The 109,525-nt window shown below is 43.5% G+C and overlaps 2 protein-coding genes across 4 annotated transcripts; one reads left to right on the forward strand and one right to left on the reverse strand.

Moving 5' to 3' along the window:
• The first annotated feature begins 14,290 nt into the window (after positions 1 to 14,290).
• Positions 14,291 to 83,497, forward strand: mmel1 (membrane metallo-endopeptidase-like 1). 3 transcript variants are annotated; one of them, XM_067970271.1, is made up of 23 exons: positions 14,291 to 14,537; positions 26,731 to 26,894; positions 40,113 to 40,172; positions 42,557 to 42,718; positions 44,147 to 44,227; positions 47,365 to 47,460; positions 49,865 to 49,983; positions 52,024 to 52,089; positions 53,338 to 53,472; positions 55,220 to 55,309; positions 55,855 to 55,991; positions 57,941 to 58,034; positions 67,694 to 67,822; positions 68,662 to 68,760; positions 69,521 to 69,604; positions 70,690 to 70,793; positions 73,583 to 73,641; positions 75,281 to 75,400; positions 76,396 to 76,529; positions 78,030 to 78,095; positions 79,127 to 79,222; positions 80,246 to 80,322; positions 82,467 to 83,497. In XM_067970271.1, the coding sequence occupies exons 2-23, from the start codon at positions 26,741 to 26,743 to the stop codon at positions 82,564 to 82,566; spliced, it is 2,262 nt and encodes a 753-aa protein (XP_067826372.1). In that variant the 5' UTR covers positions 14,291 to 14,537; positions 26,731 to 26,740; the 3' UTR covers positions 82,567 to 83,497. The 3 variants fall into 3 exon arrangements, with proteins under 3 accessions (XP_067826372.1, XP_067826371.1, XP_067826373.1); XM_067970270.1 differs by lacking the exon at positions 14,291 to 14,537 and adding an exon at positions 26,034 to 26,627 and having other exon boundaries at positions 82,467 to 83,496; XM_067970272.1 differs by lacking the exon at positions 14,291 to 14,537 and adding an exon at positions 26,034 to 26,627 and having other exon boundaries at positions 67,694 to 67,786; positions 82,467 to 83,496.
• Positions 83,498 to 87,962: 4,465 nt separating this feature from the next.
• prxl2b (peroxiredoxin like 2B) lies at positions 87,963 to 101,365 on the reverse strand. The gene is made up of 7 exons (XM_067970273.1): positions 100,615 to 101,365; positions 99,599 to 99,803; positions 97,515 to 97,566; positions 95,716 to 95,779; positions 90,840 to 90,915; positions 89,220 to 89,344; positions 87,963 to 88,475 (listed from the first exon to the last, which is right to left on the reverse strand). Exons 1-7 carry the CDS (start codon positions 100,675 to 100,677, stop codon positions 88,452 to 88,454), a joined length of 609 nt encoding a protein of 202 aa, XP_067826374.1. The 5' UTR covers positions 100,678 to 101,365; the 3' UTR covers positions 87,963 to 88,451.
• Positions 101,366 to 109,525: the final 8,160 nt, after the last annotated feature.

The raw sequence follows: 109,525 nt of genomic DNA on the forward strand, positions 1-109,525 counted from the left end.
CTTCTTAAACACTCTCCTCATTGGCCTCTCGAACTTCTCCTTATACAAATTCAAACTTGTTCAAAACTCCATCACTTCCCCCACATTGCCCTGCACTAATTGTCATTTTCCCATCAACTCGTCCTGATCAATCTCCTCTGGTTTCCTGTCTCCCAACGCCTCAAATTCAACATCCTTGTCCTCATTTACAAATCCCTTCATGGCCTCACCTCACCGAACCTCTGCAATCTCCTCCAGCTCTATGTCTCGGCCTCTGCTCTATGCATCTCCAACTATGAACTCCTGTGCTTCCTCACCCCCCTACATGTTCCTCACATGATGCCGGATGTTTCATCTATCTTGGTTTCATCTTTGAACTCCTTTCCTAAATATTTTTGCCTTGCTAATTTCTTCAGAAGATTTTAAAAACCTCCTTAAAAGCAACCTTTTTGACTTCACCTCTGGTCAACTTGCCTGAACCCTCTACTGCTCGGTCTGCCACTCTGAAATGAATCCTCTACTGCTCGGTCTGCCGCATTCTCCTGAAACCTCTACTGCTCGGTCTGCCGCGCTCTCCTGGATCCTCTATTGCTCGGTTTGCCGCTCTCACCTAGATCATCTGCTCTGTCTGCAACTCTCCCCTGAATACACTACTGCTTGTTCAGTCACTTTTTCTCCTGAACCCTCCATTGTTCGATCTGCCACTCACCTGGATCCGCTACTGCTCGATCTGCCATTCTCTCCTGAGCCCTCTACTGATTGGTCTGCCGCTCTTTCCAGGATCTTCTACTGCTCTGTCTGCCGCTCTCCTATATGAGGTGCCTTCGGATGTTTTATTACGTTGAAGTTGCTATACAAGTGCAGATTATTGTTTTGGCTAGAAAATGAACTGAAAAGAGCTGTGTTTGTATAATGTCTCAAGTGTTTGAACGGTAATCTTATCAAAACATTGCTGCAGTACAGCATACACTTATTAGAATGAAACCATCAGTCAAGGATAACATCAAATTCACCCAAGTTCTTCATTAGAGCCTATTTGATTTAGAGAAATAACATCTAACTCCAGCTAAAGTGACCTTGAAATGCAATCAAAAAGCAAGTTTGACAATTTGATCTCATTTAAAATAAAAAAGGTCTGGCTTTCACAATAGCACATGGCTGCATTCTGTAAACCAATTTTTGGTATTTATTTTTGTGAAATGTTACTATTTTTTAAATTTTAAAAATAGTGATAAAAGGGTAACAGGATTTTGATTATATGAGGCAGATCATAGAATACTGTGCAGAAGAAGGCCATTCAGCCAATGGTGCCTGCACTGGCTCTTTGAAAGAGCTATCCCATTAGTCCCACTCCCCTGCTCTTTCTCCATAGCCCTGCAGATTTTTCCTTTTTAAGTAGAGATCCAATTCCCCTTTGAAAGTTACTATTGAAACTGCTTCCACCACCCTTTCAGACAGTGCATTTTAGATCATAATTTGCTGTGTTAAAAAAAAAAAAATTCTCCTGCTCTCCCCTCGTTCTTTTGCCAATTATCTTAAATTTGTGTCCTCTGGTTACTGACTCTCTGTGCTAGTGGAAACAGTTTCTCCTTATTTACTCTATATTAAAACCCAATATAATTGTGAACACCTCTATTAAATCTCCTCTTATCCTTCTCTGCTGTAAGGAGAACAATCCCAGCTTCTCTAGTCTCTCCACATAACTGATATCCCTCATCCTTGGTATCGTTCTGGTAAATCTCCTCTGCACCCTCTCCAGAATGAGGCACATTGCCCTAAGGCCTCAGTTTATATCCAGCCAGACTGAGTGGGATAAATGCTGGCTGTAAGGCTCCTATGTGAAATGAATTTGGCAGTCTGCACTCATGTTACCAGGACACAAGTCTACAGCACAAAATTACCTCTAGTTTGGCAATCTTGGGCTGCAGGATGGCTAGTGTGGGGGGATAGAAAATGCACACTAGTGCACATCTGAAGTGGGCAGAGAAGAGGGAGCATTAATGTGCAGCCAAGTATCCTATATCTGGCCTAGGAGCAGATTGTGCAGGATCCACTGTAATCAAACTGATCCAGAAATCAAGAATGCAACTATAATGGAGAAGAGACAGCTAATATTGGACACTAAAATCAAAGAATACAGGCAATAAGTTATAAATGGGCTAATGTTTTCATCAATATAGCTGACAAGGTAATGTTATATGAATACTTTTAAAGGTTTATACAGCAATATTGCACCACATCAGTTCTAGGGCATTGAAAGAATTCACAGCATTAAAAAAAGTTCTACAGAGAGGAATTTTTCCTCCCTACATCCTCGCTCTTCAGAACAAGCTCATCTCTTATTCCAAGTCATTCATTCAAAGGAACTCAAAACTTTGAAACTCCTTGCTCTCCTCAACCTTCCCTTCCTCCACCAATTTACAGTTCAACTGAAATGAAAAATCGGGAGGTTTTTGTAACTAGCTGATCCGCAATGCCAGATTTGTGCCCAGGTGCCAAGTTGAAAATCTACCCCATTGTGACCAAACTTTGATTGTAATCAATATCTATCTATCTATTAACCAGCTAGCAACCAATCAGAAACCCCTTTGACTTGGTAAGTTTAGAGGCCTGAGATTTTGGTTTTACATGTGTTACAGCAGTACCCTGGAGATGGGAATTAAGACTAGTACAAGAAAAACCTTATGGTTTTGCACATCATGAAAGAGAGATGAGTGCAACATTGTTGGAGATACTGGCGTTCATATGAGCTATTAAAACAAGGTTCAAGTAGATGTAAAAGATGCCATGGCACTATTTTCATAAGAACAGGGGAGCAGTGTCCTGGCTAACACTTATCCCTCAGTCAACACCCCTAAACCACAATACCTGGTCATCTATCTCATTGCTATTTGTGGCACCTTGCTGTGTGCAAATTTTATGCCATGTTTGCCTACAAACCAACAATAAATACATTTTGAAAATGCTTCATTGTTTGTGAGACACATTGGGATATCCTGAGGATGTGAAAGACATGATATAACTACAAATTCTTTTTTACTTATGCAATTTAGTTTGAAGTAATTTCCTGGATTTAGCTTTTCCATACTGTTTATATTTATAAGATCACATCTGATTTGTCCCTTTCAAGGCTGAAAGCCCATGTTTTTCCAGTCTTTCCTCATTGTTCAGTCCTCTGATTCTAGGGGTCAGCCTTATGGCTCTTTGAGCTGCCTTCAATGTTTTATTGTCCCCTTTATATCTTCGTGACAAAAACTGGACACAGTATTCAGTGTGGTCTGACCAGAGCAACATACAGTTGGAGCAAGACGACCTCTGACTTGTGCTATACTGTTTTGGTTATGTATTTCAACATTCTACTTGCTTTGTTGATTGCTGCTTGAGCAAAAATCTAGGCTGACACTCCAGTACATTATTGAGGGAGTGCTGCACTGTCGGAGGTGCCGTCTTTCAGATGAGACATTAAACCAAGGCCCCATCTCCCCTCTCAGGTGAATGTAAAATATCCTATGGCACTATTTGAAAAAGAGCAGAGTAGTTCGCCCCGGTGTCCTGGCTGATATTTATTCCTCGACTAACCTCACTAAAACAGATTATCTGGTCATTATCACATTGTCTGTGGGACCTTGCTGTGTGCAAATTGGCTGCCGCCTTTACCTACATTACAACAGTGACTACATTTAAAACGTACTTCATTGGTTGTAAAATGTTTTGGGATGTCCTGAGGTTGTGAAAGGCGCTATATAAATGCAATTTCTTTTTGATTTGGATATGTTGACTGTTGGGTTGACTAGAACCCCAGATACCTTTCAACTTCATCCTTAGCCATTTTGATACCATTCATGTTGCCCATTTTTTTCTTCCTAGGTGTAGTACTTTACACCTGTCCATGTTAAATTTAATTTACCATCATTCCTCCTGCTTACATATTGTCTAATTCATTCTGTATTTCCTGAGCTGCCTCCTCAGAATCAACTGCCCCTGCTAACTTGGCATCAACTTCAAATTTAATGAATTTGTATTGAGTCTCAGAATCCAATGATAGATGTAACTTAAATAATAGTGGTCCTAATACTGATCCCTGGGACACCCTACTCAGCACAATTTCTCTCCTTTCCCACCCTAATATAATTCCTCGAATGAGTCAGTACCCACTGTTTTCTACCCTTGTGATGATTTCTTATCCATTCCCAAGGTTACCAAAGTTTTGAACTAATAGAGTTTTGTGAGCAACTTTGTCAAATGCTTTTTGGCAATTTCCACTTTAGAGCTTCCTAGAGTCCATTTGTGATGTTATTTCCTCCTCTGAATCTAACTTGACTACTTTTTACAAGACTTTTATTGCACAAATAATTAAGTGTACTCCTGATTTTTTTATTCCATTATTTTGCATGGAATTGAAGTAAGCCTAATTGATCTGCTACCTGCATCTATTTTGCAACCTTTTTGAAAATAGACGCCACATTAGCCAGTATCCAATCCACTGGTTCCTCCCCAGTATTCAACACCTCCTCCATAATGACCATCAGTGCCTCAAATCTTCTCTGTTTTTCTTGGTACTCTGGGGCAGAAATGATCCATCTCTGGGATTTGTTCATTTTGAACACTCTTTTGCCTGTCTAGGACTTCCATCTGATTTACAGCAAAGTTGTTAATTCTACTTTGGAGAGGGGAAGTTGCTCGTGTTTTCTATTGTGAATACTTGGAGGAAGTAATCATTCAGAATATTAACTCTTATCCTCATCCTCTGTTTCAGCCCAGTTTGCATCTTTTATGGTTCTCAACTCTTCTCTGACTGCTCTTCTATAAGTACTGGAAGAATTTATTATTGTTATGTCTGCAGCTATCCTTTTCCAGGTCTCATTCTGCCCCTCTTGCCACCCTTTTTAACGTGTTGCCATATTCATCCCAGTGAACTGCTTCACTTTTTCCCTGCAGGTGTTGTAGAGGTTGTTTTTCCTCTTTATTGTTTAGTATTTGCATGCTGCTTCTAGGAATATATTCTGCATTTTCAGCATTATGTCTTTAAAGGTTTTCCACTTGTCCTCTACTACAGTGTTGTTGAACAAATCCCCAACCAATTTGCTTAACCTATTCCCTCATTTATTTGAAGTTAGATGTTTTAAAATTATATACCTGGTTCTCAGTGTTTGAGGTCCAGGTCACGGTGGACTTGATCGTTCTGTGGTTTCCTAGCTGCGATTTCACACAGTCACAAATAATGGCTTACTCCAAACCTCTGTCGCATACCATCCGTCTGTGTGCAGCCTGGACAACACACTCAGTGCACACCTTTAAGATGTACAAACATACAAAAAATGACAGACAGGAAAAGACCTACTGGTCCATCCAGCCTGTTCCGTACAGTTTTGATGTCTTGTGCCTCACATAACATACGCTGCCTGCCCCAACCAGAAGCCGTGTAATCTGCTGGGAGAGGCGAAAAAACAGACTAAAAATCCAGGCCAATTAGGGGAGAAAAAAACCTGGAAAATTTCTCACCGACCCTCTTAGGTGATTGAAAACTAGTCCAGGCGATCACTCTGGCCTTTATATCATTGTATCATCAAGAGCAACAATTTGCATTTATATAGCACTTGTAATGTCGTAAGTATCCCAGGGAGCTTCAGAGGTAGAAATGCATGGCGAGCGGCAGTAGGAGAATTGGGGAGGTAGCCAAAGAAATAAGTTTTGAGGAGCCTTTTGAAGGCAGGAAGCGTTAGCAGGCCAGAGGGGTTCAGTGAAGGAGTTTGGGTGCAGTGAGGCACAGGGAAGCAGTGAGATTGACCAGGACAGAAGAGATAAGGGAGCAGGATTTAGCACAGGACAGGATGGGGATCAGTGGGTACAATACAAGCTGACTGTGCCGGATAGATCGATTTTATTTACATATTATTTATATATGTTCCTGTTTTAATAACTGAAAATATTAGGACTCTTTCCACTCAAGTCTGTGTTAGAGTTTGAAACCTGATATGATCCATTTATTTCTCTGCTTTCGAGGCTGCAGTTTGAGTCCTGCTGCTTCTATTTCACCTTAATTGACAACTGCCAGTCTATTAGGCAGCAGTTCCCTCAATCTCCCATGCTTGACTCATACCTCAGGTGAAGACAGATGCTGGTGTTTGACCTGGTGCTCCAGTAATTATTCAGTGACATGCCAGACAAAATGAATCATCACTTTGACTGCACAGTACCATCAACGTTGACACTAATAAACAAAGTCAGCCAGAACTGATAGAAATGTGATTTACAGCCTGCATGCAGTGACATCTGTGTGAAACATCTGCCATCTTTCATCTCCCTGATGGAAAATTCTAATAACAATAACTTCTCCTTTAAATCAGGTGAAAATTGGAGCTAATGCTGTCCTATCACAGCACTATCCTGACAGGGTAGCCTTAATAGAATCATAGCATCTTACAGCATAGAATTGGCCATTCAGCCCATTGTGACTGTGGCAGCTCTTTGAAAGAGCTATCCAATTAGTCCCAAGCCCCTGCTCTTTCCCCATAGCCCTACAATTTTTTTGTTTTCAAGTATTAATGACCTATACTATGTTACCTTTGCTCAGTTGGTCGCACTATTGCTTCTGCTTCAGAAGTTTACATCATCCTTAATGATAGCAGAGCCCAGAAGTGAGTGCAAAAGACAAGGCTGAAGCATTTACAACCATCTGCAGCCAGAAGGGCCAAGTGGATGATCCACCTCTGCCTCCTCCTGAGATCCCCACCGTCACAGAAGCTAGTCTTTAGCTAATTCGATTCACTCCATGTGATGTCAAGAAACAGCTGAGTGCACTGGATACAGCAAAGGCTATAGGCCCTGACAACATCCCGGCTTTAATGCTGAAGGCTTGTGCTCCAGATCTAGCCGCGCCTCTAGCCAAGCTGCTCGAGTAGAGCTACAACATTGGCATCTACCCGACAATGTGGAAAATTGCATAGGTATGCCCTGTCCACAAAATGCAGGACAAATCCAATCTGGCCAATTACCTCTCCATCATCAACAAGGTGATGGAAGGTGTAGTCAACAGTGCTATCAAGCGGCACTTACCAATAACCTGCTCACCGATGCTCAGTTTGGGTTGTGCCAGGACCATGTGGCTCCAGACCTCATTACAGCTTGGTCCAAACATGGACGAAAGAGCTGAATTCCAGAGGTGAGGTGAGAGTGACTGCCCTTGACATCAAGGCAGTATTTGACCAAGTGTGGCATCAAGGAGCCCTAGTAAAATTGAAGTTGATGGGAAGCAGGGGGAAAACTCTCCAGTGGCTGGAGTCATAATCTAGCACAAAGGAAGATGGTAGTGGTTGTTGGAGGCCAATCACCTCAGCCCTAGGACATCGCTGCAGGAGTTCTTCAGGGCAGTGTCCTAGGCCCAACCATCTTCAGCTGCTTCATCACAGACCTTCCCTCCATCATAAGGTCACAAGTGGGGATGTTTGCTGATGATTGCACAGTGTTTAGTTCCATTTGCAACCCCTCAGATAATGAAGCAGTCCATGCCCGCATACAGCAAGACCTGGACAACATCCAGGCTTGGGCTGATAAGTGGCAAGTAACATTCATGCCAGGCAATGACCATCTCCAACAAGAGAGTGTCTAACCACCTCCCCTTGACATTCAACGGCATTACCATCGCCAAATCTCCCACCATCAACACCCTGGGGGTCACCATTGACCAGATACTAAACTGGACCAGCCACATAAATACTGTGGCTACAAAAGCAGGTCAGAGGCTGGATGTTCTGTGGTGAGTGACTCACTGCCTGACTCCCCAAAGCTTTTCCACCATCCACAAGGCACAAGTCAGGAGTGTGATGGAATACTCTCCACTTACCTGGATGAGTGCAGCTCCAACAACACTCAAGAAGCTCGACACCATCCAGGACAAAGCAGCCCACTTGATTGGCACCCCATCCACTACCTTAAACATTCACTCCCTCCACCACCGGCACACTATGGTTGCAGTGTGTGCCATCTACAAGATGCACTGCAGCAATTCGCCAAGGCTTTTTCGACAGCACCTCCCATACCCGCGACCTCTACCACTTATAAAGACAAGGGCAGCAGGCACATGGGAACAACACCACTTGCACTTTCCCCTCCAAGTCACACAGTATCCTGACTTGGAAATATATCACCGTTCCTTCATTGTTGCTGGGTCAAAATCCTGGAACTCCCTACCTAATAGTACTGTGGGAGTACCTTCACCACACAAACTGCAGCGGTTCAAGCAGGCAGCTCTCCACCACCTTCTCAAGGGCAATTAGGGATGGGCAATAAATGCTGGCCTTGCCAACGGTGCCCACATCCCATGAATGAATAAAAAAAGTTTGTGGGTTCGAGCTCCACTCCAGAACTTGAGTATGTTATCTTCAATGCAAGACTGAGGAAGTGCTGTATTGTCAGAGATGGGGGTCTGTCTGATGAGACAGTAAAGTGCAGCCCCATCTGCTTGTTCAGGTGGAATGCAAAAGATCCCATGACACTACTTGAACAGCCCAACATTCCTCCCTCAACCAACACCATATAAAAATAGTTACTGGTCATCCATCTCATTTGTTGTTTCTGGGAACTTGTGCACAAATTGGCTGCTATGTTTGCCAACAAAATTGCAGTAGTAATTCATTGGATGTGAAGTGTTTTAGGACATGAGGATGTAATCAGGTGCTATATAAATGCAAGATCCATCTTTCTTCCTTAACCACAGATCAAGGCTCAGGCGATTTAAAAATCCCTTATATTTCCATAGCTCCCCTAATGCCTTGGCAGGTAAGGAAGTATGTAATGAAACAGAAAGGTTCAAGGCTCAAGGTTCAATTCCCTGTCTGCTGCATTAGTTGATTTCAGCCAGAATGGCAGTAAGGATCCTATAACTGGCCTTAAAGGATATGGGCTAGAGGGAGGAAACATAGCGAGGTTTCCACATACTTGTCACTATACAGTGACCCCTATAGTCTATATGTAGATTTCAGGATCGGACTCTGCTATAATTAATGTGGTGGAATCGTTTACCAACTCTCAGTTTGGGCTTTTCTTTTAATTCATTCTTCGGATATGGGCGTCACTGGCAAGGCCAGCATTTATTGCCCATCCTAGTTGCCCTTGACAAGATGATGGTGAGCCATCTTCTCAAACTACTGCAGGCTGTGTGGTGAAGGTGCTCCCACAGTGCTGTTAGGAAGGGAGTTCTAGGATATTGCCCCAGTGACAATGAAGGAACTGCGATATATGTCCAAGTCAGATGGTGTGTGACTTGGAGGGGAACATGCAGGTGGTGGTGTTCCCACGTGCCTGCTGCCCTTGTCCTTCTAGGTAGTAGAGGTCACGGGTTTAGGAGGTGCTGGTGACGAAGCCGTAGCGAGTTGCTTCAGTGCATCCTATAGATAATACACACTGCAGCTGCGGTGCGCCAGTGGTGGAGGGAGTGGATGTTTAAGGTGGTGGAAGGGCTGCCGATCAAGCGGACTGCTTTGTCCTGGATAGTGTCGAGCTTGTTGAGTGTTATTGCAGCTGCCCACTTCTGCATGAAGAACAGTCCTTTACGTGAAGTGGCTGTGAAACAGTATCCCGGAGGCCCTTTTACTGGCTGATATATAGTAATGTTAGAAGTTTTAATGTGGAAAATTAAGTCAACTAGTGTAGGCTATAGGATCAGAAAATCAGCATTGTTAACCAAATATAGGATAAAGTCAGAATCATTTACAGAAGTCACTTCCAACAATAAGAAGAGCTATTTAATAAAATTGCACATTCTGAGTGAGTTACAGATCACCAGAATCCACCAATTGTTCTATTAATGATCGGAGGTTTCTAAGAGCCTGAAATTCATCTTTGGGTAAGTTTGAAAATTAATGCTCCCGACGCAGAAATTCACGTAGCTGGAGCATATATTGGGAAGTTGGACAAGGAGGTCAACGCGCCCAGCATAATTTGCCATCCATTAAAATTAATGGACGGAAGATCAGGCGGGTGAGCTGACCTTTGCACCTGAATTCCTGATGTCTGTACCTGTCACGCAGAGCTCTGCTTCTAATTCGTAAAATTTACCACCGTGTAACAAAAAAAATGACAGAGCACTGGCTAACAAAATCACAAAGCGCAAGTATTTGAAACATGCTCTTTCTGAAAATTAAATTTTGTTCGTGAGTTGTTAATCACAGAGAAAAACTGGTATTTACCAATTTTTGGTTGAAAGAGCAATTCTGGACCTAGGACTCACCCGATATTGGAATGTGGTCACTTCTGAGGGCCAGAAACTTGTTACAATCTGTTCACTCTGAATAGTGGTAATATTACAGCCTTACCAGTGAAATGTCTAATATGTATATGTGTATGTCTAATATATGTTTATGTATTTGCATGTTCGTGTGTGTTTGTATATGTATGTAGGTGTGTTTGTATATGTATGTGTATGTAGGTGTGTTTGTATATATACATATGTGTGTGTATATAATATGTGTATGTATGTGTGTATATGTGTTTGTGTGTAAGTATATATATGTGTGTGTGTGTATATATTACTTAAGGCAGTGTTGGTCACATTTACTGAATCCCGATCTTTAATTGACCTTCTCAGTGGCTCGCAGGCACATGTGGAGCCTCTGTATTGCAATCTAATTACAGTGTGTAGTAAACGAGGCTAATGAGTTTCATAGTCTCACCACAGGCAGAGAAAAGGGCAAATCACTCACATCACAGACAGCAAGCATGCTGATATTCTGCTACTTCTCTATATCCAAGACGGACAGAGAGAAACTGAGATTTGTCCAAAATGAATATGCCAAGAGTGCAATAATGCTGCCAGTCTTGCGAAGATGCAAAGCAGTTTCAGGCGCGCCTCAGGTCCCGATCTGATTACTCTGGGATGCACCAAAGTTAAGCATTGTGAAACTGCCCTCAGGTATACCATCTTGCACCACTTGGGCATGGTGCTAGGTAGAGATAAACTGCAACGAGATGTCGAGTCAGATTTTTAAAAATGCGCATGTGCCTTTTTTTTCAAGCACGAGTTGGATCTCATGGACACTTTAATAACTTAATGCAGTGTCATTTTCAAGGAAGGAGAAAGCATATCTTCCCACCTGCTTGCTCTCTCCTAACAAAAGAAAAGTCACTGGGGACATGGAGTTTTGAGTATGTAAGTATACATTCCTGTGCAAAGCTCCCTCCTGGTGACTGCAGGACAATTTGTAGCCCGCTATATACAGTCCCACCACTTACACCATCCACACTTATCACGGGCAGCCGCCTATATTAGGCAAATAGCGCTAAGCCAGTACCATAGGAGTTCATTACAAAGGTACCGCTTATAACGTAATCAGCAGTTTGTGGGACCTTGCTGAGCGCAAATTGGCTGCTGTGTTTCCTACAATACAACAGTGACTATGCTTCAAAAGTACTTAATTGACTGTAAAGCACTTTGAGAGGACCTGAGGTTGTGAAAGGCACTATATAAATATAAGTGTGTTCTTTCCATGGCCCCTAGTTTTGGACTCCCCACAAGTGGAAACATCTTCTCTACATCTATCCTATCAAACCCATTCATAGTTTTAAAGACCTCTATTAGGTCACCCATCAGCCTTCGCTTTTCTAGAGAAAAGAGCCCCAGCCTGTTCAGTCTTTTCTGATAGTTATAACTCTCAGTTCTGGTATCATCCTTGTAAATCTTTTTTGCACCTTCTCGAGTGCCTCTGTCCTTTTTGTAATAAGGAGATCCGAACTGTACATGGTACTCCAAGTGTGGTCTAACCATGGTTCTATACAAGTTTAATATAACTTCCCTACTTTTCAATTCTATTCCTCTAGAAGTGAACCCCCAGTGCTTTGCATTTTTTATGGCCTTCTTAACTTGCATTGCTACTTTTAATGATTTGTGAATGTTTACCCCTAGACCTCTTTGCTCCTGTACCCCATTTAGACTCTTAGGCCTCGATAGTAACACCCCTATAACGGGGGGGATTAAAATGTGAAATCAGCATAACCTGACCCCAACACGCTGCCATTTTCACAGCAGCAGATATCGGGGCATCTGACTGTCCCGCTGTGGAGAGGTGGGACACTTATTAATATTTAAAGCGGGCTCGTACAGTGCAATTGGGAGCCCGATTTGAAATTAGCTGGTGCTGCACAGGTTTCCCGGGGGTTGGGAAACTCAGCAGTGAAACGGAGGCGGGAGTGTCCGGCTCCCCAAGGTAAATGACTGTTTTACCACTCCTTGTGGAGCAGGAGTGCTCCCCCTTGGCCTCTCAAGGAAGCCTTTGGCCTCCCCGATCTCCTGCCTCTTTTCCCCCATTCCCCCCTCCCCCCAAAGCCTTCCCGATCGCAAGCCTCCCTCTTTTCCCCCCACCCCCCAAGCCCTCCCCCACCGGCCAGGCTGTCCATTTGGCCAGCTGCCGGGTGGGAGGTGGGCCTAATAGATGCAAATATGGCCCTACCGTTAAGATCAGCAGGTCCTCCGTATCCCCGGCATTGCCGGGTTCTTCGGGCCAATTTTGGCCTCCCCCGCATCCTCCCCACCTCCTCGTAAATATCGGAGCCTTATTTTCCAAGGAGAAAATGGCCTCCTACCAAAAGGCACCACCTCACACTTATATTCTTCGCACCTCCATGGGAGACACCAAATTATGATGATCGCCTAATGCGTTAATCCCCTGTACTTACCGATTTAAAAGCTCCACTGATTTCAGGCAAAGTCTGGTCTTCAAGGGGCTTCAATCAGCTGTTAACAATTGCAGGTTTTGGGGGCAGATAGCATAGTGTCTATTGATTGTAGATGTAAAAGGTTTGCACCTAGCATGTGACCATCATATTTCAAGGTGTCAAAAGCAGTAGAGAGAAAGTCAGTCAATTGTGCTGGTTTCTTCTGACTTGGAGACCCCTGCCAATCTGCAAATTTCCCTCGCCAAAAGCAATTAACCTCAAATTAATGTTGGTGCCTATTTATAGCAATTAGACTTTGTGGTCTTAAGGGGAGACCTACATGTTAGATACAAACAAATAATTGGGTTTCCTTTGGGGTTTTTTCTCCTCTTTTCCTGAGGCTTGCTGGGGCTGTAGCTCCGTCAGCAGCAGCAACAGTTTGATACATCTCCTGTTCTTCAAGTGTAAGCCTAGTGAGTCTCAATAGGTTATTTGACCACTGCAGTGCACCTCTGCTGAGCCTAACTGTTCTCTCACCTGACATCCACACATGAGCTAGTCTCACACTGCTTTGGCTTTGAGCTTTGTACATTATGACTCCCACCTGTGTAAAGAGAAGTATAAAAAAGCTCTCGAAGAGTCCAACTTTTTAAATTCCACCTTTAATCTTTTTAATGATAGCAGGCAGTCAATTGTCCCATTGGCTCTTTGCTAACAATAAAATTTAAGCAGTACTTATATTCTGGTAAGTGAAGCTCTATGCGTGCACACTTGGTCTGTTATTGAGAGAGTGAGCACAGCTGGCAGTATAACTTGAGTAAACTAGTGCCCCTTTGCTCTAAACAGGTATTGATCTCAATGAGCCTCTTAAACAATGTAGAATAATATAAACATGTGTCAGTAATCCTCTTATCCATCAAAACTCTTCTGTATTCAGTTAAAGGAGAAAAAGTCCTTTCAATAAATACCCAACAGAATTAAAAGGATACTCTCCCCTTAATCTTGAACAGATTTCTTTTCTGCTATGTGAACATGTAACGCAATGACATAACTTGCGTCAAAACTGGTAAGTGCACCAGCTGGTTTGATGCTGTGACATACAGACCAAGAGGATCTCGCGTTCAACCCCCAAAGTGTGTGCTTAGTTACGCGATTTAGCTGTGGCTATTATAGGAGCCTCAGTGCCCCTGGGTTAAGGAGGTGGGCAAGCAATTAACCAGGGTTCCCACTGTTGATCGCTATCCAGTAACTCCTGTTGGGAAGTCCATGTGTGTGGATGTTGGGTAAGGGTGGAAGTGGGCTTGACTGTAATCTTCCCTCATGGTCAAATAGCCAGCTAACACTCACTGTCTGGGTTCACGCATGAAGAATGGTCACTTTGGAAGGAGTTGCTACTTCCTATTAAACTAAATCCCAGCTTGAATCAGCCCCTTCACGGGGTAAAATTGGGCAGAGGACGAAAAAGGCTAAATAAAGACTCCAAATAATACACAAATTAATTTCATTTTCTTGTATATTTTAATATAAACTAGACAAATGCATTTGAAAGTTTAATAATAAGGCTCTAAGTATGAGCAGGCAAGTGTGACAGACACAGACACACAGTGCTCATTACCATATGCATGTATCATTTCAACCCATCAGCTGAGCTCACAGTCATTACATCCCAAGTTCACTTGGCATTCTGATCCACCTGTGTGGAGCTAGCGAATTCCCTCTCCCCTCACAGTGCTACTTGCTCAGGCAAGATTGTTAGAGGATTTACATTTCAAGACTCGTGCCTAATTCATCACCATTTGAGAACAGCATCAAAGAGAACTGGACTGTTGTATTGAACAGAGCATTGTGCTGGAACACAAGCCTCCCTCCCCACTTGCGGACTCCTTCTACAGGCAACACAAAGGCAACCCGTGAGTATTAAAAAAAAGTAGTTTTTTCTCCTCTTATGTTCTCTCTCTCTCTGCCCCACTGTCCTCTTTTCTGATCCTTTGCTGTAAATCTATTGAACTGTCCGTGCCTTGTTTTGCAGATTGCATTAAAACAGCAAGCCTGTTCGATCTTATAAATTTTTTCTCAGACGAAGAATGTACAAAATAGCCCTCTGCGTGGGCTGAACTTGAAAGATGAATTATTAAGTCCCAGAAGCTGATGTGTAAAGAAAATGTAGCCATTATATAGGTGACCCAGAGAGAGATTTAAATGTAGAGAATTCCATCAATAATAAAAATAGCACAAAACATTTCTGAAAGAGATAGTAACAGAAATACAGCTTAAGGTGGCACCCATCATTTTGCAGCAGTTACCCTGACGGGCAGTAATAAGGCTACAATGCTTTATAGTAAGCAGAAGTATATTTAGCGTGAATGTTATAACTTAAGATGGTCCATTAAATTGTGATAGTTCCTTTCTGGTTGCAATAGTTCTCAGCTGCAAAAAGGCTGTAATTTTAACTCTGCACAGATGATGAAAGTGCTCCCTAGATACAGGGTTCACAGAAAACAGAGGCGAGGGGGACATTTTCTCAGGCGCTGATTTATTGTTGATTTATTGCACTCGGTCCACACAGCTGCAGTTTCAGCAGGAGCCACTGATAGCAAATCAGAAGAGGAAACCTTGGCTGATTTCACCCTTCCCCAGCCCACAGACATTGAAGCCATTTGCAGCACCTTTTAAAGGGTGATTCCATAATATGGGGGTCAGTCGGTAGCACTTACACCTATGAGTTAGAAGTTTGTGGGTTCAAGCACCACTCCGGAGACGAGCACAAAATCTCAGCTGACACTTCAGTGCAGTCCTGAGAGAGCGCTGCACTGTCAGAGTTGCCGTCTTTCGGATGAGACATTAAACCTGCCCTCTCCTTGTAGATGTGAAAGATCTCATGACAAAATTCGAAGAAGAACGGGGGAGTTCTCCCCGGTGTTCTGGACAATATTTATCCCTCAACCAACACCTAAAAACAGATTATCTGGTCATTATAACATTGCTGTTTGTGGGACCTTGCTGTGTGCAAATTGGCTGCCGCGTTTCCTACATTACACAACAGTGACCACCCTTCAAAAAGTATTTCATTGGCTGTAAAGCGCTTTGGGATGTCCTGAGGTTGTGAAAGGTGCTGTATAAATGCAAGTCTTTCTTTCTGCTTTGTTCCTTTATTTCCACAATCCAGCACTTCTGGCAAAGATCATAAGGCGCATAGCTTGGGCAAACTGTGAGTATCCAGCCTGTCAATATCCGGGATGTCTGCCCGCCTATATGCTCCCTGCTAGCACTGCTCCCTGCTGGAATGACAGAATCACCTCTTTACTGCCACCCTGGCTTGAGATCAGCTGACTCAGCACAGACCGAGGAGCTGGTCAGCAGGACTCAGATCCATACTGGACAGTGGCTTTACCTGAGCTGTCAGAGAGCTCACTTCATGATCTTAAAATTGCCCTGTTATTTCACCGAGTAAAGGGTGAGGAAATTCTTCAATCACACTATTCAAGGCAGTGCAGATACTGACTTATGGTTAAATGGGATTTTACTTACCTGAGATGTTACAAATCCTACACTTGAAAACACTGTTATTTTAAACAACCTTTTAGCCCATTTACCTCAGTGGAAAAATGTTTTTAAAACTGAAAATGAGCAAATTAAAGACAAAATTATTACAACTCGCATTTATATTGTGCCTTTAACGTAGTAAAACGTCCCGATGCACTTCAAATAAATAAGGTCTGGCTTTCACAATAATAGTGAATTCACATGGCTGCATTCTGTAAACCAATTTTTGGTATTTATTTTAGTGAAATGTTAATTTTTATTAATTTTAAAAATAAAGTGACAAAAGAGTAATGGGATTTTGATTACATGGGGCAGTTCATAGATCATACAGCACAGAAGGAGGCCATTCACTAATCGTGCCTGTGCCGGCTCTTTGAAAGAGCTATCCAATTAGTCCCACTCTCCTGCTCTTTCCCCATAACACCGCAAATTTTTCCTTTTTAAACAGAGATCCAATTTTCTTTTGAATGTTACTACTGAATGTGTGGTGGTTATTGGGTAGAGACAGGATTAGGGTTTGGTGTGATGGCCTCCATCTCAACCATGGGGACTACCATGGCCAAACATGGTCCTGTCCTCACTTGCCATCCACACATGTTCTTTCCAACAAGGGTCACTGGGTATCACTAAAGAATGGGATCCCAAATCCAGGTGTTGCTAAGACCAACTGTACCACACCCCTATCACCTCCCAGTTTGCTTACTTTAATTTAATATAAAATTAATACAGAAATGAAAGAGCTAGCAAATGTTAAGTTCAAGAATATATACTGAGTTTGATTAACAAAGGGTCTCCTTTTATTCTCAAAGTAAATGTCTAATATTTGTGGCATTTATATAGCACTTTATCACATCTCTCTAAAACATCCGAAAGCACTTCACATACAGCATATTACTTTGATGTATAGTGACTGTTGTTATGAAGGCAAATTTGGTGGCTAATTTGCACCAAGCAAAATCCCACCAGCAGCAATGAGATGAATGACCAGTTGATATGTTTTTGGTGTATTGATTGATGGGAAGAGTATTGACCAGGACAGAGTACTGGCCTGTTATTTCAGGGTGGGTACACTGATTAACAGGGTGAGGAAACTCTTCAATCACACTATTCAAGGCAGTGCAGATACTGACTTATATCCACCCATGGCTAAATGGGATTTTACTTACCTGAGATGTTACAGATCCTACACTTGAAAACATTGTTATTTAAAACACCACAGCGATCAGTGCCTTGAACATCCACCTGAGCAGACAGGAACTCGGTTTTATATCTTAAGTCTGAAATCGATAGAATTTTTGTTAGGTATGGGTATCAAGGGATATGGAGCAAAGGTGGGTAAATGGGGTTGAGGTACAGATCAGCCGTGATCTAATTGAATGGCGGAACAGGTTCGAAGGGCTGAATGGCCTATTCCTGTTCCTATGTTCCTATCCAAAGCACAGCACCTCCAGCAATACCCTCAGTACTGTAATGAATTGCCAGCCTGGATTATAGGCCCAAATCCTGAAGGCGGGAGTCAAACTCACACCCTTCTGACCTACAGGCAACTGTCATCCGCTGAGGTAAGCAGACAGTAAATAATCTGGAGGAACTTGCAGAGTTCTACACTTGCCAATTGTTTGTGCTACAAAGAGTTTGGAAAGCTTTGTTTTAATAAATCTGAATTATTGTACAATAATGATAAGTCGGGCATGTGATGTAATAGCCATCAACCAAGATATCTATCTAGACTGCAAAAGAACAGTGAAATTGAATTACAGCAGCATTAAAATAGCCCTAGCCTTAAGCTGTATAGTCAATTAAAGAGCTCCTAATGAATTCCATTTGTAGTAACGATGGGGAATTAGGCATGAATATAGGATTAAATTGGATCCCTCTCGAAGCAACATTCCTTCTTGGCTCCATTAGAAATACTAAACAAAAAAATTCATAATATTCTCCATTACCAGTCTCTGGAAAGGACCCTGAATTAATACTGTGTGATATTCTCCTGCTTAACAGATTCTTAAAAGGGTTCTGAGCAAATATCATGTAATAGTCCCTAATTATTGGGCTTGTGGGCAGTCCAATAAATGACACATGATATCCCATACTTACTGGGCTCTGGGAAGGATACTATGACAGTCCCTATTTATCAAACTCTGGGAAGCAGCCTGAATAAATTCTGTGTGATATTCCTTTTTATCAAGCTCTGTGAGAGGCTCCAGCTAGAAATAATATTCTATACTTATCAGACTCTGGGAAGGACCCTGTGATAATCCCTATTTATTAAACTCTGGGAGGAGCTCTAAGTAGATTTAATACTCTCTATTTACCGAGCTGTAGGAAGGGCCCAGAATGTTCAACTGCACTTATTTATTTATTTTCAATTTAAAAAGCAGAGAGTATGCACCCCTAATCATGAATAATTAATGAGACCCCCCTTTCATGAGACTTCCCACAGAGCACAAGCGCAGGCGGGGATGTGACAACTGAAATATAACTAACACTCCAGAATTGGAACATGTGGGCCAAAAGGTTAAGTGATGATTGCAGTCCAGACAACACCCTGTACTTTAATTTTCAGTCAATCTTTGACACTAAGTCACATTGCTGTTTAATGTCACAGCATCTGCCTGGGCTCTTTTTTAAATATAGTACCTTTTTTGGTCAAGAACTCAGAAGTAGTCACTGGAGGCAATGCGGGGACCACAGGAGCTGGCTGACTGCTACATTTTAAGCCTTTGAGATGCAGCACTCAGCTAACTAAGACTGAGGGGAGCTCTGTCATTTATATCATGGCTGCTTTATATTCTGGGCTGGATCCTACAGTAGCTGCTTGAAAGCCATTTGACATATGCAAACTCTCACGCACAATGGTTTTAAAACTGCGGTTCATGATGATGTAACTGGCTTTACCCAGTGGCTGGTCAAGGTTCATACAAAGCAGGAACATAGGAACAGGAGGAGGCCATTCAGCCCCTCGAGTCTGTTCCACCATTTAGTTAGATCATGGCTGATCTATATCTTAACTCCATCAACCCACCTTGATTCTGTAACCCTTAAAAAAAACTTGCCTAACAAAAATCTATCAATCTCAATTTTGAAATTTTCAACTGACCCCCAGCCTCAACAACTTTTTTGGGGAAAGAGTTCCAGATTTCCACTATCCTGTAGCGAGTACAAAACCGCTTAACAGGCCAGTACAGGCTGGCTGATCTGCTCAGCCCACTGGCCAAAATAAAAAAAATTGGACACCTCCACCAACAACTGCAAATCCACATTCTGTCTGTATTCCCAGTAGGGGCAGCACTGTCACCTCTCTTGGTCTTGTACAACAAATGGGGTGAGGAGGCAAATCCTGAGCAGCTGAAAAGATATGTTTAATGAAGGAAGTCCATCATACTCATTTTCTCCCCTCCCTCTACAACACATCTTGTGACCAATCCTGTATATGCAAACTCCAGAAGAGTGTGATATAAGTTCAAAGTGCTTTGAGAATTGATGAAGTGTAGTATTGATCATTTACAATGATATATAGGTGCTTTTACTTGTCTCTTGGGGTGTCATTTCAGGAGGGAGACGTGCTAGGTTCATCTATGATATACAGAGAGCCAGAGTACAATGATGTGCAACCGACTTACCCCCCCCCCCATGTTTGCATAACTGAAACTCGTGCCCTTAACCACACAGCACATTTGTGGATCTATCAACTCAGTTACATTAAGGAGTACAACCAACTAGGGCAAGGCAGCACAGCTGCACCTGGCTGTAATGCTATATTGTGAAAGCACCTTGAGAGAGACATCGTGTCAGGTGTAGGAGGGTGAAGGATGCATAGACTGACCTATGACCTATGAATCATTCTATCAGTGTTGCTATAGAAGAGCAACTACAGTCCATTGGCTTATTGACTAAATGCATTACTTAGTATGGCAGAAAGCTCCATGGACCAGAAGGGCACTGGTTCAACTCCCGGTCTATATGAGTTAACTGATCGCAGTTAGGGCAGTACAATTGACCTCAATGTTCTTAGGCTAGAGGTGAGCATAAGCATATACCGATCAGTATGCAGTGACCCTTTGTCAGAAAGCTGAGTGAAGATGGGATACCCTCCACAGTCAAATAGCCTGTCAACACACATTGTCTGGGTTTACACATTATGAGGTACCAGAATGATGCCAGAAAAATTACAAGAAAGGTAACACCTTCAAAAGAGAAATTTGGGGAACAAAGATCTACTACAGTCACCTTTCAGATTTACTATTTGTTCTCCCTTTTTAGACAGATTATTTTTCCATCTTGGTTTGCAAGTGAAAAACACAAACCATCGAATCAATTGCAAAGTAGATTGTCAGTTCAGAATATTTATACATCGTCGAGCACTTTCCTCGTTTTATTTGGACTGCTTCTTCAGAGACTGATTCGTGATTAACGTGTTGCTCGCTTGTCTCATTCACTTCCAACACTATCACTGGAAGAAGCATTGCCACAAGAATCACACAGAGGCAAATCAAGCTGCCTGTCAACGGAGTTGGATGCATGCATTTTGACTTTGCCGCACCACCGCCCTTTACTTATCAAACAATTGTACTAAGAGATGCATTACCTCTCATTCTGCTAAATGGCTTTTTACTGAGGCTCCCAACTGGTTAAAATGGATCGAAAGCTTTCAAGTTTATTTGTAAAATGTAGCCAGTTTCCACCTCACCACAGTCAATTTCCATTAATGGCATTTTAAAATTACAGCATTGTGTCTTTCACGGAGAAAGATCGTGGTACCTTGAAAACCAATTTAGGTTCTGTACGTCCTCTTTAATGAGCAAGATGAGCAAGCCTTGTAAGAACCCTGGAGCAGTTCTGTGTACCAGGTGATCGTTAAAACCAGAAAAATGTGAGTTATTTATCGCACTAAAATACCCTTTAAGAGCAAATGAGTTCAATTTGTAGATTTTTTAATAGCGTCCTTTTAGCTAACTTTCATCTGTCCTCTGATAAAGGTGCCGACTTTTGCTGCAGTACACTTCCACAGCTGCTGACAGCGCTCCAGTTGTTTGCCTAAGTGGCTATTCTTCATATGTGAGTGTCGGTAGCATATTTGACCACGAAGGGCATCACAGTTTTGGTCCTCACCCAATATCCACACACGTGCACTTTCCAGCAGGAGTCACTGAATAGCAATCAGGAGTGGGATCCTTGGCTGAATTGTTTTTGACCCCCTTTCATAGGCCAGGGCCACTGAGGGTGTTCAGCCCTGGATGAAATGCAATCTATAAGTCCTGGTCATCCAGCCTGGGCAACTCAGTTCCCTTTGCGCTTACATTGCACATTCTCTGATTTGGCTTGTGTTTAAATTTTGTGGATCTGGAAGTTTGCTGTTGCCTCGTTGATGGATAATTCCTAAATCAGAACACCAAGATCCATGAGTATCCACACATTAATGGAAACATGGATTTAAACTTCATATGTGCCCCAAGGCTCTGGTAATCATCTAATTGTACTACCAAGACAAAAGGCTTGGACACTCCTGCACTAATCCAATTTGTATTAATTCCGGCTGCACCTGAAATCAAATCTTAATATAACTTTACACTAAAACAATATACTGTACGAGCCATTGGAAAATTCTTACACAATAGAAATATTTGTCTTTCAACAGAACCAAGGTTTTTACCCTTTGACAGCCAATGGCAGACTTCATTTCCTGCTCATATTACAAACCAAAGTCTGTACTTTCCCCAAAACAGGACGAAAGTTTCCCTGTTTTTATTTAATTTAACCCAAATATATTATAAGCCAACTATACATGAACACACTGGATGAATGAGTTGATAAATGTACTGCCCAGTGTGGGATTGCTAAGTTAGTTGATCTCAGTCAACGTGGTGACAAGGACGCCACAATGTGCTTGTAGTGTACTTGGACTGGGCAGGGAGAACATCAGACAGGGTTTCCAATCTGATTGCTATCCAATAACCCTTGCTAGAAGGTGCAGGTGTGAGGATTTCTATCGAGGGCTGTGTTGACCTCAACTTTCATTTCCTCCCGTGGTCAAATAGCTTGCCAACTCACTATCTAGGTTCACACATGAAGGATGGCCACTTAGGTGAGACCGGAAGGCACCTGCTGCCCATAAATCTGAACTTGAGGAAGGGTAAAAAAAACCTATGGGCCCTAAAATGACATTGTACTAGCATATAAACGTTGACTACACATATCTGAGATTCCTTCCTCTGCTACATTAGCATTGATCAGTTTGATATTAAGCTGGAAACTATAGGACATTAGCATATAAAACAACTCTCACATGCACCAATGTTTGTATAACAGGATCACTTTCTAAAACGTGTCTAAAATGCAAATGAATAAACACTCTAGAAAAGTAGTAAGGAAGAACTTTAAGACAGTATTCATAGGCTAGTGTCTCATAGAATAATTTGAGGACATAGACTTTAATCTTGACAGATATGACAAGAGAATGGATTGCATAAGAACACTTAACATGTTCATTTGACATTCTTCTGTTAACCATTTTATCATGAGCATCAATCCATTTATTTTAAATGAATTACATCCCCATTAAAATAGCAAACAGAGTTATGTCATAAGAACCTTACTTTAAATATTGGCCCTCGAGTTGCATAAGTAACCTTAAATGTAGAATATGGAGAAACCTAGGCAAAATCTTCACCTCTGGAATCCTTCTAATGTTAATACATTTATATAAACAGCCTTCAAATGCATTCAACATTTAACATGACCTTTTACTTTCAAAAATATGTCTAAAAAAGTTGTGAAACTGCAGTGGGATTTTTCCCACCCCAAATGCAGATTTTTAAAAAATGTTTATTGAAGTCATAAATCACCATGGTCACAAGCCAAGTAAAAATATCTACAAAAATTTTCATTAAACTTCTCAAAGTTAACTGTTAGTTTCTGGAATGGTTTATCAGTCCTCGTTTTATGGCGCTGTCTCTCTATATAACTCCAGGGAGGTGATCGAGATCACTTGTGCAAATTCATTTAATGTTTGTGTCTGTCTGTCTCCCACATATTTTCTTCCTAGCCTGCAGTCTTCTCTATGGAAATTATAACCAAGGGTGAAGAATTGCTCCACTCACTATGTGTGGCAGTATCCTAAATGTGTTCAAAAAGAACATATTTACGATGTCACTGCACACAGTGACCAGAGCACTTCTTCCCTCAGTGTTCAATGAGTTATTCAACAGTCCAAAAAATTTTAGTCAAATAAAATTACCAGGAAGGTCCCAAACTCAATCCCCAATCTCTGTTGGGTTATTTGATCTCAGCCAAAATGATAGTGATGCTACAATTTGCTTCAAGATTAAGGAATGGAAAAGTGAGCTAGGGTGTTACACCTCATCACTGTCCAGTGACTCCTATTTGAAATATATGCATGTAGACTTCAGGCTTAGCTGCAATACACATACCCGCAATCAAATAACCCGCTGACACTCACTGTCTAGGCTCCTATGTGCGGAACGGCCAGTTGGACGAGGTACTGAAAAGCAGATATCACCCATGGAACTCCAATGTGAGTTAGTTCCTTCAGGAGAGGAGGAGAGGAAAAAAATAATGTACATTCATCTTGGTTCAGTTGTGAAAATTGTTGGTTAAAGCCCCACTTCAAGACTTGAGCACGTAATCGAGTTAACACTTCAGGGCAATATTGAGGGAATGCTGCATTGTTGGAGGTGCTGTCTTTCAGATGAGATGTTAAACCAAGGTTCTATCTGCCTGCCCAAGTGTATGTTAAAGATCTCATGGCACTATTTGAAGAGGAGCAGGGAGTTCTCCTGGTATCCTGGTCAACACTCAACCAACATCACCAAAAACATCATTAATTTGCTGTTTGTGAAACCTTGCTGCTGCACATATTGGCTGCCACGTTTGCCTATGTAACATATGTGATTGTTCCTCAAAAGTAATTCACTCGTTGTACAGCCTTATGAGACAACCTGAGGACATGATAAAGTGCTATAGAAATGTGAGTTATTTCTTTCAAACTGTAAATTCATGTTCAAGGAAATCCTTAATCCCAGATTAGCCAGGTTTATAGCACAAATGTTATAAAGCAGTGTTATTACGTGAGTTTAGTTATTTTGAGAAATCACACCCAGCCAAAAATGAGCAGCAGTATAAAATGTCTAGATCTCCATGCCTTTCCATTACATTTTAAATTGTGAGATGTCTCAGTGTGAAGTTTGGACCAATTTATTCCTTTCAGTTTCAGCTATGGCTCACTGGTAGCATTCTTGCCTCTGAGCCAGAAGGTTATAGGTTCAAGTCCCACTCTAGAGACTTGAGCATATAATTTAGGCAACACCGAGGGAGTGCTGCACTGTCGGAGATACCATTTTTTGGATAAGATGTTAAACTGAGGCCCCACAGGTGAACGTAAAAGATCCCACGGCACTATTCAAAGAAGAGCAGGGGAGCACTCCCGGTGTCCTAGCCAACATTTATCCCTCAACCAACACCTAAAATAGATGATCTGGTCATTTATTTCATTGCTGTTTGTGAGACCTTGCTGTGTGCAAATTGACTGCCGCGTTTCCTATATTACAACAGTGACCACACTTCAATGCTTGTAAAGTGCTTTGTGTTGTCCTGAGGTTGTGAAAGACGCTATATAAATGGAAGTTTTCTTTCAGTGAATTATCAGCAACACACACAAGCGGGAGGGCTTCAGGGAGACCTCTACGGCCGCATAGTCCAGATATCCTCCACCTGGCTGATTTTTCTCCTCCCTAACCTAGGGACATTGAGGCTAATCTTGGCACTTCTACCACAAGCCTGACTGAGGTAAACTAACTCAACACAAATCAGGAATTGAATCTGGGTCCTTCCTGGTCTTTGTGGCTTAGTGACACATTGAACAGTGAAGTTATCAGCTGGACTATTGGGGAAGCCTTAAGGGGACTGAGTAGATTGTGTAAATAGAAAATAGGTTTGGATTTACAATTCCAAGTAAGTCAAATATGTCTTGAAATAAGAAAGAAAGAACTTGCATTTATAAACATCACAACATCGGGACATCCCAAAATGCTTGATAGTTAATGAAGTACTTTTGAAGTGTCATCACTGTTGTAATGTAGGATGTGTGGCAGCCAAATTTGTGCACAGCAAGCTCCCACAGACAATGTGATAAATGACCAGATAATCTGTTTTAGTGGTGTTGGTTGAGGGATAAATATCGGCCAGGACACCGGGGAGAACTCCCCTGCTCTTCTTCGAATAGTCCCATGGGATATTTTAGGCCCACCTGAGAGGGCACACAGGGCTTAGTTTAATGTCTCATCTAAAAGAGGGCACCTTCGACAGTTCAGCACTGCACTGAAGTGTCAGCCTGGATTATGGGTTCAAGTCTCTAGAGTGGGACTTGAACCCGCGACCGTCTGATTCAGAGGCAACTGCTAACACGTTGCTAACCAAGGCTGACATGTTAAATTACACTGTGATATTCTTGCAGCAACATTTAGCACATTGTGCCCCATAATACTACTGTCAATTCTAGATTTAATGGGTCTCTCTACCCACTATTTGAACGGACGGTTTAACCCATTTATTTTCACTTATTTTGAGTCTCACGACTGAAATTGACTCCACGTAGATGCGCTACTCACAATCAAGCTTCAAAACTAACAAAAGCTGGACATTTGATCACCGTTCAAAGCTGTATAATCATTTTTTAAAAAGTGAACCTCGGTCCTTCTATAAATTGCCGCAGTTCGATAGCCTGCTCATTCTCTCTATTAAAACTTAGTGAAACTGCATTGCAGTGATCTCTCCGAGCACACGGCACCGACTCCAGTGCAGCTGGGGGGGGGGGGGGGGGGTCAGGAGACGGAACTGAAACTGACTAGTGTGGATGCTTGGGATCAGGAGCTGGGTCAGGGCTGGGGAGTTTACAGTTCCTTCTATCTGCTGACCTGTCGCCCTATGGATTCCGTTTGCTGGTGGCCGAGATTTGGAGAACGGAGGACCTTCAGGAAGACAAGGATCCAGGGAGGAATTCCTGCCTGTGTCTCCATTACATGCTCCCTCCCCCTTTTTTTGCAGGAACAATCTAACGAATGACTCCCCCGGGGGAGTTTCCCGTCACTCGGCTGATAAATACTTGCTGGCTGAAGTGTTCTCCTTGACTCCTGTACCCCCAACTCCACCTTCGCTTCCTCTTACCTTTGAACCACAACAGCCCGACTCTCCAAGACTCCGCTGCAAAGTTGGCCGATGTGTCCTTTACTCGCCCACATTCGGTGTTATTGCTCCCAGTTTGAGAGAATCCAACATTCAATGACATCTGCAGTCCCGCTTTCCAGCACCCAGGTTGCGCGGATCAATATATTGCTATAAGGAGACAACACCCATCGATAACAAATTGGGGGATTTATCCACAGTGGGCACGGACACCCATAAAGGAAAGGGGAGATGGAAGATCAGGCGAAAGTGCAGATGTAAAGTAGTTTATTTTTGTTCGATCCGATTCCAGTCTGTTCTGGTAGAGTCGGTGCTTGCTGTCTGTTTCAGTAACTGCACTCGCTATCTTTTTTCGTATAGAGTCACCATAATGGGCAAATCGGAGAGTCAGATGGATATCGTCGAGAAGTCGACAAAATCAATCAAGAGAAGTTGGACTTTCATTGAAATTGCATTAACTGTGCTGCTCCTTCTCATGACATGCGCAGTGGTGGCGTTGGTTGTGTTGTATACAACCCAAAGAGGTAAGGAAACGACCCATTAGAATCTTTTAATTTTTGTACAGCAGATCCTGCCCCAACTGGCTACCCTTGATGGTTCAGATAATAACGGCAGCCTTGTGGCTAAACCATACTTGTACTATTATTATTAATTCTAAGGCTGTGGGCATCGCTGACAAGGCCAGCATGTATTGCCCATCTCTAGTTGCCCTAAGAAGGTGGTGGTGAGCCTTCTTCTTGAACTGCTGCAGTTTTCTTTGTAGTGGTTTGATACAATGGAGTGGTTTGCTAAGCCACTTCGGAGGGCACTTAAGAGTCAAGCAGGTTGGTGTGGGACAAAAGGTCCCCAGTTTGTTTCTTGGACTATGTTTGGTGAGCCAATCCCGATTAGGTTAGCAATTGACATGCTACAGTTAGCTTCAGTGCCCCTGGGCTAGTGAGAGGAAGGTCAGTCAGTGACCTCTGCTGTAAAATGTGCAGGAAGGGGGTTTGGACGGCAATAGTCTGAACTGCGGTGCCTCCACATATGAAGAATGGCCACTTGAGTAAGGTAGTAAAGGCACCTGTGGGACCATAACCCAGCTTGGTTAGACACTGTCAAGAGATGGAAGAAGGAGAAGAAAATTGGCAAAAACACAAGTCCTGACTAGGGGCAGTTAATGTTACCCTAGAGTGGTCACATTGACCAAGGTGACTTGGGTGCTAGTTATATCGTTGCTTCTGGATCAACATAGAGTACTTTTGTCTGTGCCTCAATGCAAAAACTCTGACTCTGTAGTCAGAACAGAGGACTAATTATGGGCTGCACTAAAGCCAGGAGATAGTCACACCACCTTGAGTTTCACACCTGCTGCATTATAGCTGCAGTCTGGTGCAAAGTTACAGGATTCCCATGTTTTCTCCTAGCATTGAAATCTAAATGCCATTTTGAAACCATTGTTCCATTGTCGCTGGGTGAGAGCTACTGGAGAGCCAGCAGTATAACTCAGCTCTGCCGGTGTCACATCACACCCTCTAAAGATAGTGCTCTAAGACTGCTAGTTGCAGTGTAACTGGTTTCCTATTTTCAAATGACTAGGTTTCCCAGTGCAAGATTAAATGTCCTATTCACACCTTTTCACAGTGCTTACTAAAAAAAATGTTGGACTTAACATGATATTTTTTACATTAAACAGATGTAATTAATTTTGACACTTTTATCGAAACTGTTAGTCACCTTTGTTTGAAACTGAGTATAAGTGTCAGTGTACTGTTAGTTGTCGTGTTAGTGCAGTGTTAGGGACATTGGCCATGTTCGTGAAAAATGACAACTTAAGTCACAATGATAGTGATAGTAAGGATGTAAGTGTAAGTTATAGTGCCAGTAATCACATTTGTGGCAGTGCCTATTTTAGTCATGATGTTAATTATCATATCAGTGATATTTTTAGAGGAAAAAAAGAAAAAAAAGAATGTCCCAAAGCACTTCACAGCCAATAAAGTACTTCTGAAGTATAGTCACTATTGTAATGTAGGAAACCTGGCAGCCAATTTGCATACAGCAAGGTCCCACAAACAGCATCGTGATAATGACCAGATAGTTTGTTTTATAGATGTTGATTGAGGGATGAATATTGGCCAGGACACCGAGGAGAACTCCCCAGCTCTTCTTCAGCTTCAGTTTTTTCAGCTTATATAGTCCACTCTTAATTCAAAGTTCATTAATTCAAGTTATCTTATAAATTAATTTTTAGCACTAAATTTCCACATTGCTGTGTTAATGATGTTGCTTAATTCAAATTACTGAATAATTCAATTTTTTTAGTGCAAAACCATTAAGGAATATTCTGTATTTTGTAACAAGACATATTGATCAATCTTCTATATTTGAGGTCATTTGGGCTCTAATTTTCCCCCAATTTCCCCCCCTCTGAGTTTCCCAAACTACCTTTCACTGGTGCCACTCTGAGGCATTGATTAGAAGAGGCATGCGATTGTTCAAGGTGACCAGATTTCCCTGTGAGTTGGGTTACAGCTAGCCTGTATTCTGTGTCTCCACACAATGTCAAGGCAGCAGTCATGAACTCAGGGAAACTATGGTCCAAACCTACACCCCATCACTCCAAAGAGGCATGCACTGGTATTCCAATATACTGAGCCAGCACTATATCTGTCAGAAATGTATTTACTTTATCCCAATTAGAACACTATAATATAGTTATTATAGAGTTTTCATCCCTGTAAGATTAGGCAGTGTTAACAATTGCAGATTGTTTTAGGAACCAATTTGGACCTTCTCCAGTAAGAATACTTTGGCCAAAAGTTGAACTGTTGATAAATTCAAGTTACACAAGCTGCTGACATTTATGTCTAGAAGGGGTTGCACCAATCTGATGTAAATCACACAAAACTTTTTCAATAATTTTCACCCCCAACAAAAACACAATAAATTGGTCTGGTGAAATGTGCATTAGAGCTCAAGTGACATTGTAAAATAGCACATACAGTTCAACTCACACAATTTGATCGCAGGAATCTCATGTATCATTTATTCCTATTGGTGTACTATGCTTCATGTAATGCACTCCTACTGGTGTGTTATCCTGTGTATCATTTATTGCTACTGGTGTGTTATCCTGCTTGTAATGCACTCCTGCTGGTGTGTTATCCTGTGTATCATTTATTGCTACTGGTGTGTTATCCTGCTTGTAATGCACACCTGCTGGTGTGTTATCCTGTGTATTATTTATTCCTGCTGGCGTGTTATCCTGCATGTAATGGATTCCTACTGGCGTGTTATCCTGCATGTAATGCACTCCTGTTGGTGTGTGATCCTGCATGTAATGCACTCCTGTTGGTGTGTTATCCTGCATGTAATGGATTCCTGCTGGCATGTTATCATGCATGTAATGCACTCCTGTTGGTGTGTTATCCTGCATGTAATGCACTCCTGTTGGCGTGTTATCCTGCATGTAATGCACTCCTGTTGCCCTGTTATCCTGCATATAATGCACACCTGTTGCTGTGTTATCCTGCATATAATGCACTCCTGTTGGCATGTTATCCTGCATGCAACTAACTGCAACTCTGAGGTGAAACTCAGAATGGAGCTGGGCTTCTCAGATTTTTGCACAACCAGGGTTTTTTACACTCTATTTTACAGTGTAGTATAACTGCTTGTTCCATGAGAATTAAGCTTTATAGCATGTATGACTTTATATGGCAATGCCATTTATATTGGGCAGACAAGGCATTATATTGGGCTGGGGTCATCTACTGATTGTGCTGTTTCTTCCATTTATGTTTCATGTACAAAATATCCTGAACCAAATCATCAATATGAAGCACTTTTAGGATGTGAGTGGAGCACAAGCACTGCTGCCATCAATCATGTGTAATTTTACTGCAGAACTGCAAATCGAATAGAAAGGAGTGCAAAAGACACAGAGAGAACCCAGTTTTCAATGGGCCATTCCAGAAATACAACACACCGCCAATAGGGCACTCACACCCACAACGTCTCGGGAAAATTTTATCTTTCCAGAAGAGTGACCAACAGCCCTTTTCTTTCTGCTGGGGTTCAAACACATTGTCGTGATATTTAAAGGATTAAAATGTCTTGGAGTAAACCCCCCTTTGTCACTGTTTCATTCTTTTTTTTACACTTAAGCAAAGCATTCTTCATGCAGGCCACGGGGAAAATGAATCACAGTGTTTATTTATCCCTGTGATTTGTAGTATAATAACCAGTAATTCCTGGTCTCTGCATTCTCCAGGGCCAACTGTTGCCACAATAAATTCAGAAAGTAGGCAGATGTTTCATAAGTGTGAACTTCCTTCCAACAGCGCAACAGCACTCGGGGGAGGGCCCCCCAAACATCTGGTTGGCATTTCCAGTCAGCAAAATGGACCTCCACAATTTATGGCTTGCAAACGCTTTACATGTCTTCCTTTCAGAACTAGCAAGGAGGAAATTATTACCCCTTTAAATGCATTGTGTGTTCCCGAGCTCTGGAGGATGGTATCATTCATTCCTTTGCAAGCGTATTTCATAAAGGGACATGACCTTCTCCCAGAAGTGTTTGGTGATTTTTTTTATCTGCCAAATATTGAATGTAATGATGTGGTTTATCTTCTCCATGAGGTTTACTAGGTAAATGGTTTGATGCTGAGTTGTACAGAGCTGGATGATGCTAAGTTTAATCGTTGATCAGTGTCAATTTGGCAGACATCAGCCAGGTTAAAAGTGGAGTTTCTGCAATTGGGATAGGGTATGTCCCTAGCTGAGAGGTTGATTGATTTTTGTTAGGTAAGGGTATAAAGGGATATGAATCAACAGCGAGTAAATGGGGTTGAGGTACAGATCAGCCATGGTCTAATTGAATGGCAGAACAGGCTCGCGGGGCTGAATGGCCCACACTTGTTCCTATGTCCTTATGTCAACTGGGATTCCTGCTGGGAAGTGCATGTATGTCCACATTGGGTGAGAATAGAGTTGCCCCTCCATGATCAAATGCGCTGCCAACATTGGCTGTCCAAACTCACAGAGGAAGCATGGCTACTTGGACAAGGTACTGGGGGGGGCTCCCAATGGCCAAGGTACTGTACCCCAATATAAGTTGGAAGAGATGGGAAAAACCGTTAAAAAAACACTTCAATTCGTCTCAAACACATCACCATGTCACTTGTAATTGACAAAGCAACAGGCAGCTTTTATGAACGATCCAGATGTTATAAATGTTCCTGATTACTGGTGACAGCCACAGCATCTTTTTTGAACAAAGGGAGAGTATTTTATTTTTTCTTTCTCCTGAGTAAACATTTGTGAAGTTTGGGTGTTAGCGGATTTCTCCCGTTACTGTCGCAACTATGGGTTGTCAATCTGTCAACAATAATCTCCGCTTGATTCTAGCCTGAGTGGTTATAAAATAGCAAATTTAATAGACTGACATATAACAGAGTTGCACTACTGCTGTGTTCAACATTATAATACAACTGTCTACAGATTACATTAATGACAAGCAATCAGTACAACCTGATCTGTCCGCCTATCCAGGTTGATCAGACCTGACCTGCGTGGACCGCCTGTGGCCATGGACTTCCAACCGTCTCCTCTTGAGAGCTCTAACTTTTGAGAGGGTGCATGCCCTATCTTTATACTATTCGGCTGCGTTGTTCTGTATGTAAGCACTGTTGGTCTTATCGCATGGTCGTAAACAATGCCACTGTGCTGACTCTCAGAAACCACCTAGGATTGTTTAATGTCTAGTTAATTGTTTAGTGTTTACGTAGCCTTTCCCCATTATCAGGTCTTAGTATGTTTATACTAGGTTAGGACACCCTGTCTCTTGAATCGTACTGTTTTTCACTATTCTAATGCCTCAGCACTCTTTTAATGACCTCTTGGGTTTCTGTAAGTTATTTTCCTCACAGAGATGCGGACCTTTGCCCTCCTATTTTCTATCCTTGTTTTAAACCATATTCTTACATTGGGTCAGTTTTGTTTCCTGTTAAATACAATGAGAAGCCACATCTTACGCAGTTTCGGACTCGGTGGCCACATGTCCTTTTGTTTAAAATCAGCACAACCACATACCCCCTCAACCCTTCCTGACGCTTCCAGTTCCAGGGGATCAACATTCTGCTGTAGGCAAGAATTTCTGACATCACAAATCTATTGCTAGTGTGACCTGGGATGTAGGGGGAAGGATGAGTGCTAGTGTGAACTGGGGGAGGAGGAAGAGGGCCAGTGTGAATGGGGGGGAAATTGAAGAGGGCCATTGTGAATGGGGGGGATTGAAGAGGGCCAGTGTGAACGGAGGAGGGGATTCAAGAGGGCCAATGTGAAGGGGGGGATTGAAGAGGGCCAGTGTGAATGGGGGGGAATTGAAGAGGTCCAGTGTGAATGGGGGGGAATTGAAGAGGGCCAGTGTGAATGGGGGGGATTGAACAGGGCCAGTGTGAATGGGGGGGGGGGGGAGATTGAAGAGGGCCAGTGTGAATGGGGGGGATTGAACAGGGCCGGTGTGAACGGGGTGGGGGGATGGATAGTGGGGGTAAGTCAATTAGAAGGTATTTTGGGTTGGTGAGGAAAAGTCTATGTAGATTGGAAATGACTGGCTTTCCTTCTCTTTCTTAAAAAAAATATGAAACAGAAATTTGCACGCATGACAGTGTGACACCTGAAGTGTGACAGCGGCATCACTAAACTTTCTTAATATTCTAGTGATCGCCTGTATAATGTAGTTTTGCTACATTAAAGGCGCTTTATAAATGTAAGTTGTTTGTTGATGTTGAGCTGCTTCAAACAACAGTCCAGAATAGGCAGACATGCAAGGCCATCTTCAGCTTTTTGTGTGTCCTCGAATCAAATATTAAGTAAATACGAATGATTATCCAGAAGTCAAGCAAAGTGCTTGCCTAATTAAGTAAAAATTGCCATTTTAATGAGATCACTCTCGAAGATCCCCGTCTCCCAATCATTTTCACGTGTGTGCTTGTGAGAGACCAAGAAGGGTTTGTTAGTTGAAGGATGAGTGTGTGAAGGAGCAAGCCAGTGGGTGAGTTAGGTTGAATTGTGAGAATGCGACTTAGTGTGTGAGCGAGAGAATACATGTGCTAGCAAGCAAGTTGAATGACTACATGCTTGAGCATGTGAGAATGGGAAAATGTGTGTGAGAGTGAGCACATCAGTGGAAGAGCAAGTTGTTGGCTGGTTGACTAAGAGGCTGAGTAAGTGTGCAAATAGCAGGCGGGTGAGTGCGAAGGTGAGTAGTCAAGTGTGCAAGCACAGGGTAAGTGAGTTGAAAGGTGAGTAGTCAAATGTGTAAGCATGAGAGTAAGTGAGTGAGAAGGTGAGTGGCCGAGTGTGCAAGCACGGGGGTAAGTGAGTGCAAAGGTGAGTAGTTGAGTGTGCAAGCATGGGGGTAAGTGAGTGAGAAGGTGAGTGGTCGAGTGTGCAAGCACAGGGGTAAGTGAGTGAGAAGGTGAGTGGTCGAGTGTGCAAGCAGAGGGGTGCGTGAGTGCTATTATACAGCAGAGAGCAAGATAAAGTTAATACATCAGTTTTAGTGGAAAAGCTATGCTTATGAACCCTGTCCACACTTTGCTACTGCACCAAGGCAATCTCCCCTTGTTCTAACAGATAAAACAGTAAAGCTCATGAATGTACAGAGTTTAACTGCCAAAAGCTGACTATAGATGAGAGATCAGCACTTCTATACACTTTGCACCGTGCGGGAGTTTTCAGTGACATTGAGCACAGAAGGCATTCTTGCAGCAATAAGTTAAACTAAATGAACTGGCAAGGTAGAGGCCACTTTTTTTGCTGACAGAAACTCAGTTCGACAGTTGTAAATTGGATGTCACTATTAATGTGGTGTGTGATCTCGCTGACTAATGAACTTGCTCCCCATAGGATCCTGTGACCAGTCTTTCATGGCCAGACATATTTGACATGTCAATTGGAAAATTTTCAAACCTATTTTGTTCAGTTGCGGCCCGTTATTTGGATTCTCGTTGGCTTTTTATAGGTCGGACTTAAAAGATGATCGTTGGATCTTCAAAGGTTGGTCTTTATATAAAAGTGTTTGGTAAATCCTTTGTGTTTGTCAAACACTAAGACACAACAGGGCAGATTTTCAACTTGAACCTGGGAAATCAATGGAAATGAAAATCTTGTTGTTTCTTTAATCGGCGGCTGATCTACAACATCGGTTGTACACCTGGCAACGAGATGAAAATCTACCCCAATGATGTATTTGGAATTCAGTTGCATCACTGGGGGAAGACTGTGTCCTACGGCCAATGAAGTCTTTCTGCTTTACAATTTTGATACACATGGCTAAAGTCTTTCCACACTGTGAGCCACTCTGATGGCTTCCTACTTGGCTATCCAATCTGTGCTCTGAGGGACACATGCAACCCCTGAACTCTGACAATCCAGCCACCAAAGCCCATGGAACTCAATCCTACTTGCTTTTATATTTTTTATATGCTGATTTGTCTTATTTGAACTTCATGGGCCTGGAAGTTTAGAAAAAGCTTTTCACAGTTGTGTTGCCTCATTGATGGAGAAATCCTCAATTGGAACACCCGCATCAGCAATTAGAGATATATACACATTAATGAGCGCGTGGATTTCAACTTTCCATGGGGACCACAAGACTCCATGGTACATACACGGACACCCCTGGCTTACAGGCGAATAGCACTCATGGGAATTTCAACCTCCGATTGGCTAAAAATTGATTCAACGGCGTTTTTTCAGCCAGTCAGACCTTTGGGGCAAAAATCTCACGTCCGACATGAACAGGTCAATCTTAGGCATGTTTTCACATACAAACAGTAAAAGGCTGCTGACCGGTAAGCTCCCAGGAAAAGAATATGCCCAGATAATTCATCTCATTCGCTGTAACCCGATTTAGGCTTCTGAAGGATACACTGTAGCTGGTTTTGGTGGACTCTTCATTATAAGTAACTTTAAAAAAAAATAGAGCTGTGTCACATCAGACTGTGGGTTTGTTCACCCATTCCAGCTTGAGATGAATTCAACTCTACACACATGTCACAGTACATTGAGCTACTAAATAACGCATACGATGCCATCTGTGAGGGAGCCACGCACTGCTCTCTCTTGAGCTTCTTATTACAAACAAATATAATGGCAAAGTAATTAATATTGATATGTACTACATGAAATAATGGAACTAAACAGATGCTCAGGGCTCCTGATTGTTTATTGAAAGTGATTTCATTTGGATATCTATTTTACTTGCTTTGTGGAGATATTCAAATGAAGCAGTAGTGATGTATTCAGACCTTGGAATAACTGGATACACCCAAGGGCAAGATTTTCATTCATATTTGCCAACTTTTCTTCCTTGTGAAAATACTTTAAATACACGAAGCTCCGATAACAGTTTCCAAACTGTTGTGTAATTCAGAGGGGAGTTGGGCAGTTTGTTATGTGCCAATAAAGAAAGGCATTTGCAAGAGTTACTAGGCAGGAAATCAATGGGCAGGAGGTTAAATCCTGAAGGCAACCTGCCTATTTGTTATTGGAGAGACCAGCACCCAATGCTGCCTCATCTACCAACCCACTTGAACAGATGGAATCTCCAACTTGTTTAACCCTCCATAAACTCCAGCTTGTTCAAAACTCAGTTGCCCATATCTTGTCCTGCATTAAGTCCCACCTGCCCTTCACCCCCATCCTCACTGATATGCACAGCCTCCCTGTCCCCCAATGCATTGAAATTAAAATCCTTGCTGCCATAAAATCTCCATAAAATCCTGCCTTACCTCTGCAACCTCCTCTAACTTTCATGTCCTCTGCCATACCTTCCTCTTCGACTCCCTTGTCCTTCTGTGCATTCCCCCCCCCACCCAACCCTTTGCACCATCATTGGCGGCAGAGCTTTCAGCTGCCTCTGCCCTACTCTCTGAAATTCCCTCCTAAAGCCACCTGCTTCGTCATTTTTCACTCTATCTTTCAAAACCTTCTCAAAACCCATCTGTTTGGCTGGTCCAGTTCAGCTTCTGGTCAAGTTGCTCTGTCCCCTAAGATGTTGATGGTGGGGCATTTTGCAATAATGGTGCCATTGATGGTCAAGGGTAGATGACTGGCCTTTCTCTTGATCGAGATGGTCATTACCGAACACTTATGTGGAGTAAACGGTAAGTGCCACGTGTCAGCTCGAGCCTGGATGTTATCCCGGGTTCTGTTGTAGGCTGGCGTGCACCGCTTCATTATTAGAGGAATTGTGAATGTAGCTGAACCCTCTGGAATTGTTAGTGAATTGCCCCACTCCAGCTTTCATTACAGGGGGAAGGTCATTGAGGAGCAGCTGAAGATGGCTGGGCTAAAGGCACTTCCTGAAGGAACTCCTGCAGTGATATTCTGGGGCTGTAATGACTGGCCCCTGACCAACCACAACCATCTTTCTTTGTGTCTGATATGACTCCAGCCACTAAAGGGTTTCCCCTTTGACCCCCATTGACTTCAGTTTTGCTCGGGTTCCTTGGTACCATACTCGGTTGAATGCTGCCTTGATTTTGAAGGCATCTACTCCTACCTTTCTTCTGGCATTTAGCTCTTCCATCTACATCTGGATCAAGGCTGTGAAGTCTGGAGCTGAGTAGATCTGGCAGAACCCAAATTAAGTATTGGCGAGTTGATTATTGTTGACTAGATGTTGCTTGATGGCACCGTTGGTGATGGCTTCCATCACTTTATTGATGATTGGGAGGGCTTCCAATAAGATTTATCCATTGTTTGTGCTTACAGCGCAGCTGAGCAATTTTCCAGATTGTTGAGTAGATGCCAGTGTCATAACTGTACTAGGACAATTTGCCTAGGGGAGACGCTAGCTCTGGTGTACAGGTCTTCAGCACTACAGCCAGAATTTTGTTGGGGCCCACAGTCTTCGCTGTGTCCAGTGCACTGAGCCATGTGAAGTGAACCAAATTGGCTGAATACTATTATTTATGATAATGGTGACCTCAGGAGAAGGCTGAGTAGGATCATCCACTTGGCACTTTTGGCTGCGGACACTTGCAAACACTTCAGCCTCGTCTCTTGCACTAATGTCCCAGGCTCCACCGTGGTTGAGGTTAGGGGTTTAACATTTCACTCAACGAGCAGCTCCTCCAATCACGCAACATTCCCTCACTACTGCACTGAGATGTCAGCCTAAAATACGTCTGCGGGTCCTAGAGGAGGGCCTGAACCCACAACCTTCTAACTCACGTGTGACCAACTGAGCCAAGCTGACACTCAAGACGTAAGCACCTAAACAAAGTCAGCTTGGTTCTAAGGAAACATAACTGACACATTGGAGATCCCAAGAACATGAAGCGTGAAAAGAAACAGCAAAAGAACCAAAGGTGACATGAGGGAAAACTTTTTTACACAGCGAATGGTTAGGATCTGGAATGCACTGCCTGAGGGGGTGGTGGAGGCAGATTCGATGATGGCCTTCAAAAGGGAAACGAATAAGTACTTGAAAGTAAAACAAATTGCAGGGCTGTGGGGATAGGGCGGGGCAGTGGGACTAGCTGGATTGCTCTTGCGTAGAGCCGGCGCGGACTCAATGGGCCGAATGGCCTCCTTCCGTGCTGTAATCTTTCTATGATTCTATGAAACTGTTTCACACTTCATTAAATTTTGTTGCTGTAGACTATATGCGTAATGACATATTTGGAAAATTTTCTCTCTCGTGTACCTGTTTGCTTAGCATGACATCATGGCATTAGTAGGAGCAATTTCATTAATCATATCTAATTTTCACTTGTGACAGTTATATTACCTTTGCATCAAGTTATGTAATGGAATAGTTTGGCCTCATTTCTCTTGAGGACTTACAATATGCTTTTAACATGTCTTCAGATAATGCTTTAGATCATTATTGCTTTCTACAAACAATGTATTCTCCAACAATCAAACAATGGAAGATGGACTCTAGATTTTAATTGCAAGACAATTCCAGATGGACTTAACATCTGGATCCAAACGTATACTTATAGAGTGGTGACAGTAAATCTCTGGGCTAAAAGCAGACTTCTGACAGCTGAAGTCGTGCTTGTTAAAGCCATGTTGAAAAGTTCAGTATCTTGACTCAACGCATTCAACATTCCCTCTGCGCGGAATCTAAACTACACTTCAGTACTGAGAAAGTGCTGCATTGTCAGAGGTGCCATCCTTTGGATGATACATGAAATCAAGATCCCATCTGTCTGTTCCAGTGGTTCAGGTGAATGTAAAAGATCCCACAGCACTATTCGAAGAAGAGTAGGGGGTTCTCCAGGTATTCTGGCCAACATTCCTTCCTCAACAAACTCATGAAAAACAGACTAATTAGTCATTCATCTCTCTTGCTGGCCGTGGGATCTTGCTATGTGCAAATTGGCTGCTACATTTATTTGCATAACAAGCAGGACTACACTTCTAAAAGTAAATCGGATGTGAAAGTATTTGGAATGTTTCTCAGAGATTTGATAAGGTGCTATATAAATTTCTTTTTCCTCCTCTCAAATTCTAGAAAGGTTTTGTCCTAAATATTGATTGAATGCAATTCTGCAGACTGTTTATAAACACAACAAAAGTAACACCTTTGCCAAACACCTGCCTTTTAAATTACCAGTGAGGTTAAGTGAGTCATTTCAGGAGGCCATTTTGTGAACATTTAACATTTACTTCAGTCTATCTTAGCACACAACTAAAGACAGTTTAGAAAACAAAGCAGCTTCCCCCTTTCCCATGGGGCTATAACATATTTGTTAAGCACCGGGTAAACAATTTTTCATGAAATGGATGGTCTGACGGTATTGAAAAATCTAGTTGAAGGGTCAAGGCTTATAAGTGTAGGACAACATCTAAGATGAAAAGAATAAGAAAGATTGTGAGATAAATCAATAAGTGGTGGGTAAGTGATACCGACGGGATAATATTAACCTAACCCGCCCGGTGGGAAACTGACACGATCAGATTGGCCGCCCGATTTCACTCTCCATTGACACGAACAGAAAGTTAAATCGGGCGGGGTATAAAACAGGAGACGGATCTTGTCATTTTCCCATAGCGCGAGATAGGTTAAAATTACACCCCCTCCCCCACCACCCCCCCCCCCCCCCCCAACCAAGTGTCGTGGAGGCCTGGGGGATTACAGGAAGTAGGAAAAGCTGCAGAAGGTAAGAAGTTCCACAGCTCTGAATTCCTGGAAAAGAAGGAGCTGGAGCAGGAGATGATGTGACGACTCTTGATTTAAACACAGTGAGGACGGGAGGAGGAGGAACAGCAGGTAGGATGATGTATTTGGGGCTCAGGAGGAACAACAGAGGAAAGTTCAGGGAAGCTATGACCAGATAGTATCGACAAAATAGAGGAAGAAAGAATTTGAATTTATATAGCACCTACCACATCCTCAGGATGTCCCAAAGTGCTTCACAGCCGATTAAGTAGTTTTGAAGTGTAGTCGCTGTTGCAATATAAGAAACATGGCAGCCAATTTGCGTACAGCAAGGTCCCACATACAGCAATGAAATAAATGACTAGTTAATCTGTTTTGAGGTGGTGTTGGTTGGGAGATAAATGATGGCCAGGACAGAAGGGTCAGTTTTCTCACAGAGAGGACAGATAAAGGTACTGGGGGGAGAATCATTCATTGTGGCTTGCTTGATGCCTTTTGCTTCTCATTGGTGAAGTAAAGTTAATTGGATGCCGCAGTTTTCTGACTGAAGTGTTATTCTCTTCTTCGTCCTCAGACAAACAGTTCTCCAGCAGCTCGGACAAAGTATGCACGACCACAGGCTGTGTAGCTGCAGGTGAGTGAGGGTCAGAACCTTCCATTAAATGAAAGCATATGAGTAATAAGTAACATCATCCATACTTAAACAGTAAATCATGTGAAAAATTCTATGTACTGGCAATACCTTATGGGATAAATTGTTGATTTCGTGACTATAATTAGGAACTATATTTTCCTACATCCACTAATTTTAGTGGAAAACTAGATGTAAATGTAAAGCATGAATCACCCCTCTATTCCCACATCTTTTTCATGAAGATGGAAGAAAATATGCCCTTAAATGATCAGTAGTAATGCTTAAGTATAAACATCATCTCATAGAATCATAGAATCATACAGCACAGAAAGAGACCATTCGCCCCATCGTGCCTGTGCCGGCTCTTTGAAACAGCTATCCATTAGTCCCACTCCCCTGCTCTTTCCCCGTAGCCCTGCAAATTTTTCCTTTGCAAGTTTTTATTCAGTCCTCTTTTGAAAGTTACTATTGAATCTGTTTCCACCACCCTTTCAGGCAGTGAATTCCAAATTATAACAACTCGCTGCGTAAATAAATTGCTCCTCATCTCCCCCTCTGGTTCTTTTGCCAATTACCTTAAATCTCTGTCCTCTGATTACCGATCCTCCTGCCAGTGGAAACAATTTCTCCTTATTTATTCTATCAAAATCTGTCATATTTTTGAACACCTCTATCAAACTCCTCTTAACCGTCTCTGCTGTAAGGAGATCAATCCCAGCTTCTCTAGTCTCTCCGTCTCTAGAATACTTCCAGAATACTAACCCCCGTAGCTGAACAGCCGACTGACGCTGTCTGCCTAGGCTCATACGGGAAGAATGGGCACATGGGTCAGATAGCAGAAAGTTACGAGCTTCCATGAAGCCGTAGTCCTGCATAAATCAGCACTTTCGGGAGAGAAGGGGAGAAAGGAATGAAAAATTGGTGATGGAGAGGGGGAGGGAAAATTAAAAAGAAACACACCTCATAAGCAAAGCAATGTGTCCTGTTCATTTGGAAGAAACTAATCCCTTTGTTTTAGGCTAGTTTTGAATGGTGCTAACTTATACTATAAGCAGACAGGAGTCCTAAAACCTGGACTCAACAGTTAGTAGATGGATAACCTAACTACTGTGTTAGCAATACAGTGTGATATGGCGACTACATACATTACTCTACATGTAGAAACTGCTGAAAAGCAGTTGAGCCATTTGCTGAGTTATCAATGCAATTATTGGATCTGGCCCAAATCCATCAGCCAAGAGTGTGATGTGTTTAGTGTGATAAATTTTAGCCTTCCCTTAGCTGGACTACTGGGAAGAGTTTCCCACTTCCGACAAATCACCCCATCTCAGTTTGGACAAAATATCCTTCAGAAAAATATTGGACAAGGTGCTGGTGCTCCCTGAGAAACTGTCCTCAGAGAGAGGCTTAGCTGAGCGCACTTCCTCAATGGCCACCTCTCCTCGATGGGAGACTGGGCGAGGTACTGCCCCTCAAAGAGAGACTGGTTAGTGCGTGCCCATCTGCAGAGGGAGATTACGCAGAGTGCCCATACTCTGAGAGAACAAAGTGCCTGAATTCAGAGATAGGCTGAGAGCTTGGGCAAGACCCTGAGGGAGAGGGGGGGAGAGAAGGGGACAGGGGGTGGGTGATTGATTGATTGATGTGCATCTTCTTAGAAGGAGATTGGTTAGGGTGTCTAATCTCAGAGAAAGACTGACAAAAGAATGCTTCCAGAGGATAGCACCCTGCCTACATGACAATAGTGATGACACTTCAAAGGTAATTCACTGCTTGTGACCCACTCTGAGACATCCTGAAAAAGTGAAAGGCGCTATATAAATAAAAGTCCCTTTGAGCCCATCTTGCTGATGCAACTCTAATCCTTCCAGTCAAGGCACACACTGAATGGTGGCCAGGACCTTGTAGCCTGGTTCTATGTCCTGGCAGCTGAAGGGAAGGGGTGGGGGACTCTGTATGGGCACCAGAAAAACAACAAGGCAAGAGAAAATGGAATAAACTGCACCAAAACAACTAAAGTAGGCGCTCCATGCTGAAAATCATAGAATCTTACAGCAGAGGAGGCTGTTCGACCCTCCATGCCTGTGCTGCCTCTCTGAAAGAGCTACCCATTAAGTCCCATTCCCCTGTTCTCTTTCATTTTGTTTTCAAAAGCTTTAGTGGCATCTTCTTCCAGTACTCTTTCTGGTCGGGCATTCTATGTCCTAACAATCCTCTGCATAAAAAAGCTTCTCCTCACCTTTCCCTTTATTCTATTGATGGTAATTTTAAATTTATGTCCTCTAGTTACCGACTCACTGACCAGTGGAAATGATTTATCTCCATTTATCTTGTCAAAACCCTTCATCATTTTGAAACACACGTATATAATTCTTTTCTTTAAGCTGCACGGATAATCCAGAATATGGACCCATCTGCCTCACCATGTGAGGATTTCTACCAATATGCCTGTGGGGGTTGGCTGAATAGACACATCATACCAGAGACCAGCTCTAGATACAGTATATTTGATATTCTGAGAGATGAACTGGAAATCATTCTAAAAGGTAAAAATCCAACACTAACCAAGCTGGTACTCTGATAAAAATCCGTGTTATTTTCTTTTTATTTTATTCGTTCATGGGATGTGGGCGTCGCTGGCAAGGCCGGCATTTATTGCCCATCCCATCAGATAAGACTACGCAAACACACGGGTTTTGTGGCCCTGGTATGTTCTGCTGCTGGACATTTCAAATAAGCGCCTTTGTTTCCTTCAAATGCGACAGAACTGTTTTTCAGACAGTGCATGGCACTTGAAGAGTGATGGAGGGGAAGTGTGTGCATACATAAATGTGGAGATGCCGGTGATCGGTGATGGACTGGGGTTGACAATTGTAAACAATTTTACAACACCAAGTTATAGTCCAGCAATTTTATTTTAAATTCACAAGCTTTCGGAGACTTCCTCCTTCCTCAGGTAAATGTTTCAGGAGCATTTACCTGAGGAAGGAGGAAGTCTCCGAAAGCTTGTGAATTTAAAATAAAATTGCTGGACTATAACTTGGTGTTGTAAAATTGTTTACAATGGATACATAAAGGGGGCCATTTTAACCTAACCCGTCTGGTGGGAAACTAACCTGCTCGATTTTACTTTCTGCTGGCTTCAGTGGAAGAGTTCAGTGTAAAAACTGGTGGCCGATCCAATTCCTGTTGGTTGTCCGTCGGGTGGATTGGGTTAAAATTACCCCCAAAGTTTTTCTATTCTACATAGATTTGTGTTAGTTCCCTGTGGATTATGATGTATTTACCTATATCCATCAATTGTTTCCGCACATTTCTTGAGATGTTCTTATTCTGGTGTGTTTTGCAAAACTATGTACAAGGAGAGATCCAGTGATAAACCGCATGTAAAAGTCCACAGAAAAGTTTAATCCTGTTATGAAAGCATAATTTCCCAGATATACCACCAGCACAAGCAGGACTAACTGCGCTAACTTTACCTTGTAGCCTCTTACCCTGTCGCATTAACAGCAAGCATAGTGTCATTCACCATCCAGTAATTCCTGCCGTAAAGTGCACTGTGAGCTGTACAACATGTAAGTCCCCTCTTCTTTGACCCTAGGTGAAGGGTCAATGCTCATAGTGCACGACACCACAAGAGAGACAAGACGAGGTAAAGCAGGAACCTGTGGTGAGGTGACACTAAGCTTGCATTTTAACACCATCCAGACTGGTGTATTCCGTGATGTGAACATGACCAGATACCATTTGTTTGTATAACCGTATCTATAGTAACCAAGTGCACATTTAAATTTCCACACACTTCACTGTTAGCTCAAGTTGTTAAGAGTGTCTTGGTTTCGATTGGTGAGATGCACAAGTGTGGGTCTGGAGAGAAACCCTGTTCTTTTAAGGTAATTTTGCTGTAGCTGAATTAGATCCTTTGGTTAAAGTGTATTTAACCCAGCTCTTGCTCTGCTTCTCTGCCCTTTTAGGTGTCTTAGAGAGACCGGTTGATGGAGACCGTGATGCTTTTAAGAAAGCTAAGCAGCTGTATAAATCCTGCATAAACGACAGTAAGGTCAACTTCTTAAGATTATTTGTTTTTTTTAAATATCCGAAGTTCCTCCAGTGGCTCAACAAGTAAATGAACTGTCACATGTGGGACTGAGGCACACAGACCTGGAAGTTCAATCTCTCATCTCTACTGAGCTCACCAGAGGTGACAGTGGGATCATTAAGATTGGCCTCCTCATCCTTGGGCTGAGGGGGGAGGTGGAGAATGGGATCAGCCAAGGTTCTTGCTGCCATTCACTATCCAGTAGCTCCTGCCGAAAAGTGTACGTTGGATCGAGAGAGGAGCAAGCTTGGCTGTGCTGCCTTCCACAGTCAAATAGTCCACCAACACTTATAATCTAGGTTCCTACTTGAAGAATGGCTACTTGGGTGAGATACCAGAAAGCAGTCAGTGCTGGTGGAGCAGTGCATGGCATGAGTGATAACCTTCAGGAGAGGTGGGGAGAAGACTGTGGAAAAAATGAGTAGCCAATATTTCTCTTCTAGTTATCTTTTCTCACTTTCTCCCCTGTTTCCTTCTGAGATTTGCTACTGTGGTCACAGGACTAGAGAGGGGAGGTGGCCTGCCTTTAACCTGACTATCAGTGCAAGGGAAAGGATACCAGCCTGCCCTTAACCTGACCTTTGTGTTTTTGTTGTGAAATTTAGTAGTTTAGTGTGAATGTTACAGAATAAAGCTATCCCTGATCTTCATTTGGCTCCCTGTCACTCAACACATTGATTTCAAAATTCCCACCCTTTTCCACATATCCCTCCATGGCCTCGCTCCACGCTGCCTCAGCCGCCTATTCCAGCTCTGTGTCCCTGCTCTCAACTTCCCCTCCCTTAGGCTCACTGTGGTCAGAACCTTCAGCCATTTCATCTCCAATCTCTGGAACTTCTGTCCTAGAACCCTCCATCTTACTACTTCTCGCCCTTCCTCAAAACCAATATCTTCAGCCTTGCATTTACCTTCTCCCTTGATTGTTCTCCCAATTCCTGCTTCCTCGCTCCACCATACCCCCGCCCCCCCCCCAATAACTCTCCTTTTTGTGAAGTGCCTTAAGACACTTTGCTCAGATACAGGCACAAATTAAGCGCAAGTTGCTGTTGATGATCGAGTCCTTTTATTATTTTAATATTAATATTAATTTCAATGATTGTGCATGAGCTGAAAACAAACAGAACTGGTTGGCCCGTGGAAACAAAAGTTTCCATGAACCTGCCTCCACCACAAAGTGCTGAAAAGGCGTGGGGAGTGAAATTTGACTTCAGCGCGGGCGCAAAACAGGTGATAGCGGATCAGCCGCCCGTTATACGCCCCCATGTGAAGGAAAATTGGATGGGGTGTATAAGGGGCGGGCGATCCAATTTTGTCCCCCCACCATAGTTGAATTTTACCTCCTTTGAGTGAGACCTCAACAGGCCTGTTTAGAGGGGATAAAGTCACTCGTGCAAACCACGTCTCAAAAAGATAGATGTTAAAATAAACTATAAGAAAGGAAAGCGGGAGACGAGGTTAATTTCTTCAGAAAGGCTTGGACTTTTGGGATGCTTTCCATTAAACTGAAGTTAGGAAGTCGCAGGACTGAAAAAAAAATGTCGTTGTACAGCACGTTCACCTCTCAAGTTGATGAAGTCTTTTGCAGACACAAAGGTTATTGGCTTCAAATGAAGCATCGGTCTTGTTAATGATGTTTCATCACAGTTATATTGTAATGAGATTCTCCTAACAGCAATTTTCTCAATTCACTGCAAATTACTGGGACCTCAGTGTGCAAAAATGCATTTATTAGAGCCTTCAAACCCCCCCCCCACTACCCGCTTCAAAAAAAGAAGCATAGAAATAACATAGTGATTATGTCTCTTGAAATACATTGCAAGCATTTTAGGTCAGTTCATGAATTTTGAGACCAGATGACGCTGATAAATATCCACTCTCTGATACAAAGTGCGAATGCAGGTGCCAATCCCTTAATAAAATATTAATCAGAAGGGGAGAAAAAAGTGTGATAGAAAGAAACACTCGCCAACTCTTTTCCTTGCTTCTGGGTGTAATCCTACAAGTGACTACACTTCAAAAGTACTTCATTGGCTATAAAGCGCTTTCAGTATCAATATCAATAACTTGGATGAAGGAACAGAGTGTCTTGTGGCCAAATTTGCTCATGATACAAAAATAGATGGAAAAGCAAGTTGCGTTGAGGACACAAAGTGTCTGCAAAGGGATATTGACAGTGAGTGGACAAAAATTTGGCAGATGGAATATAATGTAGGAAAATGTGAAGTCATCCACTTTGGGAGGATAAATAAAAAAGCAAAATATTATTTGAACGGAGAAATACTACAAAATGCTGTGGTACAGAGGGATCTGGGTGTCCTTGTACATGAAACACAAAAAGTCAACATACTGGTGCAGCAAGTAATCCAGAAGGCAAACGTAATATTGGCCTTTATTTCTAGGGGGATGGAGTATAAAAGCAGGGAAGTCATGCGACAACTGTACAGGGTGCTGGTGAGACCACACCTGGAGTACTACATACAGTTCTGGTGCCCTTATTCAAGGAAGAACATACTTGCATTGGAGGCAGTTCAGAGAAGGTTCACTAGGTTGATTCCGGGTATGGAAGGGTTATCTTATGAGGAAAGATTGAACAGGTTGGGTCTATACTCATTGGAGTTTAGAAGAATGAGAGGAGATCTTATTGAAACATACAAGATTCTGAGGGGACACGATAGGGTAGATGCTGAGAGGATGTTATCCCTTATGGGGGAATCTAAAACTAGGGGGCATAGTCTCAGAATAAGGAGTCGCCTGTTTAAGACGGAAATGAGGACGAATTTCTTCTCCCAGAGGGTTGTGAATCTTTGGAATTCTTTACCCCAAAAAGCTGTGGAGGCTGAGTCATTGAATACATTCAAGGCTGAGTCAGACAAATTTTTGATCAGCAAGGGAGTCAAAGGATATGGGGAAAAGGCTGGAAAGTGGAGTTGAGGTAAAAATCAGATCAGTCATGATCTCATTGAATGGCGGAGCAGGCTCGAGGGGCCGAATGGCCTACTCCTGCTCCTATCTCTTATGGTCTTATGGTCAGACGTCCTAAGGTCGTGAAAGGTGCTATATAAATGCAAGTCTTTCTGTTCTTTTGTATTGCAGGTGTAATAGGGGAACGGGACTCTGAGCCACTCTTAAATCTATTGGATGCAATTGGTGGATGGCCAGTTACCACAGCTGACTGGGATGTCACAAAAGGTACACGACAGTTTTAGAATAATCCTCTAACCTTGGTAGTTATAGAATTAATTTTTTTTTAAAAATCAGTTTAAGAATAACTTGACTCCTTTTGAGCGTGGAATTATCTGTTTCTGATATTGCTGCATGAGCACTTAATAGGGTGATTCCAAAATCCAGCTCTCCCAGCACGGAGCCACACTTGCAGGGAGCTGCATGCCCGAATTTGCAAGTTCTTTCTTTCTTTTTATAATCGCTTTTCCAGAGTACAATAGACTGCACACGTGAGGCCATCTGGCCACAAGGACACTATATACTGCCACACCTCAATGGAAAGATCTTTGGTGTATTGAAGCAACACTTTTGATATTTAGGGAGGGCCTTGCAATCCATCCCAGAACACGTTGGCTGAGTAAAAGCCGTGCATGTGTCACAGGCCTGCACCTGGACAATATAGAGAAGAGGAGGAGGATCAGGATACATATCACCTCCAGCAAAGATACTAGAGAGGGGGGTGACATTAGTTTGTCAGGCACTGATTAATAAATTTTTAATTCATTGAAGACATGGCCTTTCAACAGTCCTTTTTTTTTATTCGTTCATGGGATGTGGGTGTCGCTGGCAAGGCCAGCATTTATTGCCCATCCCTAATTGCCCTTGAGAAGATGGTGGTGAGCCGCCTTCTTGAACTGCTGCAGTCCGTGTGGTGAAGGTTCTCCCACAGTGCTGTTAAGTAGGGAGTTCCAGGGTTAGGGTTAGGGTATGTATCATTATCATTGTTATCGTATCTTGGCTTTGTGGTAGCACTCTTGTCTCTGAGTCAGAAAGTTGTGGGTTCAAGCCCCACTCCAGAAACATGAGCACATAGTCTAGGCTGACTCATCAGTGTGGTACTGAGGGAGTGCTGCACTGTTGGAGGTGCCGTCTTTCAGACAAGTCATTAAATTAAGGCCCTGTGCTCTCTTAGGTCCCCTGTGGTCATCTTCATGTTAATCAGCGCTGCCCCCACTACTTCCTCAACATGCCCACAAACCATGGATGGTACAGGTCAAGAGACGGCCATTCCCAGTTCTATTGAAAGGGATCCTCATCAGCTAAAATGCTGCAAAGTTTTGGGAGACATTCTGCAGGTAGTTTATTGTGATATTTGACTACTTGGATCATTTTGAAGTGCTTGTAGTGGCTATACTAGCTTCTGAAATCTTAAAGGGCTTCTGGCAACACACTGTTTTCGACATGGAGACACCTCTGGCAATTCCACTCTGGCTTAGACTAGAGAAAGAGGACCAACAGGATGAAGGGGCAAATAAAGCTGCAGCTGCCGGGAGATCAGATAGACGGATGCCTGCCCGCAGGTCTCCTTACCCTCCTAGGCCCACTTATCTGAGGAGCCGTGTAAATGGAGGCAGCACTTCTCTCAAGAGTCTGTCACAAAGTTGTGTTGTCTCCTGCAAGAAGCCCTGTGGAACGGGCGATTGTTGCTCGGGAGAAATGGGAAAGGAAACTTCAGAGCCACCATAACCCAACAGTAGTATCTACAAAAACAGAGAGAGACAAAAAAGTTTGGCCACAAAGAAAGAGAGAGGTAGGTTGAAGGCTAAAGGTGAGAGAGGGATCACTTATCAGGCAACAATCTTTTCCTCGTATTCTCTCCGGTGTATGAGAGAGGTGCAAAAAGAACCTCTGCAGAAAGGGTGAGACATTTGTCTCTAAGCAGCAATTATAAAGTATTAAACACTAATCAGCAATGGCTGAGGTTCGACTCCCTTTACATCATTTTAACAATTGAAGGCAGTTCCAAAAATGCACATCCCTTCTTGTTTTCTCTTCCTTTTTTTAAAATCCCTCAATGGCCTCACCCCTTCCTATCTCTGTAACCTCCTCCAACCCTTCCAGATCTCTGCGCTCCTCAAATTCTGGCCTCCTGCACATCCCCGATTTACATCATTCCACCACTGGCGGCCATGTCTTCAGCTGCTTAGGCCCTAAGCTCTGGAATTCCCTCCCTAAACCTCTCCACCTCTCCACCTCGCTCTCCTCCTTTAAGACGCTCCTTAAAACCTACCTCTCTGACCAAGCTTTTGGTCACCTGTCCTAATAACTCAAGATGTGGTTCAGTGTCAAATTATGTTTGATAACGCTTTATCACGCTAAAGGTACTTTATAAATGCAAGTTGTTGTTGCTGTTTGCCACAGATGTCACCAGAATGGCGTTTCCATTGTCCATTCTCACCACCCTTGTGCCCTGTGATACCCTCACTACTAAAAACAATGCCACTTAGGAAGGTGTGCAGATTCCTTTTTCTCTGCCGATTCATGTGCAGTTTGGTCAAATTGGATTCTGGCGTAGCCCACTATACATTCTGCGTTTCTGTTCAAATTATCTTCCAAATTTACAGATGCTGTTTTTGTTCTGTTTCTCCAGAGCCTGATTGGAGTTTGGAAACAATTCTACCGAGGCTCAATGCCAATTACAGTAAGAGAGTTCTAATGGACATGTTTGTTTGGACTGATGACAGGGACTCAAGTAGACATATCATTTATGTAAGTAAAATGTCATCCATTCATTTACACTTTAAGTCATTGATTTGGACACACTTTAGCTGCCTGGGTGGGAGATGATCTCTATGACATTGTGGAATGACACTGGTATGTAAGCAATTCTCTTTCGGCATATATGGTTACCATGAATTTACCACTTTAGGATTAGGGGCATGTTCTGCTAAAAAAAACATTTAAAGCCTTTCTTTGCAATAACATACAAATGTCTAGTGATTAACTGCATCTAATGCGCAGGTACTTCCAACAAAACAGCTTCATCTTTTTAAACCAGAAATGAGTGACTGTCACTCCAAATGATTGACACTTGTGCACCTGGTTTCCTTCATCAGTTGGCCATGAAAAGGTCAAGTATCTGTCAAAATATTTGGACTTGTGACAATCCCTTGAATACATGAATTTCAACAAGACTACCTGATATATAATGGGTTATTTTTTGACTTTGTGTTTCCGTCGGGGAACCTAGGCCACCAGGAGACTTTACATAGACTTTACATGGAATTTACAGCACAGAAACAGGCCATTCAGCCCAACTGGTCTATGCCGGTGTTTATGCTCCACATGAGTCTCCTCCCACTCTATTTACTTCATCTCATCTTATCAGCATATCCTCCTGTTCCTTTTTCCCTCATGTACTTATCGAGCTTCCCCTTAAATGCATCTATGCTATTCACCTCAACTACTCCATGTGATACTCTCTCTCTCTCTAAGTAAAAGGAAAGTGGACATTAAAAAATAAGAACCTATAAAGGACACATGCAAATCCTGTACTGTGTTACCAACACTAATCTGGAGAAAGCAGTTTGTTTCAAAGATCATAGAAAAGCTAACACACTGTACTTGCAGGTTAGGTCCATTATAATGTCCAACTAGTCATTTTCCAGCCGTGCATGATTTCCAACAATCAAAGGGCATCAGCTCTTTGAAAGATGTTTAAAACCAATCACTAGATTCTTAGCCATATAAATGTACTGGATGTCACAGAAGTCTACTTGTCCTCTATCCAAACAAGCATTTGATCTTTCCAACAGCTTTCATATTTTATTTATTAATGTTGGCCTATCTAAATGTTAAAAAAAATATTCTCCCCTGTAGGTAGCCTACATCCTCTTTTAGTTCAGTTTACATACATGGGTCCATTAACAAGCCCAGGGTATTCAACGTCCTCTTTAATTTCTATTTACATACACGGGTGCATTAACAGAACTCTAATTTCAACACAGCCTTAATATTCAGGCGGTTCACTAGACCATGGAATGGCTGCTTTCTTTAGAAAACCCATTTGCCGTTGTTACCCAGTCTATAATTTAAATCAATCTCAAGGCTTAAAAGGTGAAATATGAGACGCATATATTCAGCTTGGTGAACAAAGGCCAAAGTGTTTAGCATAAAGAGGCTGGATGGTCCCAGCATGGAGCAGACGCTGCACGCTCCTGCTTTATTCTGGCTGCAGCCCCGGATGTCTATTTCCAGCTCTCTTCAATAACTCATCTTTTTTTTGTTTTCTTCAAGAGTCTATATCAGAATTTTTTGCATGCACTGTGCAAATTTTTTTTTCAACCATTCTAGGTAGACAGGGATCATATATTTACAATTTGTTGATAAGCTAGAGGACTGGGCATTCACCTGTCTGCACCTGAACTATGGGAGACCAGAGTTATACTGCTGCCTGCAGGCTGGAAAACAGGTTTGCAACCCTTTCAAATGCCTTTAACGCGCAATGCAGTCAGATTACTGACCTCACTCGAGAGGTATCGGCTGTAATTTTACGAGTCTATGCTGCCAGCAGGGAGCCTCACCCACTGGCATCACCAATCAGAAATCAAGGAATGCACTCCCAACAAATGTCCGAACCATTGAGACGAATGGCTGGAGAATCACTTACAATTTGTACTGGAGATTCCCATTCTCTTTGAATTGCTGAGGAGCGGAAATTGAGAGACCGAAATCAGTTTGTTGAGTCTGTGTTCATTGGAAGTATGCTCTTCTAATTTTTGCTTAATGTCCCACCCGTCACTCTTGCAGGTTGATCAGCCCAGCCTGGGGATGCCTTCCAGAGATTATTACTTTAGAGATGGAAACTACAAGAGGGTGAGCACTTAAACTGACTACAGAGATACTATCATAGATTCTTACTGGTGTAACGTACTATCTAGTTCCTTTCATTCATGAGTTTCCCATTGTCCCTGTTCCTCGCTGTAACAGTATCTTAGTTTTATTTTAGGGGACACTGTGCCAGTTGTCTTTTAACCGTTTTTTTAACATTGGGCTGATTCCGCAATCTGTCGCTCGCAGAAGAACTACTACAGGAAATCGCCAACGTTATTTTCTATCTATTAAAATTAATGAACAGCGGACATAGTGGGCTGTGCACGTGTGATTTCCCAAAGATGAATCATCTGCGAGCACCGCTGTCTGTGAGGATCACCCATTATTGTACTGTAACGGAAAAGCAGTACGGTCATCTTATAGTTTGTGGGACCACACAGAGTTAATAATGGCCTTCTATTTTACTGAGAAAGGCCAAGGCCTATCATGCAGGAGAGCAGAGGAATTGTCAAGAGTAGCAGAGAAGATTGGTCATGACATGGTGGTTAGGGCTTTATAAGTCTGTAGATTGTGGGAGGAAGTGAAGACTCTTTGTTGGCATCTCACTTTCAGTTGAAAACAAAACTCCATTCACCTCTATCCTTTCCAATTTGATAGCTGATGTATAAGGGTCCATTTTCATGTTTAATGCTCGTGGCACAGAACTTTGCTTGCTGGCAGCACATACTGGAATTCAGGAACGTGTCTGATGTGTGGCCCCATGATTAACCACATGTTGCTTTTATTGTGGGGTTGAATATTGAGCATGTGTCTAATTGTCCAATATCCTGGGTACGGTGGCCCAGAGTTTATGAGTTCAAATCCCTTTATAGCAAGTTATGAAACTGAATTCAAAACATCTGTGAATTTGTGGACTGGCACCAGAAAATGAGCATGAAAATGTTATAAAAACCCAACTAATTCACTAATGTCCATTCAGGGACGGGAACCTGCCAACCCTACCTGGTCTGACCTACTTGTGACTCCAGTTCTACACTGTGTGGTTGACTTTAAATGCCGTCAGGGCACCTACAGATGGGCAATAAATACTGCCTTGCCAGTGTGATCCACATCCCAAGAACAAATAAAAGAAAAATGCATTCCCAGCCCACAAAGCCCTGTGTTGGGAGTGCCACAATATAATGGCATTGGGAAGGGCGTGCAAATTTAAAGACTTCAATACAAAGTAATTGTGCTGATATCTATCATATAAATCAGTCACTGAATTTAATGGTGTTACTCTTATTGAAGGTGCGTGAAGCCTACTTGCAGTTTATGATTGTAATTGCTAAGATGATCAGAGAAGACAGAAACTTGACAAAAAATGACACCTTTGTCGAAGAAGAGATGACAAAAGTCCTGGAGCTTGAAATAGAAATGGCAAATGTAAGTGTTTGAATGATATTTCTGTATTCCTCCCATGGAGGCCGTGTGGTGAACAGAAGGCACAGCGCACGATTGCGTTTAAAAGAGTTGCAATGTATCGCGCATGCCACTATCCGCCTTAGGCATGTGGTCCTAGCTCACACTCTCCATCAACACATGTCCTTTTCTCTGTTGTCCTCTGCCCGAGGCCTCATGTTGGCGAGTCGGAGCCAGTCTGCCGCTTACCCTGCTGAATTCTCACCTCACGTTAAAATCGGGGCTCATATCCTAGCCTCCAGCCACCTCCAGGGGCTGTCTGGAGCAGGGCTCAAACCCTTTGCCTTCTCACTCAGAGGCAGGAATGCTACCACAAAGGCTCACTTCCTGAACACATGTCTCAAGCAGCAAATGGACAGAAGAGGTATTTCAGAAAACATGGAATGAATCGATCACGAAACATAGAGTGGATTTATTGAAAAATATGGAGTGTACTATCACAAAATAAGGAATGGATATGTATAACAGGACTGTGAGGTGCAATCTGTCTTCACAAAATGTTGAACTGTTGGAAACAGTTTCTGTGTAGTCAATAAGCATCATGCTGCTCAGTTATATTCATACTGTATATGAAATTAAACAGCTGCATCAGCATTCACAAATATTTTAGTGACTGGTTAATTTGACAGTTAAATAATAAATGTTTAAATGTATCATAAATATTTGAATAAGATTTGAATGCTCAGATGGTCAAGTTCCATGCTTTGGTGGATTAATGAAGTGTGCAGATTTGGGGAGTCCATGCTGTGAAATGCTGTGAGATACCCCACCTCCCCACCTCCCCACCTTCCACCTCCCCACCTCCTCACCACCCCACCTCCCCACCTCCCCACCACCCCACCTCCCCACCACCACCACCACCACTTTTACACAAATTCAGAAATAAACTGGCTACTACTTCTGTAAATTCATAAATAAAACTAATAGCATGTCTATAGATTTACGGGTCAAACTGTTAACTGTTTCTTTTTTCTCCTTAATTTTTTCTCCTCCCCATCTCTCCTCAAGGTGTTGTCTCTTGATGGGGGACAGTTCCACAGGCAGCAGTAGCCCAATGGCAACTCACCACTCCCCACATGCAAGTCTAGCCAGTGAGTGTCTGCAGGCTATTTGAGGATACCTCAGGTGAGCCCAATTCTGGTCTCACCTGAGGGGGGGGAGGGGGAGGGGGGTGCAGTCACTGATAGTGTTCAGGAGTGAGAAACCTGGCTGATATTTCCCACTCCGTAGCCCGGAGGTGGCTGAGGCTGATTGTAGAGTTTTTCTCATCATAGACCAGGGATCTAGGCCTAGGTTCAGATATAAGCTATTATTGGCTCTTTTTACGTTTAATTTTTCTGTCGATTATTTCACTGCACTTGGATTGAATGCCTTTTGATGCTAAATGGGCCCACTCCAAACTGTCATTAACTCCTCCCCTTTGACCAGCACTAGGAGGCACAAGGTGCTAACCAATTCAGGCTACCCACTCCAATTTTCCATCACCCACCCGGTCAGAAATGCCATATTCTCCATTCGGAGTGGCTGAGGTTGCAGGCCTGAGAGGAGTCACGGGCTTGATCCTGGGTCCCCTACTTCTTTCCACTGAGCCTCAGTTTATGTTCAAATCCCTCCATGACTTTGACTCTCCCTATTTCGGTCACTTCCTCCAGCCCTACAACCCCTTACTACCTCCACAGACTATAAAGTAAAGCTGTTCCTCTCTCCATAGGCTACTGCACCACCAGAGGAAAGGCACGATATTACAAAGCTCTATAACAAAATGACACTGTCTCAGCTTCAAGTGAAGTTTGATCTCAACGTGAGTAGTTTTTTTTTGCTGATCATTGCTTTCTGTAGGTGCACTCTGTTCTTTAGTTGTTAGGCGTGATATTTTAGTTGATGCTAAGGGGAGATGTAATGATTCCCTCACTGTCCATGTTAAGAATTGTCAAGTGTTCAGATTGGTTCCTTTGCCTTGGGCAGGTCCTCCTTGAATCTCTATCACCCGTCTATATACTCTAAGCACCAGATAGCTCTTCACATAGGGGTTCACTCATTATATTCTTGATACTGAAAAGCTCTCTATACAGATACTCTTCAATACACTATTACCCCTCCCCCATGTCTTGGGTGTTAATCATCACACCTTTGGGTGTTTTATACTTCCTGGTTATCTATGTGGCTTTTTTGACCATCAAAAGTTAGGATATTTGGTTTTTCCTAAGAATGTTGAGTAGCTTAACTCATATTTAGGTTACATAGTGCTGCTGCCGCCTATACAGTAGTACCTCTCTGGTATTATTGAACATAGGGATAAAGGTTAATTACTTAAATTCATTGATTAATTTCATGTTTGTGTCTCAGGGATTTAACTGGACGCAGTTCATTCAAAGGATCATGTCGAGCGTAGACATTGAAGTCCATCCGGAAGAGGAAGTTGTGGTCTATGGCACTGGATATCTTCAGAAACTTAAGTATATCCTCCCCAAATACTCCAAGAGGTAAAAGTCATCAGATCCTAAAGAGTTTTATATCGGGTTGTGCTGCATGCTCAGTTTTTTTTAGGAGTTGGGAAACTCCAGATCCCATGCTGGTGGACAAACCACAACACTCCATTGAAATGAACACACATGCCTCTCCCCACAATGGACATCACCAAAATGGCTTTGGAGGGAAGGAGATCCGAAATGCTGGGTGTCCATTGTGCAGCAAATGCAACAGTGTTTTAAAGAACATATTATTTTCAGACTCAGCTGGGCGAACATGTTGATGAGAAGCTCCTTCCCCTAGAGCACAGGGTCCACAAGGGAATCGCACCGGCTCTTCGAAGTCATCAGCTTTCCGTCCACCTGGAGTTGGACGCAGTGGCACTGAGATTTGCCGGGTCGCGATGGCGGCGGTTGTGCCGGAATCTCACCCCATGATACCCACCAGTGCCGACTCCACCGGAGCTTACAGGGTCAGCAAGCGGGAGCCTCACTTGCACAGGGAAAGCCATTTCTGGCGCATCTTTGGCAGCCGCCTGTCGGAAATTCCGACACCTGCCCCCCCCCCCCTCCGGAGTTAGGGTGGGAGACCTCCCCTTTCCCCGTGCAATTTCAACCCTGGTGTCACAAGAATTTTGTTCTCCGCATTTTTTCATGTATTTGTCACGACCGCATTATTTCCATTGCTGTACACTAATAAAAAAGGTTTTCTGCCCTGACTGGTGACACTGCCTTTCGAATGTTAATACCGGGGGTCCGTGCGGAGTGTGACAATATTTACAGGGGTCACTCATGCAGAAAAGTTTGAAAATCCCTGACTTGGACTTTTCTTCCCTTTTACTTTTCTGTCACGTTTACAAATCACACACTCAGCAGCACAATTGCATACACAACGGGACAAAGCAGCCTACAATGCGTCCTTTATATACTATATGCCTGTTCAGTATATGATTAGCAGGATTCGAATTCATAATGGGATTTGTAGGAATTATATTTAGACTCACCGGGTGATACGTTACTTCGGTGATTGACATTCTAGTGGAATTTAGGAGATTTCAGGAACATGGAGAAGTTTGTCGGCTCATCAAGCCCCCCTCCCCCCGCCTTTTCATTGATCTTCTCACTGTAACCCTCAACCCCCTCAGAATTCATGGACGAGATTTCCCCTGGCCGCTATGTGTTGGGGACACTGTAAACATAGTGAGAGGATTTTCTATGTTATTTAAGCAAATTAATAAGTGCAGTCGGAGGAGGTCTCCGCACAATGTTTATAAAGTCATTAACACGAATGGAATTTTCTGCCTTTCCTTCCCGCACCTAGTTGTCACTTGAACTTATATATATGCCATTTGCTATGTATTCGATTTGCCAATAGCCCTTTGGCTTGTTACCGCACTTGAAATGTATTACTATGTTTGTATGAAATTCCGTTATCCACTATTTTGGCGTGTTTAAAGTGGGATGTGCTGCATACTCGGGTCTGTAGAGAACGTTTGGAGCTCGGGTGGCTCCAAATCAGTCCCATGCTGACAGAAAGTTTCAATCCCCATGGAGATGAATCGAACCATTTATGAGAATTGACACCTTTGATAAAATAGTGAACTTGATGCAAACACGTTTGGTGACTGACATCACTCGCGGCATTATCAGCCCACTTGTGCGAACTATTCTTGCCTGAACTCTCTACTGATCCCTAATTTTTAAACGGACCCCTCTGATTTTTTGAACCATTTATCAGTGTGAACAATTTTTTCTGGGCCAGTATTACGGAACCCCTTCACTTGCTTTGATCAACTTCTCTTTTCCAAGGCCATCAAATCCAACTTCCTCAACCTTTCCTCATGAAGCAGACGATGCCTGGAAAAGGGTAAATGGAGCGGCATTTTAACAGCCAGTTTCAATGCCTTGTCTGTAATGGACTTCTAGAATTCAATCTCACGATTTTAACTCTCTCACGTTTTTAGCACCCTTCAGAACTACCTGGCCTGGCGGCTGATCATAGCTCGAGTGAGCAACTTAAGCAGACGCTTTAAAGACACCCGAGCCAACTACCGAAAGGTACGGAACATTTCAAAACTTTCATTCGGTTTTGCTCTGCTGAGTCATTCATTATCAGTACGACACTCTTAAGTCACCATATTTCTTAATTTTTTTGTTCCTACATGCATAATTGCAAAATATGTAAACGACCTACGTGCTAGTCATGTGCATCTTGTACAAGAATTTCAGTGTTGTGACTTTATACACTGTTTAGATCTTGTAAGAAAGTAATGGGTTCAAAATTTTCTAGAATTTCTGCTCTTTCCCAACCTCTAGTCCTCAAATCCCTCTTCAGCACTTCACCCCGCGATTACTTCCTGACCACAGACCCTGCCCCGGCCCCCTCACCCCCCAATCCATTCGCTCCAAGGTCACAAGTACTCTTGAGCTGGTTAGGCTAAACTGAAGTGAGTTTGAGGAGCAGGCTGATGATGCCTGGGAGGAGAGCCAATACTTCGCATTCAGGGAGAAATTATGTCACTTCTGTAGCTATAGGGAGGTCGAGCTTAGCTCCAGGTCCTTATGAGAGATGAAAAGAAAAGGAGCAAAAGAGACATTTGGAGAAAAAGAAAGAGACATACCGAGATAAAGGGAGATAAAGTGTGTGAGGCATGCAGGGTGGAATACATACAGAATGAAAGGTTTCATTTCCTCTGGTAACGGGTTAATGGATTAATTTAAAATTCCATGGAAACATAGACGTATATGGCACAGAAGGAGGTCATTTGGTCCAGTGTGTCTGGGCCGGCTCTTTAATAGAGCAATCCGGAATTAATCCCACCGCCCCATATTCCTGTATTTTCCTTTTCTGCAAATATACATCCAATTTTCCCTTAAACGATGTAATGTTCTTTGCCTCAACCAATCCCTGTGGCAAAGCATTTCCACACTCGCAGCAACGTGTTGCGTAAAAAATATATTTTGACACAGTCTGTTTAAAATAACACAAAGAAATGTTATCAAACCCATTGACCAATGTGCTTCCAGAGAAAATTAAACACTATAGAGAGAAAACGTGTGAGCGAGATACAGAGTGTCAGACAATGAAAGCGAGAAAGAGTGGAAGACAAACAAAGACAGAGGAAGGGGGAACGGAAAGACTCAGAGAGTGGGAGAGAAGCTGAGAGACAGTTACACAAAGAGACAATGTTTCTTCCAGATTTTTGTTCATGAGCAATGTCACAGGAGACCAACTAATGTAGAGTAATTTCTAGAAAATTTTGCCACATTAAAAGCAATTTACAACAACAGAGATGTACCACTCCCCTTACAAATGTGGCCATCTGTTATGTTTCAGCTGTTTATAATAATCAGGTCATTTCCTCCGAGTCAAAATATTGTATTAGTTTTAATCCTGCAGAATGTTTAACCTTTTAATGTAAACCTATTAGCATGTGTTTTCACTCAGCATCAAGCACAACCTCCCCTCCCCCATACCTAATAAATTCTGCCAACTAAGACCCCCTGTAATAGGTGAAAGACTTGCTTCCTCATTCTGGCTTTCCTCCTCTTTCATGTCACTTGGTTTATCTGCTGACTGAGCAGCTTCCCTCTGTCCTGCTAGCAGTTTATTTATGTAGTCCCATCTCCTCTGCTTCATCCCCCCGACCTGCCGTGTTTCAATTGACTGTACTTCTGTACCCATCTTTGTGATCTTTGGAGTCATTGGACACTGTGGTGGGGAGTGGGAAACATTAATTTTTAAATCAATTACTGCTCCCACCCCCATCCCCATTACAGCCTCCACCTCTGCTTTCTCAATACAGAGGGGTACAAACTCGAGTGTACATTACACACGCCCGGCCTAGTCATCAGTCACCAGATCTGGCTTCACCACTACAATACCGCACCTCTATACCTCTATAAGATCACCTCCTTCATGCCTCCTTTCCAGGCTGAAAACTTTAGTCTTTCCTCATAACTCAGACCTTTGACATGAAGGATCAGCTTTGTGGCTCTTCCTTGCCCTGCTTTTAGCGTGTGAATGCGTTCCAGTGACTAAAACTGAACACAGTTACTCAAGATATGGTCTGACAAGAGCACTGTACAGACATTACCGTCTCTGACTTATATTCTTATGTCTTGGCTATGTAGTTTAACATTCTTTTGGCTTTGTTGATTGTTGCTCTGTATTGGTTGGACACACTTAGCGTTGAGTCTACCAGGACTCCTCAGTCTCTTTCAACACCATTTGTAAAGCACTTATTTTTTCTCCCTATGTGCAGTACTTTACACTTGCTTGCATTAAATTTCATCTGCCGTTGCTCTGCTTGCTTACATATTTTATCCAACCCATTCTGTAGTTTGTGAGTTGCCTGCTTCAATTCCGTTGCCCCTCCTGGACTGGTATCATCTACAAATTGACCATTTTGTATTGAGTTTCTGAATCCAAGTCATTTAAAGAAAGAAAGACATTCATTTGTATAGCGCCTTTCATGACCTCATGATGTCCCAAGGTGCATTACAGTCAATGAAATACTTTATGTAAATTTATGTAAATTAGAAACAGTGGTGATCCCAACAGAGCCCTGGGATACCCTACTCAGTAATTTCCCCTACCCTAACATAACTCCTTTAATGTAAGGAATCTTACAACACCAGGTTATAGTCCAGTTGGACTATAACCTGGTGTTGTAAGATTCCTTACATTTGTCAACCCCAGTCCATCACTGGCATCTCCACATCATAACTCCTTTAGCAAGTACTCATTGCTTTCCATTCTTTAACAAATTGTCTTACCCATTGCCAGGGTATACCTTGAATCCCTCCAGCGTTGAGTTTAACTGAGAGCTTTTCATGTGGAATTTTGTCGAATGCCTTTTGAAGGTTGAGGTACACGTGCTGTAGGACTTTCCACAGTCCGCTTGGGTTGCCATTTCCTCACAGACATGCTAAAAACAAGTGAATGAACCATTTGCGTATTCTCCACAAACTCCACCCTTTTTATCCACGTCTGCATTATCACTGAAATTAGCAAAGACAAGAGTTTCAGTGCCCCGGAGATTGAGGCTGGGTATCTGTAATATGAAAGCACTGCTGATTAAAAGCTCCTTTAAAAGATTTCTTGACTTCTCCCCTATTGCCTTTGTCCTTGAGGTATCCTGGATTATGGGCCCTGCCCCTTCATCTAGCTTCCTCAATAAAAGAAGCCACGGGCATAAATCCATATGGAGAATATCGTAAACTAGAGGGAAGAGGCACTTGGTGAGGTGGCCCCTCATCATCTCTGGATCATTACCTTTAAAAAACCTCTGTTGCCCACTTAAATTGTTAATTGGACCATAAAATGCTGGGTCACATTCCTGAAGCAAAATAAAAGTACATCTCAAGAGTGTGAAACTGTTCTGTCAGTACAGCAGCTGCAGCGATATTAGTTGCTCCTGTTTCTACCATCAGACAAGATCATTACTGCTGGCTGATCTCCAGAGCCAGCTTCCCATCCCCCTGTCATCAACATATTTCTGCCTGAGTGATGCTATGCAGTTTGTAAAAGATTTCAGCTTTAAGGGTTCTTGGGTAGATGACTTCCTCTGGTCACTATAGTTTTTAAAATTCATTCTTGGGATATGGTTGTCACTAACAAGAACAGCTTTTCTTGCCCATCCCTAGCTGCCCTTGAGAAGGAGGTGGTGGGCCTTCTTCTTGAACCACTGCAGTCCGTGTGGTGAAGGTGCTCCCACAGTGCTTTTAGGTAGGGAGTTCCAGGATTTTGACCCAGCGACGATGAAGGAATGACGATATATGTCTAAGTCAGCGGGTGTGTGACTTGCTGGGGAACTTGGAAGTGATGCTGTTCCCATGCACCTGTCCTTTTAGATGGTGGAGGTTTGGGAGGTACAGTCAAAGAAGCCTTAGCAAGTTGCTGCAGTGCATCCTGTAGATAGTACACGTGCAGCCATGTGTGCCGGTGGTGGAGGGAATGGATGTTTAAGGTGGTTGGATGGGTTGCCAATCAAGCGGACTGATTTGTCCTGGATGGTGTCGTGCTTCTTGAGTGTTGTTGGAGCTGCACTCATCCAGGCAAGTGGAGAGTATTCCTTCACACTCCTGACTTGTGCCTTGTAGGTGGTAGTGAGTCTTTAGAGAGTCAGGAGGTGAGCCAATTGCCACAGAACACCCAGCATCTGACCTGCTCTAGTAGCCAAGTCATTTATGTGGCTGGTCCAGTTGAGTTTCTGGTCAATGGCAACTCCCAGGATGTTGATTGCAACATTGTAAACAAAGCAGGGGGATTACCTCTGATCCTTATTTCTAGTGCTATAACCCTATCTCCTGTCTAGGAGGCTGTGTGCTGGCAGTGCAGGACCACTGAATTTGTCATTAAAAGAACACACTTACCATTTCCCTGAAAATAGTGACCAGAGGGAATCTTCCTGCAATGTTTACTATGTCACTAACACAGAGCAAACAGATGAAATCTTCTCTCCTTATTTCCTTATAGAATAAATCCAAAGACCAAAGAATAACTTTCAGCGCAGGACAGTTTCATAGTCGAATCACACTGCATCAAAGCACTTTACTGAGATCAACTCTCAGTTCTTGATTAATTAGAATACCCCAGTTACATAGTATGGACTGTAACAAGAACAGAATATGCAACAGATCAGCCAGCATCTGTAAAGATGAAAGACAAGTTAACATTTCAGGTACAATTCTTTGTCAGAACACAACAAGGATAGTTAAAGGAATGGTGGGGCCAATTAGGGATGATAAAGGAAATCTTCTTGTGGAGGCAGAGGGCATGACTGAGGTACTGAGTGAATACTTTGCATCTGTCCCCACAAAAGAAGAAGATGAAATTAATGTCGCAGTAGAGGAGGAGGAAGTAGTGATATTAGGTAGGATAAAAATAGATAGAAGAGATGTGCTAAATAGTTTGGTGTCACTCAAAGTTAACAAATCACCCGGTCCAGATGGGATGCCTCCTAGGTTGCTGAGGGAAGCTAGGGTTGAGATAACAGAAGCTCACAATCTTTCAATCCTCCTTGGAAATGGGAGTGCTGCCAGAGGACTGGAGGATTGCAAATGTTACATCCCTGTTCAAAAAAGGGGAGAGGGATAAACCTGGTAACTACAAGCCAATCAGTCTAACATTGGTGGTGGGAAAATACTAGAGACCATCGTCAAGGACAAAATTAATTCTCACTTGGAGGAGCATGGGTTAATAAGGGACAGCCAGCATGGATTTGTTAAAGGCAAATCATAGAATTACATAGAATGTAAAGCACAGAAACAGGCTATTCGGCCCAACAGGTCCATGCCAGTGCTTATGCTCCACACGAGCCTCTTCTCTCCCTACTTCATCTAGCCTTATCAGCAAATCCTTCTATTCCTTTCTCCCTCATTTGTTTATCTTGCTTCCCCTTAAATGCACCTATGCTAGTCACCTCAACTACTCCTTGTGGTAACGAGTTCCACATTCTAACCACTCTCTGGGTAAATAAGTTTCTCCTGAATTCCCTATTGGATTTATTAATGACTTTCTTATAATTATGGCCCTTAGTTCTGGTCTTCCCCGCAAGTGGAAACATCTTCTCTACATCTACCCTATCAAACCCTTTCATAATCTTAAAGACCTCTATTAGTTCACCCCTCAGTCTTCTCTTTTCCAGAGAAAAGAGCCCCAGTCTGTTCAATCTTTCCTGATAGGTATAACCTCTCAGTTCTGGTATCATCCTTGTAAATCTTTTTTGTACCTTCTCCAGGGCTCTATATCCTTTTTATAGTTTGGAGACCAGAACTGTTCACAGTACTTCAAGTGTGGTCTAACCAAGGTTCTATACAAGTTTAACATAACTTCTCTGCTTTTCAATTCTATCTCTCTAAAAAAGAATCCCAGTGCTTGGTTGGTTTTTTTTATGGCCTTATTAACCTGTGTCGTGACTTTTAGTAATTTGTCTATCTGTACCCCCAGATCCCTCTGCTTCTCTACCCTATTTAGACTCTTATTATCCAAGCAGTATGTGGCTCACTTATTCTTCCTACCAAAATGTAATACCTCACACTTATCTATATTGAAATTCATTTGCCAATTACACGCCCATTCTGCAAGTTTATTAATGTCTTCCAGTATTTTGTTGCAATCAGTACTAACTATACCCTCCAATTTGGTGTCGTCTGCAAATTTTGAAATTGTATTTCTGATTCCCAAGTCCAAATCGTTTATGTAAATGGTGAACAACAGTGGTCCCAGCACCGATCCTTATGGAACACCACTTCCTACTTTTCGCCAGTCTGAGTAACAACCTTTAACCCTTACACTCTGTTTTCTGTTTTGTAGCCAGCTTGCTATCCATTCTGCTACTTGTCCTCTCACTCCACATGCTCTGACTTTAGTCATGAGTCTACTACCTTATCAAAGACCTTTTGAAAATCCAAGTATATTACATCTACTGCATTACCCTTGTCTACCCTTTCTGTTACTTCTTCAAGGAATTCAATAAGGTTGGTCAAGCATGACCTTCCCTTTTGAAATCTGTGCTGGATATTCTTAATTATATTTTCAGTTTCTAGATGTTTTTCTCTTACATCTTTGAGTAAAGATTCCATTATCTTTCCTATCACTGATGTTAAGCTAATTGGTCTATAGTTCCCTGGACTGATTCTATCTCCCTTTTTAAATATAGGAATCACATTAGCTGTCCACCCTATCCTCTGCCACTATTCCCTTTTCTAATGAATTTTTATATATATGTAATTATGCCTCTGCCATCTCTTCCCTAACTTCTTTTATTATGTGCGGATGCAATCCATCAGGACATGGGGTTTTATTCTCTCTAAGTTTGATTAGTTTATCAATTATCTCCTTCCTTTCCATCTTTAATGTCTTTATATCATTTTTGACTAACCTGATTGAGTTCTTTAATGAAGTAACAGAGAGGATTGATGAAGGTCGGGCAGTAGATGTTGTATATATGGACTTTCAAAAGGCATTTGATAAAGTACCACATAACAGACTTATTCAGAAAATAGTAGCACATGGCATTAAAGGGATGGTGGCAACTTGGGTACATAATTGATTAAGGAATAGGTTGCAGAGAGTAGTGGTAAATGGATGATTTTCTGACTAGAGAAAAGTACGCAGTGGACTCCCCCAGGGTTCGGTGTTAGGACCATTGCTTTTCTTGTTAAATATAAATAACCTGGACTTGGGTATAAGGAGTACAATTTTGAAGTTTGCCGATGATGGAAAACTTGGCAAAGTAGCAAATAGTGAGCAAGATTGTAGCAGACTTCAGGAGGACATAGACAGACTGGTGAAATGGGCAGACACATGGCAGATGCAATTTAATGTGGATAAGTGTGAAGTGATGCACTTCGGGAGGAACAACCCGGAGAAGTAATATAATCTAAATGGTCCTATTTTGAGGGTGGTGCAAGAGCAGAGGAACCTGGGGGTGCAGATTCACAAATCTTTGAAGGTGACAGGGCAAATTGATAAGGTGTTTAAAAAAGCGTATGGGATACTTGGCTTTGTAAATAGGGGTTTTGAATACAAAAACCAGAGGATATAGATTTAAGGTGATTGACGAAAGAACCAGAGGAGACATGAGGAAACATTTTTTTATGCAGCGAGTTGTTATGACCTGGAATGCACTGCCTGAAAGGGTGGTGGAAGCAGACTTAATAGTAACTTTCAAAAGGGAATTGGATAAATACTTGAAGGGAAAAAAATTTACAGGGCTATGGAGAAAGAGCAGGGGAGTGGGACTGATTGGATAGCCCTTTCAAAGAGCCGGGACAGGCATGATGGGCCGAATGGCCCCCTCTTGTGCTGTACAATACTTTGATACTATAAAGTGGGTCAGTAACCAGAGGTCATAGACTTAAAATAATTGGCAAAAGAACTAGAGGGGAAATGAGGAGAATTTTTTTCACACAGAGGGTTGTTAAGATCTGGAGCGCACTCCCTGAAAGGATGATGGATGCAGATTCCATAGGATCTTTCAAAAGGCAATTGGATATGCACTTGAAGAGGGCTAATTTGCAGGGTTATGGGGAAAAATCTGGGGTGTGGGACTAAATTGGACAACTCTTTCAAAGAGCTGGCAGAGGCTCGACAGGCCAAATGGCCTCCTTGTGTGCTGTAAAGGCTATTATTAGGGTCCTGCACTCAACCGTATCCAATTTAGTTACTAGGTTTTCTGCCCATTAACAAGTTGTTATAACTCCAAGCTTTATACAAGTGTATTCTGTGTGTATATAATGCCTCATCAGATTTTTAGACTTTACAACTTGAAACAGAATATGAGTAAGGAGACTAAAGTGCATTGTTAAACCTGTAGCCAACTTACTTAAGCTCCATTATGCACTGCTTATTTACATGGCCACATACACTAGTGTATATTGTTAGAAATCTTGCATTTTATCGTGTTGAAATATCTCAAAACACTGTTAAATAAATAACATACCACCCATTCTACACTAGCAACATCTCATAGGGATGAATGCCCAGTTTATAAATTTTCAGGTTTTCAGGGGCATTTGTTAAGGAAGGAATGTTGGCCAGGACACTGGGAGAGCTCTTCTTCAAATAGTAACATGGGATCTTTAATATCCACCTGAATAAGGCCCTTGTTTAACACCTCATCTAAAAGAAGGTATCTCTGACAATGTGACTCTGCCTGTATCTCAGAGGAGTAACTGCCCACTGCAGCGTTGAGTTTTCCATCTCTCGCACCAACCATCCATGTGGCCTGAGTGAGAATGCCAAATTGTATTAAATTACAGTTAATTTTACAGGGCCATGCCGTCTAAGAATTGGGTTGACTGCAGATTTTTATATATGGATAAACTAAGAGAGGCTTAATGGCCTTCCTCGCCTGTATTAACATAATAACATAAGAAATAGGAGCAGTAGTAGGCCATACAGCCCGTCGAGCCTGCTCCGCCATTCAGTCAATATCTATTGTGCAGCTTATGCACGGCACATAGCTTGGTTTTCCAGCTCTTGTTACTTCTTTATTATTCATTACTGAATTATGAGGAACTCTAACGTGTTATAAGTACAGCACCGTTTATTTTGTTGTATGGCACTAACTTTCTCATGAAAAGATGCAGTTTTGTAGACCTAATGTGGACCCTCTTTTTTTAATGCTTTTATTGAGATATTCTTTCTCACTTGCCCTCCATGTTAGGATGTTAATAACATTTCTTGTATACCTGTACACCTATTATAGATGATATTGCATTTAAGTAACTTGTTTAGAAGCGTAATTAATTTTTGAAGAGATTTTATGTTGTTGTGGAGATGAAGGTTTTTTTTTTGATGAAGGTATTAGTGTTGGGGAACTGAGTATTATGCTATTTTGGACTTTTGTCAGGTACAGGTGCTGCACTGGAGTAACATCCTATATAACACTCTAAAGTGCTTGTGCTCTGAACTCTCTGACCCAAAAGCAAGCACGCTACCAAATGATCCCTTTACATACATAAGAATGGCACTTGCATTTCAAAGTTACAATTGTTACTCGGCAAAAAAAATCATAATACTAAGTTGAGTAAGATCGAGTGTCTAATCCTCATGCTTTATGCACATGTTTATGTTTCTGCTGCAGCTTATCACATTGAATCACTTCAAACCACTTCACACTGTGAAATACAGTGATTAAGTTTTGTGATCGTAACTGACTGTTATATTCTTGTTACTGACCTACAATTGACCTTCATTACCACAGGCACTGTACGGTACCACTGTGGAAGAAGCTCGATGGCGAGAGTGTGCCAGCTACATCAACAGCAACATGGAAAATGCAGTGGGAGCACTTTATGTAAGGGAGGCATTTGCTGGCGAGAGTAAGAGAATGGTATGTTGCTCATATATCAGCATCACTCACCAGGTTTTCATATATCAGCATCACTCACCAGGTTTTCTTGTCAACGTCCATAATCACATCGTTCACCTGACGAAGGAGGAAGCCTCCGAAAGCTTGTGAATTTAAAATAAAATTGCTGGACTATAACTTGGTGTTGTAAAATTGTTTACAATTGTCAACCCCAGTCCATCACCGGCATCTCCACTCCATAATCTCAACCAATGTCTTGCTCGAGGGCTTCTCTCAGGAATCCTGCAACCTGTGTCAAACTTCTCAACTGGCCCATTTTAATTGATATATACTCTGACAGCATAAAACACCACTGAGAATAGCAGCAGTGGCATGGATGACCCCCGAGTCATCTTTAGCTTTAAATTGCTGCACACAATGTTTCTTTTTGATGTGCAATCACTTGTTATGTAGACAAATGTGGCAGCTGTTCGATGCCATCAGATGAATGACCAGTTAGTCTGTTTTTGGTGATGTTGGTTGAGGGACGAATGTTGACCAGGACACTGGGAGAACTTCCCGTACTTCTTCAAATAGTGCCTTGAGATCAGAACTGGCAGACAGGGCCTCAATTTAAGGACACATCCGAAGGGTGACATCTCTGGCAATGCCAAACTCCCTCAGTACTGCACTGGAACGTCAGCCTAAGTTGTGCACTCAAAGTTTGCAGTGTAGCTTCAACTCAGAGCCTTCTGATCCAGAGACGAGAGTGCTACCGCTGAGCCACAGATAATTAACGTCCCAGGGATTGGGTTGTTATCCTTCATATTATTGGGACTCCTATTGTTGGTGTCTTTCATTGAACACTTTTTTCTTTTCAGGTAAAGGATTTAATTGATAAAATTCGAGAGGTGTTTATTGAAACATTGGATGAATTGGATTGGATGGATGCAGCTTCCAAGCAGAAAGCTCAGGGAAAGGTCAGTTTCTATTCATGATACTTTGTACAAGGCTTTAACTTCCTACGAAAGCTGAACGTTATTGAGGGTATGGTATAAACCTGTGGGGGTTTTCCGTTCAGTGAAACAGTGAACAAATTCGAACTGGATCCCAGGACGAGGCTCCCTCAAGGATTCCAATTTATAGTTGAAGTTTATTCTCATGGAAAAATCACAATCCTGAGGTTCCATCCCCCACCAATGGCACATTTAGTAAATGGACCACCTGCTATGGTACTGAGCCACACTAGGCCAGGAGGGTCCCAGGTTAAACCCCTATCGTGTGCTGAGGTAGATTACCTCTAATAGGGTAGTAGTTGGGTTGCAACAATTAGCCTGAACACCCCTATCAGAGAGAGGAAAAAAATGAACCTTTATTTCAATCAATTTCCTTTTTTTTCTCCTCGATTGTCTCCCCTCTGCTGTTGAAAGCATTGACTTGATGAGCTTCAATTCTATAACCATCCAGGACCTCAGACAGTGAGAGGTGGCGGACTACTGTAGAACGGAGGGTATCACAATCCGATCCTGTCCTCACCCATTGCCCACACCCTTTCCAACAGGAGCTACTGGATAGTGATCAGCATTGGGAAGCCTGGCCCAGGATGCTGAGGCCAATTTTACAGTCCTAATCTTCTGCCCCAAACCATAGAAAAATCAATGGGGAGGGGTGGATGAAAAATCGGGTCCCAGACTCTTGCTAATTATTTTGAGCACCTCTTTCTACTTCTATATCTTAAAGGCCCTGGCAATTAAAGAACAAATTGGATACCCAGACTACATATTGGAAGACAGCAACCCCAGGCTGGATCAGGAATACGCACATGTGAGTATGACAGATAATGGGTTAGATCTACAATGGACGCAACCCTGCGTTCACGTGCTAAAAATCTACTCTATGAAATCCAGTGAAATGTATCATTTGATAAAGTCAAGGGGTCAAAATTACGGAGTCCCTGCTCCTGTGCCAGCAGAGCGGTGAGGCGGGAACCCCGAGTGTCTGCAGGTATAGTTGCTGTCCCATCCCAAATTGCAGGGACGGGGTCGTTAGTGTGTGCAGGGCAGGTGGACCACTCCTGTCAGGACCCCGATGGGGGTCTGGGAAGGGCTTCATAGTAAATCGGCCGTACAAGTCTTCAGCTCTTACTGTTAAATACTGTCAATGGTCACCCAGCTCCGTGGTCAACAGTCACTTTGTTCACCAAACAACTTTTAATAAGCTCCTTTAGTTAAACTGATTTCACACCCTCATCTTCACTTTTCAGTTTTATGTCATTGGTTTGAACAGCTTCAAATTTGGTAAGTTTGATTTCTCAGCCTTTAGCAGCGATCCGTCCTGAGTTTGCTGTGTATTGTGGGAAACCGAGTAACGCTTTCCATTGTTGGAAAAGTCTCTTGGCATGAGACGATTAAGTTGATGTAAATAGAGACTAATAAGATTAAACAGAGATTTCAAGATAGTAATCTCAATAAGTGATTCAGGTAATGTCATAACTCAGGCAGTTTGTGACCATTATCTAAACACAGAGATGAGATCATCGCCTTGTAACCACTCCAATATACCCATTATCTTTAATAATATACATACTGTAGAGTCCCAAGAATAGATTTATCCTATTTTTAATCCTTTTCTTATCTTGTTGCTGGCAATAGTGTCGTAGCAACCACTAAGATCCAGTGTGTTTCATGCAGTTTACACATAAATACATCAACACTAAAGGATTAACAATTGTGACCAATCGTTCCAACTGTATCAAGTGATAATCCACAGTCCATTGCCAAGTAATAGCACTGTTGATGCCAACTGAATTTTTACTATCATTCACATCAGAGTTCAACATACAGATTAATGGACACCTTAACAGAGGTCATAAACTGTGTGGCACTGTTAAAATGTTGTACTTTATCCAGCTGAACTTCAGCGAAAACAAATACTTCGAAAACATCCTTGAAAATCTGAAGGCAGGAGCACAGAAGAGCCTGAAGAAACTACGGCAGCGAGTGGATCAAGATGTGTAAGTATCTAACGTGTAGCAATCCTTGTGTTCAAATCCCTCCATGGTCTCGCCCCCTCCCTATCTCTGCAACCTCCTCCAGCCCCAAAACCCTCTGAGATCTCTGCGCTTCTCCAATTCTGGCCTCTTGCGCATCCCTGATTTCCTTCACTCCACCATTGGCGGTCGTGCCTTCAGCTCGCTGAGCTCTGGAATTCTCTCCCTAAACCTCTCCATCTCTCTCCTCCTTTATGTCGCTCCTTAAAACCTACCTCTTCCTGTCCTAATATCTCTTTATGTGGCTCGGTGTCAAATTTTGTCTGATAACGCTCCTGTGAAGCGCCTTGGAACGTTTTGCGATGTTAAAGGCACTACATAAATGCTTGTTGTTGTTGTTGTTGGCTGGATCAGGGTCTGCAGAGTTGGAAATGTTAGCATGGGTTTCCCCAATAGTCCAGTAGATAATGGTGCTGCCCAGTGTAGCACTAAGTGATACAGGCAAGAAAATCTCAGCTTGTCTCTTGGTTTTTGCTGAGTTACGTTTTTCCAGCTCGGATAGTAGTTGAAATGCTACAATTGGCCTTAATGGCCATGGGCTAGCAAGAGGGAAAGAAACAGCCAGTGTTCTTGCCCCTGATCACAATCCATTGACCTTTGCTATAATGCGCACATATGTAGGCATCAGCTGATGGTAGCACTGGGCTGGGCTGTGATTCCCTCTATAATTGCTTTGCTTGTCAACACTGCAGTCTTGGCTCAGACATGAAGAATGGACAAGGTGCTGGAGAGCTGTGAGTACTACAGGCCCTATCACATCAGGACTGAGCACCTTCAGGAGAAAATTGAAGGGGAATAAAGGAATCTTACCATGCATTACAGCTAATAGATCCTCTTTTTGAGCCTTGGTGAAGGTATCGAGCATTATTGTGCAACAATACGGAAGCATGGAAAATGGGAAAGGCCAATTGACCCATCAAGTCCAATCCCTCCAATGTGCTACCACAACTGTATTGTCATGGTCTCCAACCAACTCAATCCAATTCCTAAGAAAGGCAATTTATGCCTGGTAAAACTTCCAAAAAGCTTCCTCCGCATAGTCCTGCCATGTACAGATTAACATGCTATGGGTTCCATAACTATATTACCTGTGCTCAATCTATTCATATAACCTTCATTCCACTGCCTGCCAAATTATCATCCAACTTCATTTTGGAGCAGCTCCATGACGGACCCTGATGGACGCCCATTCCACATATCACAATCACATTGAGAAAAGAAATTCCTAGTGAAACCTCATGTGGGACTAGAGTTTCTCTATCTTGAATCTATGTCCTCTAGTCTTGTGACCCCAAGTGAAGTCAAAGAAACGATTTTCATCTGTACCATCCATTCCTTCTACTATTTAAAAGACTTGAGGGGTAAAACCGCCTTGCCGAGAGCTATGATTGCAGGGAACATTAGGGTTGCCAACTCTGGTTGTGCGGATTCCTGGAGGTTTCATCACATGACCTCCCATCTTGAACCGTCCTGCCCCCACACTCCCACCATTGGTCCATTCTCTGGGCACATTGCCTTCCCACAGCCAATTGGAAAGCGAACAGACTCTTTGTTACCCAATTGGATTAATCTTGACAGCCTTTTTTCCCCATCTCCATTATTTTTACAAATAATAAATGAAAATGTTCAAAGAAAATGAAAACCAAATTTTTTTTTAATGCCCCCCATGATTTTTCTCCCGGTTTGTTCGCAGCAGTGTCCAGGAGATTAATCTTCAATTCCTGGAGACTCCAGGGCAATCCTGGAGGGTTGGCAACCCTAGGGAACATGGATCAGAGATAGGGTTACATGGTTGTAGCCCCAATTCCCTAAACTGTGCTCCCTACTGGCATGGCTCCTCACCAGGAGCACAACCATCTCCAACAAGAGAGAGTCTAACCACCTCCCCATGACATTCAACGGCATTACCATCGCCGAATCCCCCACAATCAACATCCTGGGGGTCACCATTGACCAGAAACTTAACTGGACTAGTCACATAAATACTGTGGCTACAAGAGCAGGTCAGAGGCTGGGTACTCTGAGGCGAGTGACTCACCTCCTGACTCCCCAAAGCCTTTCCACCATCTACAAGGCACAAGTCAGGAGTGTGATGGAATACTCTCCACTTACCTGGATGAGTGCAGCTCCAACAACACTCAAGAAGCTCGACACCATCCAGGACAAAGCAACCCGCTTGATTGGCACACCATCCACCACCCTAAATATTCACTCCCTTCACCACTGGCGCACTGTGACTGCAGTGTGTACCATCCACAGGATGCACTGCAGCAACTCGCCAAGGCTTCTTCGACAGCACCTCCCAAACCCGCGACCTCTACCACCTAAAAGGACAAGGGCAGCAGGCACATGAGAACACCACCACCTGCACGTTCCCCTCCAAGTCACACACCATCCCGACTTGGAAATATATCACCGTTCCTTCATCGTCGCTGGGTCAAAATCCTGGAACTCCCTTCCTAACAACACTGTGGGAGAACCTTCACCACACGGACTGCAGCAGTTCAAGAAGGCAGCTCACCACCACCTTCTCAAGGGCAATTAGGGATGGGCAATAAATGCTGGCCTCGCCAGCGATGCCCACATCCCATGAACGAATAAAAAAAAATCATGAACTTACCACTTTGAACCATGTTCACTTTCAATCTTTAAGGAATGGCTTTTTACCACTATAAAGGAAGTAAAGTAGGCTGGAATTTTAAAACCTGGCACATATTTCTGACCCCAACATCTCTTTTTCTGCCTTATTTCAGGTGGATTATTGGAGCTGCAGTTGTAAATGCTTTTTATTCACCTAATCGAAATCAGATAGGTAAGTCAGAATTATGCACATTGTGCAATAACTTAATATTGGTTGCACTGTGGGAATAGATGTTTAAAGTTCCCCTCATTGTTCAGCTGCTTAAAGCAGTGAATAGAAGCGCCATATAAGACAAGGAAGTTTCTCATTGTGTGCTTTACTTAGCTGATTTCAACCAGGCCGGTAGTAGGGGGTGCTACAATTGGCTTCTACCCCCACCCCCCCAAAAGGAGAAAATCAGCTAGGGTTTCTACACCTGTTCAATGTCCAGCAACCTCTGCTGGGACACTGGCCTAGAAATTCAGCCATACAGTGCCCATTTTCCATGGGCTAAACGGCCTCCTAAGTCTCCAATATGGCGGGCAGGAAGTGGACGCTCATTATGAGTGGCCAGGGCCCATATCCGCAGTGGGGTTGTTAGGCCCTTTGTACATGCAAATAAAGGCCTAACGCCCCCACTGTGATATTGGTTTGCCCTGAGTCAGCTGGCGCTGGCTGCACTCAGGAAAACCAGGCCTACATCCAGCCTAACAGGCGGCCCTAAAAGGAACTGCCTGTAAGGCAGTAACCAACAAGGTAAGATTTTGAAATAAAATTGAACCTAGAACTGAGAGGAGCAGGTATACTCCTTCTGACCCCAAATTCAAAGTAGGCGGGCTGCTGACGGCCATCGACTCCCCCTGCCCCCCCCCCCGTCCCGGCCTCTACCCTCCCCAATCCCAGACACGACCTTCCTTGATCGCTGCCGACCGCTACCCTCCCTCCCGACCACTATTACCTTCCCAACCCAGTCGCCACACCACCCCCCGCCCTTCCCGATCGCTTACCCTCCATTTCCAGTTCCCCCCTTCCTAATCTCCTTTAACCACTTACCTGAGGGCCGCATCTGGCATCTCAGCGGCTTGATCATCAATTCCTCTTCACTGGCGAGCTGCCTGGGGTGCTCAATTATAATAAGGCCCATGGCCCAATATCGGGTGCTCCTTGGGCCAATCCATTCAGGCGCAAGGATTGCTCCCAAAAATGGGTGCACTCTAATTTCTAGACCACTGTCCCTTAAGGACGTGGGGCGAGGACAAGATTAGGTTCAGCTAGATATTTCTCATGCTTGAGAGGCCTAGGAGGAAATGGAAATCCATAGTTACTTTGTTTTGAGTTGTGTTTGCATAGAATTAGACCTGCTTTGAGTTGAGTCCATATTAACTTAGATTTGTATTCACTTGAGTTTGCATTGAGCTATATTCACACTGATTTGGGGACTGCATTGAATTGGGTTTGGATTTAGTTGGATTCCCATTGAGTCATGTTTCATATGGAGTTGTTTTTTCTTTGAATTGGATTCACAAACATTTGAAGTCACTGAGTTACAAATAGGTTTGTGTTTGCATTAAGCTGCCCTTCATACAGAGCTGAGTTTGCATCTTGTTGGGCAACCATTAGATTAGGTTCACATTGATCCTACATTGAATTAGGCACAAACTGAATTGGGTTTTCTTTTCATTTGTACAGTATTTCACCTTTCATTTCCTATTTTTCCTTCTTTCTTTCATATATTTCTAGTATGTCTTATAGATCACAAAATCATGTCTCAGGAATGTATATTCCAATTTTTGGATCGTTTATACTTGACCAGGTTGTTTGTTTCTTGCAGTATTTCCAGCCGGGATTCTGCAGCCCCCGTTCTTCAGTAAACACCAGCTTCAAGCGCTGAACTTTGGAGGAATTGGCATGGTGATTGGCCATGAGATAACACATGGATTTGATGACAATGGTGGGCATGAATAGAATAGTTATCTGACTGCAATATGGGTTCGAAGGCATCGCTGATGTACCACTCAGCTATTTTTACATCTTGCTTCATTGCATCTCTCATCCTGACATTAAATAGCACAATGGAGTGAAAAAAACAGTTGCCCGCCCGACTCCCAAGCTTCCAAAATCAGCTGATTTACAGAGAACCGCACTCCTGGGGCTGCCCTCACTACTGCCCCTGGGGCTGCCCTCACTCCTGCCCCTGTTGCTGTCTTTACTCCTGCCCCTGGGGCTGTCTTCACTCCTGCCCCTGTTGCTGTCTTTACTCCTGCCCCTGGGGCTGTCTTCACTCCTGCCCCTGGGGCTGCCCCCACTCTCACTGACCATTCAATAGGTTGCAGGTTGAGAGGTGTGGCCTGAGTTGTCCTGATTTATGCCAGCCGATTTTCTGAATGTGCACTCTCAGGGGACACGTTGCCTACTGACCGTGCAGACAGGCAAACGGCTAATGTGTTGCCCACAATTTCCTAATACATGCAGCTGACGGACAAGGCTCCCCGCTGGAAAATCACCCCCTTAATGTGAATGTAGAGAACCAGCAGAAGAAGAATTCTTCATTTGGAATACCTCCCACCCTGCAGCATCGACATTTCAATCTAGTGCTGAAATCTCCTTTAGGACCAAATTATTATGCAGTGAAACCTCTATTATCCACGAGAATTTTATGGACAAAACGTCCAGTGAGACATCCCTTTGTTACACAGCTTCTTTCGTTATTTACATTTTGTTTTTCTATTGGTGAATAAAATTACCTAATGTTTCCTTTTGTTATTAGTTGTGTATTAGTTTTCATTGCTGGGCCTAGGGTATTGCTGTAAGACCAATATTTGCAGACTTGGGATTATCTGCCAACTTACATTCTCTATTATGGCCGATAATGGAGGCTTCATTTTAATTTGGCTTTCGCTTCAGCCAAAAAAAAATACTCTATTCCTCGCACTTTGTAACCTCTAGGAAGAAATTTCGATAAGGATGGCAACATGTATGACTGGTGGAGCAATTTCTCGGCCACACATTTCAATGACCAATCACGCTGCATGGTGCATCAGTACGGAAACTACACGTGGGACTTAGCTGGAGGACAGAATGTGAGTATTCTCACTCTGATTTTATTTTTTCCCAAGTGAGAGCAAATGGCAAATTAATTATGGTGGAATTAATGCTCAGCTCTGAGAGATGGGGGCAGTGCTCCTAGTCAGTAGCAGTGAGACATCATCGAAACATGCAGACTGGTCGTTTATCTCATTGCTGTTGGTGGGATCTTGCTGTGCGTAAATTGTCTGCTAAGTTCCCCTACATTACAACACTGATTGCACTACGAATAGAATTCATTGACTGTGAAGTGCTTTGAGCCATCCTGAGGATGCGAAAGGCACTCTATGATCGCAAGTTTTTCTTTTCTGTCACCTCCACCGGCCTAAGGCGGCTTTCTCACTTTTATGAATAATTTTCCTTTGACCTTTTGAGAAAAAAAACATTTTGTCTTTTTTTTTACCTTGTCTGTTTAGAGTTTCATCCAATCATGTTTCATCTCAGTTCCTCCACTCAAAACCAAATATGTCAGTGATGTTGCTTTACTGAAATGACCTTCTGGGATTCTCCTCTTTGAGATGTTCTGGTAGGGATCCACCCCAACATCAACCCCTTTCCCTGGGTCAGGAGTCATTCACTATGCACAGCCGGCCCCTGGCCAGACGGGAACCTGCCTGTGCAATGAAGGGAATATCAACGGTGCTACAGTGGGGTCCCTGCTGCAGTAGGGTCCCTGCTGGGCCCCGAAGATCATCAGCAGGTACGTATTTGGGGCCAGACTGCAGGGAGAGACTACTAGGCCCCCTCCCTCCATTGGGGAACCTCCGGGATTTTACCCCCCACTTCACGGGGCTGACTGCTGTCTTCCATGTGGCAGCCTCAGGAGGGGAGGGGGGCAGCATTTAGTGGGGTGGACAAGGGAAATCCTCCAAGGGCCCCCGCCCCCCCAAGCACCACTATCTGCTTGTGATGGGTGGGGAAGGAATGGCCAACGTCGGTCCCAGCAAGGATGGTGGGAGCACCATCACCACAAGGACTGCAGTTGTTCAAGGAGAAGGCCCAGCGCCTCCTTCTCAGGGCAACGAGGGATGGGCGATAAATGTGGCCTTGTCAGCATCGCGCGCATCCCGAGAACAAGCAAAAACAAAAGGCTAGAAATGACTGCCCACCCATAGTATCAGGCCAAGCTTGTTGTGTTCAGATTACATTCCCATGTCTGCCATTTTATTGAAGGCAACCCATCTATTTTAAACAAGTTAGTACCTCCATTAAAAGTAGCAGCCAGATGAATGTCATGCAAATGTGACAGTGCTTGCCTGCTATTATCAACATCAGTCATTTCTAGCCTCTCAAGCCTCACTCTTTTTGATCATAAATCTCACTCCTGCCAGTTCCCTGATCTTGAGAGCGATGCTGTGCATGTCTCTGAGAGACAATATAATCGAAGACAGAATTTGAGATGTCGCAACCTTTTTTCCCCAGCTGCCAGGCACAGTTTGTTCTCCCAAGTCTGTCGTGTAATGTTTCACTTGATTCTGGAATTTCTTTTGACACAGGTGAGCGGGATCAGTACTTTGGGTGAAAATATCGCAGACAATGGAGGTGTCAGACAGGCATACAAGGTACGACACTGAAATTCACCAGTGTACTTCATATTCACAGTCATTGATAGTCTACAGGAAAATACCCCAATGGGTTGATCCCCACCAGTAGAGATAATGGACGGAAAATCACTGGCAGCACACCCACGATCTCCTGTGAATGTCTCTCCTGTTGGGAATGCCAGATTGCAGGAGCATGACTTATATGTTTAACACAATTGTTAAATTCCATATTTGATGGTTTGCTTTGACCAGTACGATTGAGTTTGCTGCATTGGATGTTTGTAGTATCATAAAATGATTCAGCACAGAAGGAGGCCATTCAGCCCATCGTGCCTGTGCCGGCTCTTTGAAAGAGCTATCCAATTAGTCCCACTGCCCTGCTCTTTCCCCATAGCCCTGAAAATTTTTCCCCTTCAAGTATTTATCCAATTTTGAAAGTTACTATTGAATCTGTTTCCACCACCCTGGTGCCATACTAACCTCAGAGAGCTCCAGTTCAGTCTTTGGTCTTCACCGAGCTAGCTCATCTCACTAGGGTAGATATGGGCATTCTACAATTGGCCACACCGTGTGTAGGCTAAGGAAAAAACAAATCAGTCAGGCTGCCCTGGATGCCATCCAGCTGTGTGGATGATGGGTGAGAACAGTATCACTGTCGGTAGTGATACCAACTCCACCCAACTCCCTCCTGGTCAGGTAGCCTGCCACTATTTACTATCTATTCACACACATTGGACATGGCGCCATCCAGCTGCTGGCACTATGGAGCTGCATGCTAGCATGAGTTAATGGCTTCAGGATAGGAGAGGCAACAGAAGGAAATTCAGAAAGATTAAAAAAAATCCGATGAAACTAGTTCAGATGCTCGCTGTAGGGACCGTGTGATTGCAGATTAGTGTCGCTGCGCTGGGGGGGTGCAATTTAGCAGGTCATTGAACGCAGAACAATATTTGTGAATGGGAGGTCATGGCTGTGTCCTTTTCTACCCATTAACCTGTAAAGTCAGCTTGGGTGGTTTGGTTTTATTGCCTTCACCATGTATTTTCCAGGCCTATTTAAAATGGGTGAAGAAAGAAGGAGAAGAAGTGAAACTGCCTGGCTTGGATTTGACACATCAACAACTTTTCTTCCTTAACTTTGCACAGGTAATGTGGAGACAGCCATTCAGTGCATTATAGTGCAGAACAGGGCAAAAGGCTGGGGCTTACCACTTTATATATAGGACAGTAAGGGGGATAAAGTGAAGTGACTTTCAGAGGGGGCTCTTATTTTGTCCATCACTGTATCTGTAGTACAGTAAAGTGGGGAATAACGAGGTGATTTTTGGGCATCTTACCAAGCCCTTCATTTTGTGTATAATGGAGTAAAGTTGGACTTTTTGAGGAGATCTCCAACCATCCCAAACGAATCTGGGACTGCTCCATCCAATCTTACTGACCCTTGGAATCCAAATGCAGATCTGAACTAATTACATTTCTAAGTCAATGAAAAGTTTCGAAGGAAGATCGATCTGATATTTAAGGGCTGATTTCCCAGTTTAGGCTGCTGTTGGGGGAGCCTCGCTCATTGGTAGCGAATCGGGAGCTGCACGCCTATGATGTCCAATATATATTCTTCCTTTTCAAATGTTTTCCAATTCCCTTTAAATGTTGTTCTCAAACCATATATAAATTCACTGATATTGGTTATAAAGCTTCCAAATATTGCAGGAAAAGGGCATTTAGGAACCATGTAAGGAGGCTGAGTTTGAGATTTAATTTGATGGTCACAGAATTTGGTCTTTCCAATTGTGAGGTCCGCTCTCTCTCTCTCTAGGGATGATAATTGAAATGAATTTGGACAATTTCCATCTAGTTGCTGATGGGTAGGAATCCCACAGCACAAAACTGCAGATTCAGGGGCGGTGGAGGCTCCCTGACGGCAGCATGAGCTTGGAACATTACCCTTAATCCAAATGTAAACCTCCATCTTCCTCAAACACCCAAGAGTTTCTGGTGAGATAACTTCTTAGGATAGCACTGTTGCCCCAATCCTTGGCTGGTATAAAACTAAAATTAGGTTTACAATATGTTTACATTCTCTTGTCTGGTCCATTCCATTCCATATCTATGTGCACAAACTGATGCTTCATTTTCAGTCCCTGGTTAACACTTACTTATGTTCTCCAGGTGTGGTGTGGGTCATATAGGCCTGAGTATGCCAGCCAGTCAATTAAAACCGATGTTCACAGCCCGTTGGAGTTCAGGTATGTAGTTACTGCCCACACAGTTCAATCATTAGATTCATGTCGGATAGTGCAATGTGGAGTTTAACCAATTTCTTGTCTTCTTTATGTTTTACTTCAGCCACAAAGAGATAATGTCATCTGGTATCTGTGTACATTGCCTTATTGGGGCACTGAACATATTTTAATACAATTATCTGACTGAGGGAGGGACAATATCTGTTTTTTCTTCCACCTCCCAACAGCAACCAATGTAGTAAGACCTTTCTCCTCTTCATAGTCTTAATCCCGGGCCTGATCGAGCTCAAGCTGAAGAATTAGATGCCAGCATTAGATGTCACCTTTATTGTATGGACACCAATCAACCAGGGAGTTGACACAGACTGTGGACGCGCACTGACTTGAGGTTAAACAGACATTGAGGGTGCACATCAGCTAGGAATTCAATAGGAACGTGGACTGCTGCCCACCAAGAATTCTTTCACTGTTCTCAGAAAGTTCAATTAGATGAAGGGCTAAGGCTCCTGGTGCAGGACAACATTGAGGTTGAAAAGAGTAAGAGAGGCAATTAGATTGAGGGGTGACCTAATAGAGGTCTTTAAAATTATGACGGGGTTTAATAGGGTAGACGTAGAGAAGATGTTTCCACTGATGTGGGTAACCAAAACTAGGGGTCATAAATATAAGATAGTCACTAATAAATGGAATAAGGAATTCAGGAGAAACTTCTTGACCCAGAGAGTGTTTAGAATGTGGAACTTGCTACCACATGGAATAGCATAGATACATTTATGGGGAAGCTAGATAAACACATGAGGAAGAAAGGAATAGAAGGATATGCTGATAGGGTTAGATGAAGTAGGGTGGTAGGAGGCTCATGTGGAGCATAAACACCAGCATAGACCAATTGGCTGGTTCTGTGCTGTAAATTCTATATAATTCCATGTAAGATGCATCGAGACGTAATGGTTAGGTGACACCAAGCTTGAGTTTTAAAGGCTTGCAGATTTTGGGAGTCACTTCAACAGGTGACTGCAGGTGAAACAGAGGTTGGTATAACTCTAATGCTAAACAAAAATGTGGGATGGCCCACATATGATATACTCAGCCAAGGTGAACTTGTGAGATGGCCCAGTGTGTAGGGTTTGACACACTTACAGTCACAATGAATCTGTGGTGTAGATGTAAGTTGCAGTGCTGCTTAGTACAATTGCTGGACTATAACTTGGTGTTGTAAAATTGTTTACAATTGTCAACCCCAGTCCATCACCGGCATCTCCACATCATAGTACAAATCTGCCAGCCTTGAGATGCATTTTATCACTTGTTCATTATCTGCTAATAGATGCCTTGTGCGATAGTTTTGTTTCTCCTCTTGAGGAAAAGAGCAAAATGCAAAGATCATCTCCTCCCACCTTGAAGCTTCAATAGAGCACCATTCCTGTTATAATCTTTACAATGGTTGGTTTCGCAAAGAAAATACAGAGATGTGCAAAATGCCGCCATTACAATGAATTCTATTAAATACTTGAAGGGAAAAAAATTGCAGGACAATGGGAAAGAGCAGGGGAGTGGGTCTAATTGGATAGCTCCACCAAAGAGCCAGCACAAGCATGATGGGCCAAACGGCCACATCTGTGTCCTGTGATTCTATCTATTTATCCAGATTTGTGGAAATCATGAATAAATTATTTCCTTTGCAGTGCTTTTCCAGCCGTGGCTCAGTGGCTAACACTCTTGCCTCTGAGTCAGAAGTTTGTAGGTTCAAGTCCCACTTGAGGCTTGAGTACATAATCTAGGCTGATACATCAGTTCCAGTATTGAGGGAGTGTTGCACTGTCAAAGATGCTGTCTTTTGGATGAGATGTTAAAACCAAGGCCCCGTCTGCCCTCTCAGTTTGATGTGAAAGATTCTGTGGCACTATTTTGAAGAAGAGCCAGGGGAGTTCTCCCCGGTGTCCTGGGCCAATATTTATCCTCAACCAACATCACTAAAACAGATTATCTGGTCATTATCTCATTGTTGTTTGTGGGATCTTGCCGTGCACATTACAACAGTGACTACATTTCAAAAGCACTTTATTGACCGTAAAGCGCTTTGGGACTTCCTGAGGTTGTGAAAGGCATTGTATAAATGCAAGTTCTTTCTTTTTTACTCCATGCAGGGTCATCGGTTCCCTCCAGAACTTTGAAGCTTTTGCTGAGGCCTTCCAGTGTAAAAGAGGCAATGCAATGCACCCAGCCAAGAAGTGCCGAGTGTGGTAACCAAAGACCGACAGCACTGTTAGTTCACACCATCGAAAACCTTCAACGTCATTGGATTAATGAACGCTAAAGGTGGCTGGCAGAAGCCAATAGATGTGCCTAATAATCCATCTCCGATCAATCACAGCCAAGGTTTTTGTCTCTCGTTCTCTGTTGTTCTGAGTGCGTGCAAACAGAGGGGATAATTAGTGGGGAGTTGGTTGTTAGGCTGGGTAAGCAAGTCCTTTACACACTGACTGTTTTATACCTTAACATGACTGTTAACTATTACTTGCATTCAGTAATAACATCAGGGTGCTTTAACCTGCAAAGAATTCCTTGTTCGAAAAGATACAGCAATGTGTTCAAGAGTTGTGGTTCCAGGAGTTTGCACGAACTACAAACTGATTTGGTTTAAGACCAGGAGCACAGTTTTTGCAGAAGGTACAGTCGGATTAACTGGGGCTATTGTTACACACTGACTAGGGTCTGTCTCAAGAGCAAGACTTAATGAATGTCCAATTTCTGCATGCCAAGGCTATGACTTGTTAAAATGATGTGTCCCAGTTGCTTATAACTGTTTCAATTCCTTTATTTCCCAAAGTACTCATAGCTCAAGGTGTACTGTGTGAAATGCTGTGTCATTTTGGTGTTAATATTTCATAAGAAGAGAAGTTCTCCAGTGCTGCTGTACAATATAAACATCAATAAGTGGTATTTGAAAATCTTTTATAATAGCATTCAGTTCAACATGCTTTGGTCTAAGTATGAAGACTTTTACCAGCTGCACCTTATTTGTAATATATTTAATCATATATATATCTATGATTTATACTGTATTGTTTATATTCAGAAAAATTATTTGACAAATAGTCTTTTATCGCTCTATTTAATCTTGGTGCATTGTGTCAATTTTAATATATTCCTGTTCTGTCAGTATTTTCAAATAAATTCTTTATGACCATTACTCATTGTTGCTGCTTTCAGTGAGAAAAGTTGAATCAGGTTAAAATGGGTTCCTGATGGGTTTCCTCTGCTATCACAGAGGTAAAGACATGAGGCAGGATTATCCTCAGCCATGGCTCCAGTTTAGCAGCGGTACTTGGGCGGGCATGGGTGCAAAAATTTGTCCGGGACCCCTCTTGCCATCCATCTTCACACCTGTTCCATCAGTGGTTGACTCTTAACTGCCCTCTCAAGTGACCTAGCAAGCCACTCAGTTGCAATTAGGGATGGGCTATAAATGCCAGCCTTGCCAGTGATGCCCACGTCCCGAGAATAAATTAAAAGAAAACGTTCCACCAGATGCCGGAAATGCTCACCCATATATGGGCAGCCGCATTTAAATGAGGCGATAGCGATAGAGTGACGTTATTTGTCACCCTTTCCGTCATTATCGCCTCGGCAACACTGGACGCCAGACCAGAACCGGCATCCAGTGTTGCTAGGAGAGGCACAACGCCAGTTAAAGGGCCTAATGCAAGATTGGTAATCAATGAGGCCTTCAGCAGATGAATAGCCTACTGTCTGAGCTCAACTCATGAATAATGGGCAAGGTACAGCAGAGCATGCCCTGGCAAGGAATTAATGCCTTCAGGAGGGAATTACTTTGTGTAATTTCTTATTTCTATTGCCCTATTTACTCGTAATTTTCTTATGTCCCCTAAGTTTTTGAAACCTTCATCAGTGTGAATAAGTTGTCTTGACTCCACTTAGAGTTTTGAAATTTTCTATCACAAAAGGGAACCCTGGCTGATTTTTTCTCCTTGGCATTATAAGGGCCTACGGTGTCTGGTCAAGATGGGCTAACTCAGTAAAGGCCAAGATTTGACCTTTGGACCTTCCTGATGTGTATTGCACAATAGACTGGCAAAAAAATATCAACACACCAACATTAATCTCTGAAAACCACACACAGAAAGAGTTACACAGTGAGATTCTTAGGAATATTTCCTTCAATATTATTGAAGTCTTGGCACTGAGAGCCACAAACAAATTGCTGCACTCATTTTCACGGACAATGATAAATTTAAGTTTTTATACGATTGTGTTAATTTTCTTGCATCTGTGGGGAAAATATTTGTGCATTATCTTTTCCAAGTGACACAACTTTTCAAGAATTAAAGGATCGGAGATGCTTCCATCCTAGATCAGAAGAGTTTGGTATTTCACACACGTTTAACATTTTCTTTAAACCCCTCATCGCCCCCCACACAGAAAAAATGGTGTTTTTTAAAAAGATCCTGTTGATTATATTTTTGTCCATGTTTGATTTGATAAAATTCTACTCCAGATAGGGCACTTTAAGGGGTAAAATTGAGCTTGGGCAGTAGAGCAAATTGGACAATAGTGAATCGTCCGCTTAATTTACTTCAGGAGTAGGCAAGGATGTTGATGGTTACGGAACCAAGGCGGGTAGATGGGATTACGAAACAGATCAGCCATGATCTAATTGATTGGCGGAACAGGCTCGAGGGGCTGAATGGCCTCCTCCTGTTCCTTGTTCAAATGAAAAGAAAATGGGGCGAGGTGTAAAACGAGCTGATTCACAGTCGCCTGCTTTGCGCTCCCCTCCACCCAAGATGATCGTCTATGTTCAACAAAGCTGACTTAAGAAAATATTCACTAGATCATTTCTGGCTGCAGTTTAGACTATTGCCGAACACAGTAATGCAAAAGCGACAGGGCCCGTAAGGTCGAATACAGTTAGGACGAGCGACATGCACGACAAAATGCAATTTTTAAACATAGTCCCTTGTGGTGAGGAGGTTAGAAGAAGGAAGAAATGAGGGGCACTCTTAGCATGGGCTGTATCTCCTGTCTCCCACCCAACCCATTATACGTAGCTGTATTTAATGCACAATTGTATTCCTTGAGCAGCACATAGGAGCATAGGAATTGCTAGATGCAAAAAGACCCAGGGCCATCTAGTTCAACTTGTGCCATCCTGGTAGTTGTATGACACAATGATAATGGAGTTATTGACTAATCATAGTTATCAATCTCTATCAATTAGTCTACAACAGACCCAAAAATTATGCGAGGAAACCTCCAATGGTGGAGAACTTTGGGAACCATAGGTCTAAAGTCATCTGTTCCTCCCATGCATGTTACACTTACCACGTCATGTCTCAAATTACTTATATACTACATCCCAAAATGTTATATGGTGCCTAGGCCCGAAGCTCTGGAATTCTCTCCCTAACCCTCTCTCCCTCTCTTTTCTCCTTTAAGACACGCCTTAAAACCAAGCTTTTGGTCACCTGGCCTCATGTGGCTCGGTGTCAAATTTTGTTTGAAAACTACGTTAAAGACGCTATATAAGTGCAAGTTGTTGTTGTCTGCAGATGTGCTGGAGACGGTAAAAATGATTGGTTTCTGAATCGTAACGTGGGAAAATAGGAACAGGAGTAGGCCAATTGGCCCCTCGCGCCTGTTCCGCCATTCAATGAGATCATGGCTGATCTGTGACCTAACTCCATAGACCCGCATTAGCCCTAAATCCCTTAATACCTTTGGTTAACAAAAATCTATCAATCTCAGATTTAAAATTAACCATCACTTGCCCTGAATGGCGTCTATAAAAAGATCAGAGCCTTAACCAGGACAGTGTCTAATTAGTCTCCAAGCTGTAATGGGCAGTTTAGCAGTAACATTCTACAATTAGCCAAAATACTCAACACAGTACAGGGAGAAGCCAGCACAGTGATTGCCCTTCACTGATGTACTAGCATTTTGGCTCCGATGCTACGACAGGTTGCTAAAACAAGTTGAACTTATGGGATGTCTGAAGCGATCAGGTGCACAATCAGATTCCAGACATGTAATTACCAGAAGTGCTCGGCTGGAACACACCACCACCCCTGACCCACTGCAATTATCAAGCTGACAGTATTAATTGTACATCTGAGTACTAAATAGAGAGTTAGCCAAGGACGAGCGTAGCAGGAGCAACAAATGAAACTGCAGTGCGCTTTCTCCTCCACTTGCTGCAGCCCAGCAAACAATCACCCTCCAATCACCTGTGTATCTATGTTTCAGCCTTCCCCTTGCCCCCATTCCCAAACCACTAGCACAGACATCACAAGATCACTTTGGGGAAAATTTTAACCTAACCCGCCCGTCGGGCAACTGACAGCATCGGGTGCAACGCTGGTTTTACACTCCGCCCGATTTTACTCTCCCATTGAAGTCAACGGAGAGTAATGTCGGGCGGAGTATAGAACCGGTGTTCCACCCAATCCTGTGAGTTTACCCGCCCAGAGAGTTAGGTTAAAATTACCCCACAGTAAGTATGGTTGAGGAAGGCCATCTTAATTCATCCATCTACTGAGATCCCAATGGCCCTTCAATGTGGTGTCCATTATTTTTGAAATATTTCCAGGATTTTGCCTGCACTGCTCTATCTTGAAGCTTATTCCACATGTTGATCACTCTTTGTGAGAAGATGATTTTCCTGAAACTATCCTAAAATTAACTATCACTATTTTGAACCTGTGTCTGCTAGATCTACTCCCACAATTTAATTTAAAGTAATGTTCCAAGTTAACTTTTTCGATACCCTTAACAATCTTATCTTCCTCTATAAGGTCACTTTTCAGTTGACTCCCTTCCAGGCTGAAAAGCCCAAGTCTATCCTCAGAACTCAGAGCCTCGTGGCTCTTCCCTGCACTGCCTCTACTGCTTGAATATCTCGCTGATTTCATGGCGAGCAGAATTGGACACAGTATTCAAGGTACAGTCGGACCAGAACAATGTAAAGTTTGATTATTACTTCCTCTGACTTCCATTCTACTATTCAACAACCAGAGAACATTACTTTGCATCTTCTACCTTTGATTTTTGAGTTTTAAGCCAACACTCAGGTATTTTAAGGTCTTTATATTACTTCTCCTTCTGTCACTTCCCCCCAACGTGGACTACCACCACTGGGTCCCTACCTGTCCCCTTCTGTATCCATTCTAATGTTTCCTCAATTGGTACTGAACTAGCTCCAGGTAGATGGCTCACCACCGGAATTGTCTTTGTGACATGGCTATCCACTTACCCTAGTAAATAATGGCCTATGACTACATAGGAATTGCTAGACGAAAAAAGACCAAAGTCCATTAGTTCGCCTTCTGCCATCCTGGTAGTCGCAGGATACAATGATAATGGAGTTGTTGACTAATCATGGCAATCAATCGCTATAAATTAGCCTACAACTAATTGATCAATTAGTCTTCAACTACAACCTCTCGAACCTGCAAAATGCATCTCTGCTCCAGTCGTCCTCTTTGATTTCTAACTACCTTTTCCTCTGAGAACGAATCATCTTCTGCAATGTTGGACAGTGCTTGGCATCTGTTCACTAGATCTCACGCCGCTGGGCTGTTCAAAAGCAGCAGTGGTAACATTGCCAATGACTGGGGGTAGGCTTTTGGTGTTATTTTAAATCATTGGTTTATTCAAGACACATGGCATTTTTAAAACAAAAAGTTCTATGAGGCAATACAATGTTTACATATCTCACACGGGCAGTTCACGAACATGCCTCCAGTCAATGGTGTGCCAGAGTTAACGAGGACTCGACTCCAGTTATAGCAGGAAGAACAAGTATGCATTTATATAGCATCTTTCACACCCCACAGCCACCCAATTACTTTTGAAGTGCAGTCACTGTTATTATGTAGATCTGGATGAACTCGTTCATCATACCCCAGAACACAAGTGATGCAATGATTGATCGCAATGGAATTTAAGGATTATGCATTTCTAGACAATTATGATAGGCTTTGCCAGTTTCTAAAATGAAGAGTGATCCTTTAAATCCACATTTATTATCGGGGAGCTCCAAATACGACAATTCTCTCCCACATTGGAGGCCGTCTCATGGCCGGTCCTTCGACCTGTTGTTGTTCAGTGTTTTATCCGGTGCAAACATCATTACACTAAAAGATTAAACAGAAAAAATGTTCAGTAACAAAACCCACAAAACTGGATTACAAATGGTCAAAAAACTTTCAAAGTTGAAGGTCAAAGTGAGAAATGAACAAAATCAAGATTGTGTTCTTTTTCCAAACGTTATTTTTGATGTAGAATTACCCTTGCAGGCAAGAACTAAACTTTAGCTCCAGTGGTCAGGTTGGAGGTTCAGATGAGACTACAAAGACCATAGATACAAGTATGACTGAAGAATGCTGTAATACAATTGTGACATATACAGGGAGCTTTTCCAACCCAACTAACTGTCAACTCTTACTTCAACGAGAGGGTTCAATTCCCTCCAATTCCATCTCAAAGTTCTATTTCTCCCTACAGCAAACCCACCCTGATCTCTATCTAGCCCTCCTAAATGCCGAGTGCCAAACCCAGGCACAGAGTGGCATCAGCAGCAGCTTGGGAGCAGATGCCTCACCCATCTTTCTCAAGCTGGAACTGCATATGGTGCAGAGATAAAACCCTTCCTCAGCACTGCACTGGCACCCACCCAATAAAACCAACTGGGGTCAACACCCTCACCCATTAACACAGGAAGGAACGTGGGTTAAATAATCACCGGGCAGAGTGTGTATATGTGTACATGTGTGCACGTGCGGTTGTGTGCATGTGTGCACGTGGATGCATGTTTCCATGTGTATGAGAAAATTTGAATCTTTATTTCCTCCCACTAAAAAATAAATTTGGTTTCTCACCTCTGGCATTTTCGCCTCTTCGACCTTAACCTTGGCTGAAATGTCCAGAATCTGTAGGATGGTTTCTAATGGAACATGGTCACCTGGGGAATCCTGGACAAAATGAAATATCACCTTCTCTCCACCTGAAACACAAGGTCTGGTTTAGCTTGACTCAGCTGGTAGCAATCTTGCCTCTAAATCAAAAGGTTCATGTGTTCTATCCCTACTCCAGGATTCGAGAGTGTAAACTGGGCTGACAGTCCAGGGTAGTATTGAGGGAGTGCTGCATTGTCATAGCAAGGGGCCATCTTTCAATGAGATATTAAACTGTCTCTTAAAGAGAGATTTTATAAATCTCCCTGGGACATTCCAAAGCATTTTACATCCAATAAATTATTTTTGAAGTGTAGTCACTGTTGTTTTGTCAGCAAGCACAGTTGCTAATTTGCATGCAGCAAGGTCTCACAACAGCAAATGAGATAAATCACCAATGGCCTGTTTTTTTGGTGTTGGTTGAAGGAGGAATCTTGGTCAGTACACTAGGAGAACTCCCTGCTCTTCTTCAAATATTGCCTTTGAATGTTTGACATCTACCTGAATAGGCAGGCAAGATATCAGATTAACATCTTATCCAAAATTCGCACCTCTGACAATTCAAGAGGGAGGGCTGCATTTCACTATGAGCCTGGATCATGTGCTCAGCGTCCATGAAGTGGGTCTTGAACCCACAATCTTGTGACTCTAAAGCAAGAGTGCCATCACTGAGCTAAACTGACACTAACAGGTGAATTTCCCTATTAGATCCCAAAGGAAGCATCAACCGCATTGGGTGCTGCTTATATCCTCTGTACTGTGGCCGTTGCTACTTATGTCCTGGGAACTCTGATCAATCCCATAGTTGGGGAACTGCGCCACCTTGTGGCAAGAAGTGTTCACTGTTCTGACTCAACTAAAATCAGCCCAAATTTGAACAAATGTTTAAGTCCCTTGTTGATGAAGCTCCTTTGTAAAACATCATAAAAAGACATTTAATGTTTTTTTTTAATGCAACAGATACCTAGGGAAGGCAAGGAGAAATGCTTTATCAAAAAAGAATTAACTTGCATTTATACAGCATCTTTCACTGCCTCAGGACGTCCCAAAGTGCTTCACAGGCAGTGAAGTACTTTTGAAATGTAATCACTGTTGTAATGTCGAGCAATTTGTGCACAGCAAGGTCCCACAAACAGCAATGAAATAAATGACCTCATCATCTACTTTAGTGATGTTGGTTGAGGGATAAATGTTGGGAAGGACACTGGGAGAACTCCCCTGCTCTTTCTCGAAATAGTGCCGTGGGATCTTTTATGTTCACCCAAGAGGGCAGGCAGGACCTCGGTTTAACGTCTATCCCGAAAGACGGCACCTCCGACAGTGTAGCACACTCCCTCAGCACTGCACTGGAGCGTCAGCCTGGATTATGGGCTCAAGTCCCTGGAGTGGGGCTCGAACCCACGACATCCTGACTCAGAGTATTAAATCACCTATGTGTAAAGGAGTTAATTCACTCAGTACACAGCTCACGTAAACACAGAGGCAGGTGATGTGTTCCTTCCCTCGCTTATTGAATCTTGGGAAGATTTCAAGTTGCATGTTTACCTTTGCCGACAATCAGCATGCCTCCACTCTGCATCACATCACCAGAGAAATTTCCCGAGATCCCATCTTTATTTGCCTGGAGAGAGAACAAAAAAGGATTATGTTTTTTTTCCCCCTCGAGCAAGAATTTCTGCAGGACGCATACTCTTAAGTAGGTAAAGTCAGTAATATTGGTGTCAAACACAAACAGAAATTCCAGTGCATTTACCTCATATTTCACTCTGAAATCATGGCGATGATCTGATCGAGGTGTTTAAAATGGTACAGGGATTTGATAGTGTAGATACAGAAAAACTATATCCTCTGGTGGTGGAATCAAGAACAAGGTGGGGGGCACAACCTTAAAATTAGAGCTAGGTCAAAATTCGGAAGCACTTTTTCACACAAAAGGTAGTGGAAATCTGGAACTCTCTCCCCGAAAGGCTGTGGGGGACAAATGAAATTTACAGAGTGAGATTGGTAAGGGCATCGAGGGATATGGAGCAAAGGCGGGTAAATGGAGTTGAGGTACAGATCAGCCATGAACTGACTGAATGGCGGAACAGGCTCGAAGGGCTGAATGGCCTACTCCTATGTTCCCATGAACTAATAGGTCACAAGAATTTTAGACCTAGTTATTAAATACTGCACAGAATCATTTACATTTTGTTAGCCTATTTTAAAAACGTTCAATTTGCTGCAACAGCTCCCTCTGCAGGCCGCACAGTTGAATACACTGTTATACGCTGCATCACCGCACAAGAATTAGGAGCAGGGGTAGGCCATACAGCCCCTCGAGCCTGCTCCGCCATTCAATAAGATCGTGGCTGATCTTCTACCTCAACTCCACTTTCCTGCCCGATCCCCATATCCCTTGATTCCCCTGGAATCCAAAAATCTATCAATCTCAGCCTTGAATATACTCAATGACTCTGCATCCACAGCCCTCTGGCGTAGAGAATTCCAAATATTCACAGCCCTCTGAGTAAAGAAATTCCTCCTCATCTCAGTCTTAAATGGCCGACTCCTTATCCTGAGAGTATGCCCCCTTGTTCTAGAATCTCCAGCCAGAGGAAACAGCCTCTCAGCATCTACCCTGACAAACCCCCTCAGAACCTTGTATGTTTTAATGAGATCACCTCTCATTCTTCTAAACTCCAGAGAGTACAGGCCCATTCTGCATTGGTTTTCTGTGTGGGGAGGGCCAGCTGCAAATATTAACACGCTGCCAGGGAGCTCATCCTAAATTTAGGGTCAGCTACCCACAAGAAACTATGCTATCATTACAGAGGACATGTCTTATAAGTGTACAGCAACAGAAATAACAGGGTAGATTTTAACTCCAGGCACGGAATGGGCAGCAGACATGGGGCAATAACAGAGTTAAAATTGCTGTGCACCACTCACAGCCCGTTCCTTCCAGTGGGAGGTCTAGTCCTTTACCATGCCGACGGTGAGCTGCACGCCCCAAGTTTGGTCTGGGGGGAGGGCGATGGTGGAGGGGGTGCGGGAAGCCCGGAGCGTCAGTGGCCCACATTATTTTTGTGGCGTCTGCAGGGATGGGGGGGGGGGTGGGGCGGAATGACTCCTACACCTCCTGGCCTCACAATAATAGTTATTTACTTGCGTGTTTGTGGCCTCTTCCTCTTCACCACCCGGTTCAATTGGGCGGAGTGGGCACGGTGCATGTTCCACCCATTAGTCCCTCGAAATTGGATCTGAGTCCATATACATCGTAGGACCCTGATTTGCACAGAATATTGAGGCTCCCGCCTGATTCAGGCGAGCGTCCTAGCGAATATAGCGGTGAAGTGGGGAACGGGGCAGCAAGATGTGCACAGCAATTTTAACTCCGCACTGGCCCCATTTCCGCCAGGCAGGCCGAGTTAAAAATTGGCCCTAATGCATTAATATATCACTAAGTACTGAAATCTGAACAGCAGACTGTAATCTGATAGTCTCTGGGTTCCCAATTTGAAAACTTATGCATTCTAATATTACAGTAGTGTAGAGGTGATGTTACTGGACTCAATCCATAGAACATGAGTTCAAATCCCACCATAGCAGTTTGAGAATCTACCCCAAAAAATCTGGAAATAAAAAGCTGTGTCAGTAAAAGCGACCGTGAAGCTGTCAGATTGTTGTAAAAGCCCAACTGCTTCAGTAATGTCCTTAAGGGAAGGAAACCTGCCGTCCTCACCCGGTCTGGCCTAGATGTGACTCCAGTCTCACACCAATGTGCTGAGCTCCTAACTGCCCCCTGAAGTGGCCGAGCTAACCACTCAGCTGTAACAAACCACTACACTTAGAACTTCTGTGGTTCAAGGAGAAAGTCACCCACCACCTTCTCAGGGCCACTATGGATGGGCAATAAATGCCAGTCTTGCCAGCGATGCCCACATCCCGAGAATGAATAAAAAAACACGACCAAACCATAGCATAGAATACAATTTATTACAATACCTCCTGAAAGGGAGTTGCTGCACCTGTTGATTTTTCCTATAATCCTGGTTAGTTTGGGATTTCAGAATTAAAGACATTAAGCTCCCCAGTCTAGATCATCTGGGATCTACTTGATGAGGATTTTTTTTAAAACGTTGAGAGTTCAGAAATACATCTGTGCAACCTGGGGGTCACAATTGACCAGAAACTTAACTGGACCAGCCATATAAATACTGTGGCTACAAGAACAGGTCAGAGGCTGGGTATTCTGCGGCGAGTGACTCACCTCCTGACTCCCCAAAGCCTTTCCACCATCTACAAGGCACCAGTCAGGAGTGTGATGGAATACTCTCCACTTGCCTGGATGAGTGCAGCTCCAACAACACTCAAGAAGCTCGACACCATCCAGGACAAAGCAGCCCGCTTGATTGGCACCCCATCCACCACCTTAAACATTTACTCCCTTCACCACCGGCGCACTGTGGCTGCAGTGTGTACCATCCACAGGATGCACTGCAGCAACTCGCCAAGGCTTCTTCGACAGCACCTCCCAAACCCACGACCTCTACCACTTAGAAGGACAAGAGCAGCAGGCACATGGGAACAACACCACCTGCACGTTCCCCTCCAAGTCACACACCATCCTGACTTGGAAATATATCGCCATTCCTTCATCGTCGCTGGGTCAAAATCCTGGAACTCCCTTCCTAACAACACTGTGGGAGAACCTTCACCACATGGACTGCAGTGGTTCAAGAAGGTGGCTCACCACCATCTTCTCAAGGGCAATTACAGATGGGCAATAAATGCCGGCCTCGCCAGCGATGCCCACATTCCATAAATGAATTTAAAAAATCCAAATTCCTTTAAGTGAAAAGCAGAGATCCAGAGAAGGCAATTGTGTAATTAGGCTTAATGTGACTATACCCTGCATTCCTCTCTCAGCTTCCAAGAACAGAACATGGCCTTTACTTTCAGGACCAAGATGCACATTTAGCTTTAACACAGATGACATTGGGGGTAATTTTAACCTAACTCGTCGGGCCAGAAACCCACGGGATCGGATGTAAACGGCGGTTTTACACCCCGCCCAATATTACTCTCCACTAACTTCCGTGGAGAGTAAAATCGGGTGGGCTGTAAAACCAACACTGCACCCAGGGTTAAGATAAAATTGTCTCCAATTTGTCTTGAATTAAATATATATAGGGGGTGGGGAAACAATATTCACTGAGCATTCAGTAAGCAAGAACAATCTACACTGTGCCCTGAAATGCTCCAGCATGCAGTACCACAGTCCACAAGGTGGGTTTGCACCCAATACTCCAATTAGCCATCAATCAATAGATACTTTTATATTGGGTTAGGTGTCATGATAGTGAGATATGCAACAGTGATATCTACCCTCAACTCTCTGAAAACAAGAACACAAACTTACATTTATATAGTGCCTTTAATGCAGCAAAACATCCCAAGGCACTTCATAGGAGCGTAATCAGACAAAATTTGACACCGAGCCACATAAGGAGATATTAGGACAGGTGACCAAAAGCTTGGTCAAAGATTTTAAGGAGCGTCTTAAAGGAGGAGGGAGAGGTGAAGAGGTTTAGGGAGGGGATTCCAGAGCTTAGGGCCTAGACAACTGAAGGCACGGCCGCCAATGGTGGAACAATTAAAATCGGGAAAGCGCAAGACGCCAGAATTGGCCAACAATGCAATGCCCTTTGGAGGTTCTGGAAGGGTACAATGTCAATGACTAGGGACAGGGCCAATCCAGTCTTGTAACCCAAGCGTTCATTCCTGGGATGAGGTTTCATGTACCAAAACGGACTCAGGCAATACTGATAAACAAGGTTGGTAGGATTGCAACATAGAATCAAAGAAATCTACTGCACAAAAAGAGGCCATTCGGCCGAATAAGAGCTAGCCAGCCTAATCCCACTTCCCAGCTTTTGGTCCGTAGCCTTGTAGGTTACAGCAGTGAGTTCCAGACCCCCACCACCCTCTGGGTGAAACAATTTCTCCTCAACTCCCCTCTAATATTTCTACCAATTACTTTAAATCTCTGCCCCCTGGTTAGTGACCTCTCTGCTAAGGGAAATAGGTCCTTCCTCTCCACTATCTAGGCCCCTCACAATTTTATACACCTCAATTAAATCACCCCTCAGCCTCCTCTGTTCCAAAGAAAAAAAACCAGCCTATCCAATCTTTCCCCATAGCTAAAATTCTCCAGTCCTGGCAACATCCTCGTAAATCTCCTCTGTACCCTCTCTAGTGCAATCACATCTTTCCTGTAATGTGGTGACCAGAACTGTACAGTACTCAAGGTGTGGCTTAACTAGTGTTTTATACAGTTCCAGCATAACCTCCCTGCTCTTATATTCTATGCCTCAGCTAATAAAGGCAAGTGTCCCAGCAACAGTTAGAGATTGTCTCACTACCAGCTGCTGCTCACCTGGGTAACAACTTGTCGCACCTTCTGACCCAACGCTGCTGGAAGAAGATTGAATGTGTTGTACCTGGGAGCAGAAACATCAGTTAGTATTGTTTGGGCATAAGTCGCTTTTTCTTTTTCTCCTCCTCAGCCTTTGCTCTTGTTGAAAGGCAGCAGTAGCTTTTGCTACCAGAAGTGCAAAACACAAAACACACAGAAAGCTAAAAGTGATCCACAATTCCAGGATGCTGGGAAGGGAGAGGAATTTCCCCTTGTTCCCTGCAATAGTAACAAGGGAGAGTCATTCCCAGGGCCAGTCTATTGTGTTTTCTAGTGCCTCAGAGTGATACTAGCAGAGCCTTTCCACTGTCACAAAATAACATTTTGGGATACAGTATATGAGTAATTTGAGACATGACAGGTGGTAAGTGCAGCATGTTTGGAAGGAACAGATGGCTTTGGACCTATGGTTCCCAAAGCTCTCCACCACTGCGGTTTTCCTCATGTCATGTCCAGGTCTGTCGTAGACCAATTGATAGAGATTGATTGCCATGAGTAGTCAACAACTCCATTATCATTGTATCATATTCCTGTGTCTCTAACCTACCCTTACCAGCTGCTGGCAACGGGATGGCCCAGGGACCCAAAATGATATTATCCCTATGATATATTAAAAACAGTGGGTGGTCTCAGGGCGCTTAACAGTGCTGCGTCTATGGGTGATACTAAACATAACGTTATGTGACTAATTGAGTGCATCGGGGCACCACCTAATGTTACTTCATGGCCCCAAATAGCAGCCTCAGCAATCTTCAGGTTCCCATTGATGCTTTCCTAGAAACCGGCTGAGTAAACACACAAAGACAAATCAACCGCTGCAGTCCGTGTGGTGAAGGTTCTCCCACCAGATAAATCAACCTGATTTGTCTGGTGGGAGAACCTTCACCACACGGACTGCAGCGGTTCAAGAAGGCAACTCACCACCACCTTCTCAAGGGCAATAAATGCTGGCCTGGCCAGCGACGCCCGCATCCCATGAACGAATAAAAAAAAAAGTCGTGAGAACTAACATGTTCGCATTCCTCAGCCACCGAAACTTCTTTTTGGCTTTCGGAAGTCGGTCAGCCAAAGTACTGAAATGGGCTGTGAAGCACAGCAATGGATCGAACGTGAAGGAAAGATCCGGAAAATAAAGATCAGCACAGTGAAATGAGGAAATGGAAGAGCAAAGTAAAGGGCACCTGCACAACAAACATTTCCTCAAAAATTCCAACCCACAGCCACTGAATACTAATCGCGTCTGGACACTATGTAAACAGACCAGAGATCAGACTTCGGAGAATGAGTACTAAATGGCACAACTAAGCCCAGTACCTGTAACAGGTCAAAGACTACCCACTCCCATCCCGAAAATATACACCGGACAACCCCACCTAACCCAAAATCGAGTGGCTTTAATTCTCTCCGGTGAACTCACATCAGCACCGGAACTCGATTGCACTAAGTGGACAGCCCACTGACCCCATGTATCTCCAGAGCTGAAATTATAACCGTCCACCCCTAGCAACACTTCAAAACCCCCACCAACTGACTGGTTAACCCCCCTCCCCACTATGCAGAGACAACACACACATAATCCCAGACAATGGAGAACAGCCCACCTTTTGTTCAGGAAACACACTTTGGTGATCAAGATATTCACCCAATGCAAGTTGCACAAAACCTTCCCCCGCCTCCCCATCTCCCACTGAGGACAGAGGTCCTACACCACCCTCCATGCAGATCCCTTCACCTCTTCATAGATTTGGTTTCCTACTTACCGTTTAAATCCCAAGTCTTTGTAACACTGTTTCTTCTCATCAATGTACAGATCTACAGAAAGACAGAACCAAAGATCTTCAGACACTTAAACCTACAATGTCGGGAACCAGACTGGTAACCAACAAATCATATGGAAGTATCAGAAATGTCCCAGTTGAACCACCGCAAGCAATAATCCAATCCGATTTCTGGGCCAGCTAGGCCTCCTGTACACTAGGGCACTGTTGATGATTGACCAGCCAGGCTCAATGACGGACCTGGAGAGATAAACACATCACCAGGCCAAGATTCTTACTACTCGACCTCAAGTAACCCTAAGAGCCAATGACCTATTGGGTCATAGGTGGACAAGCAGTAGGAAGCCTCGTTCTGCTCCTGTAGATATGTGATGGTCCATAAACCCTTGGCTCTTTCCCAATAATGTTCACATTCACTGGAAGTGAGGTGTGTCCACTCCACATCAGGTAAATGGAAAGTATTTATGTGGATTTCTAAGAAGCTTGTTTGATGACTTGTGCAAGATTTCCTGCAATGTCAGACAACATAATAAGAATAATCAATTTTTCTGTGTTTCCAAATACATTATACAGGATATAGAATTCAGTAATCAAGCAGTTTTATGGAAACATGAAAGAATACAACTTAAGCACAGTCATGGTTTGAGATTTTTACCCATTTGGCCCAGGATTTTCAGGTAAAGTTATTTCCTGTCGCTATGAAACTCCAAGGAGCACACAAGTCATTCAGGATGTTGATTCAGATCTTTAGCTGGGATACCGGACAAACTAGTTAACAGAACTGTGTATATTCACAATACCATATCAGTTTGAGACAATGGAAGGTCATTAACACATTCTAGTCAAGGTTGCATCGATAATGTTGGATCGATTTCATTCATTGAGCACAGCGGGAGGCCTAACTGGCCAGAGAATGTGGTTGCTGTGGCACCCACACCAAGTGGGGAGGGCAGGTTTCTGTTTCAGGGCAGTAGGTTTGATTGACTGCTTAACAAACTAATTCTTTAACACAGAGCTGAGGGATAGGCAAAGGTTAAACTTTTGACTTCCTCTCTCCTTGGGGAAGAAAGGATAGTCTGCCGCAGGTTTAAGTTTGGGACAGTCGGACGGAGACAGGCAGAAAATGCTATCTTTCTAAGAAAGTTCTAGTCAGTCAACAGTACTGCCTATGTAAACTTGTCATGCTATAATTACATCCTCCCACCAGTGGTAACACTGCAGCACCTCTACTGGTGGGAGGGTGCAATTATAATGTGACAAGTTTACATAGAAAGTGTTCATTATCAATGTGGCATTGGAATTTATAAAATTCCAACCCTTTCATTCACACCTACCTACCTATAGCTTGCTACAACTTTATTTTCCTGAGAGGGCATGAGGGAGTAACACTGAATTCCAGCACAAGCGAAGCTACTGAATAGGCCAAGAAGTGAATGCGGTGAGATGCAGCAGTCTAGAGAAGACAATGGATAGAGGTAAGCTGGGAAGAACAGGAAATATATTGTTTTATTGGGCAAGTTGGCCTAGTCTCTGCAAAAAAATCAGCTCAGTGCATAAAATGAAAGTGGTATCAGTAATTTCATAGAATCATATAGCACAGAAGGAGGCCATTTGGCCCATCATGCCTGTGCTGGCTCATTGTAAGAGCTATCCAATTAGTCCACTCCACTGCTCTTTCCCCATAGTTCTGCTAATTTTTCCTTTTCAAGTATTTATCCAATTCCCTTTGGAAAGTTATGATTGAATCTGCTTCCACCACCCTTTCACGCAATGAATTCCAGATCATAACAGCTCTTAACATAAAATTCTCTTAATTTCCCCTCTGCTTCTTTTGCCAATTATCTTAAATCTGTCCTCTGGTTACCAACCTTCCTACCAATGGAAACAGTTTCTCCTTATTTACTCTATCAAAGCCCTTCGTAATTTTGAACACCACCGTTAAATCTCTCCTTAACCTTCTCTGCTCTAAGGAGAACAATCCCAGCTTCTCTGGTCTCTCCACATGACTGATTTACAAAACACCCCATTTTATAGTCCACAATAGCCATCTTCTCTGTGGAACTTACCGCCTTTGAAATACTGCCCTTCGATGAAGTCCTTCATTCCCAGCTCCTCTGGTGCGACACCGACCAGGTGAATGTCATTCTGCTCAAAGACCTCCTTCAGTTTGCTGATCTCCTTTGCAGTCCAGCGACACACCTGACAGCCGAATCTCCTCAGGAAAAAGATCACAGAGACATGCTCCTGCCACAGAGACTTTAGCTCCACCATCTACACAAAGATACAAGTGCAAACATTTCTTATAACATGACTCAACAGCCCCTCTTGCTTTTCTTTTGGGCGGAGCTTAAGGGGAGATTTAATAGAGGTGTTCAAAATTATGAAGGGAGTAAATAAGGAGAACCTCCCAAGCCCGTGACCTCCGCCACCTAGAAAGACAAGGGCAGCGGGCGCTTGGGAACACTACCACCTGCACGTTCCTCTCCAAGTCACAGACTATCCTGACTTGGAAATATATCGCAGTTCCTTCATCGTCACTGGGTCAAAATCCTGGAATTCCCTACCTAACAGCACTGTGGGAGAACCTTTGCCGCACTGACTGCAGCGGTTCAAGAAGGTGGCTCACCACCACCTTCTCAAGGGCAATTAGGGATTGGCAATAAATGCTGGCCTCGCCAGCGACACCCACATCCCAAGAATGAATAAAGCAGAAGATGGACAAGACCAGTTCCTAAGCCAACTAGATTGAAATTAGTCATTAAAAAAGAAAGAAAATAGTTTTACTCCATTCACATGTAGCTGATTTGCTTGCCTCCTTTCTTTAAGACCCCATATCATTGTGGGGTTCGGTACCACAGGTACTGGCAGTCACTGGCTGGGCCAACTGGCCATTCCAAAAAAGTAAGTGTGCGGGAAGAGGTGAACTAGTTTCTGTTTTAAAAATAAAAATTCAACAACATTCATTTCAATGGGTTTACAATCTAATTTACTCCATCACAAAATAAGTTAATTATTCTATTCAGTTGACTTTCAAAGCCCCTGTTTCACTTAAGCTCTCATTTGACAAACACAAAACCATTACCTCTCCCGTCTGGATACTTTTTATAAGGTTCACCCCGATTTTAGTCAGATCCACCTCACTCATGCTCACAGGTGAATACAGCACAGATCACTCTGAATGTCAATACTGGCCAGTTACACTGTGGCAGTTTCTCACTGATCGGTTACACTGTTGCGGATTCTCACTGATCGGTTACACTGTTGCGGATTCTCACTGATCGGTTACACTGTTGCGGATTCTCACTGATCGGTTACACTGTTGCGGATTCTCACTGATCGGTTACACTGTTGCGGATTCTCACTGATCGGTTACACTGTGGCAGATTCTCACTGATCGGTTACACTGTGGCAGATTCTCACTGATCGGTTACACTGTGGCAGTTTCTCACTGATCGGTTACACTGTTGCGGATTCTCACTGATCGGTTACACTGTTGCGGATTCTCACTGATCGGTTACACTGTGGCAGTTTCTCACTGATCGGTTACACTGTTGCGGATTCTCACTGATCGGTTACACTGTTGCGGATTCTCACTGATCGGTTACACTGTTGCGGATTCTCACTGATCGGTTACACTGTGGCAGATTCTCACTGATCGGTTACACTGTTGCGGATTCTTTTTGATCGGTTACACTGTGGCAGATTCTCACTGATCGGTTACACTGTTGCGGATTCTTTTTGATCGGTTACACTGTGGCAGATTCTCACTGATCGGTTATAGCTTATTCCGTGCCTACACCCGAACTTCCTGACGTCTCCGCGTAAATGAGACGCCTCACGCAACGTTACCAACCCACTAATCGCTGTCCACGTGTCGTCAGCGTAAACAATTTCGAACCAATGAAGCAGCTGCTAAATGATTCGTAACGTTGCTGTTGCATAAGGAGCGCGGAGATTGCGTCTTGTATAAAATATGTTAAATGTAAGAAATGTTGCATCACGTGGATAAATTGCAACAATTCCTTTAGTTGATGCTGATTCATTAAAAAAAAAGAGGTTGACAATCCTTTCTTGTGTTTGAGGTGAGGAAAGACAGGATAGTCACTTGCCAGGGACAACAGTAATGAATTGCATCTTTTCCATTGTGCCCCACAGGGCAATCGCCCCCCACCCCCCCCCCCCCTTAGAAACAGTAAAAGTAGAATCGGTTCACAAGGGGTCCACATTCCCCTTTTACATTATAATTCCAGGAGAGTCTGCTAAGTGACAGGTAATTTTGAATGAAGCAAAGATCTTGGTAGATCTTTCACACGGGATGTCGTAGACGGACAACACAGATCTCAGTTCATCCATGGAGTTTAGATCCCCTGCTAACGCTGAGCGACCAAAGCTGTGGGACGTTGTTCATGTTGCAACCATTTCCTTGTCATAAAACAGACAGAATTTGACTGATATCACAGCAGGTGAGGAGATCTTGGGCTGGTTTTACGAGTACATGTTGCCCGCAGGCAGCCTCCCCCGCTGACTGTGCATATTGGGAAATTGTGGGCTCACGGCCAGTGATTTCAATGGATGAAAAATTGTAGGCCAGACGGCGGCAATTTCCCAATATGTGCAGCCAACGGGTCAGGCTCCCTGGGGGCAATATGTATCCGGAAATTGGCCTCAACGTCTCGCTATTTCCTCCATACATTCCTCCTAATGGTTTGGCATTCCAAGAGATTTAAAAATTGCCTATCGCACAGACTGTCAATCTGCATATGTTAACATGCTGTCCTAGCCGCCAAGCAATTTTTTTTGCCTTAATTGGTTTCTGACCAAATGCAATGGAACAAACAAAGAAAACCCAATTGGAATAGACGTTTCCCATTGAACACACTGGCAAGTTCTGCTTGTGCATCTAGTTATGTGCATTGGTCAGAAGAATGGGTCCTTGCTGGGACTTAGCTGGATGAAGCTAATGTTTAAAATCAGAGCACTGTCTCCCTCTAACCACAATTTCCATACATCTTTCATTTCTGTCGTCTGTTCTCAGTTTTCTGTATCGTTTTAAATTTCCCCAACATCTTTCTTGCATGCGGTCAAAGGTAGCGATAATTGCTTGTTTCACTACATCGTAATCTGCATTATGTTTTGGATCGACTCCAGACAACACAGTAAGCACCTTAGAACTAAATAAATGGTACAGGCTTTCGGCCCCTGCTTCTCTTGCCCCTCCATTACGGCTGGCTAACAATTCCAATGCCCTTAAAAATAGTTTCTTTGTCAAAACCAAACTAAAGTTTGGAAGAGGGTTTGATTTAATAAAGATATGTTGTACAGAGTTGTGGGCTGAATCAGCTGGCCCCTCAGTCACTAGTTTTATAGTTGTTAAACCCCTTTCTACTCATTCGAGTGCATGTCAGTGCTTTTCCTCCACATCATGTCTACGCTGTCCTGTCTCATACCAATACTCACCCTCCTCATCTTCTGCTGTGTGACCACACCATGACTTGTCCTGCCAATGTTGTCTTTTTACTGACTTTGTGTCTGCACTATTCCCCCTCCTCCCTGTGTCTCTCCTTTTCCTCCTGTAATGGCAGCCAACACATTTCAGCTTCATGTTAGTGTTTGATTTCCACCACTGCCAGACGAGCCCGTTCTAACCCCTTATGCCTTTCCGAGATCTTGTGGTCACAATAACCATTGTTTGGTCTTCATAATTTACATCAAACTTTAAACCTCCTGTTTTCTCTGCGAGTGATATTTATCCCACTATAGTTGCTAACAATTGGTATAATTTGAACATTTTCCCAATATTGCTATCTTGGCTTGAAGTGGGTTTCCATAAGCAGACTAAGGGGTAGAAATTGGTATGCATTGCGCCTGTTTTTTTGGGCATGAAATGGGCACAAAAGAGGCCAATTGAACAGTGGGAGGGTCTGTGCCCATTCTGTGCAGGCGTTCTCCCACTGCGAAATTTGCGGGGCTCATTTTTTTAGGCGTCCCAGTTGGAAGCCTAAAATAGGCATTTGGCCCCTTAAATATGTTCATTTGGGCCCAAGCCTGTCCAGTCTCACACTTCACACGACAGAATGGTTATTCAGTGACGGTACCAGAGGGTTAACGTCACCATGGAACCGTATCTCAACCTTAGTCAGTGCTTTCAGGAGCACAGAAAATTCAGTGGAAAAGAAACATGAAGCCTTTGATGATTTACTAGTCATGGGCCCTTATTGAATTGCTAACCCAGAATTTTGATAGCTCCAAGAGTCAGTGTGTATTGGAAGATTTGTATTTTTGATGATTTTTTGATTCTGCATTTGCAGCATTGTAGTTTATATTAAAATATATTTGGAATATCACAAATGGATATTATTTGCATTTTGACAGTATTTCAAACATCCTGTAGATGGTAGCAGTGGACTGAATGAATCATTCTGTGTTTCTGAAGCGCAGTCAGGATGTTGTTTATAGATTTAGCACCCATTCATAGTCAATGAACAGAAAATCTATTCTATAGTTATTTTGTAAGCAACCCTGATTTCACCTATCAACTAGTGGTTAAACATGGCTCATTCTCACCTCCAAGTCAGAAGGTTGTGGGTTCAAGTCCCACTCTAGAGACTTGAGCACAAAATCTAGTCTGACACTCCCGTGCAGTACTGAGGGAGTGCTGCACTGTCAGAGGTGCCATCTTTCTTTCAGATGAGACGTTAATCCAACTTCTGCCTTCTCAGGTGGACATGAAAGATCCCACGGCACTATTATGAAGAAGAGCAGAAGGAGTTCTCCCCAGTGTCCTGGCCAACACTTATCCCTCAACCAACATCACTAAAACAGATTGGGCCCAATATTAGGAGGGAGGCGGCTTGCCAACAGGAGGTCGACTGGGCACGTGGGTAACGCGCCTGGTGAAATCGGTGTGCTCCGCACGCGATCGCAGCCTAATTGAAGGTACTTACGTGTGCTACCGGGTTTCCCGTTGCAGACCTGCGCAGCGGGCGCACTGCGCACCCGCATCACAAGCTGTCAGCAGGAGGAGCCCTATTTAAAGGGGCAGTCCTCCAATGCTCCTCCTGCAGCAAAGAACCATATTGGCAGCATGGAGCAGGCCAGAGGCAAGGCTGCTCCAAGGTTCTCTGACTCCTCACTCCAGGTGCTGCTCGATGGGGTCAGGAGGAGGAGGGAAACGTTTTTCCCATCGGACGGGAGGAAGTGGCCTGCCACTGCCGCCAAGAAGGCCTGGCTTGAGGTGGCAGAGGAGGTCAGCAGCAGCAGCAATGTCTCCCGAACCTGAGTTCCATTGCAGGAAGCGCTTTAATGACTTAACCAGGTCAGCCAAGGTGAGTATACTTACACATTCTCCCACACTCCGTCTTCCACATCACTTCCACCACCACACTACTCTGCCACCACAATGCTCTCGCATCACTCCTCACACCCACTCAACCATCCTCCTCACCTTGCCTGCACGTACTCACCGCCCCAGTTCCCATTCGAACACTATCACGCAACCCAATCCTCTTACAATCTCATGCACCCTCCCATGCATCTCCCTCACGGTCACCCCCACCCACACCAATGCATGCAGTGGGTCACTATGCAACCATTACTCAATCACGCCTCTCTGTGTTTTGCCTTGATAGGTGAAGAAATGCCAGAATGCCCGGGAGAGGACAAGCACCGGAGGGGGCCCGCCACACCAGATGGTCCTTACTGACACCGAGCAGCTGGCACTAGAAATAAGCCATACACTGGAGTGCCTGTCCGTGCCGGACGCCGAGCCTGGGAGTGCACAAGTGGCTGGTGACAGAAATCTAACACTCAGCACTCATGATAGTGAATGATCTTAACATCACTTGGCATCTGCAGCACCTCAACATCTGTCCACATGCTTAATATTGCTTTCTGTTCTCTTGCAGGGCCATCTGTGACCGCCGTGACTGCAGAGGGCGATTCCTCAGAGGTCCTGCCGGCCTCTGAGGGTGCATCGTCACATCTGAGCCAGCCATCCACCAGCGCAGATACACACACCTCAGTGGGTCCCCATCCTCAGTTAGTTAGGGTTGCACATGGTGAGTCAGCATGCACGTGTGGCAGGGTCAGCCGTGGAGAGTCCACGTCGGTGGGAGCACTCTTCTCCAGGCTCTGCTCAGCTGGACCCAGATGCAGAACCCTGAGGGCCAGCCGTGAAAAGGAGAGTCATTGAGGGCCAGCAGCACATTGCTGACGTACTGGAACAGTTGCCATGCGCACTCTCCACAATCGCACAGAGGATGGAGGAGTCCAGCTCCTGCATGAGTGGAATGGTGGCACAGGTACAGGAGGGTATCTCCGAGATACTGTCACAGGGACGTGAAGGCATCTCTGAGATAGTGTCGCAGTTAGGTGCGGGAATGTCTGCGATGGAGGGAAGGCTAGCCTCCATCGAGCTTCAAGCACGGCTCAACAATGAGTCCATTCAGGCCCTGACAACGGCCGTTCGGATTCAGGGTGAGCAACATTCTGCTGACTTAAACAGGCTGACATTTACATTACAACTGGCCTTCCGAGGCTTCACACGAGTCCTCCAAACTGTCGTCCGACAGGGTGGAAGGAGTGATGTGGGCCAGGCCCAGGAGAGGGATGATGGCGAAAGGGGACATAGAAGTGGGGACACCACTCAAAGCGCTCCCATGTCTCACCCGTTGCCCCCCTCTCAACAGTACCCACAATGCTGCCTCCTCTCCAGGTGGTCGAGACTGCCCCTGCACAGGTGCAGGTGGAGCAGTCTTTGGAGGGGCCCTCACAGGCATCGAAACCCAGAGGGCGTCTGCACAAAGCATCTCATCGGTCAGGGCATGGACAAAAGCAACCTGCCACTACCTCTGCTGAAGCCACAGGGGTAGCACCACGTAGGGGTTCCCGTAAACGTAAGGCGAAGGTTTTGTGATCACAAAGGGGATGCACAAGTGTGGATGACGGAATGTCATGTTTTTCATTTAGATTTGTTTCTTTTGCCATTCACATTAAATGTTGTTATCACCACTACTGCCACGTCTTTGCAAATCTTGTCTGGCTTGTGCAATAATTCCCTTTCCTGAGGATCACCATGAAGACCCACACCTGATGCCACCCATTGGGTCACTGCAGAGTGGGTGTAGGTGTATTTGCAGGGTTCTTTTGTGCAGACGACTGAGAGACGCCGGCGATGTCCCCGGTGGCACCCTGGAAGGATCCGGAGGAGAAGTTGTTGAGGGCAGTGGTGACTTTGACAGTGACAGGTAAGAAGATGGTGCTCGGGCCAGCTGGGAGCAGCTCAGCATCAAGGAGACTGCAGATGTCCACGACAACATGTCGAGTGACTCTGAGCCTGCTCCTCAGAGAGGTCCAGGAAGCTGAGCCTCGGTCTGTAGACCCTGTGGCGAGGGTAGTGCCTTCTGCGACGCATCTCTCTCTGCGGTTGCCCTCCCTCCTGCTGTGCAGGTGGATGAGTCACAGCACTGTGTTGTGGAGCTCCACGTGTCAGAGGTGGACGGCGTGGCCGGCGAGGCTGGTGATGCTGTTTGTCCTCCAATGAGGTCATGACTGCAGCTATGGCGGCCCCCATCCGGAAGATGTACGTTTGAGGGGGTCTGCAAGGTAGGTAAGTGTGTCTGGACACCAGGGTTGAGGTTCCAAGTTTGTGAATTTGATTGTTAGGAGGAGGGTAGTGGAGGCCAAACTTTGTCCAAAGTGACAGAGTGGCCTCCTGCAATGAGTGAGGGTCTCTCCCCACCTGTCAAATGGACCTTTGCAGTCCCACTGGCTGGTGACTGCAACACGTCTGTTTCAACTGGGAGTGTTGCCCCCAGCACGGGAAACACGCTCTGTTGAGATGAAAATCCCACCTCTCCTAAAATATCATGTCAATCAGGTCTGCAAACGACCTGAACTATGTCATTAATTGCTTTAAGTGGGATCCCGCAGCTTTAATTGCCGGTGGGAGTCCCGCATGCGGGGGCTGTGCGCGCATCTAAGCGAGTCATTGGGGAACCAGGAAGTGGGCAGGTTGGAGCCGGGCTCCGGACCCGCTCCGGGAATCCCCAATTTTAGGAGTCCCCCCGCCACGAGCGCACCCGCTCGGCCATCTGAAAATTGACCCCATTATCTCTGTTTACAAGCGGTTGGTTCCTCTGAGGAATGTGTAGGTCCTTGGTTACCACATCTCTTGTTTTGGTGTAGACCACCTTCTGATGTCAATGTTATCTATTCTATGCGAGATGGGATACTTGACTATTCCTAGTTTTAAACCACATTCTTACGGCCTCTATTTATAAAGCCAAAGGTGTATTGCTATTAAACTGGGTGTCAGCCAACCCCTGCAGATTTGGTATCACTTCGGCTGATACATTATTTAGTTAAGAATTGTTGTATATCCCCCACCCAGTCCCTCAGTTCGTGCACATTCCGTGATGAAGATAGCAGGTGGGCAATCTTCAAGGGCTTGGCATTCCTTTTATATGGGAAAATGTCTGTTTGCTTCCATAATTAACACCTTGCTAATGAAATCAGGGGAACATACAGATCAGCCATTATCTAACAGAATGGTGGAACAGGCTCGAGGGGCTGAATGGCCTACTCCTGTCCTATGTAACATGTGGTGGGTTGTTAATTGTGGTGGAAGATTAAACCAAGGTACTACTGTAACACCTTGTATCCACCACATACAAACATTAAAAAAAAACCCTTATTAACATTTTAAAGATTTCTTCTCCATGTGCTAACCTCACCATCCACCCTCTGGCAATTCTATCATGTGCCTCTTTTTTATGCATATCCCAGACAATAAGTGTTGGCGGGCCATTCAACCTTGGGAGGCATCACATCAAGGTCGACCATGTCCTCACCCAACATCCAAGCACAACCTTTTCAACAGAAGTCACCAGTTAATAATCAGGAAATGAAAACCATGGCTGATCCACCTCCCTCTCCCTGATCTGTGGCATTGAACTCCCTGACCTCTGGGCTGAGCAGAAATAACATTATATTGGCCAGAAGTTCCTCTTCGTTTATCCCACAGGTAGCCATGTTCCCATTACCTGTGGGACAAATACAATGAATGGAGGAATTTCTAGTAGGAAGAGCACGGTGACCTCCCGCCAGGCTGTACTTTTACAATCTCACAAGTTGAAGTTTTCCTTTAATGGCCGTTCTCCAAAACAATAGAAATGACAGCACAGGAGGCCATTCGGCCCATTGTGCTTATGCTGCTGCTAGCTTATCAACTGGAGCTGTATAGCTGATACTCAGTTCAGGATGGAGAGACAAGTCTTAGCTGGCAGAGCCGAATGTGACCACAATGGGAAATATAAATGAAAACTTTTGCCCATTTTTTTTAATGCATTTGCAGAAACAGATGAATTTACCTGTACGGTTTCTGGAAGCTTGAAAGAGAGTTAGAGTACGCTAAAAAAAAATTGCACACCTGAGTGGATAATCCAAAAGCCCTTGTAAAAGTGTTACTTAACTAGTGTCAATGTTGCACTGTGGAGAACACAACTCCTGTGGGAAGTGATGGGAAAGCACAGAAGGTAGAAGCCACGATTACAGATCAAGGTCTGCAGATCATTGCAGGTAGCGTGAGAACATGGTGGAGTGCTCTGTACAAAGTGGAAGGCAAGCAAACCAATGCCGAGAGGATGAAGCAAACGTAGGAGACCATCACACAGGAGGTCACCACGGGGACAAGAACCAGGAGATACTGGAAAGATTTTCCAGAATAAGGTGTCAGACCTGAAAAAGGGACCAAGATTAGAAATAAGAATGGGTGAGAATGTGGCCTGCTACATATATAGGCCAAAAATATCCGTCCTGTTTCAGCTGTGGGGACTTGCTTGGTTCAGGGCTTTCCCTGTTACATTATACAGGGGCAGCGGCAGGAAAAGGACTGGTGGCAACTCGAGAGCCACCTGCCTTTTCCTGGTGCTTCCAGCCACTTGCCTCTGTAGGAGGCCCAGTCCTCGCATTGCCCACTGCTGAAGCATTCACCT

The sequence above is a fragment of the Heptranchias perlo genome, chromosome 32, assembly GCF_035084215.1.
Source record: "Heptranchias perlo isolate sHepPer1 chromosome 32, sHepPer1.hap1, whole genome shotgun sequence".
NCBI classification, from domain to species: Eukaryota; Metazoa; Chordata; class Chondrichthyes; order Hexanchiformes; family Hexanchidae; genus Heptranchias; species Heptranchias perlo.

Excerpts from the sequence above, each read along its gene's own strand:
- mmel1 (XM_067970270.1), top strand. The coding sequence starts at position 26,602 with ATGGAAGATCAGGCGAAAGTGCAGAT. Across the intron at positions 68,761-69,520 it reads AGCAGAAAGCTCAGGGAAAG|GCCCTGGCAATTAAAGAACA; the intron begins GTCAGTTTCTAT and ends TATATCTTAAAG. Across the intron at positions 70,794-73,582 it reads CAGCGAGTGGATCAAGATGT|GTGGATTATTGGAGCTGCAG; the intron begins GTAAGTATCTAA and ends GCCTTATTTCAG.
- prxl2b (XM_067970273.1), bottom strand. The coding sequence starts at position 100,677 with ATGAGTGAGGTGGATCTGACTAAAATCGGGGTGAACCTTATAAAAAGT. Across the intron at positions 97,567-99,598 it reads AGGGCAGTATTTCAAAGGCG|ATCTGTACATTGATGAGAAG; the intron begins GTAAGTTCCACA and ends GTCTTTCTGTAG. Across the intron at positions 95,780-97,514 it reads AAAGACTTGGGATTTAAACG|GTACAACACATTCAATCTTC; the intron begins GTAAGTAGGAAA and ends TTCTGCTCCCAG.